This window comes from Microtus oregoni, unplaced genomic scaffold, assembly GCF_018167655.1.
Source record: "Microtus oregoni isolate MIOR12 unplaced genomic scaffold, Mior012 000009F_ref0000495, whole genome shotgun sequence".
Taxonomy (NCBI): domain Eukaryota; kingdom Metazoa; phylum Chordata; class Mammalia; order Rodentia; family Cricetidae; genus Microtus; species Microtus oregoni.
Window position 1 is genome coordinate 34,267,819 of NW_024543068.1, and position 144,179 is coordinate 34,411,997.

The 144,179-nt window shown below is 38.7% G+C and overlaps 1 non-coding gene and 1 pseudogene across 1 annotated transcript; one reads left to right on the plus strand and one right to left on the minus strand.

The window, feature by feature from the left end:
• Positions 1 to 43,714: 43,714 nt before the first annotated feature.
• On the minus strand, positions 43,715 to 43,788 carry LOC121452654 (annotated as a pseudogene).
• A 3,210-nt stretch (positions 43,789 to 46,998) lies between these two features.
• On the plus strand, positions 46,999 to 47,101 carry LOC121452655. Its single transcript, XR_005974899.1, has one exon. It is a non-coding gene; the product is annotated as a U6 spliceosomal RNA (small nuclear RNA).
• Positions 47,102 to 144,179: the final 97,078 nt, after the last annotated feature.

Sequence of the window (144,179 nt, forward strand, 5' to 3'; positions counted from 1 at the left end):
CCTAGCACTATTATTATAGCCTTCTCGAGTCCATTTGAATGTGCTATTATTGCTGTAGGAATAGTTTCAGCTAAGAACAAACCCGTCAACCACCCACTGTGTTGCTAACCATCTTGTCTCCAAGACAAAATACTCCAGCAAATTCTAAATATCAACCTACTATATAATTTCCTGCCATATAAGGAAATTTGAATGCTTAAGGGTAGCTGCTTTTTGGTACAGCATGTATTGCCCCTGATCTTCATGTTGCTGCAGCGGACATTAAACTCAGCCTTCAGTGAAGGATAAAGTGGTGGCACCTAAATAGTTTCCTGCAACTGCGTGAGAAACAGTTGATTTTTCATAGTTGGCTAAGTTATTTGCTGGGATCTGAAATCTATGAGGAAATGGGCCATTCAGGAGACAACAACAATGCTGAGATAAAGGTATGGCTAGAATTCCTTCAAGAGGAAGTTGTATGGTCAACAGCTGATGAGGATTCCACGAGCTAGAGCCTTGTCTTTGGTAGCAATAGGACCTATTATCAAGCTACGAACAGGAAAACAGAGCAGACCCACTAGGACATCCACGGCCCTACTACAGATCCGATTTAGAACACAGATCATGGTTATTCTGGTCATTTTATAGCTAGTGCATCAGTGACAGACAAGGGGCAAGTAGCCAACTCCCTCTTGTTGATTTATTGGGATATCCTCAGCCACCCACTCCATTACGTGTTCCAGGCCACTCCATTCGCATAGGACGGGTATAGGAAAGCGATCATCAGGCAGAGGGTCAGTCTGAAACTTGCAGAGCTCTGCCCCCATGAAGCTGTTCTTTCTATACTTCTGGACTCCTTATATCCATCTGCATTACGGTGGAAGCTGATCTTGTAAATGGAAAGTTGCTGAGATTTAGCTACAAAAAATGAAAGAAAATCATAAGATTTGTCTTATATATAAAAAGAATGAAGCAAAATACGACTTTTTTTTTTTTTGGATTTTTCGAGACAGGGTTTCTCTGTAGCTTTTTTGGTTCCTGTCCTGGAACTAGCTCTTGTAGACCAGGCTGGCCTCGAACTCACAGAGATCCGCCTGCCTCTGCCTCCCGAGTGCTGTGATTAAAGGCGTGCGCCACCACTGCCTGGCCACAACTTATCTTTATAAGAGTGGTTAGGTCATCTCCAAATCCCTGGAGAATTACAAACAAGAAAAATTTATAGATGGACTTATCTAGTGTATACTTACAAATTTCTATATACAATACTTATTTTCTATCTGTGCTTCAATATTTTGGCTCTTTTTTATTATTTGTGTCATTCAGTTCTTTTTAATCTTTTAATTGAAAACTGCTTCGAATGATTTGTGTGTGTGTGTGTGTGTGTTATATAAAACAAGCTACATCTATTTTTGACCCACAATAATTAATATGGTTCTTGAGCACAAAGCATCTTTTAAAGATGCTACTAGAAATTATGGGGTGTCCCACCCAGGGTAAAAGATGTTTCCAGAGAAATCTGGTTTCCCTTTGGACTTTCTTAATCTTGATAATAAAGAAGGAAACTCAAGGACAGTTTTATTAGAGTTTAAAAGAAAAACCACAGGTCAGACAAGATATAAATTTCAGCCCCTTCCCAGAGGAGCAAGATGAAGAAAAAGAGAGAACGCCATATTGCTTGAGTTAATTTAAGCCAGCACACTGAGTAATGGAGGTCATCCATGTGGTGGGTAAAATACTTCATGGTAAAGGGGCACAGGGGAGCTTCAGAGAAAGAGAAAAGTAGCCTAAGGTGTGGGGGAAAGCATACTTGCAAAACAGATAGAAGTAATGAAAAGGTTATGTTTTTCTGAGGAATTAACACAGCTCCATGGTGGTGACTCCACTAGCAACTACACAGAGGACCTAGAGGAAGAGGACCTGATCTCATTAAAAGAATATATTCACTCCATAGCCTAATATGAATCTGTCTTCTTGAAGTACAGTTTCTTAATAAGCAATTGAGCAGACCAACTGGATTAACTCGTTATAGGTATCATGGAATGTCAGTTCGACACCCAATCACACAGGTAGATTCCATTGTCATAACCAGAAAGAAATCACTGTCTCTTAATGGCCTCCAATACTATTATAATACTAGCTACTTACTGCAAAGATACTGTGTTTAACACTATATCTTTGAAGTTCTTGAGTTATTGTACTATTAATTGGTTAAACACTTATTCCTGAATTCAGACATACCTGAATTTTAATAAAGATCCTACATCAAACTAACTGTTTAATATGGGTGATATATTTATCCTAAAGATTAGTTCTTAGTCATGACAAAGAAACTGATGATCACCTGGTGATATTGCAAAAATCATGCATGATAAGGAAGATGAAAAATCTTAACACTATGAACAGCAGCAAGCACTTAATAAAGATTATTTCTGCAATTTATGCTAAAAACATCCCAACTAAAAAACAATATTTAAAAATATGTACATGTAAAATAATAAACTTTGAGTATATAAAAATCTAAGACATTAGTGAAAAACAGGAATAATAAAATTATTCAACCTACACTTGTTCTGAAAACACTTAGACTCTACAAGTTACTTACTGTCCTGGTCTATAAACTAAAGATGAAATACCAACTATTGGAAGAGTTATAAATTAGAATTTCCACAGTGAATTTCTTGGGTGTTCAAAGCATAATAGCTCCAGTGGTTAACATGTCAAAAAAGATCTCTTTCTCCAAAGTTAGGAGAAATGAGGCTATAAAATATCTGAATTAAAATGTAAATGTGAGATCTTAATTATTCAAATGTTCAGCAAAAGTCAATTATCCTTCCATTAAAATGCAAATATGCACTTGAGTTCTTGTAGGGGTGCACCCATGGAAAGAAAGAGCTGCAGGGAGCAGCTGAAGGAACAAGGAATCATGCCAGCAAATGATAGGACTGGGGGAGGAAGGAAAGGATCAGAATGCCTGCAGAACTCACTGGGTGTACTTCTTAAGAAGAAAGGGGAGTTTAAACACCTAGCTTATATTTTTGTGTATGTCTGTGTGTGATTGCCTGCCACGTGTATGTGGGCTTTCATGGAGGTTCAGAAGAGGCTCTCGGATACCTGAGAATTACAGTTAGAAGTGGTTGGAAGCAACCCACTTAGTGAATACTGAGAACGGCGCTTGGATCCTCCACAAAAGTGGCAAGTTTCCTTAACTGCTAATGTAGGACAGACGCTGCTTGTTTATCCTGGCCTACCCAAATTGAAATAATCACACAGAAACTGTATTAATTAAATCACTGTTTGGCCCATTAGCTCTAGCTTCTTATTGGCTAACTCTTACATCTTAATTTAACCCATCTCCATTAATCTGTGTATCACCACAAGGCTGTGATTTACAGGGTAAAATTCCCAGTGTCTGTCTCCAGCGGCTCCATGGCTTCACTCTGACTCCACCCTTCTTCCTCCCAGCATTCAACTTAGTCTTCTCCACCTACCTAAGTTCTACCCTATCAGGCCAAGGCAGTTTCTTTATTCCTTAATGCTAATCACAGCGCACAGAGGGGACTCCCACATCATACTAAGCCATCTTTGCACCTCACTGCACTGCCCTTCTCCCCCAAAGAGTTTTAAAACTGGCATGTGATCCAACAGCCTGGAAAAGAAGTGATCAATTTAAGAAAGGGCTCTACTTGCTGAGAAAAGTCAGTTCTACAGGGAATACATTCTAATAGGAAGGAGGATCAGAAGATAATGGCTGACTTGGAGAAAAAGCAAAGAAGTCAACCTGGCTGCCATATTAATCCACTAGGCAGATGGGAGATGTGACTAAGAAAATCTCAGCTCCTTAAAGAAAGTTATTAATGTTAGCTTCACTTCCTGATGCTGTGATTAAGTACACTCAAAAAAAAAAAAACAGCAGAAAGGAGAGAGGTTCGTGGTTCTATGAAGATGGGGAAGTCAAGGCAGATGAAGTTAAAACAGTTATTCATATGCACAGTTAAGTGCAGAAATAATAAATAAATTTATACATACTAATATTCAGTTCCATCTTTCCCCTTTCATTTAAGTCAGGGTCCAGTCCCTGAAATGATACTGCCCACATTCAAGGTAGATCTTCCTATCTCAAGGAATCCAGCCAAGATACTTAAGATAGATTAATCATCACATAGGTGATGATCTCTGTGAAATTCTTAAAAAGCAGCATGGGAATTTAACATAAATTTATTCCTATAATTCCAGAGACAAATATCCAAACTGAAGGTGTCAACGGGAGGGTAGAGCATGGCAGGACTTAGAGGAAAATCCTCCTCACCTCTTCCATTACTAGGAAATGCTGATAGTCCTTGTGGCAACATCATTCCAATTTCTGTGGCTGTCCTCACAGAGTCTTCTTTGCCACATGTATACTCTTGTCTCTTATAAAGACCTTTGTCACTACATCCATGTTCACCTGTGTTCTCCAGTATAGTATCTGAAGATCTCTTGCATCTTTAAAAGCCTTTTTCCTTAGAATAAAGCTTGCTAGCTGTAGATATTTTGAAGAAGAAGAATTCAAATCATGGTAATATATTCTGGTTCCCCAAACTCCCATTCTTCTTGTATGCAAATATACACAAACCATTCCAACACTCTCACAAAGAGTCTGTCTATTACAGATCAATACAAAGTCTCATCTAAGTTTTCTGTGCTCACATGACATAAACGTCATCGCAATCCGGTACAGTTGAAATTTAACCATGATTCAACTGCAAGAATATGTTCCATCCATGGAGTATGGAAGTAGAGTGTAAACCATCCATTCTCAATAAAAAGTGATAAGAAAATCATAGGATAACTACTATACACATCCTTAGTCCAAAATACAGAAATTGGAGGAACAAAGAGATCACACACCCTGAGAAAGTCTTCAATGAAGCAGGAAATGTTCCGTTGGCTTCAAGTCATGCTTTCTGACAGTGAACTGTCTATGAGAAGTGGGTTTTGCATATTTGGTAAGCTACATGCAACTTTCTTTTGACAGAACAGTTCATTGCCCAACGTTTTTCCCTGATCTTTGTTGTAATTTAAAAGAAAGAAATCAGGTCACACCTTTAAAGCTTTGTTTAATATCTCTTCAGCTAAATATCTGATTCTATTGCTCATATGCTGAATTTTTTGTATGACTGTACAACACAGTTCAATAATATTTTCTTTCTCTCACAGTAACAAGGATCACTGAAACATGCTGCTTGTGTCCTTGGAGCATTTACGTACCATAAAGCTCTATCCAAGGCCTTCTAGGAGTTCTCTGAGGTGATGCAAACTGTTTATCACACTAGCGTAGGCAAAGACTGTTCATTCTTTCTTGACTGCCCAGACTCAAAATAATAATAACACAGAAACTATATTCATTACAACACTGTTTGGTCCATGACTTGTAAGTATGCCTGGCTAACTCTTTTATTTTAAGTTAACCCATTTCTATTATTTTATATTTTACCATGAGGCACATGGTTTACTGGTTAGGTTTACGGGTGGGAGTCTTTCTCCTTCGGTAGCTACATGGCATCTCTCTGACTTCATCTACTTACTCCATATATATCTGTTCAGATTTCCTGCCTGGCTTTACTCTGTTAAACCATTGGCTGAAAACAGCTTCTTTATTAACCAATGGCAATAAAACATATTCACAGCATATAGAGGGGAATCCCACATTACACTAGGCCCCTTCCTTCTCAACGTTTACTACAACCTAGAGTTTTACTATCATGGGTCTTAAAATTCTTCATATCTCTATCCTTCAGTGAATAGTAAAACTACTTCCAGCTTTACAGTATACTCTACTTCTCTGTAACAAAACCGATAGAGATTTTCTATGGCTTCCACAACAGACTAATATAAGTTGGATACAACAAAATGTATTCTTTCACAGTTCTGGGGCCAGAGGTCAAAGTATACAATGTATGAAAAATCTCACCTTCTGGAGGCTGTAAGTGTGCACTGTTGGGAGTGTCCTTGGCTCTTCCTTATTGCATTGGCTTTCAGTTATCCTTGGCTCATTGGGCTTGGAAGCAATCACTTCACTATAATCTCTGCTTCATTTTGTAGGGGGTCTGCCTCATTTACATATCTATAAGCATACCGTGGGAAAGGGGATATGAGGGAGGGTAGTTTATTAAAGGAGAAGAACTGCAAACACATAGCTTAAAATGACCTCTGCTCAGCTACTTAGATGTATGGGCCACAAGACAGCATTTCTGTGCCTTATTCCAACTCTACTCATCTTCCTTTGGTTACCCCTGCTCCCAAAGACCATTATAACTTTCAGTGGTGCACTTCGGCCAAGCTCATAAGCCCAATATGTGGATATCAGGATAGAGGCGGAGAAGGACAACAAAGAAATACATCAAAGCTAAGAAAAAGCCCCGAGCTTGCAGGAAGGAGAGTAAGGAGGCAACGCTCTTTCTAAAGTCACATCCTAGGATGGTCACAAGAAATGGAAGGAAGAAAAAGGAAAGAGGAAAGAGAAAAAGAAAAGGAAAGAAAGTAAGAAAGGGAGGGACGAAAGGACATAGATCGTTTTTAAGGATAAAGAAAGGCCTCGGAGATGGTGAGTGGGTAACCGTGCTTTCCACTAAAGCCTGAGAATCTCAGTAGATACCTGGAAGCCATAGTGGGATGAGAGCTCGGGCATGCATACATGGGCCATAGCATGTGTGTACCCACCCCACTACAGGTTCATAATCGGTAAAATAAAAATAGTTCTCTTTTTAAGTGTAACTTGAAGAAATGATTTTATTAATTGACTAACTTTTTAAAGCTGAATAAAAGGAACCCTTCTTGTCTGACAGCACCTCTCCCCTTTCTCTCATATCATAGTCACTTCCCAGAGAAGCAGCACTGAAATTTCCTCTTCTGAGACCTCCATAGAATCATTCCCAGAAACCCTTTCTGCCTATGCAAGTCTATGTCCTGCCCATCATTCTACTATCCAGCTTTTCATGCTCCTTTTGCTCTGCCCGCCAGGTTTCTTATAATCCAACTGTTGCAAGGGCACACACTATTCCATGCTTATTTAACTAATAATCTACTGGTTTTTTATTAAAATTTGGATAATGTTACTATCTAAGGAATGAAAGCAACAAATTCTATGAATGAGTAAGAAAATTAATGTCTGAATAACCTTAAAGTTCATAAATAAGCACCTTTTTAAGGAATAGAATTAGTTTCCTTTTAAGTCACTGGAATTTCAATGTGGCATAGGTTTTATGGTCAATTCCTAAAGCTACTAAAATAGAATTCACCAAGAAGGCAAAAGAACACCAACTCAATTAAAGGAAGCCAGTCATCTCCCTTAGCATGGAAAGCAAGTGCATCAAAAGGCAACTCCACCGAAAGATGGAGGAAGGTCATGTCTTTCTTTCCAAAGGCTAAATTAAGACAAATTTCAAAAGCTCTCATCTTAACACCTCGCTAAAGAAAATTGCATCCCTTGCTACTATATTTACTAAGGTTGCTGTGCTTCCTGCCTTTAATGACCAGCCTCTTTGGCCATGCTCTGCTGAAATCTCATAAAGATGAACTTCAATTATAAGTGCAGCCAAAAGCCAAGGTTGCATAAGCTAACTGCACACAGCTGTCTGGGGTACAATGCCTACATGAGGAAGCCACCTCTCTTATTTTAGCTCCATTTTCAGGCTGCCCTTGATTAAACTGACCAAAGAATTATATTTTCTTTAACATCTTTTTTATCTTCTCTACTTTTCCAATACACACAGAGAGAAGATTAAAAGAGCTGAGGCCTCTAGTCTAGCAGCATTCCAGGGTCACATCAAGTGACCTTGGCTTACTGGTTTCTAATGTTTCTGTTGCCTCACGCAAAATAGTAGGACACTTCCTCTCCAGGGAGTCCTCTCACAGCACCTGCAGCAAGTGATTGGGTGTGCTCCGGAGGATTTTATCAGCTGGAATTCTTCAAAGATCGCATGTGCACCAAAGGTTAAGATCGATGTCATTACAAAAATAGACCCAGATTCCAAAAACCTTTGAGTAGAGTTAGAAGACATTATCAGAGTCCTTATACCAAAAAGAAAAAAAACAAATGTAGTAATTGAAAAGATGTCTCTAGGTTGTCAAACATCAGCTATTACTTATCCACTGTTAGATTATTCTCAAGCCAGCCTGTGTCACCTGCCTGTTGCTGAACTGGTTTTTCAGATCCATCGCCCCTATTTTCACCTGCTGTTTTCTGGGATAAAGCTGATCTCTATGAATTCTTTACATTAATTTAAGTAAACAGCGTAAGTCATAAAGCCAGTATCAATAAAATCAACAATAAGGATATAAGTAACAGCAAAGCACTAATGACACACAAAATGCATTTAAAGCGCCATGTTGTAGTCGTTAGTCATTGTCTTGTGTCCTCTCCTGTCAACTCTTGTCCACAACACTGCTCCTACCAAACTCCCCCCCAGATATTAAAAACCACAGTTAGGCTTTTTTCAAAGATGCTTCCTTTGCCGTAGAAGAAGAACATTATTTAATCTTAGTTTCTTCAACCATACAACTCCTGGTAGAATATTCATTAGCCTGATTCGTTAGAATTTTGTTATCTCCAACTTAGAGCAGCTTCATTTCAGTGAATAAATACTAAAGAGTAAAGGACTCAACTTGGTAAGAAAGAAAGAAAGTGTTCTCTTCCTTACCCTTTAGCCTCTCTGCTCGAGGATACTTTGATAAATTTGGAGTTAGGTCTGCTTCCAGCTGAAATTTAAAAGACCTTCGAAATAGAGTTTAAGACACGAATGGGATCATTGTCATTTTTAAAATTTAATTTTATTTTTGTGTATTACTTGTGTGTGTGTGTGAGTGAGTGTGTGTGAGTGAGTGTGTGTGAGTGAGTGTGTGTGTGTGTGTGCATGTATACACGCACAAGAGCATACACAGGCGTGTCTGCACACCATGGCACATGTGTGGAGGTTAAAATACAAATTGCAGGAGTCAATTCTCTCCTTCAACCATGAGAGTTCCTCTGATGGAACTCAGGCCTTCAGGCTTGGCAGCAAGCATCCATACACACCAAGCCATCCTCTACACCCCAGGACTATTGTTTCTTAATGACAGAAAAAAAAAAAAAAACCATGAAAGGTAGTTGTGATTCCCTAATATGCTTATGGGTTGGATTAAAACTGGCACAGCCTTGCCATTGTGGGTACAATGTAACAACTTATGAACATATCTTTACAGGTGTGTGAAGAATACTATAATCACAATAATCAATCTATTTACCTTACCCAGAGAATATATTCAAAATTATAGTTCTTCTAAGGTGATTAGACTCTACAGAATTAACTAATTCATGTGGCCAAATGGTCTTAAATCAAATGCAACACACCACTGAATGTTATTTATTTAAATAAGTCTTATTTATATGATTTAAAGAGAAATGCACAGTTCTGATTCATTATTAAGTATGAGATTATATGCTTATTCTGCTAGTGGAAAAAAATAAAGCATAAGGCATGAAACTGGAGTCAGGGGTTCTATTCTAAGAGGCAGCTTACAACTACCAGTTGTGACCAACGAGCTTCCATACACTTTGTGGGGATAAAGTGTAGCATTTGGTATCCAAAGACCTGCTGAGATAAACAGAAAAGAGCTTTACTTTTCCCTCAGAATTCATGTTTCATTTCTAAGTTTCTTCAGTGTCTGCTCAATGGTTATCATCTGGGCCCACAGCCACAGACTGCTGCTGACCAGGCAGTTCCTCGGAGGTCCTCTTGGGAAAGCAATGGCACTGTAATCCATTTAATTCTCTCAAATCTTTATGCCTTCTTAATTGATGTGTTTACCTCTTTTAGCAACATTCTGGATAAAACAAAAATAATTTTAAAACATTTTATTTGTGAACCTGAAGAAGATAACCTTAAGAGTTACTGGAACCTAAGTATCTAATTCATATCTTCTAATATGTTGCTAAAATAGGTAAGCAGAAAACAAAAGATCAACTGTGTTCAAATTTTAACAGCTTAAATTTTAAGGCTAAACAAACTAATGCAAAGCATTGATTATTCAGAATACTAAATATAGATACGTTTCAGCCCAGAAGTATATCCAGGCTATCTAATATCTGTAAGTTTTAACTTCACACCTTCCCTGAGACATTTTTAAATATGCAAATATATCAACCAAGAAACAAACCAAAATGAACAATCTTTTACTGAAAAAAGAAATTTTACTTTTCCAAAGGAAAGAACAGTCTATGTTTTCCTAAGAATTTTCCATTTGTTCTATCTTTTGAAATAAATTCTTCTTTCAAGGAAATAAAAAAGGTGATGTTTTCAATGGCTTTTAGCACCAAGTAGAAAAGCAAAAGAGAAAGGTTACTGGGTGAAAATAACCAGATCCTGATCTTCCACATTGAAGGGAGGGTCTAACATGAGAGACAATATCATTGCAGAGAAGCAACCCAGAGATGCTAAACTCCACATCTGCTCCTCACCTTGGTCTCAGTGAGTGCATGGTGATGATACATGGTCATGAGGATGCAGGAGCATGAACCCCAGAGGCTTTTAGAAGTTGAGTCTCACCAAGGGTGAACCTGGGTCCAATCTTCAATCTAAGCACTAGACAGACTGGAAAAAAAGAAGGAGGCATGCATGAAACAGGAAGAAAATGCTGTCCAGATAAAAAGCTCATCTAATTTATCTCCATTATAGGAACTTCAGACCAGTTAGAGGAAGCTGCTTAAGACCACAAACCTCTCACAGTCATGAGAAATAACATTTATTAAAAATTAATAACTGTACGTCAGCCTGCCATTTCTAATTACATGAATAATTGTTAGCCCCCACTTTTATTTTGAGTCACTATTTGCCCTTGATTGGAGAATCCTTCTGATACAGAGGCAAGCAGATTCATTATGAATGGAGAAGTTGTTCTTAAACTCAGATTTATTCTTAGATTTTTCACAGGGAAAACGCGTATTTAACGTTTTGTCATACCTTTATAGGTCAATTGCATAATGCTTCATGTACACTTCAGCTGAAGATGAGCATTTAATGGGATGTGTCAAAATTCCCTTCTCCAGCTTTGAGTTAGCTGGAAAATGCCATCAAAACGGCAAGGATGCCACCATGTGGCCAAAAGGGAGACTTCTTGAAAGCGGTGTAGCATAACCTAACGTGCCCAATAAGAAAATGCACAATTTAAAATCCAGATTTCACGAGTGAAATTCTGCTCCTTAGCCGAGCTTGTAGTCTGCCTTTGCCTTACTTATAATTCTCTGCTCAATTCACAAGTCCCCAGCTCATCTGCAATGTAATTCATTCCACATTTTCTGGATTCTCAACTCCAGGTGTCGAAGAAACAGAACAAATACTGCTAGTGCCTTTGCTGTGTACAGTCTTACAGGAATAATGATGATGATTCTTAAAGGTACAAAACCCAGTTTTGCATAAGATTAAGGCACTGAAAGCATCTTTGTAGCCTTCAAACTTTTATACATATTAAAGCAGTTCTTATTGTGCTCTACAACACTTTGGACAATTGCAGTCATTTTGTCAATACTAATGAACCACTGTGTATTCTTTTATATCTCTGTTAGGCAATTACAGACACTCTGAATGATGCACTTTTTAAAAGGTAATAGGTCAAGTGGTATAGCTTTTTAGAAAAGCCTCAGAAGTGGGTCACTTTAACAAAGGAAGCTCCGCTGCAAGTGCGTCTTGAAAACCATGTACATGTTACCCTCCAGTATCAAAATAACCTACTTCAAGCGCTTGATGAATCTGTTTCATCAAAGTAACACTTAAAACTGCTATTATTAGAATGTCATTACAGGAAACTCCAAATGCTGCTGCCAATCATCTAAAGTTCAGCAAAATGGAATCAAAGAATAACCAAAAGGCATTTGTCTCAAAACTCACAGCCTTGACACGCACGGGCAAGGTGTTTCTAGTAGCTTGAATGAGAATGCTCATTCCCCAAGTCTCATACATTTGAATGTTTGGTCACAGAGATTTGGAGGTGTGGCAACTGAAAGTGGCACTCCACACCATTGGCACTTCGTTCCTTCTTTGCCTCAGGCTTGTTGATCAGGTATGGACTCTCAGCTACTGCTCCAGCACCGAATCTGCCTACATGCCTGCTGTCATGTTTCCTGCCATGATGACCATGAACTCACCATCTGAAACTGCATGCACCTATTACATGCTTTCTTCTATAAGCTGCCTTGGTCGTGGTGTTTGTCACAGCAGCAGAACAGTGACTAAGACAGTGCTCATTGCCAGTCAACTCCTGAAAATCTTCTGAAGATAGTTTATTATCAAATTAATATCCTGACAACAAAGTGGTTAACAGAAGAAATAAGAATTTCTGGCCAATGTGGTGGTTTGAAAGAAAAAGACCCCCAAAGGGAATGGCACTATAGTTGGTGTGGCCTTGTAAGAGTAGGTGTGATTTTGTTGGAGGAAGTGTGTCACTGTGGAGACAGGATTCGAGGTCTCATATACATTCAAGCCACACCCAGTGTCTCCGGCTACTTCCTTTTGCCTGCAAGTCAAATGTCTAAAACTTGACTACTTCTCCAGCACCATGTCTACCTGCATGCCACCGTGCATGTGGCACCATGATGATAATGGATTAAACTTCTAAAAATATAAGCCACCCCTAGTGAAATGCTTTTCCTTTATAAGAGGGCGGGGGGGGGGGGGGGGGGAGAGCAGGAGGAGAGGAGGGAGGGGAACTGTGGTTGGTATGTAAACTGAATTTAATAAAAGAAAAAAAGAAAGAAAGGAAGGAAGGAAAGAAGGAAGGAAGGAAAGAGTAAAACAATAAAAATTCAAATACAAAAGAATAAAGAGTTGCCATGGACAGGGTGTCTCTTCACAGCAATAAAAACCCTAAAACATCGAGAAGGACAAAATTTAAATAGCATCAGTACTCTCAAAGAAACAGGATGAAAACATTATGCTTCACTTTTTTCTAAGATGTTTTGATTATAGAAACTTTTCTTTCGGAAAACAAAAACAAAAATGACTGAGGATCTCGGCATGGTGATCGGCATTTTTTTTTTTTTCAGAAAACTCTAGAAGCAGAAGTGGATTTGTTTGAGTTAGAAACCAGCCTGATCTGAATAGTTAAGTTCCAGACCAGGCAAGACTGCATAGTAAGGATTTGTGTTAAAAGAAAGGGGGGGGGGGGGGGTAGAGACAGAAAGAAAAGAAGGAAAAAAAATCTACAAATCAGGACTAAATTTCAGGAAGTTGGGAGTTATTAGTAGGAAAAGAAATACCAAAATAATCACAGATTTCCAAATCCATGTCTAAATTTAATTACAAAGAATTTAAAATACACAACCATTTTATGACATATCAAATAATCCAGTGAGGCAGCAGCCTCCCTAATGCTTCACCCTTTGGGGCCATCATTGCAACAATTCTTATGCTTACCCAGGATTAAATCCAAAGGCTCCACTTGGATTTTCTCATCCTTTTCAGTAAGATCCACTCTGTTCTGGGTTATTTTAATCTACCCTGTAATTGCTTAAGTACTTCCTGACAACAATTTAATTATGAAGCCATATCACAAGATTTAAATCCTATCTTCTTTGCTTTCGTCTCTGAGACTTGGCTAACCAACCCTATGACTCAGTTGCCTCGTCTACAAAAGGAGGACAAGAGAATTCACCACACAAAGTTGTTAGGGAATCTAACTAACATAACACAAAAGCACTCAAAGTTTAACCTACTCCTTAATAAACCTAGGAAAGACTGGCTTCCATGGGCTTCTTTTCTTTAGTTGTGACCAGACCATTGCCTCCAGGACCTTCCTTTGTCATCTCATGCTTACATCTGTACCTTTAGTCTGTTCAAGCCCTGTATTTTCCTTTTCCCCTAAATCCTGTAAGGCGCCTCAGTGCCAGGTAACTCTAGATAAATTATCATGCTTTCTCATTTTGATTAAAGCTCAGAATGATCGCTCCAGGTAGAATTTATTTAGAAATTGTCTATTGTCTTACTGATATCAATAAAATCCAGTGTAACCTTTTACATATTAAATCTATAAAGAAATAAAAAGAACTAAACAAAAAAAGTTAAACAAAACCACCAGAAAGTTTGTCAAACTATATAAATTATTCTTCCTCCTACTGTAAAATAGATATACTATTAATTAATATTTCTTTATGTGAATTTTTCCCTGTTTAAAGTTTTTATCCCCTCCCCAAATCCAAATTTTTTAGTAGCTAACTTGTCTGTCTTTGGTAATTACTCTCATAACAATTGATAATTCTTCTGTAGAAAAAAATGGTAATGTTGGGTGGTGGCACATGCCTTTAATCCCAGCACTCAGGAGGCAGAGGCAGGCAGATCTCAAAGTTTGAGGCCAACCTGGTCTACAGAGAGAGTTCCAGGACAGTCAGGGCAACATAGAGGAAATCCTGCCTTTAAAATAAGTAAATAAACAAACCAGCAACAACAACAAAGACATGGCAAATATGTAGAAGAATGAAATTCTTAATGAAATGCATATTAATGATAATAATGCCAATAAATGCCATGTTAGCAAGTAGCAAGCTTTTTTGTTACTGTTATTTGAGTTTGGGTTTGGGTTTTGTTTGTTCGTATTGTTTCTTTGAAAGGTCTTACTATGTGTCTCCTTTGGATCTGGAACTTACAATATAAATCAAACTGTCCTCAGCCTCTAGAGAGCTGGGATTACAGGTGTGAGTCACTCATCCAGTCTTCTGATGCTACCTCACATGACCTCAAAAGCATGCAGAAATAAAAACCTTCCTGTCATTTGCTCCTATAAATGGTTTTCTCAAAATTCTAAATCATTAAATAACTTAGGTGTTTCAAGAATTTGAGATGCAGAAATCCCATTTTGCACAAAACAAACACAAGAGATGTTTTTAATCTCTCCCGACTTAAAAACGCAGGAGAAGCTTATCCTCAAGTCTCCAGAGAAAGGAAGAGGTACAGAGACAGAGGGCTAACGAGTTCACCAAGGGAATCTCCGGCTGAGACAGCCACTGTGCGCTTCTGAAGCCAGACCCAAGGAATAGTGCCTGACTGCTTCAATGGCAAATGGAATCATTGCCCCACTCAGAGTTCTCGGCCCAAAGAACTACAGAGTAGGTATGAAGATAGCCATTGGCTCCAATTGTAGTCAGCAGAGCAATGCTGACCTCAAACAACAGGAGATGCTACAACTGAGTACTATCCTTCACAAGCTTTTGCCTGCTGACTACCTTTAGAACACTGGCATAATTCAGTGAACAGGGTATAAAAATCCAGGGTGGGACATACGCAGAAGCAGGGCTATTTTTTAGATACACTGCTAGAAGAGTGAAGTTATATGTCTGTATACTTACACAAGTGTACTTAAATACTGTGTACTTGTACTTCTGTGTCCCTGAGATGTGTGTCGGTGCTATCCTGTAAGATGGGTAGCTATGACTGAGCAACACCATGAGTGCCAAGGAGATCTCTCTCACTTGATCCCCACGGGAAAGTGAAGAGACCATTTGCAAATGAGGAAGCATTCAAGAAACTAGCATTCATCATTATTTACAAATGACAGAATCTGATGTTTCTGTCACCTAAACCCACACACCCACACTCCTTCCTACCTCATATTCCATTGTGTGTTATTTGAAATAAAGATTTCTCATTGGTTACCTATACAACATATAAATTTCTCATCTGCTAAACAAATTCCTTTAATAGATGTATTACAACGAAAGGAATAGGTGGCTTTGGGTTTGGAAAACAGAATATTCTGGTGAGAAGCTATAGTTAAACAGGTACAATGAAACTTAATATCCACATAAATAATATAATATACTTTGCAATAAGTAGTGAGCTTAGACTAGATCTTCAATTTTATATATTAAAGTACTCATTAATTTTTTCCAAAAATAATTTTTAAAGCCAAAAGTCACTTTCATCTAGATAATTGTCAATGCAGAAACTAGCAGTTATACCAAAGAATATATAGTTTTCAAAGCAATCTAGTACCTCAAACCTTGTGTAGCTTCAATTTTTAATCTTTATGTTGATGCAGATTGTTTTTTAACTAAAATAAACCTTGAAATTATTTTGAATGGTGATTTTATGACTAAAAACAGGGTTAATGGAAACTTACCAAGATCAAATAGATCAAATCCTTAGTAAAAGAAACAGAACCCGACCCAAAGTATCCTAGCCGCCTGCCTACTAGTATTCTTTTTCTTATAATAAATAGTGATTGGGATTCAAAGATATTTGTAAAGTAAAAACTGGTCATTTGTAAATGTGGGGTGCCAGATGATGAGTTACATGAGCGATGAGTAACTGAGAAGTAAGCTCTTTTTTTTTAGACCAAATATTTTAATGACAAAATTTATGAAAGTGTATTAAGACAGATTATTTTACATAATCTGATCATATCCAATTTTTAGCTAAATATATTTAATTTAATATTTTAGCTTTAATATAAAATACAAATTTTGTCGTAATACCCTGACATTTATATGTAAAGAATACCTAGCTTATATCCTTGCTTATGGCTTAGTTAGCCACAAGTTCTAAGGCTCCAGTTACTGATTAATAAAGTACAAACACTGTGCCTTTGCCCCACACTTTCTACAAGTTGTCTGGATTCCTTCCTGCAAGCAATCAATAAGCCAGGATTTGAATGGTGAGTTGAAATGTATGTTCAGTTTTCTCTGCGTTCCATTCCACTTTTTTGGTTTGTTTATTTTTTTTTTATTTTTTTTTTTTTTTAGTTTTTGCAAAAAAAAAAAATTCCGCCTCCTCCCCTTTCCCATTTCCCTCCCCCTCCTAGCACACATCGCTCCCTCCCCCCACTCCTCTACCCCTCTCCCCCTCCTCCCCACTCCATTCCCCCTCCCCCTTGAGAATGAAGAGCAGTCCAGATTCCCTGCCCTGCGGGAAGTCCAAGGTCCTCCCACTTCTATCCAGGACCAGGAAGGTGAGCATCCAAACAGCTTAGGCTCCCACAAAGCCAGTTCATGTATTAGGATCGAAACCTAGTGCCATTGTCCTTGGCTTCTCATCAGCCTTCATTGTCCGCCACGTTCAGAAAGTCCGGTTTCATCCCATGGATCGAGATAGAGACAGAGACCCACATTGGAGCACCGGCCTGAGCTCTTAAGATCCAAATGAGGTCTACTTCCCTTAGCCAAGAGGACAACTATATGTTTTTCCTTGGGTTCACCTTCTTACTTAGTTTCTTTAGGTTCACCTCTTGTAGACTCCGTGGTCCTTATTTATGGCTAGAAACCAATTATGAGTGAGTACATCCCATATTCATCTTTTTGGGTCTGGGACACCTCACTCAGGATAGTGTTTTTTATTTCCATCCATTTGCATGCAAAATTCGAGAAGTCATTGTTTTTTACCGCAGCGTAGTACTCTAGCGTGTATATATTCCATACTTTCTTCATCCATTCTTCCATTGAAGGGCATCTAGGTTGTTTCCAGGTTCTGGCTATTACAAATAATACTGCTATGAACATAGTTGAACAAATGCTTTTGTCATTTGATAAAGCATCTCTTGGGTATATTCCCAAGAGTGGTATTGCTGGGTCCAGGGGTAAATTTCCGGGGAGAAAATGGGATCTTGGGGATGGGGTGGGATGGGGGTAAAGGGAGATGGGGAGAGAAAAGGTAGAAGGGAAGGAGGGGGGACCTGGGAAAAGGAGAATTGGGATAAAGGAAAGGTGGATAGGGGAGCACGGAACCACAATTCTTAGTTAAGGGAGCCAGTTTAGGGTGGGCAAGAGTCTTGACCCTAGAGGGGCTCCCTAGTGCCCACGATGAGGTTCCCAGTTAGTTCCTTGGGCAGCTGAGGATTGGGAACCTGAAATGACCCTATCCTAGAGCAATACTGACGAATATCTTGCATATCATCATAGAATCTTCATCTGGTGATGGATAGAGATAGAGACAGAGACCCACACAGGAGCACTGGACTGAGCTCCCAAGGTCCCAAGGAGGAGCAGAAGGAGGGAGAACATGAGCAAAGAATTCGGGACCACGAGGCGTGCATCCACCCACTGAGACAGTGGAGCTGATCTACGGGGAGCTCACCAAGGCCAGCTGGACTGTGACCGAAAAAGCATGGGATAAAACCGGACTCTCTGAACATGGCGAACAATGAGGGCTGATGAGACACCAAGGACAATGGCAGGGGGTTTTGATCCTACTTAATGTGCTGGCTTTGTGGGAGCCTAGCCAGTTTGGATGTTCACCTTCCTAGATATGGACGGAGGGGGGAGGACCTAGGACTTACCACAGGGCAGGGAACCCGGACTGCTCTGTGGACTGGAGAGGGAGGGGGGGACAGGAGTGGGGGGAGGGGGAGAAGGGTGGGAGGAGGGGGAGCAGGGTGGGAGGAGGGGGAGAAGGGTGGGAGGAGGGGAAGGGAAATGGGAGGCTGGGAGGAGGTGGAAACTTGTTTTTTTGTTTATGTTCTTTTTTCTTCTTTTCGCAATAAAAAAAATTTAATAATAATAAAAAAAAAAGATCCAAATGAGGAGCAGAAGGAGGGAGAACATGAGCAAGGAAGTCAGGACCACGAGGGGTGCACCCACCCACTGTACTGATCTATTGGGAGCTCACCAAGGCCAGCGGGACTGAGAAGTAAGTTCTTTATTCATGCAAAAATCACAGGGAACCAGGCTGGGGTGGTGGCACTTGCAGCCTCCATTGCTAAACAGCCATCCCTTGTCTCCGCAGAGTGAGAGGAAGCAGAAGCATAGGCACTCTGTCTCAGCTGTGGGTGATGGTACCAGTGCGGAGAGAGAGCACGAGAGCAGAGATCTGTGGGAGGACGTTTTCGGAGGCCTTGCATTCCTCAATACCAACTGTCTGTGGAGATTGAGGGCATATTTTATTTAACCACTTAACATTTTACTCCAAACTCATAGGCTCATACTGCTAAATAAACTCAGAACAGCGCACAGCTCATAAATATATTTCCTTGCATGTGCAGTAGACTGTTTAAAGCTAATATGCTTGCAAGAAACAATCCTTAACATTTGCTATTGCTTGTTACAAGCTAGTTCTCTGCCATCCATATTCAGCAACCAACGAGAACAAAATATAGGCAACCCTGGTATTACTCAAGACGGTCAAACAAATGCTAATGTTTATTCATAAATATTAAGAGAGGAGGTGTGCCTGAACTGCTGATTGTGTAGATTTATGTTGAGGTACAAATTGGGGTTTCATTTATAATCCTCCGTGCAAAGCCCAAGCTCCCATTTGCTTACGTTCTCCAACCCCCACCCACACACCCATATACATCCTCAGATCCCTGTGTCCTGTGGTCTTACTGGAATTTGTACAAGTGTATGGGTTGGGAGCATGGGGACATTCAGGAACCCCCATAGACATGGTTGCCAATCAGATGGTTAAATTAGGGCTATGTCTGAGCATGAGAGTTGAATAAAATATCGACTCCAATAACAAGGGCAATCAGAGTACACTCCTCCAATCAATAGAAATTTCTCCAATTCAAAATCCTGGTCCATATAGGAGAGGGTTATTTTCCACTATTTTTGGTTTTTGTTTGCTGTTTTTGGTTTTAGATTTTGTTGTTGTTTTGTTTGTTTGGTTGGTTGGTTGGTTGGTGGGTTGGTTGGTTGGTTCTTCTTATTTATTTATTTATTTTTTGTGGACTGTGTTACTTTCTTTGCTGTCACCCCAGGACAATGTCAAGAGTAACTTCATTCGAACTGGTTGCTCTGGGGAAGAAACAGAAATGCCAGCCTGAACCTCTAGCAAGTGGGCAAGAAGAGTCATCAGGGTTTCATCACTACAAGAGAGGTTTTGGAGTGAGCCTACTCTTTGTGGCCTAACTGACTGCAAGTTTTCTACTCTTGCTCAGTAAGAGAACATTCTAGATACCTGATTCATTCACGAAAACAAAAAGACAGTGGTTGATATCAATTACCAAATATCCCTGAGTCTGTTGCCTTCTGGGACATGATTTGCTTTTTCCGGCCTTGTTATCATCTGGAGGGATTTTGGTAATGACCTGGATCAGAAGTGATGCCTGAGTTCTAGGGGAAAGCAACTATTAGTTCGCCACTCAGTAGCTCTCTTTCTCTCTGCAAAGGTGAGCAGTAACAATGCCAAGGAGTAAACAGACTGGCGAGCTATTTGTTACTTCAGCGAGACTCAGCTTTTTCTTACAGCTTCAAAGGGTATTCTATTAAGATGATCTAAATATTCCTCTTACAGGACACTTGATTACCTAAAGAGTGTTTCAGGTTTCGGAGGTTTGCTTGGATTTAGAAATATGTATCTGAACTTTACTGGGTAAGCATCTCTAATCAGCAAAACTGAAACTAAAAAACACTCCAGAATCTGCCACATACAATCAATATCCTATTGCCCTCTCCCTTTTTATCTAGTCTTTGTCTCTCATAGTCTCCTTTCTACTTTAATGTCATATATATAGTTAAATCGATATTTTACATATGAGAGAAAGCACATAATAGTTGGAACAGAAGGAGGACTGGGTCGGGGAACCAACAAGGAAGAAGGGGGAGGTACTTGGGAAGTGTGATAAGAACAAAGTATAGTGATATACATTCATCACTATAAATGTATATGTGTGCGTATATGTGTAATAATGAAAACCAATGCTTTGTATGCTAACATTAGATACAGATACTCCAAAATAAAAATTTTTTTAAGTGTCAGCTATGTCCCTGACAATAAAATTAGAACAACTGCTGAAAGTATTTGTGCCTCTGTGTGTACCTACATGTGTGCCTGTATGTATAGACATGTCTGTGTGTATTTATGTGTGTATGTGTGTGTGTTTCTCTGTATACTTTGTGGCTCTTGGTCATCCCTGCACAAGGATAATGAGAACAAGTACAAAATCAAAAAATAAATAGAACAGATCTTTCAAGTCAAGAGGTAGCAAAACCTGGCATGGCTTATGTAAGGTTAGGTATAATCCTTATCCTAGTGTGAATTTCACTTTTTTAACTGCACAAATGGTGCTTAATGTAGTTACAGATCTCACTGGGGGCATTATGTACTATATGGGTATGAATTACTATATTACTTTTTCAAAAATGAAACAGCTGGTCCTAAGAATTTTATAAAATGAACCAGAGACCCATATCTCCCCTGGTTATCACTCAACCATCAGCCCCTACAATTATGTATTAAAATTCCATAGGTAATTAGCTAATTTACTCTATATAGCTCCTTTTAGATCCTATCCACAGTCAGAAAGGCTTTAGACTCTGTGAGTGTGACAGACAGAAACACATGCATATGCACACACACACCACATCAAGATGTTCACATCCTCATACCTAGAACCTGTAAATATGTCAACATAACTTGCTAAAGAAACTTTGTGTGTGATGCAATTGAAGGCATGAAGACAGAACAACCTATCCTATGTTACTCATTGACATCATCGTAATCTTTGGGTACGCAGAAGATCATTACAGGCTCAGATAGTTGGGCAGAGACTGAACTGTGAACATAAGCAGAGGTCAGAGAGAAAGAAGATGAGGTGAAGATGCAGTGGTGTTGGTTTTAAAGATAAAAGAAGGAGCCCAGCAAGCTCGAAAGACTGGAAAAACAAGAAAACAAAATTGCCCTGGAGCCATTGGACGGAAATGTGGCCAACCACTCCCTTTATTCTACCCACAACAGTAAAAAGAAATGAACGTGTGTCGTTTTAGGAGACTGAGTTTGTGATGCATTAGCTTTTATGGCAGCAATAGAAAACTAAAGCAGTGAGGGAGGCAATGAAAGCGGAAACATCAACAGTGCAGCCTCTGCTCAGCCAGTTCGCAGTAAACACAGGCCGTTTCCTCAAGTCATGGCAAGATAGCTCTCTCTAAGATTTGGATGCCCTTTACCTAGTTTGAAGGAGAGAAAGTTAGATCGGATTTTTCTCATTATTTTTTTTTCTTCTTTGATTACAAAACTTGAAAAACAGGAGTTATAGAAAGTGAGAGAAGTTCTCAACTTTTCATGATTCAATAATTCAGTCTATTGAAATAGTTTGGAGGATACACAGTTCAGAAGGTCAGGGAGAATTATATTCAAATACAGAAAAGTCAGTAAGTAAGTGATTAATAATACAATAAAGAAAGTGTAAAGCTGGGCCAGCAACATCGCTCAGCAGGTAAAGGAAGCCACTTGCTGTCAAGCCTGACAAGCTGAGTTTTACCCCCAGAATTCAGAATGTGAAAGGAGAAAATAGTTACCCTTTATACTTCACATGCAAACTACAGCATGTACTTGTCCACTGCCACAGACACACACACACACACGCACGCACACGTGCACACACACATATACACACACACGTGTACACACGCATGCATGTACACACAGTCACGCACACATACATACACACTCCCCCACATACCCTTTAGTAAAAAAGGAACTATAAAGCTACTGTCTTGTAAGTGATACCGAATATTATACTTTTGTAACTCTAAAATAAAACTGTGACTTTCGTTTTAGTAAACTCTGAGTATTTTCATAATTTAGTATATAATGGATCTTACCATTTCAGCCATGTGGAGCAGACTTCTAGCCTCCGTGCTCTGTGGTAGTCACCATTATTGCCAGAACACGTATCTTGCTTCAGCATCTACAAGTACCTGCTAAAGGAAAAGCAGATAGATGCTCTCAGAATCACCATACTGATAAGGAACCATTTCCCAGGAGTCAAAAGCAGGATTTTTAATCATACATCAGTGTTAAACAACTCTACTGAAAATTATACAAAGGGGAACATCAATACAACTCCCTTTAATATTCTGACTTCCTTTTGCTCACATCCAAGTTTACAAGTGGTAATTAAAGAGCTATGACCTCTCCTCAAGTGTTGAAGGCTTGACAAAGCACAGGGAGACAGGGTATGTGGAACAGTGGTAGAGGCCTTATGTGAAGACTTAGGTTTGTCCAGCAACACACACATGCAATCACATATAGGCACACACATGAGTACACATATACACACACACATTCACAGGTACAAGACTATGCTGGGGATGCTATGAGTAGGCATGAAATGCCTATGAGGGTGAAATTACCAGGTACTTTAACTAGAATAAGCAGGGCTGACTGATATTCCCATGCAACATTAATCAACTCTTAAGCTCTTTTGTTTCTTGAAAACACCCAAACATGAGATACAATGGCTCTGTTCTGCCACCAGGATTGCAGATCCCAAGCAAGGTGACAATAAGTACAATAGCTAACATTTATTGAATGGCTAGCATGTGCCAAGACATTTTTCATTAAATTTTACTGTTGGATTCTGAACGGGGAGGGACATGCTGGGATTGAACCCAGAAGCTCAAACATACTAGGCAGATGTTCAACTCTTGAGCTACAGCCCCAGCCACCTGGCATGCATGTTCTAATTGAGTCCTGAAAACAATTCGTATACGCTTTCTAGGTTAAAAGAACTGATGTTTACAGGGATTAAAGGTAACTGGATGAAGTAAAGACAGTACTAAAAGCCAGATAATTTAAATGTAGAGTCACACTGTAGCTCACAGAGAACTAGATGAAAGAAGGCACTTAAGAGTCAGCGATAGAAAATAAAGTCATGGTGGAAAAAGAGCACATTCAGTTTTCATTTCCACTGCCTTCTGCACTGCATTCTCTCTCTGTACTTCATTTTCTGCCAGGAAACAGAAAGACTGTTGTGTTATTGTGCCGCTGAATGACTGGGTTTATCCCTGAGGACTTTTCTCTAGAGACAGGCTCAAAAGAAACCACGGTTAACTTTCATTAGAATGCAGGAGGCATGCATGATTATATGCTGTGACAGTTTTTAATGACATTTTAGAGCAAGGTGTTACATTAAAATTATTTCTATTGTAACGTCAGGTATTTACACTGAAGTAAATGGATTTCTAATATCCCATTTTTTAAAAATTTGTTATGCTATTCAGTTTGGGGTTCTTAAGAAGCCTTTCTAAACAAGACTAGTTATTTGCAATAAATAATTAGACATACTCTTTATTCATGTAGTACTTGATAAAAATCAACAAACTCTCAAGGTATGTCATTCTATAGATTATCTGATGTTACCTTGTTAGACAATAAGTAAAGAAGTGAGTGATTACATTAGGGGCTGTGTTCAAATTCACGGAGACTTACAAAGGTGGAACCAATAGCCAGGTTCGGTAACTAGTAGCCTATGTTGAAAAATCACCTTCAACTGCTGTGTAGGACATCCTCAGTCAAGTGCTTTTTCCTACCCATGCTTTACCATTCTACTTAGGAGCTTTTCACTCCTTTATGTGCCTGTCCAGCAGAGAAGCCTCAAGCAGTCCTCCCTGGAGCTACAGTTTCTCATCTTAACAAAGAGTCATTAAATACTTAGAAAAATACCAGGGTGCAAAAAGATGAAAATCCTGCCTTGAGTCATTGTTTTCTACCAAGATGAAGCAGTCATTAGATGGCACATAGAGCACTATGCTAAGTCCATGTGGAAATTAGGACAACACAGGAGTCAGTGTCCACTGACAAGTTGGTGACTGGAGGCCTGGAGTCCACCCAGCCCCTGGAATGAGCTCAGGCAGAAATTTCCTCCTCAGCTACAGTTTTTACTCAACAGTAACTCAGTGCAGTTGTGTGGAGAAGCTGTGTGATGACCAGGATGTGTAGGATAAGGAACACTGTTTAGGGCAGGGCCCATGACAATAACAGTTGGTGCTTCCTATTCTATCTCTAAATAAAGAAGAGCCAAGATCTCTTACAAAAACAGTAAGTTGTTCTCTGGTGTTCCTTCTGTTTGTGTATTGCTTTCATTGGATAATGAATTAAAAAAACTGCCTTGCCCTAGTTGATAGGGTGGAACTTAGGTAGGCAGAGAAGACAGAACTGAATGCTGGGAAAAAGAAAGCAGAGTGAGAGACCCACCATGGAGCCGCCAGAATCAGACATGCTGAATCTTTCCTGGTAAATCACGATCTCATGGTGACATACAGATTAATAGAAATGGGTTAAATCAAGATGTGAGAGTTAGCCAATAAGAGGCTAGAGATAATGGGCTAGGCAGTGATTTAATTAATGCAATTTCTGTGTGGTTATTTCTGGTGTCAGCAAGCTGGGCAGCCAGGACAAACAAAGGGCCATCCTCCTCGTGCAAGAGTTCTCCTGCAAAAGACGACTTTTGTTTTAATCCCCTCCTATTATCTGTAAAAATTATTAGTGAAGATTGTGGAAGCATTCAGTGAAAGCTGAATATAAAGATGCAGTTCTTTCTTTCTTAAAGCATTGAGACAAACTTGGGGGAAACAAAAGCCATGGGTCACAGCAATTGCCGCTGTGTTTTAACAAAAGGTCTAGACAAGATTCCATCATGAACATATGTTCACAGTTCATATTAGCAGACTCAGGCAAGAAACTTCCAGCTAATAAAATATGTCTCGCCACATGCTATTGTATATAAAAGCAAAGTATCTGGAGGCAGCTGAGCTGGATTTAAACCCTAGATCTGCCCACTACTTATATAACCTTGGGGTATATTTTTAAGCCCCAAGATTTATTCTTATCAATAAACTAAAATTAATAATATCAAGCAAGCAGAACTTTCAGGAGCAAAGCAAACAAATTAAAGCTGCTGATACTGGAGAGACAAGCCAAACCATTTTTTTTTTCCTTTCCCCAATCCCTCTTTTCCCACACAAATGGTAGGAAGCATAGCCTTGCTTTCAAGTTACCCAACATGCAAAACAACTACAAGTATAGCCTCCAAACTCAAAAAAAAAAAAAAACCACCAAGCAACCTGGGCCTGCCTATCTCTACCCAGAGATAAATTTCCCATAAGGATACACAAACTTCACACTGGTTATTCTTGCAGAGGACTCAGATACTAGTTCTCACATGGCAGCTCACAACGATCTATAACTTCAGTTCTATGGGATCTTCAAGCCATAGATATCTGGTGTACACAGAGTATGTGAACATATGTGCAGAAAAAGCACTCATATACATAACGTAAGGAAAAATTTTAAAAATCTCATACCTTGAGCTTTTGTTTATAGTGGTCTGGTCTCTAATCCTGGCAGCTTTCCCTGTCTGAATCAGCCGAAAACAAAGCAATGGACCACTGGGTTAGAAGGTAGGTCCCAGAGCACAGTTAGCTGACCAATAAGCTTACATTTCCCTGTTCTTTTCACTACATACTTCTCTTGGAAAACCTGTGACCAGCTAAACACCTCCTGAGCCTCTTCTCTCACCAACAGCCACAAAACAGCGTATACATTCATTCCTTCTATTATCATCCAGTCTCCTGTTGATCATTTCCTCCAAAATCCTCCCCTTTTGTGGTTGAAGGACCTACTATAGGGAAGTACTTACACGTTAGTTAAACTTGGTCTTCTAATAGGTTCCTAGAAACCCAACTTCATAGAATGTATGACCCTCCATCTTCATAGCTGCCTGATTGGAAATGGTTAGATATGTGACCCTAGTAGAATTATTTAATATTATAATATTGGAAAGATTCCATTTACTCATATTTAGACTGGAAGAGAAAATGGTAGCTATCTCTTAAATTGGTCTAACAATTAAATAAAACAATGTATATAAAAAAAAACTCTGATCAATGAATGACTTTTAGTAATTATTCCGTATGTTGTGGTTATTAATCTCATTATCCACTATCTTTGTCATCTTAACTTCTATCAATACTCTTGAATTGATTTTAAATATTTATTTATTTTTACTTTATGAGTATTAGAATTTGTCTCTATGTATGCATGCTCACCACATGTGTGCCTAATACCCAGAGGCCATGAGATCCCCTGAAACTCGCATTATAAACAGTTGTGAGCTGTCATGCCACTGCTAAGAACTGGCCCCTGCTCCTTTATAAGAGCAGCAAAGCACCTTTAACTGCTGAATCACTACTCTAGCCTCTTGAATTTCACTGAAAAGGCATAGTTTGAGAATACTGTAATATTTACATATCGCTGAATTTACCTAGGGACAGTAACATTCAGTAGAAATCAAAATACTTAATTTTGTTACTCTTGAGTATTTGCTAATGCCAACAACTAATTGCCTGGTTTTCCAAACACCAACCAAGTGTTAAACAATTCAATTCAGTTCTGTCACTAATGGCTGGGTTAAAACATCCCGTAGTTTAAATGTTCACTCTTGCAAGAATTCTCTCCCTCCAAATGCTAGTCCCAAATTTCAGGATAACCCAACTTTTCCATAAGCCAACTACAACGCTGGGATCCCCAGAACTACCTCTCCACGTTCAATAGTTTGCTAAAATGGGCTACAGAACACAGAAAGACATGTATATTTGCTGGTTTATCATATGAATAATTGAAAATAGGTATAGAATAGGATTGTCTGTCACTTGGAGTTATGCCACAACATCTTCCTAACATATGTATCAGTTCATGAATCTTGTAAGCATCACCTGATGTTAATCTCTTAATCTTCATCCTTAACTTTGTTTCAGAGATTGGAGGATGTAGGTTTTTCTGCTGATAAGTCCCCGTCCTGAAACTGCAGAGAAGTTACCAGTATAACCAGTATATACATATGATTTATAACTAAAGGTGCAGTCAAAAATTTCTAAGGGATTTGGGAGTTCTGCTTTAGGAACTGGGGAAAACGTAAATGTCACTAGTGTTTGACCAAAATATGGGGAAAAAAGACTAATCACATACTTATTCCACACTTTTAAACCACTGAAGTAGCCCCAAGTTCTAAATTATTTTCTCAAAGCTCTATAAACTTTCTTCATGAAATAAAGAAAATAGCAAGGCCTGGGATAAAACCGGACTCGCTGAACATAGCGGACAATGAGGACTACTGAGAACTCAAGAACAATGGCAATGGGTTTTTGATCCTACTGCACGTACTGGCTTTGTGGGAGCCTAGGCAGTTTGGATGCTCACCTTACTAGACCTGGATGGAGGCGGGTGGTCCTTGGACTTCCCACAGGGCAGGGAACCCTGATTGCTCTTTGGGCTGATGAAGGAGGGGGACTTGATTGGGGGAGGGGGAGGGAAATGGAAGGCGGTGGCAGGGAAGAGACAGAAATCTTAAGAAAGAAAGAAAGAAAGAAAGAAAGAAAGAAAGAAAGAAAGAAAGAAAGAAAATAGCATTCTCAGTTGGGTTAACAGTGCTTATCTCCCAAGAAGAGGTGTGACATAGGAAAATGTATTACTCTTCCATGAGCATGAGGTTTAGACACACAATTACATTTACTTTCAACTCTTAAAGTCAAAAGACAAGTATATTAGTGAACTGACGACCAGCATACCCTGTACTCTGGTTCATGTTCTATGATGCAATCTCCTCATGAAATATAAAACATGGAGCAGTGATAGCAGCAGCTCCCAGAGATCAGTGGGTGTATGGAGAGCAAGCAAGCAAACAAAAACAACATTCTCAGTGGAGTGAGCTTCAGTCCCATCTCCCACCACCGTAGTTGTGCAGGTGGAAGTCTTTGATTCATTCAAACTGAAGGTTGCACGTGAAGCTTTTAGGGTATCTGCTTGTAGATGCTGTCTTCAAATGAAAATTGCAAGTACTTGATCTCATGAAACATTTTATAAGTAACCTTATCTAATGTAGCTCTCTCCTTAACCATAGCAACATTTATCACACTTAAACAGATAAAACTCTAAAATGTAGTTAACCAAAATCCTGTCAGAATGTATTTCAGAGAATAAAACTTCACTAAAACCAAGCAAAGCAGCTAAGGGATCTAAGGTAGCTAAATGAAACTCACACATAAAATGGTTCTCACTTACTTAGCTATTCTACAGTAGCCAATAGAAAAATGCCCCCAGGGAATTATACTATTACAAAGCATCAATACCCAGGATGTGTGTATAGTTTAATGTGGACTAAGTTTTATGGGCTGTACATCTTCATTTGGTTTATTTCAGAATTAGATTCAAAGTTTTCAACTAATCTAAGTTACAAAGATCTTCCAGAAAGGGAATGAGTTGACTTCATTATGCAGGAGGTCCTGGAGACATTTTCAAGCACATTCTTTTTACTTCTTAGTGACTAGAAGGAAAAAAGGGGTGGAGGTGTTTCAACGTACATGACTTCTCAGGTATCCTTGTGACTCCCATGTATAGCATATGCCGAAGTTTTACATCCTCAGAAATCCTTGTAACCCGGCAGCTGGAGCAGGTTGATAAACCCTGTGAGATGATAAAATACACATCATTATTCCACATCTATTAACTTACTGACCTCCCTCTCTTACACAGGCTTTTATTACACTTAAGCATCTGGTTTTGTGATTTTCTCCCCTATACCATAATTGAAGGTATCTAAGATGCTGAGAAAGGATAATTGCACTTTTATTTAACTCATGTTGGAATTCTGCCTTGTTCAAGATGTTCAATTTTACTTCAAAATCAGGCTCTGATATTAAATAGGCTTCTTTGATCTCATTATGTTGATCTGAAAAATGATGGTACTTGCTCTGCAATGAAAACTAACAAGTTCCATCATTATTTCAAGTTGACTTCAGATCTTTGTTTCACACAGAATGTGATGTAAAACAGTGGCAAGATCTACCCTTCCAAGAAAGGACTTCAAACTAGTTCTAAAATAACATTAACCACCAGGTCTATTAAAATGAATCAGCCTCTTTTCCAGCCAGTCATATGTATGTTGTATAATTACCTAGTGGCTGACACCATGAATCCAGGAGCATAAGGTAGCTTCCTCTATCCCTAAAGGGCTCACTAAATGTGGAGCTCACTGATTGACTAGACTGACTGGCCAACAAGGTCACCAGGGTGCACCTGTCTCCACCCTCAGAGCACTGCAGTTATAAATGTACATCTGCGTGCCTGGCTTTTAAATGAATGTGACATATCCAAACTCTTAGAAATTTCTCAGTGTCCTGTTGCAAAATAAATACTTGATCACCAATTATGCAAGCAATATTTATTTTCATGTTGTTGCAAAATTACAAAGAAATTAACCATTGCACTCTCTAGAATATGTTCCCAGTTTTGCTGGGCAGATTGATAATCCAATTCCTTAGATTGTTATTCATCCAACTTAAGACTTTGGTAATTTGATAAAATAAAAAAATAAAAAGAGCTCCATATTCAAAATTATTTTTTTTACCAATTATTTCTACAAAAGGGTACCTGAAAAAAAGAATCAGTCAACATCAAAGTCAGGTATCTTAACATTTGAGTTCTCATTCGGTACGTGTGTAATTGCTCCACCTGCTGACATCCTGGCCTTTGCTGTGTCAGTGAGAAGGCCTTTGCCAGTTACAAAAGATGGATTTTAATTGTTCCAATGCCTTGAGAGGGAAATTATGACCCATAAACATCCCGATTAGCTCAGTCTTTCAGGTTATAGCATTAGTAATTGACCAGTACAAATGGCTAAGAATCTAGGCTTTAAAATGGGATGTCAGGGTTAGAATCCTGCTTTTATCACTTACTTTCTGTGTGACATTGGGAAGTTAATTAAACTTTTATTTTCCTTATCTATAAGGGATAATAATGGTGTCCGTATAAAATGGGTACTGTGAGACATACTTGAAATACAACATACAAAACTCTTATAGCAATGCACAACACACAGTACACTTTTGTACATTTTATTTTGTTGCTATTACTACTATTTTGATAGAATTTTTAATGTTTTGGCCTTAACAACTAAGCTGCAAATTCTCAGTAATAAAGAGAGAGAAGTTTGATAACAAAATTATTTAAGAATGAAAGCATTTTCTTTAGAAAATCATTCATACTTTGGGAGTAGTTCAGTCAATGATGGAAAATATACATTACAAAGCACTTTAAATCATGATATGTGATAGGAATCAAAAGAAAAGATTGCTGTGTTCACATTAAAACTCAAGTTAAAACCAGACAAAATTCCAGTGTGGATAAGGCAATTTGACACAAAATCCCAAACCTTACAAGGAACAATTTGCGATTGATAACTGCTGAATTGGGGAAATCAGTTTTATAAAGCAGATTAATACTGGGTGTTTCAACCACACTCCACAGCAAACCCGAGACCAACACAAAATACACTCTATGTTTATTGCCTGCTTTTTTTGTTTGTTTCTGTTGAGTTTGGTATTTTGCTTGTTTGTTTTATTGAATTTTTTTGTTTTGATTTTTGTGGTTAAATTAATCAAACACACTCTATTCTAAAGTTAGCTGGTTTTTTAATTCAATTTTGGAGAGACATTTAATTTATGGAAGCAATTTTCAAGTTGATTTAAATTTCCCTTTTCTCATCCTCTCATAGAGAAATTATTTCTATTTTACAAAATTTTCCAGTTCAGAACACAGCCTTTCTAAAATAAACAAGGAACAACACACCTGCATACCAAGCCAGGCTTGACATACACCAGTTGATGCCTACCAGAGGCCACCAGCTCAGAGACACCCCTCAGATTACGCTGAATCGCTGTTATTTCTACTTCTTCCTGCAAATATAACCACTTCTTACAAAGGTATAAAAATGTGGACATATCTTCAGGGTATAAATGACTCGGCAGAAAGATTGTTTGGCAGATGTTCTTGAAGTAAACAGATTTCTCAGTGCTTTTACTAACTGTGCAGACTGATTGGTCCTTTTCTCTAATGAGAAACTGCATTCGTGGAGCACATTTGATATCCGCTGGCTGAATACATGCATTTATGAGTTGATGAAATCTTTTCAAAATCCTAAGAGAATCCAGCTAAAGGGTAGCCGTTATCTTTTCCCCTGGCGATTGGTACTGGAGCTGAGAATCCTTAGAACTAAAGCTGCAGGCTGTGCAGCTGATGATGAAAAACTATGACCGCAAAAAATTCCTGTTAATAAGTAATAATAAATACCCAGGGATAATATTAAAGATTTTGAAAGGAAACTATACGCATGCACTTTGATAATTCTATTCGTTTCCTATAGTGACAATATGCTCCAGAATAAGTCACATAAAAAAATCAATGACTTTACAACCACGGTGAGATATCACTGTACTCATAGGTCTGAGGGACACTCTGCTTCAGGCTGTGGGTCAATTTACCCAAGGTTATAGTCTGAGCTTGATCTCAGTTACATGCTTGCAATACAGGCCTCTGTTGATGAAGCAACCAGTACCTAAGGATCCCAGAAGAGAGTCATAGAAAACAAAATATATTAAGAATTTTAAATTTTTTTTCTGCCTTTTTAGATACTATACCATTTCATTAACCCAAAAAAGTCGTAAGGTTAAGCTCAACATCAGTGAACCAATTAGAAATGTTCAACCCACATGGATTTTTGAGGACATTCTACCTAGATTTTGGCAGCTCCCATACCCTGGAGCTGGAACACATTGTATATGTCCCTGACAAGTAACTGGAGTGATGCTATTAGCAACTGCACAAAACCAGATCTACCCTAAAAAATTTCAGCCTTAAGCCTCAGATTCTGAATTATGATAAACTTTTAAAGAGCTAAATCAGAGACAGCATAAAGTGGCCCTCCTCCCCATCTCCCTTCTTCCCCTCCTCCCCTCTCCCCACCCCCTTGCTTAGCCTCTCCCAAGAAGGCTTGGTGCTGATTTCCCAGGGTACTGCTAAGACTTTGTAGACTGGAGGAGCACACAGTCTGCTGTGCTGCATGCCCGGATGTTTACTATCTTCTTAGACACTTTATTAACCAACTTCTGAGTTTCATTTCCTTTGCTTACCATCTAGCTTAATCATAACATGCTTCTCATGTCAAACTTAATTTAAAAAGGTGCGTTACATCTGTCTTTTCAATGTTTGTGGGAAGATTAGTAAGCAAGCTGCTGAGGGGGCTAAGACTATAAACTACGGGGCAAAGATCTCAAGTTCATCAAAAGAAAATTGACACATCAAATTTTTTCTAATTTTATTTCATTATGACTCTGTCATTGCCTCATTCTATATATTTAGTCTGTTGTAGGGACAGAATAATTGTACCATCTCACCTCGGTCTTCAGTGTTATACTATTAGGTGAAGACTTCAGAAGTTCCTGAAGTCACAGCCTGGAACCCTCATGAACGGAATGAAAGATCAAATAAAGGTACCCCAGAGAACACTCACCCTCTCACCCTCCTTCCTGCCACTGAACAAAAAAGAAAAAAGAAAAGAAAAAAATTCAAAAATGTCTATTATGACCTGTAAAAAGAACTTCACCAAAACCTGGTCATGATGGCATCCAGGTATGTCTCTCGGCTTTGAAACGATGAGAAATTGGTTTATGTTAGTCGTGAGTCAACTAGTCCTTATACTTTAATCTAAACAGAATAAACAGAGAGCTTGCCATTGTCAATTCTAAAAAGTTGCCTTGTTTCCCCTCAATTTTTATTTATTTAGCATATTTAATGTCATTAAGTAGATGTTTGTCAACTTTTCAATCATATAATAAAGTATATAGTCGTTAGGATGAATCTTATGACACTCATTAGTGTATATAAGTGAAGGAAATTAATCATTTAACCATCAGCTCCTCTTCTTTTTATTCTTTCTTATAACATGAATTTTCATCTTCATTGATTTCTGCAAATGAAATAAGTGCCATGTCTACAAATATTTTTCTGTCTTTGTTAAGATTTATACTTAGCCTTAAAAGTTCATACTTTGGTCTGTATTGTCTGTAAATTTAAATGTGCACAAAGTACAAGCTGAGCAGTTTTTATGAGGAAGATTGCATTGGATATCAGGAGAAAACAGAACAAAAACTGATTTTTTTTTTAACCTTCTAACCACATTCTTATGATCGGCTTGAAAAGTTAGCTCTGGTCCATATGAAATATAAAAGGCTTAGGATATACTCATTTTTAAATGCATACTCTGTTAGGACTGTGCTTCATAACTCTGCATTTTGATTGGCTGTGGTTTTCTGAAGTAGTCTCCTTCTTTTGCATAGAGAAGCTTCCTTGATGATAATTGAAGACTACACTGACCCTGAGTATAAGAACAAATGTTCAGATTGTTGTTAGGGACTATGCTGGTTTAGTAAAGTAGGAACTGTAGGTCCTCCTTTGATATCCATGACTAGTGCTAGTGAGCACTGAATAGAAAAATACTCCCTCACCTAAGGCTCAGGGAGCACTGTGGAACTGAGGGCAGAAAGATTGTAAGAGCAGGAAGACAGTTTGCTGTGAGAGTGTATCTCCTAGTAATATCAGAAGCTGAACCCATAAAATCTCACCAACATGAGTACTCAAATTTACTATTGTTACTATGGATACATGGTGTTTACACTTTAATCAGTTCTTAGAGCACTTGGAAAGAAACACCTATCTATCCTGGATAACAATCCCTTCTCCTAGATAAAGAGAACGATGTCAGGATCCACTGAAATGGTCTCCTGCCTTTGGACCTACCACTAGAGGTTCCACATGTGGGTCCATGGAATGTCAAATATCACTGGCCAATACTCTCACATAAGTAAAAATTATGCATGCATTTTAAACTGTGAGCTAAATGGAGGCTTTCAAAATAATGTTTACAATAGCTGGGGGTTTTGTTTCTCAGTTTATTACATCATTTATATTTGTTATGTAGTATTTTATTTATGTTCTGACTAATAAAATTTGCCTGGAGATCAGAGAGTGGAGCTAGTCACTCTCTTAACCATAGAGGTCTGGAGGTCTGTATGGACAGGAGACAGGAAGTGATAAGGCTGAACAGAGAGAGGAAGTGGTGAGGAGAGGAAGAGACAGGATCTTGGCCCTTCTGGTTGGAGAATTCAGAGTGGAAGGTAAGAAATTTCTAGTTACTGCTGCTGTGCTTCTCTGAACTTTCAGCTTTTACCCAATATCTAACACCAGGTTTTTATTGATAAGACTAATTAGGATTACACTTCATATATTAGCATCCTTAAGCTAGTCATGAGATGAGGAAAGGCATGATTCTGGGACGCACCCTCCAGCCATTGAAACTTTGCTTTTCATATTTATAAACATGAGAGAGGAAGAAAACAGAAGCTATTCTGATCAGCACTAGAGTAGCGAAAATCTATGGGAAATAAATTATTTAGAAGTCAATTTATGTGCATCTTTAGCAAAATAACAGCAATGACTTCTTGTTCATGGGCTAGGTATAAAGTACTAGACAAGAATTTCCTCCTTTGGGGATTACTTCAAATACAGTTATAGCAGACTTGACACTCTATTACCAATATGAACATTCTGCATAGCCTATCTATACTGTTGCATGCATCACCCACAGTTACATATGACTGTTGATGAGAATTCTCTCCCAGTATCTCATTATCAGGGACTGTGAGGGCTAACCAACAAGAAGCAGCTTCTAGCCCAAGACCACCGTGGTTTCTCTATGTGATCAAAATATGTAGTGTCTTCAGCAACAGGCCCTTAGAATCTTGTGCTGGTGGTCATTCAACAGCAGTAGCAATTGTCTGAATTCCTTGGGTACCTCAGGAACCTCCCTGACCAAATTCTCACAGCAAAGTTTGCTCACTCGTGGCACAAGACTGAAAGGAATCTTTGCTTGCTGTTGGCAGGAATGCAAACTGGTACAAGAACTATTAAAACAGTTTTGTGTTTCACAAAAATAAAAATAAAGACAAACTGGATTTTTCTTGGTCACTTAAAAGAATTACTATTTGACTCTACCATATTACTCATTGCCAAATCCCCAAAGAGCTCTAAATTTCACAACAGAATCCTTGCAGGTCCATGTTTTTTGTTGCTCTTTTCATAATAGCAAGGAAATGGAATCACCCTGGCTGGGAATTCCAGGTAGTAGTCATGACCAAAGTACATACTGGTCACTATTTAATTAAAAGCTTGCTCCAAAATTGGCTCAAAATGGTGGAATTTTTCTCTGGTGAATCTCAGGATTACCAATGAGGAGCAGAAGGAGGGAAAACATGAGCAAAGAAGTCGGGACCACGAGGGGAGCACCCACCCACTGAGACAGTGGAGCTGATCTATTGGGAGCTCACCAAGGCCAGCTGGACTGTGACTGAAAAAGCATGGGATAAAACTGGACTCTCTGAGCATGGAGAACAATGAGGGCTGATGAGAACCCAAGGACAATGGCACGGGGTTTTGACCTTCGTAATGTGCTGGCTTTGTGGGAGCCTAGCCAGTTTGGATGTTCACCTTCCTAGAAATGGACGGAGTGGGGAGGACCTAGGACTTACCACAGGGCAGGGAACCCTGACTGCTCTTTGGGCTGGAGAGGGAGGGGGAGAGGAGTGGAGGGAGGGGGAGAAGGGTGGGGGGAGGGGGAGGGAAATGGGAGGCTGGGAGGAGGAGGAAATTTGTTTTTTTTCTCCTTTTCTCAATAAATAAATAAATAAATAACAATATGACTTATAGCATGAGAAATATTGGGGATAGAAATGCTTTCACATATCTTAAAAAGAAAATAACTTTCCTTAAAAAAGATCTCAATTGTCATAATACTTTTTTTTTTTTTGTCAACGACTGTACAAGGATATTTTGAATACAGACATTGAGGACTCCCTCATGTAAAGTGATTTGCTGATTGCCCCACTCACTACAATTGAATGCCAGATCTAATTGTGGATATGTCAGACTTTAGATGATGACCTGAGCAATAAATTCTGGTGATATCTGGAGCTCTGCATTCCCAGGCTAGAGCTGTACCAGCTGAGCCTTGGTTCAGACCAACTATCAAAACATACTGTCACGAGCCCCCCATCCATCATTCTCTCATGCAGAATAAGAACATGCTAATTTTATCAATACATTTGCCTTCTTGAACTATGCTATAAGTAAAAGAAAAATGATACTGGATCATTTCCAGGAAATTTAAATGTGTGTAATTTTTGTACATTTAATTTTTATTTTATAACTAGACAGCCGTGCTTCTGATAAACTAAAGACATTTTTCATTTAGACAGATTCTAATTTTAAGCCTTAAAGAAGTGAGCAAATTCTAAATTACTGAAATTGAAAATACTGATTCTAATTATCTACTTGAAGGCGGAGGCCATTTCTCACTTATCTGTGCATCACACAAAGTTGACACAAGCCCAGAGGTACGGCACAGATAAAGGTCATGCTGTTTAATTTATTGAAAGTGACATGTATGAAATGCAGATGCCCCAGCTCATGGCGCTTAGCAAAAGAGCTCACTGACGAGGCTTACTGCCAGCAATTACGAAAACTCAAACAGGCTGGTTTGCAGCCGGCAGCCATACTGAGTTTACCTGATCAGGTGTTGTAACCGACCATTTTATGCTTCCTACTATGGGCTATGGACTGTGCTCAGGATGTGACATAGAGAGCCATTTAACTTTCAGTCTTATTTTGATGATATGTAAGCTCCAGTCCAAGGAGTTTATCCAATATGTTGTTGGGGAGAATCCCTGGAAGGAAGCTGTGTGTGCAGAGACTGCAGTGTGGACAGAGGCTGGAGTACTGCAGCACCACAGGCTAATCCCCTTCTATCAGCCTAGCATTAGAGCCCTCCATAGCCATTCTTAACTCACCTCTGTGTTGGAACTAGCATCCTGTGACTACAAGGTAAGGGGGTCTGTTATCATAGGAGGGCACTAGATTCCACCAACCCCAAAGCAGAGACTCTCATCAGAGGTCTTTAGAAAGGCTTCCCCCATCTTGCACTAGCCACCTCCTGATGTACCCACCATGTATTTAAACTCATCTCAGCTTATGATTCTTGCTACTCCTCAAAATGTAAAACTCCGTGGAACTGCTTCCATATTGGAACATGGGATTTGTGGTAACATAAATCTGTGATCCCAGGCCATGCTCACTAAAATTTGGCTCCAGAATGAACTATTTCTTAGTCCCTTTTAAGCGAGAACTTGGTGTGTGTGTGTGTGTGTGTGTGTGTGTGTGTGTGTGTGTGTGTGTATTGGTGATGGTGGGGTGGCAGTGTTTGTTTTTGTTTCATTGACAATAGCCAGAGAGTGGTGGTGGAAAAACTGAAAGCCCAGTTGACTTCATTATTTAACTATCTATCCTAGGCAACTGTTAGAACCAAAGGTAACCTATAAGTTCCACCTGCCCAGGGGCTAGGTATCTTCCTGGGATTCTGGGAGTTGTAGTTCTTGAAGGGTAATAACCTGCCCAAAGACGAGGTAACTTCCTAGGATTCTGGATGTTTTAGTTCTTGGAAAACAACAAAGCCTCATGGGAAAGTACAGTGGACTATGGGTTTTGTCCATAATAAACCCTATCAACAAGTATCTTGGGGCCACTTACCTGGAAAGTTTCCAGGTGATGGTCCTGACCATATTCTGCTTGGTGAGTATTTAATATTTTAATAAAACCTTGCTTAAATTTGGCCAAGATGGTGGAATTAGTTTTTCTTGTGAATTTCAGGATTAACACAATCTCTTGAGAAACACTGATAATACACATATATAGTTATGTATATATATTCATATATTATATATACATGTGTATATTTATGTACATACATTATTAATGTTATATTAGTATATATATTCTCATTTACAAGACTGCAGAGTGCTATATCCTCATCATGTTCCTCCACCAAAGATAATATACATTTATCTGGGGATATACACATAAATGCCACACATATGCCACACAGACACACACACACACTAACAACTACACACACACACACACATACACACACACACACATATCTCAAGAGAAATGTTTTAAATTTTTCCCTTAAATGAGTAGGGTCTTTCATTATCTATTCTCCGTTTGTATAGTGTTTTAAAATGGAGGTAGGAGGGGAAAGGAATGGAGTGAGGAAATGTTTCTATTATCAGTGTTTCAATTACAAGCTTTCCTCTTCACAACTACATAAATAAGGACATTTTAATACCCTAATTAATATCCATTTTTAACTCTATGCCGTGTTTTTATTGCCTTCTTCTCATTAAAAATCTAATGAGCATTAGCATACTGACAAGGATAATAAATGCCAGCGATTCATATTCAGTTACTAACACTAATGGTTTTCCCATTGGAATGTAATATATGTCTCAGCTCTTTTGCCAAAAGCTCAATGATACTTTTATCTCCAGTCAACCAATTGCACATTTAATTTAATACCTATTAAATGCAAACAGCAACTCTGAAATTACATTAGAGTTGTTACCCAAGCCATCAAGAGGCAGCAAGCAGCAAGTGAAGATGAGGTAAAGGACTGATGTGAGTCACGGAGTAGACCTGCTAAGCAAAGCGTGTCTCAGTGAGGCGGCTTGTCTGAGCAAACAAAATTAGTCATAGAACAGAGTCTAAGCCCAACATCAGGGCAGATGCTGCGGCTTCTTCCCACACAATGCTCAGAGAAGCATCATTCAAGGTATCCTCTTTTCTAGGATTCTACAATGAGTACATTTTACCTCAAAGATTTATTCTGTAGTCTTCATAATAGTGCATTCTTGACAATATTAGGATGACTTCTCTGAGATGATTTATCACTTTCTTTAAAAAGTAAGGGAACAATAATTTTGGTTGATATTTTTAAGTCTCTCTTTCTGTGTGTGTGTGTGTGTGTGTGTGTGTGTGTGTGTTTGTGTGCACAGGCGTGTGCAGGTGCATGCACCCACATATGTGGGCAAGACGTTAGCATCTAGTGTCTTTTTTGACTTCTCTCTACCTCACTCTTAGACGTGAGGTCTATCATTGAACCTTGAGCTCATCAATTGACTCTACTGGCTGACTAGCAATCCTTGTAGTTCTCCTCCTGTCTCTGCCTCCCAGAATGGAAATTATAAGCATTATATGCCCATATATGCCTGTTAGACGGATGCTGGAAATACAAACTTGGGTCCTGTTACCAATAAAATCAGCACTTTCCCATCTCTCTAGCCCTACTTAAAATTTTACTTTATTTTATTTCATTTATTATGTTATAAAGAATTAAAGCAGAGATCTCATGCATGCTGATCAACTGTTCTCCTGGGTTACATTCACCAGTGGCCCTTGTTAAAATTTTAAACTGATGCATGAAAACATAAGATGTATTTAAAGGGTATCATTTGATATGTATATATTAATTTTATTACCAGATTGCATATTCCTGTTTCTTTAACTTTTATCATTTGTTATCTTTTTGTTTTGTTTTGTTTTTCGAGATAGGGTTTCTCTGTGTAGCTTTGGAGCCTGTCCTGGAACTCACTCTGAGAACCAGACTGGCCTTGAACACACAGAGATCCGCCTGTCTCTGTCTCTCAAGTACTGGGATTAAAAGTGTGTGCACCACCCGGCGACATTTATCGTTTCTTATGGCAAAACTATTCAAAATCCTTCCTTTTGATTGTCTGATGCAGTTTATAAGTGTGACCCATAGGCACCCTAGGGCTTTCTGTCTCTTCCCCACACAGGCTTTTTCTTTTCTTTTGGATTAGATTAAACAGTATCAGGTTTCACTGTGGCATGTTTTCATCAAAAATGTGGTTTTGTTTATTCCCCTCCCCACTTCTACCCTCTCACCCTGACCCTCCAATACCCTCAATTCTCCCTTCTGCTTTCACGTCTTCTATGTCCTATTGTCCTTTCATGTTCTCAACACCTCTTTTCTTCTCTCTCTCTCTCTCTCTCTCTCTCTCTCTCTTTCTCTCTCTCATTATAATTTTTCTCTCATTATAATCTTTATTTCATAAACTACGCCACACTCACCTGCACAAATATACAGAAATATAAACATGATTAGCTAGGATCCCCATATGAATGAGAACATGACATTTTTAACTTTCTGGATCTAAATCACCTCACTTACTTCCCAGCTCCATATAACACCCTGGAAATGTCACTTCATTTATATTTTTAGCTGAAGAAAGCTCCATTGGGTATATGTGTACCACATTTTTCATTGTCTGTCTGTTGATGGACATCCAGGCTGGTTCCATTTCCTTGCTATTGTGAATAGAGGAGCAGTAAACAAAGACGCACAGTTATCTCTGTGGAAGGAGGTATTTGCCTTGGAGTATTTGCCCAGGTTCACTTCTCTGTTAGATAAATTGGAGAAGCTGAAGAAATTTGTTTGGATGTCAGGAGGGCTATTATGTGTAAAGAGGTTGTTGGACCTGAAATTAGGAAAGATGTCAAAGTATATTGCTTATGGCCACAGCCGGTCCCTGTGTGGATGCTGAACTATGCTCACGCTAGACAAACTCCCATGCTCACCTGTTCCTAAGCACAGCTGCAGTCATGCTTGTGGCGAGGAGCAGCTTCGCTGTCTGTGAAATGAGCAAGGACTAATAGAGGGTCACTGTCTCTTTTCGATGGAGACTATGTCAAGGAAATGTCAAAGGTCTCTTTTGTCTAAATATTTAAATTATCATGTGTTCACAAATATCAAATTTTCTGTGGATTTGGGAAAGCAAGACTTTTATGTTAACGTTTTATCTTAAGAAAACAGAATTAAACAAAAACAGATTTTAAAAGTCGCTTTTACAGTCACAGTTCAGCTGGCTTTGGTGAGCTCCAATCGATCAGCCCCACTGTCTTCGTGGGTGGGTGCACCCCTCGTGGTCCTGACTTCTTTGCTCATGTTCTCCCTCCTTCTGTTCCTCATTGGGACTTTGGGAGCTCAGTCCAGTGCTCCAGTGTGGGTCTCTGTCTCTATCTCCATCCATCACCAGATGAAGGTTCTATGGTGATATGCAAGATATTTGTCAGTATTGTTATAGGATAGGGTCATTTCAGGTTCCCAATCCGCAGCTGCCCAAGAGACTAACTGGGGACCTCGCCTTGGGCACCTGGAAGCCCCTCTAGGTCCAAGTCTCTTGCCAACCCTAAGATGGCTCCCTTAATTAAGATATGTGCTTCCCTGCTCCCCTATCCAACCTTCCTTTATCCCAATCATCCCGTTGCCCCAAGTTCTCCACATCCTCCCCTTCTCACTTTTCTCTCCCCATCTCCCCTTACCCCCCTCCCACCCCACCCTTAAGATCCCGATTTTTGCCTGGCAATCTTGTCTACTTCCCATACCCAGGAGGATAGCTATATGTTTTTCTTTGGGTTCACCTTCTTATCTAGCTTCTTTGAGATAAAACCAGACTCTCTGAATATGGCGGACAATGAGGGCTGCTGAGTACCAAGGACAATGGCACTGGGTTTTGATCCTACTTCATGTTCTGGCTTTGTGGGAGCCTAGCCAGTTTGGATGTTCTCCTTCCTAGACCAGGATGGAGGGGGAGGACTTTGGACTTTCCACAGGGCAGGGAACCCTGACTGCTCTTCAGACTGGAGAGGGAAGGGGAGAGGAGTGGGGGGAGGGGGAGAGGAGTGGGGGGGAGGGGGAGAGGAGTGGGGGGAGGGGAAGAGGAGTGGGGGGAGGGGGAGAGGAGTGGGGGGAGGGGAAGAGGAGTGGGGGGAGGGGAAGAGGAGTGGGGGGAGGGGAAGAGGAGGGGGAGGAGGGGGGAGGAGTGGGAGGCTGGGAGGAGGCAGAAATTTTTTTTTCCTCAATAAAAAAAAATAAAAAATAAAAAAAGTTGCTTTTATCACAGCATGAGTTATTTGTAAGAGAATTAAGGTTTATTAAACGAGTTGCATTGTTGGACCTCATGAGGCCTGGGCATGTGGCCCAGTGTAATTTACTGAGCCTAACTTAAGTTGGTGTGAGGCCTAGTATAACTTCCTGAGTCTAGCTAGAGTTTGAAGACCTGTCTCTGGCTACTTGACCTAAACACACCTCTGCCCAGCCACCACTAACATAGCAGAGTATTATTACCCTTGTTCCTTACTCCACCTTGGCCCATCCCAGGCTTTCCCACCCCCATCATAACTCGATATAAGTCCCTGCTTGATATCAACAAGGGAGTTTCTGCTTTGACAGACTCCTAACACAGTGGGTGTGTTTCTCCCCCAGTGCCCAGGGGAGAAGGCTGAGTAGCAACACTCCTCAACCCGTTCAGCTGCAGGGAGAGTCCAGTGGGTTCGGCTCTGCTCCGCTCTTTCTGCCACATGAATTTGGAGGTGTAGTTCCCCAAACCTTTTCTTCTACATAGATCTTGTAGTCCCAAGTAACTTCCTCCCTGTGGATCCTGCTAGGAACAGACTTGAGGACTTCAAGTCTGTGTTCATCAGTGACAATAAAGACCTCCTGTATTCTGATCATTCATGTGGGCCTACTCTACTCTTCCCCATGAGACTACAGCAGAAGGACAAATCCACAAAAATGATTATCCAGTTCCAACTTCTGAGTTTCTCATCTTCTGAAACACACATGGAAGAAATACAAGGTAATTTCATGACTTAAAGAGATAGAAGTAGCGCATCCAAGACCAAAGGAGAAAAGGCAGTGTCCATCTAGGAAGACGGAATCATGCTGTGTTTGTAAAGTTCGAGTACAAAGAAAATGTTTGGCATATACTTTTCTTACATTCTGTCATGTTGGTATACTTAAAACCATGTCGGAAGAAGGCTGCTAATTCCATGTTCCTCATATTTATTCAATAGAGATTTGTAGTCCTTAGAAAACATTTGCAGAAATATAATACTGAAGCACGGCACACCACAAGCCTGGGTTCTCCTTGCTTTATCTCTGTAGCAGTTCTTTAATACAGCTATGTAACAACGTAAATCATTAGTGGGTTTTTTAGTCTTTTCATCACTTTTAATTGTCTCAGCACATTTGTGCTCCCTTTAGGTTCATCAGTTGCCCAGTGTGTCTCAAGTCTACCTGTATATTTCAGAAGACTTTAATAAGCAATAAGATTCCTTTCTTTCTAAAAATGGCACACGAAGGGAACCTTACTCTTCTAAAGTCTTCTGAGATGAGTACTTTCATAGGTGACAGTTCTTGAACAAACTTTTCTTTTCTTTTAATGGAACACTTCACGAATTTGTGTGTCATCCTTGCCCAAGGACCATGCTAATCTTCTCTGTATCTTCTGTATCGTTCCTTTTTTTTTTTTTTTTGCATATGTGCTGCCAAAGCAAGTGCATTGAACAAACTTTTCCACATTTTTCACTATCTGAAGTTCTGCGGAAACCGGAAGAGCTGCATCCCTTTCCTCAGAACTGCTGTGGAAACTGAAAAGCTAACACACACATTTTCTAATCTATCTTGCAGCTCAGTGGGGCCATGCTGACCTAGATATGGCTGACATACTATACAAGAAAGCTTAATACTGATGACAACATCTTGGAGATAACTGGGTGGGCGAGATCCTCTTGTTAATTGCCCCATTTACCCTCAGTTCTTGGCAACTACAGTAGACAGACCTTACACTTCCCCTTCACCAACAACCTTACACTTCCCCATCACCAACAAAGCTTGCAGTGTGTGCTCCCTCCTGCTACCAGGCATTAGCTTCTGGATGCGGTTCTCAGATCTTTGGCAGCCTGATTCCCCAGGCACCATTTTAGGGGTTCACTGATGGAAATACAGGTTTTCCCTAAGTCTTTACCTCAGCAGCAACACAGGCTAAATGGCAATTATCTATTCAGAAACCCCGCGTTCAGTTTATCTTTCACAGGTTCTCTGAGGGTTTGCTAGGCTCCCCACAAACCTTCCCTGGTAATGACAGACATTAACAAACACACACACACACATACAACTTTTTGGTCTTTGCAATTGTATTAAAATTAAACAGCTCCAAAAATAATCTAGACTAAATCAATAGTTTCTATCACAGATTCTGATAGTACAAATATTTGTAAATATTAAAGGAATAGAAAAAGTGCAAGAAAGCTATTTACAGAGATTCATACAGGAAGCAGTCTCATTTTTTGTAAAGCTAAAGATACCTCTGGTAAGAAAATTATACTGAACAATTTGATAAATGAATTGGGCATGAGGAAAGTAAACAAAAATAAGCTTAAGGATTCAGTCCTATAAGATACATTACAAAAATAAGCAAATCAAGCCTCGTGATTTTAGCAATTCCTTGTTACCCAATCCTTTAAATATTGAGGTTTTTCTTAAAAGTTTTATCAGCTTCTTAAACCTTCATTAAAAAGCTATGATGTTTAAGGTTTACTTTGACCTCCAGACATATAGGCACAGGACATGTACTTGCACACATGTGCATGAGCACATAAATGCATTATGCTCACATGCACAAGCACATCTACATATACACACAGTCCAAGTTTACGTGCTGTGTTCACTAATTCTAATAGCTCTCCAATCAAAATCATGTAGTTTAGATGCTAGCAGAAATGTTCAGCACTTAAGAGCTGCCTTGCTCTTACAACGAACCTGCGTTTGTCTCCTCGTATCTATGTCAGACCATGCACAAGCCCCTGTAACTCCACTTCAAGAGGCCTATGGAGCAGACAATGCATGGTGAAGTGCAGAAGAGATAATGCATAACACAGTCATCCATGAGTAGCCAAGAAGCTCATAGGGCTTTACTTCTCACATGAAGTCCCATCAGCAAACATCATTATTTATGTCTTAACTCCCTCCATTTTCAAAGACATGGATAATCATCTTTAAACATATTAACAGTACCCTCTTACAATGAAAGAGGCTAATATCTCAGAAATGTTTTGTACTAGTTGGTAGGTATTTCCCCTACTTCATTTGCTCCAAGTGTGGAAGTCACATGCACACAAGCACACACACACACACACACACACACACACACACACATTTGCATCTGATGATATCCTTGCAAAAAATAAAATAATCTTTAAGAATAAAATATACAATGAGAAAAATGATGAAAATAAGTTGGCATTCTATTCTCAGGACAAGTAGCTCTAAGTAAAATCCGTGATTTAAATCTATAGCAAAGATGCTCCCTTGTTAGACCCAAATGATCAAGTCTTAGGAACATACCAGACAATTCTTGCTGGGATGACTGTTCAAAAGCTGAATATGTTTGTGAAAATCATGTGATTTTGAAAAAAAAAATTCAGAGAGAAGACAAAACTTTGAAGATTAGCTGAGGTTCTCTAGGGTCACACTTAGATGTCCAGTCCATGGAACTAAAACTTGAAATCCCAACATGAAGTCCCTGACCCTCACAGCAATAGACTCAAAGGGCACCACTGAGCAGGGACACACATAACTCCCCTAAAGGCAGACTGGGGATAAGTAGAAGTGCTAAAAAGGAAAATGGAAATACAATCCACAAAGTGGGGACATGGATAAAAGTACCCCCTAAAACAATTTTAAAAACCTACTAGTTGTATTGAGAGCTTTAAAAAATATGTTTTAAGTGCATGATATGGAAAATTATTTTCCAATAAGGTTACTTGTATACTTACTTCGTAGAAATGTTAGGTAAATAAGTCTATAAGCAACTGAACGTGCCGAAGACACGTGGCCATCTACTCTGAATCTCAAAGGCCTTCTACTTTCATGTAGTTATAAGGACTGAAAGTTTCTTTATGTGGGATTATGTCTTCCCTGTGCTGTGATCTGAACCACACACACTCTTTCTGAGCATGGAGTACAAAGTCCAGTAGGGCAGAGTGAGAAACCAGAAAGATGCCACATCCAGATGTGAGGATTGATAAGCATGGTCTTCTGGTAGACTAGCAATCATACATAGCCTGAGAAGCAGAAGCTGAGGTGAGAAAGGACAGGTAGAGAGCAGCCAGGTGAAGAAACCATCATGAGCAGGGGAACAGAATAGACCATGGGAAGAATGAAAAGTAAGAGGGCAGAAGAACAGAGAGAAGAAACGAAGGTCAGCATTTCTGGAAGATTGATAAGGATAGTCTTCTGGTAAACTAGCAATCATGTGTTTTAGCTGGAAATATGTTTTCAAACTGTGAAGTCTATCATGTTTGTATTGATAAAAGTGTAATGAATACTTTTTTTCAGCACCAGAACCTTTTAGATTAACTTTAACAAGAAAACAGATAGGGGAGTAAATCTGAAAAGTTTCGATTTAAGAAAAAAAGCAATAAGGCATGACATGAAAAAGAAGAAAAATGAGTGAATGGACGAGTTAATTAAAGAAAAGGTAAGTGAAGGAGGTGGAGGAGGAGGAGAGGAAGAAGAAGAAGAAGAAGAAGAAGAAGAAGAAGAAGAAGAAGAAGAAGAAGAAGAAGAAGAAGAATACCATACCAGTCAAGTCCCATTAGGGAATCAGAGAGAGAGAAAAGAAGTCTACAAATAAATTGATGAATGATGAATTTTGAAGTGTTAGATTCTGCAGCACACATACCCAAACTGGAACACTGCAGAGAAGATCAACAAAGCCCTTGCATCAGGATAGCAAACTGATGAGATGATCCATATTGTGTGTGTGCTTAACTTGAAGCACCAGTGGAAGCTCGGAAGTGGAGGGAGTATTAGATTATAGGTGAAATGAAAGTAGAGAGATGGGATGTTGGGCACTTGAGGATGGAAAGACTTTAGCAGTTGGGCACTTGGGGATGGAAAGACTTTAGTGGAGAAGCACAGGAGTTGAAGGGAGACGCTCAAATCAAAAGAAGTGTGAGTCACTGGAATGAGCTTGGAAGTTTCACGCCAGGTCCAGTCTCTGCTTGCAGATCAGAATCCAAAGCTCTTTGCTACCACCATTTGTTACCTGCTGCCTGGCAGGAACATTCTGAAACTGTAAGTAAGCTCCCAATTAAATGTTTTCCTTTATAAGAAATGTCTTGGCCATGGTGTCTCTTCACAGAAATAGAACATTAAAACAGTGGTTTAAAGGATCTTCTTGACCTACCCGTTTCTGAGGATCTGTTGGCAGTTTATAAGTATGGGCCCAGGGAAAATCACTCTGATAAACAAAAGTGCCATAAGAAAAGAAAAGTAACATTGACAGATGTGACTTCTTTTGTGGCTGGGTCAGGACTGCAGACCAAGCTTTCCTCTTCCCAGAATTTTTCGTTCTTGTCACCCCACCTATACTTCCCACCTGGCTACTGGCCAATCAGCATTTATTTAAAATATAATTGACAGGTTACAGACTGTTGTCCCACAGCACTCTGTAACCAGATAGGTGAATACCCCAACTATGAGCATAGAGCATTCATCAAGTAACTGATGGAAGCAGATGCAGAAATTCAAAGTCAAGTACAAGGCCAAGCTCCAAGAGTTCAGTCAAAGAAAGGGAAGAGGTACTATATGAGCAAGGGGGTCAAGATCATTATGGAGAAATCCACAAAGACAGCTGCACCAAGCTTGTGGGAATTCACTGACCCTAGACTGACAGCTGGAGAACCCACATGGGACAGAACTAGGCCCTTTGTATGTGGGCAACAGCTGTGTAGCTTGGTCTGTTTGAGGGGCCAGTGGAACCAGGATCTGTCCCTGGTGCCCGAACAGTCTTTTTGGAACCCATACTTTGCTAGGCCTTGATGCAGGGAGGAACTTGGCCCTACCTAAACTTAATGTGCCTGACTTTGATGACTCCCCAAGCCAGGACTTACCCTTTGGGAGGAGTGATTTGAGGGTGGTTTGGAGGGAGGTGTCAGGGGAGCAGGAGGAGGAGGGTGAACTGTGAACGGTCTACAAAATTAATTTTAAAAATTGAAATAAAAAATGAATAGAAAAAAGTAAGACTGACATATAGCAGAGGTTTCAGAGAGTTCTGACCGGGAAAAGGTGACAGAAATTATGTGTAGCTATGTTCTTCATCTCAGTGCTGGTAATGACTCAATCAACACCTACCAATACAAGTCAGAGCATGGCCATTAGCTTATTTCATGAGCTCTCCCAGTGGCCAAATGCCTTTCATTCATAAACCAATTTGATATTTTTAGTATCTCTGACCAGTTTTCTAGATGTGTTGCCATAATGAAGAAGTGCTAGAAAATTAGCTTTAGGTTAGTTTTTTGTTTCCGTCATCTAACCTACTGAGATATACAAACTTCAAAAACATTTGATCTGTTCTTACTGAGGTCATAGTCTAGTAAAGAAACTTATATTAACAGATTATTACAATAAAATGTAATTAATTGAGGAATCTAATAAGACAGTTCTTTAAGTAGGGGGCAGATTTTTAAGCAAATAAACATGTCTTATTAATTTGTACTTTTATTAAGTCTCATAATACCTGATTATTGGGGGTCAGGAGGAACCACTCAATAGCATCTAGGGTAAGGTAGCCCTGCCCTAACCAGAAAAGAACTGACATCAGGGACTGAGGGGAAAAAGCTGGCCTAAAAACAAAACAGAAAAGTAGAAAGTCTAGGAAATCTGATGGGGACATCCTTGACTGATTGGTTCAATTTAGCATTCTTCGCTAAGACCAGCAAAGACCTGGATTTAATTCTTACTCAATCCAATCATCTTCACAGTTCACAGATTCTAACTCTGGTCAACTGCCTCAGACATACACTGATATTCACAAGGGATGTTGGCTGAAAGAATGAATGTTAATAAGGGACTTCCTCCTGTCACTTCACAGCTGAGGTGGCAAAGAGCTTCTTTCTGCCTGGAAAGGCATCTGTGTCAATCATGGCTTCCAGTTGTCTTAGTTACAATTTCTTTTGCTGTAATAAAACATCATGGCAAATAGTGACTTGGGGAGGAAAGGGTGTATTTGATCTTGTACTCAAATTTGAGCTTGGAGTCCATCAGGCAGTAAAGTCGAAAAAGGAATTCAGGACAAGAACTTAGATGCACTTGATGCAGAGGCCAGGGAAGAATACTGCCACTGGCTTGTACCTCATGTCTTGCACAACCTGTCCTCTTATAGCACCCAGGACTATCAGCCCAGGGCTTACACCACCCATAAAGAGCAGATCTCTTACATGTCAATCATCCATCAAGAAAATGCGCCACAGGCTTGCACACCGGACAATCTGGTAGGGCCATTTTCTCAGTAGAGGTTCAGTTCCCACTTCCAAAGCTAGAATGCTTGTGTCAGGCTGAAATACAACTACCTATCAATCCAGTCCTCCTCACATGTACAAATAAGTCCCTCATTTTAAACTTGATTATATATCATAATAACCCCGAGGCATTCATGCCTCAAGAATACTAGAATTTTGTGTGACCCAAAAGCTATTACTACTTAATTTTCCAATGATATCAGAGATGAGAATCACAGAATCTGACTCATAAAGGTAACCCATTGCTGTACCAATTGTTTCTTTTGGAAGGAATTTGATGTCTAGCCTGGTCCAATTAAATACCCAAGAGCATTTGGAGTAATTGTTGGAACTACTTCTTACCTCTTATCAGTAGATACTCAAGAAAGAAACACATTTTCTTCTTTCAGACATTTCCTTAACTAGCATGGACAGAGAGAAAATATATATATAGAGAGAGAGAGAGCAATCCTAAGAAAAAATTATTTTATGATTGAATGAACGTCACAGATAATAACATGCAAAGGTTATGTAGGAAACAGGTACCAGTGACCACATTAATTATGAAAAAAATCATACCTCTAGGCTCTTAGCTATTGAAAAGCAAAAGCTAACCTCTTGTTTAACCCTAATTTAAATACGTACAACTTTTAACTAATAACTTATAATTATATTACTTATAATTATAATAATCTGGTACTTATAACTAATTTAAGTTGAACAATAACTGTTATTGCCACTCCAACTCATCCTTACATGAACAATACTTACAGCTCATGTTTGAATGAGCCAATAATCTTTGTAGAATTTGAAGGAGTTTGTTTTCCCTTGTTATTGCTCAAGATTAACTTGGTTATTGTTACTAACATTTTTCAGATCTTTCAATTTAGGAATGCACCCAAATTTATTCTGTTACAAACACACTCATTATTCAGGGCCATTGTTTCTGAGCTTATTCCAATATGCTCATCTATCCTAACCTCATTCCAAAGCTATAATATTTACAGAGAGTTCCAAGAACCTCCTACAAAATAGTCTTGCTACCCTTCATTCATTTATTTAGAAAATCATTCAATAAATAGAAGCATTTCTATGCTCCTGCTGGAATATGCAAACTTCAGAAACATTTTATCTGTTCTTACTGAGATCATAGTCTAGTAAAGAAACTGTTACATTAACAGATTATTGCAATGCAATGTAATTAATTAATTGGGGAGACTAATAAGACAGTTCTTTAAGTACAGGGCAGGTATCCAAGCAAACAAACATGCCTTATTTATTTGTACTTTTATTAAGTCTCATAATGTCTGATTTTTGGGGGTCAGGAGGAACCACTCAATAGCATCTAGGGAAGTAGAAAAGCAAATCTAGAAGTTAAATTGAAAACATGAAAAGAACAAAAATGAGATACCTTGATTGTGAATCTATAATCTAATTTCAAAACATCCTCAAAGATATCAAACTTTGATATACATACGTTTTAGTCTCAAGGTACATATTGAAAACAACTTTTTATACCACTGCTTTATTTGAAGCAGAGGGCACTAATGAAATCATTTATTCAGAAAGTCATAAGTAAGAGCAAAATATGCATACATCCTAGGCATCATTTTTTTTACATTTCCCAGAAAGCCAGGCCAGGTTTTGCATAATGTGACTTCATAAGTAATTGTCAAAAAGACAAATGATTTGATTGTTCCCAAGATTTCTAAGACTGACTAAGCAAACCACTTCACTGAATAGTTCATTTTCTAAACTCTCTTTTTTTTCTTCTACTTTTCTTCCTACTCAGTTGGAAAAGTATCAACCCTGGAAAAGGAGAGGGCCATGTTTTATTTTTAGATATGGGTTCTCTTTGATATATAATTTCTGATCCTAATGTGTGAATCAAATATCTTGTCAGTTCATAAAAAAAACATGTAATCTGACATTTGATGCTGAGCAACAAAGCAGACAGTGTATGTTATAAATCAGTTATTAAAAATCCTGCCCAGTATTTAAATTTTATATAATTAGTAAAGCAATACACTGAAAATGTATGTGCTTGATTATTTTACCCTTGAGAAGCACACTAACAAAAGCCATTTTAAATTGATTAGTGTCCATTTAAAAAAACAACCAAGGCATATAGTTGCAAAATACTTTCTGCCTAAGGAATGTTTACCTTAATAGTAAATTTGAATTTTAAATATTACCTAACATTCTTTCAAGGAAAATCATTGAGAACTTGATCCTCCATGTTCAAATTATTTTCCTAAAGTATTTTTTTTTTCTTTCCTAAATCCCTAAGTCTGGATCTTTAGAAAGATGAACAAGGATTTTTGTTTTGGGCCTGATAAGGCTGATTTGCAATTATCCCAGCCCATCATCTGAGGGCCTAGACTGATATTCAGGTCTTGAGGAATCTACCAAGGCTACAAGCTAGACTATTGAAGTTGTCCTAAATTTCTTTTATCTGGAAGATTCAATTAAGGTCTATGACAAATCCATTAAACGCAGGAAATAAACTTCATTCTGGAACTGTCAAAGGAGGAGAGAGGATCAGTTAAGTGGAGGAGCCTTGGGCAAGCCTGACACTTGTCGGACTTCATCATCAGGTAATGGTGCCAGGGAATGTATGGACTCAGCACATAACTGTCAGCTTGCTACGGACCTTTCTGTGGAAAGAGGGCAAACATAAGTGTTTCTGGAATTGTAGCACTATCATCAATGCACTCTTTATTGTGCATAGATCAGAAGACATTCAGTTCCCTAATGTGTTACCTCCTTGCTTTCTTTGTCCTGTACAGAAACCATAGGTGCTTTCTTCACTTACATAATACAAAAAGATGTGGTTTCCCTCTTGAACAGATTCTTTTGCTTTTTAAGTCTCTCTCTCTCTCTCTCTCTCTCTCTCTCTCTCTCTCTCTCTCTCTCTGTGTGTGTGTGTGTGTGTGTGTGTGTGTGTGTGTGTAAGTTCATAGCTCATGAAGCTAGAAGAGAATCCTCTGGAGCTAGATTCACAGTTAGTTACAGACAATCTGACTTAAGTGTTGAAAACCAAAATCAGGTCCCATGCAAAGGGAGAATATGTTCTTACACACTGAGCCATCTCTCCAGCCACTGCAGAAATTGGAGATAGTTGGGGGATATGAAATAATTGGGAATGTCCATGTCTCCTTCTCAGTGCCAGGACACTACCTGACTCAGACCTGTTCAGGCCCCGTGTATACTGCCACAGGTTCTCTGATCTCCATCAAAGCTCTACGAGAAATTGGGTTCTTTTATATAACTAACAGCAAGTATGTCTGTTAAACTTTGTGTTATTGCTATTGTTAATTGATCAGACTATTTTTGAGTTGAAATCAACTAAGAAAACCTTAATACTCATTGACGAGAATGATTCAGACACAGGGACAGTTCAACTTTGGGACTGTTGTTGGCATTATAAACCAGAGGTTCTATGCTTCTGGCTAGCCATTCATAAATAATATAATCGCATCTTTAGAAAGCATTTACAAACTGTATTGCAGAGTTCCTTGTACCTTCTTTTTCTCAATTTACTAATATATGCTAATTGTATGATGACATGCATGCATAGAATGTCCTTTGATCATATTGACTCCTCTATTTCACTTTCATTTTCCTCCTCTCCCTTTTCCTCCTTTCTTATATCTCAAGTGACCTGTGGTTTTAGTTTCATGTCCTTTTTTCCTCACCAAACTTCCTTCCACATGAGAGAAAGCCTGCAATACTTGCCTTGATGGGACCGATTTATTTCATTTAACATAGTTATCTCTGGCTCCTTTCATTTTCCTACAAATGAAACAATTTCCTTCTTTCTTGTGACCAAATAAAACCCTTTTGTATAAATGCCATATTTTCGTTATTATTAATCTGTTAATGTTGACTGTGGATCTGAGTCTAATTAATAAACATATTCATATTTTAGCGGTTTAAGGAGATATCAAAAGTCAACATAGGGCTACATAAAATGCTTGGTCATGACACTAAGCATTGTCTCTCCAACCGACAGCCTTTTTTTCTAAAATCTAAGTTAGATGCATTTGTGAAAGCTTGTCAGTTAACATGGGTAACTAAGTCAACAACAGGAGTTAGCAATGCCACAGATAGGTGTGTGTGTGTGTGTGTGTGTGTGTGTGTGTGTGTGTGCTATTGCTTTCCAAAGAGGCTACCGGCTCACTTTGCTGCAGAACATGAAAAACCATAGTGAAGAATTAGCATAAATAGGAACAAAAAGTTGCAAATATCCCAAACCAAGGAAATTATCTTTCTCTTGGTTTATAGGACCTGCATATAAAAAGAAACCTTAAAACATTGCTAAATTTTGAAAGGTCGAGGGCTTCTGAGATGGCTCACTTATTAAATGCTTGCTATATACACAAACCAAACCAGTAATCTTCAAATTCAGGGAGAGATCATGTCTGAAAAGCTAAGGTGGAGAGCAATTAGAAAAGGTCCAATACAAACCAACCTCTATTGCCTCTCTCTCTCTCTCTCTCTCTCTCTCTCTCTCTCTCTCTCTCACACACACACACACACACACAAACACACGTATACATGTGCACATGCTTCTAAAGGCTTAAAGATTTTATAAAACTCTAACAAATGAAAAGACATAGGAATGATGGAATGATGTGAAAATTTGTTACCAACTTTTAATATAAAAGCAAAAGAATAGTTTTTTATTAAAGTGATAATTTGAGATGCAGACATGGTGACACATACCTGTAATTATGTCATATTAGAAGTTGGAAGTTGGGGACCAGAGAAGCAAAAGTTAGCAATTTCAAGATCTCCCTAAGTTACAGAAGGAGTTTTAGGACAATCCAAGGCCTATATGACATCCTGTCCTCAAAACAAACAAAAAAATGATAAATTGATGTTAGAGTATTGACAAAGAATAGTAACTCTTTTGCTTTCTATCCTTACTGTAACCTTCCCAGGGAGTGCATGCATCTTTTGGGCTTGTGTTGTCTTTATGATAAACTTGTTGTTATCTTTAAAATAATTCAAAGTTCTTCATACCCAAGTTTCATCAAGATTTTGCATAGTTGACGGTTTCTTTTTAAAAAAAAAAAGAAAGAAAAGTTGAAGTCACTTTGGCTAATTAGGCAACTAAGTATTATCTCTTGGGCATTCATGATTTTCTCTTGGTCAAATAAGCAACTTTAAATGATTATTTTAAGTAACTTTCCAGGGATCAAATCTAAATTTTTTAGAATAAAACACCCTTGAATTAAAAATTACAGAATTATCTTTTACTTAAAACAACCTCATGAGATTTTCTATGAGGCCCTTGGAGAAGCACAAATGTTTGATCTTTCATCTTGCAAAAAGTAGAAATAATTAAACCTTTTGGTATATCCTCATTTCTTAAATAACTCCATTTTATTATTAAAACTATCATGAAAACTATGAAATAAGAAGAGAATCTTAGTCTAGGTTGAGTGCATATAAGCACCTACAATTGGCATAAATATTTCAAAAGGCATATTGTCAATAGGTCATATTTACTAATTACTTCACTATAACGTGTTGTGGGGAAAATAATGAGGCCTATAATGGCACATTGTTTATTATACACAACAGAAAATTTTAGATATATGTTATTGTTGGTCATTATAATAAATTAATCATCATCATTGTCCTTTTATCTATAGGTAAGCACTACTTTCACTCATACTCACCTAAAGGTTTTGCTACAAGATAGATTTTTGTGTCTTCAAGAAAAAGGACACTCCTGGAATTTCATGGACAATTCTCTGCAAATTCTTATCATTCAAAGAATTGACTTTATTATTAGCTTACAGCCTGACTCCACTTAGACAATTTTCTAATCACGCCGGGAGACACCCAGAGTTTCAGGTATTCTTTAATCAAGAAGCATTTGAGTTTTTGAAAGCAGAGAGATGACCTAAATAAAAACTAATTACATAGGATCAAGTGAACTGATGAGGAGAACTAGATTTGATTATTAACTTGAAATGTTGAGGTTTTGTTCTGGACTTTCAAGTTGTATACACTCAGAACCTTTTCTTTGCCTTTATATTTCTTGGCTTCACTGTATTGTTTTAAGCTAAAATAAACTTTTCAATAATATCTGGTTTCCAGTTACCTCTGAGAATTCATTGACTTTCACTGATGTTCTTTGACTTGACATTAATTATTTTCAGGGATTTAATGAATTATCTTTGTTCTTACATGGATATCACTGGATAAATCAGCTGTACTTCCAAGATTATTCAGTTTTCATGCTTGAAAATTAATCTGTTTAGTCCTGCACAATTATTTATTTATTTAATTTACGTCTACACCACAGTTTTCCCTCCCTCCTCTCATCTCATTCCATGTCTTTGCCTCCATTCTCCCAATCCCCTACCCATTCCTGTTTCTGTTCAGAAAGTAGCAGTTCTCCCATGGATATCAACAAAGCATGACATATCAAGCTGTAGTAAGATTAAGCAACCCTACCCCCTGTATTTAGGCTGAGAACGGCAATCCACTATGAAGAATAAGTTTCCAAGAGCCAGCCAAAGCATTAGGGACAGATCCTGTCCAGAAAATAGACCAAGTTAAACTATCACATATAGGTGTAGGGCTTAGGTCAGTCCCATTCAGGCTCCATGATTGTTGTTTCAGACCCTGTGAGTTCCTATGAAACAGGTTAGTTAATTTCTTCTTTGGGTTTTCTTGTGATCTCCTTGACCTCTCTGGTTCCTACAATCTTTCCTTCCTCTCTTCAGCAGGATTTTCCAAGTTCGGCCTAAGATTTGGCTGTGGATCTGAACCTGTTTCCATCAGCTACTGGATGAAGGCTCTCTGATGACATTTGGGGTGGTCATCAATCTGATCAGAGGAGATGGTCAGTTCAGCCTATGTATCCACTATTGCATGGAGTCTTAGATGGGATCGTTCTCAGAGATTCGAGAGAGTTTTCCTTGCATCAGGTTTCTACCTGACCCACAAAAGCTCCCTCTTTTTAGTCATCTCTCTCAGTACTCTCCTCTCTACCCACCCCCAATGTGGTCTCACAGTTCCCATCCATACCTACCCCCAGTCCACTTAGGAGATCTCTCCTACTTCCGCATGCCAGGCAGATCCATGTGTCCCTCCTCCCCTTGAGCCATACTTGTTCCCTAGCTTCTGTGAGTCTGTGGATTGTAGCATGGTTATACTTTACATTTAGTATCCATTTATGAGTGAGTACATACCATATTTGTCTCTCTGAGTCTGGGTTACTTCACTCAGGATGACTCTTTTTTTCTAGTTCAATCCATTTGCCTTTAATTTTTCTGATGTCATTTAACAACTGAGTAATACTTCATTGCATAAATGTATTACATTTTCTTTTTTCATTCTTTGGTTGAAGGGCATCTAGGTTGTTTCCAGAGTCTGGCTATTATAAACAAAGCTATTATGAACAAGTTACCCGCTGGTATAATAGAGTATTTTGGGGTGTATGCTCAAGAGTGGTAGCTGGGACTTGAGGTAGATTGAGTCACAATTTCCTAAGAAACTACCGTATTGATTTTCAAAGTGGCTGTACAAATTTGTACTCCCACAAGCAGTGAAGGAGTGTTCCCCTTGCTCCACATCCTTAATAGCATGAGTTATCATTTGTGTTTTTCATCTTAGCCATTCTGACAGGTATATGATGAAATCTCAGAGTTATTTTTATTTGCATTTCCCTGATGGCTAAGGATGTTGAACATTTCTTTAAGTGTTTCTCTGCCTTTGAAATTCTTCTGAATATCAATTTCTCTGTTTAGGTCTGTACCTCATTTTTAAATTGGATTATTTGGGTTTTTTGATATCTGTTTCTTGGGTTCTTTATGTACTTTTAAGATCATCTGTCAGTTGTGGGGTAGGTGAAGATCTTTTCCCATTCTATAGGCTGCTGTTTTGTCCTATTAACAGTGTTTTTTGCCTTACAGAAGCGTTTCAGTTTCATGATATCCCATTTATTAATTGTTGACCTTAGTGTCTTGTTGCAGGAGAAGGAGCTGCTTGTTCATCCTGGCCACCCAGCTAGTTTACACCCAAAATAATCACACAGAAACTGTGTTCATTAAAACACTGCTTGGCCCATTAGCTCTAGTTTCTTATTTGCTAATTCTTACATCTTAATTTAACCCATTTCTATTAATCTGTGTATCGCCATAAGGCAGTGGCTTACTGACAAAGATTCTAACCGGTGTCTGTCTCAGGCAGAGGATCCATGGCTTTTCCCTGACTCTGCTTTCTACCTCCCAGAATTCAGTTCCGTCTTCCCTACCTACCTAAGTTCTGCCCTACTAACAGGCCAGGGCACTTTCTTTATTCATTAACTAATGAAAGCAGCACATAGATGGAAGGACTCCTATACCAGTGTCTGTAATACTGGTTTCTATTCAGTAGGTAGTCTCCTGTGTCAATGCATTCAAGGCTATTTCTGACTTTCTCTTCTATCAGATTAAATGCAGCTAGATTTAAGTTAAGGTCTTTGATCCACTTGAACTTGAGTTTTGTGCATTGTGGATAGATATGGATCTCTTTGCTTTCTTCTACATGCTGACATCCAGTTATGCCAGCACCATTTGTTGAAGATGCTTTCTTTCCTCCACTGTATACTTTTGACCTCTTTTTAAAAAACCAAGCACACGTAAGTATGTGGTTTTATGTCTGTGTCTTCGATTCAATTCCATTTACCCACCTGTCTGTTTTTATGCCAGTACCACGCTGTTTTTATTACTATAGCTCCGTAGTAGAACTTGTGATAAGGGATAGTGATACCCCTCCCCTGGCCATTTTTTTTATTGTACAGGATTGTTTTAGCTAACCTGGGTTTCTTGTTTTTTTCATATGAAATTGAGTATTTTTCTTTCAGAGCCAGTTAAGAATTGGAAATTTGATAGGGATTGCATTGAATCTGTAGATTGCTTTTGGTAAAATGGCCAATTTTACTATGTTATTGCTATTGATCCATGAGCATAGGAGAGCTTTCCATTTTCTGATATCTTCTCTGCTTTATTTCTTCAAAGAATCATGTACAAATTTACCACTAGTTATGAAACAAACATTATATCTCTACCTGGAAGGAATATCCAAAAGTCATTCAAAGAAAGTGAGCTAGTATCTGGTCTAGAGAGTTTCAAACTCATGTGTGATAGGAATACCATTTTCTGATAGGCCAAGCAATTTAACAAATGCATGTACATTGAAAACAATTCCCCTGAAAGTGTAGATTTCTATCCTAATTGTGTTGTTTTACTACCTCTCTCTATGTCCCTGACCACAGTGTAGAATCTACTTCTGAATTATTATCTCTATGATTTAGACTTCCTATCTGTCATCAAGTGTCTGAGATTCAGCACTTCATTTCAGTGCTCACTAGTGACATCTGAACCCAACCACAGTGAGCCTTTCTCAAATATCCTTAGATACAGGCTAGCAGAACTTCGCCCTTAGAGAGCCTGAATTCTACACCTGACTGGACAGCTCCATCTGTAATGAACCTGGTCAACTTACAACTCAGAGCCCAAGGAGTGGCATGCACTGTACTGGCAGACATAATCACACTGCTTCTAATAGGTTATAATTTCAGGGTCTGAAGTAAATGACATTTCAAAGCAGGCATTGTTCAAGAAATATACTTCACAATAAGCCTAAAAGACTCTGCAAAAAGAAAAGGCAATTTTCTCCAACCAAAGGGAAAAGTAGCTTCTCACTGATAAAATTGCTGACATCTAAAACCATTAACGCAAAGAAAGAGAAAGAATTTAAGACAGGGTGAAACGCTCTTCGGTCCTTCCTCTGTCCCTTGCTAGCTATGAAACTTCAGACAGTCTTTTAACCTCATGGAATCCGTTTCATTATCTGCCTAAGTGGACATCTGGGAGAACTTCTAGATAATATAATACATGTGAAAATATATGTGTAAAAGTTAATGTGTCGAATTAATATAAAGTATTATACCATTAAAACAATGATTATTAGACTTCTTAGTGGGTAAAGAAAATGTAAGAACAATTTGCAAAGTTCACACTAAGAACTTGAAATCTGCGGTTGCACTCAATAAAGAATAATCTTGCTCTTTTAATAACAGATAAACTAAAGCTGTGTATCTTTTAAACTGGAAAAAGTAGGAATTTATTAAGAAACTGCCCTCAGCTAATGTTGATTTAAATTATATTTAGATTAAAATACAAATTCCATTGTTCAGTACCTTCAACCTGCCCCCCAAATAAGGTGGAAAATGTCTGAGCATTAAAATAGACAACAAAAGATTTTCATCAGTCATATTTTGAATGACGTGATTGTGAGGGACAGGTGATTTGATGTTCCAACCCAACTTAACCTTGAATACCTTTTGTTAGTGTTAAAATAGCCTGAACTTGAACGTGGTTTGAGAAGAACACATTACCACCAATAAGACTCATCATGTTTTTCTTAAGATGGACTACCTCACCTTGATGAACATCCACCACAAAAACTTAATAAAATATAATTGGGGAAATGGAGGAGGTATGGAGGAGAGTCATCTGGTCAAGAAACCAGTAATTAGACATGTTTAATACAAAGTGGGTACATTCATAAAAACAATCCCAACCAGGTATTGTAATGGTTGTGAGGAAAAGCAAAGAAGTGATGGACCTCAGTAGGTGAGGTGTGCTTTTATGTGGAGACTCAACAATTCTTCTCTCATACAATGCATACCAAACACAGACTCTCTTCCCTCCATTCCTCCTACCCCTCTCCCAGAGATCCACTGCTCCTCTGTTTCCCTTCTCAAAAGAGCAGGCCTCCAAGGGGAAATCATTCAAACATGGCATAACCAGGTGAAAAAATAATAATTGGCATAAACATTCATGTCAAAGCTAGACAAGAAAATTCAGCGGGAGGAAAAGAGTCCCATAAGCAGGCAAAAGAGTCAGAGATACCTCCACTCCAGACAAAAACCCCAAACTAAACAACCACAGCTTGTATACAGAGGGTCTAGTGCAGACCCATGCCGTGGTTGCTGCTTCAGTCTCTGAGTGGCCTTATAAACCCCGCTTAGCTGATTCTGTCAGTGGTGTTCTCCTGGTGTCCTCAGCCGCTCTGCCTCCTACAATCCTCCCTGCCCATCTTCTGTGGGATCACTGAGCACAGCTTAGTGTTTGACTGGAGGTCTTTGCATCTGCTCCCATCAGTTGTTGGAAGAAACCTCTCTGATGATGTTTGGGCTAGACACCAATCTATAAGTACTGAAGAAGGCAGCATTCATTTAGTTAATAACATTTTTACAAGTTAGTTTAATTCCTCTAGTTAATTCCTTTATTCCTGTTTCTTTGTCTCCAAGTCAGACAAATTCAAATGTTTCCTTTGTGGAAATACGTTTTTGTGCTATTCTGCAATTTTAGCCACAATTCACTGAACCCACTCTGAGTTATCACTGGCACATAAACTCTGAGGACCAGCATAGATGAAAACATGCAGATGTGGTACTGGAAGTCCTTTAGATTTCCAGTCTTTGATTAATAGCATGTTTCTGTTGATTTAGCCTAGGTCATTTGTGTTGATGACTGTTTTACATTCAAACTCATCTTAAACTTTTGGTAATTAAAACTCATTCCCTGTAGTAGGATGCCATGCTCAGCCTTAAGGCAGAAGGGAGGGGCTTGGTCCTGCCCCAACTTAATGTGCCAGACTTTGTTCATTTCCCATGGGGTCCCTTACCCATTTGGAGGAGTGGATTGGGTTTGGGCTGGGGGCGTGTAGATGGTGAGGGTGGAGGAACGGGGGGGGTGGGGGCTTTGAATGGAATGTAAAATGGAATTTTAAGAAAACTCCTGATGTGAAAGCTCACATAGCTCATGTGTGTACATGTATGTGTGTGCATGTGTATGTGCATGTGGTGTGTTAGGGCTTTAAATATATTTCTGATAAATACTTACTTTATCAGATATTATCCTGTCTTAGAAAATCACAGGTGCCAGGATGGGAACTCACAGAACAATCCTATAATATCTATTTCTTTTTTGTTGTAAGTTTGGTGACTCAAAGTCTTCATCTACAACATAGCTGATAGTTTAAAACATGAATTGCAATAAGTGCTTTGCCACCTTCTTTGTATGATTTTTTCATCAACCTCATTAACTCCATTATATAGATACTGTTAATATAAACATTTATAAATATGAGGAAGCTAAGGAAAGAGGTCCCATAACTTGACCATCTACTAGTGACAGGTTAGAAGCAAAATTTGAGCCCAGCATTGTCTTAATGAAAAGGTGTCTTGGAAAACTTGATCTTTGCCAGGTTTCTCAAGCACACTACTTGGGCATGCCTCTAACTTACTGAGCTAGCAAGCCCATCAGGAAAAAAGAAATTGGGTTGCTCTAATGATATTTCCTTTTAGTTAGCAGACACCGGCCTCTTGTAATTACTGCTTCTTTTACTAGCTTCTCACAAACTGTTTCTTTACTTGTCAACTGAAAATACGACCCAGTCACTAATTTTCATAGTGTACAGTTTATGGGAATCTTCTTATCCCTTAAGAAAATGGCAGAGTGTTTATCTACCTTCATTCTTTCAATATCATTCTTATTTTTCAAACTAAAAAATTTACAGAAACCAAAAGACCATGGCAGTTTATTTCAAATTTGCTGTGCATCGGGAGCACCAAGTGACCAGGCATGAAGCTAATTTTCAGTTAACAACACATAAATTGTGTGTTGGAGTAATAAAAAGATGGCAATAAAAACTATAAAGCTCACATTTATAAAGCAAAGTAATGAAAAGCAAATTGTCCCTCCATGTGAAGTCAAGTCATGAAATCCCTTTCTATAAAACCTGTGCTTGAAGTAAGTGCCCATGGCACACTCCAGCTATTGATTCCTGCAAGTTAATAATTTCTACCAGTGGTATGCAATCCCTAGATGGCCAGTAAAACATCTGTCAACCTGTGTCACACTCTAAAAAGTAACTCGGTGGGCCAATAAAATTTGTACGTGTCTTTGGTGTGCAGGCCATTCTAGAAGATACAGTGGGGAAATGTAAAGAAAATAAATGTATAAATTGATTCAGAGGCCAATGAATCTTAATGACAGCTCTCTGGATAAAAAATATAAAGTCAAATTTAGGACAATCTAGTGCCCCTCTTGGAATAAACACAAAGTTTTCTGAAATAGGTTGTTTTAAATGTATTTAACTTCATTTGTATTTTCTTACAATTGGAAAAACATACTTCTCAAAAATGTTAGACTTTACTATAGTGACAGATGCCATACCTGTCGGGCTTCAAGACCCCCTTCAGGATAGAATGTGTTTACTATAGAACCCAGAGAACAGGAAGAAGGCATGGAGCCTTGGCATGGGATATCCTATCCTGTTATCTCATAAGTGTACATATGTGGGATGTATCACTTGGCTCAAAAGTGGGAATAAGAGGAGAAAGGGCTATACGTGTGCACATTTGGTGGAGTTGTTGACAACACAGAATTTTGACAACCATGGCTTCTAATAGAAGCGCCTGGGGAAACAAAGAGCCAAAGCCTGAACTGCAAATTAATTATATTAACTTCAGGATGTTATAGCCACACACAGTCAGCTGTAACACAAGATAAGGGAAGGGCATAGATTCAGACAACACAAGAACAGAATGCCAGTGTTAGAAGACACTGTTCTATGAGACAAATGTAGGTGGTGTTGTCTGATTCATTTGATTCAGAATGCAACAGATTATTCTTGTTTAGGATAAAATGGACAGAAGTCATCAGAACCCTATTCATAATGTGGAGTTCAACACAGCTTTTAGCTGTATTCATCTTAGAAACAATCCTGAAGATACAGTATAAAAAGTCATGTGAACTAAATTCTGCAAAGGATAGACCTATTTCTATTCCCATCACAACAAGATGTGAGTGACCTAAAATTATTTTTTCTCTCAATTGGAAATTAAAGACTACCCCCAAAACCAAGAAAAGATCATTTAAATACAAAAGATATGCCCACGGCTTAGTAGAAGCTTAGTATGCTTAGTGAATCAGTGCAGTAAACGAGCCAACAACAAAACACAGATCTCTTGCATCTCATATTCTAGCCTGGTTTTCTGGGACCACTTTAAGAACTACTAGAGGAACTTTTTGACAGTGCATGTAGCTCTCATACTTTGACCCTCTCTGGTGAAAAAGACCTACTACACACACGTTCTCCATGTCATATTTACCCACAGCTAAATGTCAAACAAAACAGAAGTATTAGGTTTTATGCCAATAATTCTCTGCAGGAAGATTAGGTTTTGCTGTTAATTTATTCTGTAACCTCGGGAAGTCTCCACATCTCTCTGAGCCACAGCTCTCTCAAGCACAAAATAAGTGTGTCCAGTCCTCTCAGAAGGATGATGTAAGGACAGCAAGTAGTCAAATGCACACAGCACATAGCACTGTGATTGCAACTTTCTCAAAGCAAAGGAAAAAGAACTACATAATAAAAAAATGTTACAGTGTCATATGGGGTCATAGAGGACAGAATGTGTTGCTACTCTCTTCCCCCATGCAACAATTATCACCAATCACAGTCACTAACATTAAACTTCATTACCCAACGACAACCATGTGCTAAATGGAATGAAAAATGAAAATAAAGTCATTATGCAATTATAATCATTGCTGCCCTGGGTCCAAACAAAACCATTCCTATCAACAGTCAGATTTTATCAACTATCAGTGGAATTTGGGAACAGTGAAAGGTGGGGATCACTGTCTTTAATCATGTCCCCCCTGTCCTGCTGAGTCTAGTAAGCTCCCAGAATCACATAAATGCCCTTGGTGAATCAGGGTAGGTCACAGAAGGAAACAAAAAGATGTGATTTCAGGAGGTAAATTTGTGAGGAAGAGGAGGGTGAACAGGTGTGGTAGAGAGGTGGGAGGTGAGAGTGGTCAGTAGGCAAAATTTATGTATGTGAAATTTTAAAGCATAAATTAAAATTTAAAAATGGTCACTGTATGTTTATTGTTACAATATATCCCTGCAATAAACCCACCACTATTACCACTATACAGTTAAAATTACAGCCCAAGATGGTAACTCTCAACATAAATTTCATAGGTCAAAAATAGCAAAGTTATCCTTTGTACTCACATAGGTGGCTTTAAGCCAAAGACCTCCCTCTCAATCCCAAAGATGTGGTTATATTCCAACAAGTTTACTATATAATAAGTACCCATAATTTTTTTAAAGTAATGCACATTTTCATTATGGAAGAAAGGAAAGTATGTGTCCCCTCAAACTCTCAAGGGCAAACTCTTCTAATAAGGTAGCCAATTTCCTATAGTATTATCTTTGCACACCTAAGTCTGTGAAAACCTCCTAAACAGGAAGCTTACTATCAACGATGTCTTGATTAAGACCTAGTGGATGCTCTTCCTGATAAAAGATTCCTTCCTTGGACTTCCCACAGGGCAGGGAACCCTGATTCCTCTTTGGGCTGAGGAGGGAGGGAAACTTGATTGGGGAGGGGGAGGGAAATGGGAGGCGGTGGCGGGGAGGAGGCAAAAATCTTTAATAAATAAATTAAATTAAAAAAATAAAAAATAAAAAAGACTCCTTAGCAACTCCAACTCATCTGAAAATTTCCAAGTTATTTTTACAAACAAGATCACCAATCAATAAGCTATCAATGACATTTATTGAATTAGTTTTAAATGCATACTCTTTTATAAAGACCTATTTGTCAGTACTTTAGCCAGACTTACATCCTGATGATGCTGTCAAATGTCTTTCCCACTTAGTTACCTCCCTGCTGTCAACAGAACTTTCATTAGATCAAGCCTCATGGTCTGCACTCTCTTTTTATGATTTCTGTTGCTGTTGATCACTTTTACCCACAAAACTCTAGCATGACAGTGTTTAAGCCATGGAAATCTTAAAATATGGGGCTACTAGAAAGTAACCAGATGATGGGCACTGTGAAATAGGTCAATGTTGGTCTCATTGTTGGTCAGAGTGAGTCTCACAGTGTATTAGTTCTCAAATGAGATTGTTATAAGGCAAAGTTATTTTACATATTTTCTCTCTTCTACACATGACCATGTCTACTTCTCAGCTATGCTATGACATGACGAGAGAGACTCTCCTGGGATACCAGCACCCTGCTGTTTAGACTTCAATGCCTCCAGACTTATTAGTCAAATGAACTCTATTCCAACCTCAATTATTTTGTTATAACAATACAAATTACAATCCAGTAATTCTTTTGCTTTTATTACTTTGGGTTTTAAAATGTATTTTATTGCTTTGCTCTATTTTTTAAAGACCTAAAAATATATATTTAAATATCCCTACCAAGCAAAATAAGGCACAAATTTAAACTGCTGGCTTCTTCATACATGAGTCACTCCATGTAACTTCAGGTTTGAATCACTTCTATACCCATTTTGTGGGTCTTGATGTTATACTCAGTTTCCAGTTGTTTCTCTGTCGTAAAAAAAAAAAATTCTATTCGAGTGAATCCGTAGTAAGGGAGCTATATTGCCTTTCTTCCATTAGCTGAGTTCTAAGAGAGACAATGAGTATTTAATGGGGTTGGGATTAGCTGGGTTTGAGCTGCGTCACGGACATCACTTAGAAGTGAGGTCCCTAGGTAGGAGTACAATCAGCAGGCAGCATCACTTCCCTGTGACATACATTGACTTAATACGGCCCAGAAAGAGTTAGAATAAAAACCGACACTGCTTACTTTTGTGACGTCTCCTTTGCCCGTCTCTCCTGACCCAGAAGACGCAGCAGTCAGAACACTTTCTCATTGGAGATCCTGTCTAAGAAAAGGGATCAGTGTCCTGCCTGACCGACCTGCTGTTCTTGAGCTCCAAGGTTCCCTTTTAGCTTTCAATTTCTTTCTTATTAGACGCTAGTGCTGAAGCAATGGAAAAGGAGCTATGGCTCTTATTAGAATGTGTCAAAGAGCAGCAGGAGGGAAAGAAGGGCTTTATTTGAACTTCTAACCTGACAAATCTAATTTGCAGACAAATGAACCTGAGGGAACAATGGCCTCATTGGTCAGAAAGTGTATTCCACCCCCATGTCATTATTTCAGGTTACAGCCTGGCAGGCTGTGAAAAGCTTAATAAGGCAAGCTAACCTTTAGTAATCAGTTTATGTTCTGAAAGTACCTCTGCTGCAGAAACTCGCCAGAAAAACATGAGATTCGGTTTCACTAACTCCAATGTTCATCCATTAGTTATATAAGCATTTATTGGGCACCCATGTTTTTGGGCTGAGGTTTGTAAGGTTTGTGGGAACCTTGTGGTAAGAAGTGGTCATGAATCTGCCCTCACAGAGTTCACAATTTTATGAGGAAGACCAACACCCCGCCGTAAGTTAGAATAAGATGCAACATATTTTATTCCAGGATAATGTAGGAAAGGGCAAGAACACACTTAGAAGGTTCTAATTTTGTTTTAGGGTCTGTGACAGGTTCATGGAGAAAGCAACAGTTATCACAGAAGAATACACAAAACTCACCCAGTATGTCAGACCTCTCATTCTGTTTCAGAGACTCTGGTCTTCACTCATCTCTCTCTCCAGATGCTCCGAAGGCAGTCACATCTTAGCAAATTGGGCATTCCTGTGCAGCTGTCACCTCTGAATGCCACTCTCTGCCTAACACCTTGCTCAGCTCCCCTCTCACACTGTGACATTCCTCGCTTCCCCCTCAGTGACCATATTGGTGAGAGCTAGATGTGGTATATCTAAGAACAGGTGAGATGAACCTCTGACCAATTAAAGAGGAGAGACTGATGACAAACTTTCTCTTTCCTCCATCCAGGAACTGCAATGAAAAGACTCCACTTTTCCAAGAGCCAAAGAACAAAGCTGAGCCGTCAGTCGTCCTAAGCAGAGACTTTCCTTCATGTGTTTACCTTTCCTTTCTTCCCTGTTCCTCCTTTACCCCTCACTTTTTTGTTCCATGGAGGTAGCTTCCTTCAAAAAGAGTAGTTACTTTTAGCCATTGCTTTCCGAAACTCACTTTCTGAAAAACTGAAGCACGTAGAATCTGCCATAACAGATGAGCTATTTTCCAATCAGGAAGAATGACGAGTTGTTCAAACCCTAAGGTTCTGAGATCTTAATTTAATATTACCAGACAAACAGTAAGAAAATAAAAGCAGTAAATGAACAATCATTTGGGACACCAAAGGAGGAGACAGCAGGTATATCATTTCCCAAAGTTTCAATATACACTGTCCTGTATGGAAACCCTTAACCACTTGCGACTATTGAGCATTCAAATTATGGTGAGTCAAAACTGATAGGAGCTGTAAATATAGAGAACAGAAAATATTCATAAGACAGAACCAAAATAAGTAAAATGTCTCAATTTTTATGATTGATGAGATAAAATTGGCAGTGTTACAGTGTGTTGTGTTAAATAAACAGCACTAAAATTGATTTTATCACCTTCCCCTTTCCTTTTTTGATGAACCTAATATAAAGTGTTAAATTATATATATAATTTTCATCATATGTATTTCTAATCTTTTAAAATTAAAAATTATATTATTTTCCTTTTATCTAACTCTTCCCATGTGCTCATCACCTTGATCTCTCAAATTTATGGCCACTTTTTCTTTTCTCATTAATTGTTCTTTTACAGAGAGAGAGAGAAAGAGAGAGAAGGAGGGAGAGAGGAAGGGACGGAGGGAGGAAGGGAGGAAGGGAGGGAGGGAAGAAAGGAGGGAGGGAGGGAGGAAGAAAGGGATTGAAATTGAGATTTTAGGGCTGACCACTTAGTGTTAAATAAACTATTGGAGGAGAGAGGCTCTTTCCTGGGGAAGACTATTTCTCCCCCTTTCAGTGTTCCTTAGTTATATGCAATTCTTTATCAACGATTGGGGCCCCATGCAATTATACCCTTCATGCCGGCTTGTCTATATGTGCTGTCTTTGCTTAGGTGTCGTTTAGGCACCCATGTTGTTGAGATTCCATGGGAGTAACCACCCTTAAGTTATAGGAGACGCAATTTCACAGCAGACTTTCTGTTCCTCTGGTTTTTTAGATCATTCTGCCCTCTCTTTCCTATGACCTCTGAGTCTGAGAAGTCTGTACATCACCCAACCACTGTTCTCTGTACTTTGATCTTACTAGTGACTTTCTGTAACAGTCTCCATCTGTTGCAAATATAAACTTTCTTTGATGAGGGTGATAGCTATGCTTTTCTGTGAGCATAAGGATAAATATTCAGAATCCATTTAGAAATCATGCTGCTTTAGTAAACTGATGGAATGAAGTTCTTCTCCAATATCCAGGGCCTCACTAGTATCAGGCCATTGTCTAGATTTCTAGTATCAGGTATAATTCTCTCTTGTTGAGTAGGCCTTAGGGCAAATTAGAGAGTTGCTGTTTACCACCAAAATATGCACGCCACTACTGAACTTTTAGGATTATTTCTTCATGTTGCCCATTGTGTAGTTCATAGGCATCATAGCCAGGTAGGGCTGTTGGTTTCTTCCCTCCTCTGGAAGCCTGCATGGTGCCTTCAGGTGCCATGGAAACCAGACCTCAGGGAGGAAGCTTTCAGATTGCATCAGTTCAATCCTTAGGACTCAGAGTCTGAAGTGCACAGTGTCTTCAGCAATAAGGACTCAACCTTCGACCTCTGGGGGCAATCAAAAGCAACAGCAATAGGCTGTATGTCCTGAGAGTCTCTTGGTCAACCGAACCAATGACTTCAAAGGGCCTTTTCATGCCTAGTATTGAAGTTTCTGCTAAATAATCGATAGCTTTGAGGGAAAACATTGCCAACCCAAAAGAGAAAATGTTGTAGGAGGTCGTTTATTTGTTCCCGGCTGCTCAGACCCAAAATAACTCCACAGAAACTGTATTAATTAAATCACTGCTTGGTCTATTAGCTCCAGCTTCTTACTGGCTAGCTTTTACATCTTAATTTAACGCATTTCGATTATTTTATATTTTACCACAAGGCTACTGGCCTACCGGTGAGGTTCTGGTGTGTGTGTCTCCTGCGATGGCTCCATAACTTCTCCCTGACTCCGCCTCCTTTCCTCCAGCATTCAGATTAGTTTTGCCTACCTAGCTCTACTCTACCCTATTACAGGCCTAAGACAGTTTCTTTAATAGCCAATGGTATTCAAAGCATAAAGAGGAGAATCCCACATCAAGAAATTTTCATTTAAACTACATATGTATGTGATTATGTTTATGTATATGTGTAGATGTATATGTAATTTTAGGTAAATAAATAGTAATGATTCTTTATGACGAAAACATAATAAGTCAGATTGGTGTCACTATAAATTTGTGTTCAGCAAGTCACTAAGTATGCAATACCAGATTATTCTTTCTATCACTGCCACGAATACCTGACAGAAGTAATTTAAAGGAGTGATTTGTTTGGCTCATGGTTTCAGAGACTTCAGTTCATGGTTTACTGGATCTACAACTACAGGGCTGAAGGCAGGACTATAATGGTAGAGTGGAGCACATTGGAGATAATCCCATGGAGCAGGGAATAGGAGGAGGGCTTGCTGGAAGAAGAAGGGGTTGGAGGTCGTTGTATCTATTTTCTCATTCCTACCAACTTCTAACAAACAACTAATAACTAGCAACCTGACTTATGCCCCGAACCTCTAAATGCCTTGAGTCAACACTGCTTTGCGCTACATGGGTCTGCTATTCACTAACTTTCCCCTCGTTGTTTGCTTTTTCATCGTTTCTATTTTTAATTATGGCATTTTTAAAAGATGCACAGCTGTTTTATCATTGCCGTAACTCTCACATTTTTCACTCCTGTTCAGCAAAGAGGTGGGAAAAGGGCTATCCACATGCCGTGCAGGCAAGGCTGAATGTCTTCATTCCACTGCTCTATTGAAGTCTCTGCCAGTTTCCTGCACTAGACCTTCAGGTAAAGCCCTGAACAGCAATGCCAACCAATTAAAAAGGTGCCCATTAAGTTAAAAATCACTGAGCTGAGTGACTCAGAAGAACATGAAAAACCAATCCACCTTTCACAGAGTCGTGGCAAATAGCCTAGCCTGGGGGTTTCCCAAGCCTTTATTCGCACTGGTTTCAATAGCCCTTTATGAGGATAGATATCTTTTACTATGTAGTCTTTAACTTGCCAACCATTTAACATTAAGTTATGAACTAAGAGAAAGCAGCAGCAGGAAATTCAGTGGGGTAGACGGCTCCCCTGACAAAAACAACTCAAGTCCAATAGCTCTGAAATCTCCATCCCTAGGACAGAATATAATAGAGTTGGTCTTTGCAGAGTCCGCTTGTCACCATCCCTCTATGATATAATGCCATATTTAACAAATAGTTTTCTCACTCATTTCCCTCTAAGGAACTGCCCCACTGGGAACGCTATTTTCTCTTATTTCTAGTGCTGGAATCATTGCTCTTTGGCGATTTCTAGCCCACTCTATATTGGGCGTCTCCAAAAGTAGTTTCCAATATAGGAATACGAGGCCCTACATCTAAATATTTGGTTTTGATTGGCCCATCAGCTTGCCACGGGATCCCATTATAAGTATTACACTTTTTTATTTGAGTGCTCCCACGTATACCAGGTGCAATATGAAAGCTGCTCACAAACTTCCTTTGGGACCAAGAGTGTTGGTGTTTTATATAGCCTACATCCTCACCTTTTTTTTTTCTCCATAAGCAAAAGTGTGGTTTTAACTGCTTGATCAATATCATGCATGGATCAATGTAATAGAGTTCCCATTGTTCTAAAATACCTGTGGTAATGTCCCTGCCCTGGCCAATAGTAAGTGTAACATACTACTATGAGACTCTTTTCTAGTTGGTGAGGAGTAAAAATGTCTAAGTAGCACTAGGTAAAGAAGTGTGTGTGTGTGTGTGTGTGTGTGTGTGTGTGTGTGTGTGTGTGAAGGAAACAAGAAGGCTGTGGAGGAATTTAGAAATTTCTCTTCCTAAAAGACATAGGTCAATCTGTAAACCTGCAAGTACAGCTGCTATGGGCTCAAGAAGTGGAAAGTGGAGATTTGCTTAGGTCAAAACCCAATTAGAGTGGTAGAACAGGAAAGTACTTATTAACCATGGCTCTTAGCTTCCGGCAGCATAAAATATCCTGTTTGAGTTAAAGTAAAATTAAAGATAGCTTACTAAAATCATTCAACGTCTGGAAAATTCGACTGTAAGCTATACTTCTCTCAATAAAACTCCAAATGTCACAGCACAAGGCTGTCAGGCGCTGCAGTGGGGGTCTCAGACCTGCCGCTCCTTGCACTGGTTCATCCAGTCTGGGAACTACACGCTGGGCACCAGCCATCCACCTGTGGTGCTACCTCTGATTCTTAGTAGCAGCCTAAAGCACCTATGTGGGAGAGCCTATTCCTGTGGTTTTCAACCAATGGGTCACAACGCCTTTGGAGTTGAATGACCCTTTCACAGGGTCAAGGAGTATGAAGGAATAGGAGAGTACAGAAGCTCCAAGATAGGACTGAGCATTAGAGATGAGGCACGACTGAGCCTCTAAGCTGGGACAACCTGTGAGCAGATCTGAAAAGGGAACACTCCTGCTAGAGCTCATAGTTCTCATTCCAGGAGTTATGCAAACTGAGACTTATGTAAAAATTTTGTTGTCTTCCTCATTGACTATTTGTCTCTTTAGTGTAGACTTTAGTATTTTTTTTCACTTAGTTGAACCAAAAGTGGCCTAGCTCCCCATATTCCATTCTCAGAATCCTCCTTAGTCCCACATCAATTTGTCATTTCTTAAAAGAAAATGGGGTGGGGGGTAAACATTAGACATTGCTGGCAGTTTGTACATGGTAGCATCTATTATCTAACATTATTCAACATGTCTACTTAAAACAACATTTTGACTTATATAGAAACCAATAAAATTAAAGCCAGAGGGAAACCAAGGCCTCATGATAGAGCCAATATGTCATCTCAGGTCTAGATCACCGCAGCCTGAGCAATGTGCAACCTTTGCTTCTAAATACTTTTTCTTACCACTGAAAACACCACTGCCCATATCAACAGCCCAACCTTCAGCCTTGCCTTGCCTCTGTGAGTATCTTTGCATTTTATCACTGGGTCATGCTGAAGGCTGAGAAAGATATTAAGTATGGGTCAGTTAAAAATAAAAATCACTGAAAAGCCACAATTCCCGACACCAATGGAGAAAAGGAATACATTGTATGGCCGTATCTGTGACTATCTCGCAGCCAGAAAAACAGAGCTCACTGCGTACCACTGAATCCCTTAACTCCTACAGCACAGCCATATGCATCTTGTCAGGACAGGTAGTTTCAGCTCATGGGGGGGGGGGTGTCTTTCAAAATCACGTATCTGTCGAGAAGTTGATGAAAACGACAAGCACGTGTGTAGAACTGACCTTTAAACCCTTCCCCACGCCGAATGCTTTCTTTAAATACAGCTTCAAGCAATTCAAAGGCAAGCGCTCAGGAGAGACGTTAACAAGGCGTTCTGTACACAGACCTACCCCAGTATGTCGGTGCAGTTCCAAAACTGACAGAGTCGGACTTCAAACACAGCAGACCTTTTCTGCCTTCTGGGAGTCTCCCTATGTGGGGAGCCGTAAGCAGTGTAGAATTTACGAGGCCAATTATAATCACCTGGATTTGTTTTGATTATGCCGTCGCTTGCTTATTGCTCCCTCTCTAATTTGTTTGTGAAATCCATAAGCACTCGTAGAGGATGGTTTTCTTCACGGAGGAAAAAAAAATGAACTATTCTGGTAGTAGAATAAAGGCTGATCATTCCTAGCTTCCTTGATGCAGTCTCGAATTTAGTTACCCAGATGAATGAAGGAACAGTAAAAAATTGATTCTAAAAGCCACAGATAATTTTTTAAATGTGGTAATAGACATCAATTTCTTCACAATGTATCAATACATTCTCCTAAATAACAAAATATAAACAAACCATGGTGTAGGATATAAATATGTTTAATTAACAGAAAACCCTCTTTCTAAAACTAGAAAAGTTGCACAAAATATCACAATGGCATAAAACGTGGAGATGCAGGAGCAAAACGGAGCTAAATGACCTTACAGTCTACAGTTCAGTCAGTCTGCTGAGCCTGTGACAGTGGTGGCTTCTCACCAGTGGTTTTTGTCATCCTTTGGGCAGTCCAAAGGGGCAAGGGCCACCCTTCATTCCTGCCTCTTCCCACACATATGTTTTCATCTCTGCACATATCATTGTGGAATGTCTTTATCTTTTCAGACAAGGAGGAGCCATCATTAAACAAATGCTCATTAGTAAAACATCCCTCATCAGAAATTAATAGAATCAAGAATTTCTGAAAAGTAAAAAGCCCAGAATCTTAGTCTCTAACTATGAAGCCTCATTCAAAGCAGTGTTTAAAGGTAATTCACATGGCTTTGGGTTTGGGCAGAGTCAGCCATGAGCCTGGGAGTGAGCATTGTCTGTCTTTCTAATTACATCTGTTTCCTAGGACACATTTATATCATTCATTGAAATGATCTTCTTTCATGTTTACAATTCGTATTCCTTTATCTTTGTTAGCCACATCCCATGAACCCCTATAACTCGTATGTACACTTGAAAATCAGAAAATTTAAAATTCAGTGTTCTCGAGTCACAGCTAAAAGCCAGTACTGCCCACTCCCCAGGCAGAATTGATCAAGCCTAAGGTGGCCATGCCAGCAGCTTGCAGATACTCTTAGGGAAGACAGGCCTACGTCAGGTCTTCAGAGGGACACCAGAAGCTGGCTCTTTATGTTTTATGTTGTGAACAAGGGCTCTTACTACAATGGGAGTTTCAAGAGGCATAACCTTTCTTTGTCATGTGTCACTAGACCGTAAAATACTAGTGCTTGCTGAATGAGGAGACACAATCCAAATAAAAATGCTAATGTAGAGAAATAAAAATAATTACAGAAAGGAAAGAGTATGATATAAGAAAGGCAATTTGGAAATTTTCTATAAGAGTAGAGAAAGTTAAGTATTTTTCCTGCAGAAAATAAAATTATTCAGTCCAAAATTAGTGACTAATACAAAATTAGTATTCAAAATACATGTTACTTAAATGGCCTGTCAAATTATAACTATGTAGATAAAATACTCCTTCAGAAGCTTGAGGACAGTTCCATTGGCAAAGCATTTACTATCCAGGCATGAGGACCTGAGTGTAGGTCCCTATCACCCACATAAAAAAGTAAAAGCAAGGCATAATAGCATTGAGAAGGCAGAAACAAAAAAGTCCTAAGAGCTTGCTGGCCTCCTTCTCTTGTGAAAGCACTGAAGTCCAGCTTCAGAGAGAGATTCTTATCTCAAAAACTAAGGTGATGGTAGTCAAGGAAGAGTGCCAGCATCAGACGCTCAATCCTTCACACAATATCCCTTCATGATAGGTTTGTCTGAATAAGTGGGTGATTGTCGAATTGAGGTCAGGGGCAGCGTACAATATGATCCTAGAACTTCTTAGGATTTGTTTTTTTAACTTAAGAAAGTATTTGAAGGTAAAAGGCTATGGGAAGGATGACCACATGCCAATAGAGTATCAAAGTTAACTAAGTTAACTTGGAAGCTCACAGAAGCCAAAACTGGAAAATTTTTCAGCACAAATACAAAAAACAAAACAAAACAAAACAAATCCAACAATACCATTGAATCCTAACATAGAAAATAAAGTAAGTAGTCATAGGTCACAGCGACAAAAATGATTGAAAAAATTCACAAATGAAAAACAGAGAGTATCTCTTCCATAGAATATATATATATTCTACTATATATATATATATATATATATATATATATATATATATTACATATAGTGATGTAATAACAGTTAATGAAAAAAGAGGACATGAATTTGAATGATAGCAAGGAGGGGTATATGGGAGGGTTGGAGAGAAGAAAGGGAAGAGAGAAGCAATGTAATTATGTTATAATCTAGATTATAGAACACAATGTAGATGGAATAAGAGAAGGAGAAAGTCACTGTGACACCGCAATTAAAGCTGCTACCAGTAAGATCCACTGAAGCATGGTAGAAATGTCTGGGAGAGGGCAAAGAAACACCGTATATATACATCGAATACAGAGTGAAACAGGGGCAATAGTGAAGGGTCGAGCTGTCAAGGTTAGCTCTTTGGCACAAAGTCAGTGCCTGCCAGGCATTCCCCGCAACATACTGTCACCGCGTCATCTCCAAATCCAAATTCCAAATTCAATAATGAGAAAACATCAGAGTTTGTCTGAATCTGAAATGTCTCCACAGGTTCATGCTTTAAATGTGTGTTCCTCAGCTAGTAGTTGTCTGAAGGAACCTGTAGAGTTCTTAGCAGGTGACACCCAGCTAGTAGAAGGAGATCACTAGGGGTGAACCTTTGATTTAGAGTCCTGATTTTACAGTCCTTCCGCCACCTCCTCTACAATAATATCTCAAGGGCCTCGGAGTGAGGAACATAGATGTCTCATTTAGAGCTGCGTGCTCTAGAGAGAAACACAGGACCGCACAGTAACAGTGACCTCAACATTTATGAGATGGAAGAAAAGGAGACGATGGTCTCCTCTCCAGCTCTCCACCCACATTCTCCCGCACATCACTTTCTAATCATGCAGTGTTTTACATGAGCTGTCTCCTCTAGTTAGAATCAAAGAAACTTAGACCCTTGTTGACTAGCGATCGTGTGCCACTGTCAGATTATTTGAGGACATTGGCTGATGACAACAGAAGCAACTCCGATCATCGAATGCAGTGCTTCTCAACCCTGTCAGCCCCAGTGCCTCTGTCCGGTTTTTATTTTTGTTGTTCTTTGTTGTTGTTGTTGCTGTTCTTAACAGGTCGCTCATTATCCTACAGCTGAAATCCAAATATAACCTAACTGACACACAATTTCAAATGCTTGTGCACAAGCTTATCTATACTGAAGTCTATCTATAAGGAAAGGGAGGATGGCAGAGAACTAAGTTCAAATAAAATACCATGCATTCTACACTGAAGATGACTGAGTACAACATGCTAAGAAACACAAGACAGCAGTCAGACACTCAACTTCTGCATTCATTATCCAAGCTGTTACTGCTACAAAATGTAGATTGACATGAACATTACAAGTCAAATTCCTGAAGGAGCTTCCTGTTGGCATCACTTCTTAGATTGTGAACGACTCTTTGAATGCTCCCCCCTCAAAAAAAAAGTTAAATTTTCTCCCAAGGAGCAATTATAAAATTTAACGCCTGTAAACTGTGTGGCTGCATTCCCTGACATGACACAGAGAATATTCCGGTGTATAAGTAGAAGAGTTAAATTCTAGGTCAGAATCCCAGAACAAGTTTCACCTCCATCTTCAAGGTCCTCAGGGAGACATTCAAAGCCTTGCTAAAGGAATGGCTTTGTTTTTACCTATGTTCATCCTGGGGTATTTGTAGTTTCCATCATATAAATATGGCTGAGTTTCAGCAATCATCTTGACAACTGAAAACATCCCCATGCATTACTAAAAGGCATCCAGGACTTCAAGCCACTGAAGCAAGCCAGTCAGTGATTGACAAGAATGGAGGCTGGGCTCCGCATTAGTCCTCTGCCGTGGTCACAGAACTGGCTAAAGGATGGAAGAAAGGCAGGAAGAGTGAACATCTTTCCCTGTGTTCACTCCTGCCTCTCCTCCATTCTCTGGACCTTGGTGTTCAATGTGTAAACTGGAGCTTTTCTGTTCCCCATCAACACTAAAAACAGAAACTTCTGCCCCTCTTAAAAACATGTTTTCCCATGAGATGCATTAGCTATGAGGCAAAAACATTAATGCAGGAATTCCCCGAAAATCTAGGGACCCACTCTTCCATTCCAGCCTTTTTATATGTTAGCCCCAAGACAAATAGCATAAAAATACTTGGGGATTTGTCCCTAAAACAAAGGAAGAAATGTGATTATTTTAAATTGTGTCTCTAGGCACTGACATATGGCCTTTGTTCTACTGGAGAATCTCAGATGCAGAGCTCCAAGTTGAGGAGGGAGTTGGGAAGAATCTAGAAATATTCTCTGAGTCCTATGGCTTCATGTTCTTTCTTTCAACATAATGTTATACAAAAGTTAGCAAAAAATCCAGGAGGAGAGAGCACAGGAGGTGGTGTGAGGGTGCCTTGTAGCGGAGCATCTTCCAGCTGAAGCCACAGTGCACCTAAGCCACTTTGGGACATATTACCTTTCTGGCAGAAAGACCATCATGCCATTTTTGCCATTGGGGGACTTATTTTGGTTGGTCCATTTTGCAGGGATTTGTTTTGTTTTTATTTTGCTATGCTGGAAACAAACCCAGAGTCATCTCCTTGCTAAGCAAATGTGCTAACATGGAGCTGCGTCCCCAGCCACTATGCACTTGATATAATGTTAGACTAGTTTTCTAACTACATCAGATTGATGGAAATGTTTACCACAAACGTGTTTTTCTTATGCCAAGTGTCCTTTTTTTGTGCAGCTTACTTTGGGGTAAGATAAAACTATAATGTGTTATAGTTTCTTGTTCTGATTTGTTTTTTTTTAGTTCTAAATTACAATCCATTGTACATGAAGAAGCTGTTTCCAGGGAAAAGTGCTTAGTATTGTATTACCATTCTTTGCATTGACAAAATTCCTAAACAACCTGTCAAAATGACAAAAACTTTTCAGTAGGCACCATCAGACAAATTAGACACAGATCCAATACCACATAAAGGTTCATTAAAATTATCTAATTTAAGGTTCATAAAGCTATTTCTGAAACAGCACTTCACTATGCAAAATGCTGTATGCTTTTCTGAGAAACACTGTTGGCATATTAAACCCATCAAAATTATCACTTATTAGGGATTTCTGTTAGATGACACTTAACAAAAAGTCAATTGTACATTCTAAGAAGGATTTATATTCATTGAACTAATCAAACGGCATTTTGTTCATCAAAGATTAAGTGCTTCGGAGGTATTACCGAAGAAGAAACTTGATGGCTAATTACCTTTAAAATGTGGACTTTTGAAATAAATATAGAGAAATACCTGATTCTGGCTTTTTAACAAGAAAAAGCATTTTTGTATTTAGCGATCTCCAAGTCAAGACTGGATGTTGTTGTAATCCAGAGAAGTTCTTTCCTTTTCTTGTATTTTCTTTCATGTATATCTATTGCTACTGCTGGTACTACCCAGCACAGACCCTGAGGCAAACACAATATGAGTTGAATCCACATCTATCTCTAAAATAGATTCATCATGTGCTTTCCTGCTAGATGGAAATACAGGAAAGATACATTTGGCTACATTCAGCTCTACTTGAGAGAAATGTACTAGGCATTGGGGATAGCAAAGTAGGTGGTATGGAATTTTTCACTTGAAAAAAACAGACAACCGAAATGAAGATGAAGGAAAGGATAACCTAAGTTAAGATGTGCCCTGGTTATCCTAGATTGTCAGCTTGACCCGGTGAGTGTAGGGTCCTAAGAGAAGACTCAGTTGAGGAGTTGCCTGGATCAGGTTGCTCCTTGGGTCTGTGAGGGACTCTCCTGATTATTAATTGATGTGGGAGTTCCCAGGGCACAGGGAGAAGCACCCTTCATCATACAGCTGGTCCTGGTTTGTGAAGAACTAGCTGAGCATGAGCCGGGGAGTGAGCTGAGGAGCAGGCCCTCAAGCAGAGCCCTTTCATGGGTTCTACGTGGAGTTCCTGCTTAAGTTCCTATCCTGACTTCCCTCAACGATGGATTGTGAGCTAGAAATACAAGTCAAATAAAGGCTTGCTGCCCAAGTTGCTTTGGTCAAAGAGTTTTACCACAGTAGCAGAAGAAAAGCAGGACAGCATTGCAAATGTGCTTATCATTGGGGGAATTCATCTAACTCCTGGCTTCTCCACCTGCAGCTCCAGCTGGCACAAGTAAACCTCGCCTCTACTCTTGGTCAGAACTGAATATTCCCCTGTACCCCTTGCCTAGGTCTACACTGCAGCACTTCCCCTGTCACCAGCTGGGAGTCACTCTACTTCTGCCCTCAAGCTCCCTTCCTCCCTAAGGGAAGGAAAACAAATGGCACAAAGTCCTGACCACCCGAATCTCTAATATAGTGGTGGTTTCCATAAGAATAGTTCCCAAAGACTCATATATTTGAATGTTTGGCCCCCAGTTGGTGGAATTGTTTTGGGAAAGATTTGGTAATGTGGCCTTGTAGGAGGAAGTGTATCACTAGGGATGGACTTTGAGGTTTCAAAAGCCCATGTCAGGCCAACCTCTCTCTCTTCTCTCTCTTTCTCTTTCTCTCTCTCTCTCTCTCTCTCTCTCTCTCTCTCTGTGTGTGTGTGTGTGTGTGTGTGTGTCCATTTTATGGACTAAAAATGAGCTCTTTCCTACTGTTTCAGCATCATACCTGCCTACTGCCATGCTCACCACCATGGTGGTCATGGACTCACAGTCTGAAACTCCAATTAAATGCTTTCTTTTATAAGTTGCCTTGATCACGGGTGTCTCCTCGCAGCAATGAAACAGTGACTAAGGCATACACTGTGGAGGAGAGCACCAGCAGCTTCAATGAGTTATTCGTATACTGTGGAGATTATGAGAAAAGTAAAGAAAATTAACACAGCTTTAAAGAGTAGACGCCTTTATGACTATGACTACTTTTCAGTCCGTGTGCTTTTAAACTGATTAAGTTATGGTCTCACTGCAGTCATCTGAGATTAGCATTTAGCTCCTCCTGCAGCTCTTTAAGCAACTGAGCCAAGTCCCTGAACCTCAGGCATTCTAACTTCTGGCCAGTTCTCATTGCTCTGACGGAGGGGCCACCTTTTCTGTGGCAGGGAAATCCTGTTGCTGCCATGGGTTTGCTAGATATGTTTTCCACCTTTGATGAAGTCCAGGGGACATCTCAACGAGACATTCTGTCCCAGAGGTTGATCTCTTAGCTAGTGCTTGACTCTCTAATGTATGTAATTATCTAATAATGTATGATTTGACAGGAGTCTCTGTGTTGACATGCTAGAAGATACTCTGATAATGAATCTCATCCTGCCGTAAAATATAATTATTAGGAAACCCACTAATTTTATTAATTACCCATGCCTAAAAAATTGTGCTGAGGTGCATACAAAAGCTATGAAATCCCCAACTCAGCTACTTAGTAGAATGAAACTGTCTTTAAAACAAGAGAAGGAAAGAGAAAGTCCTATAACCAGCATTTGAAACAGAAAGCACAATTTGCCTAACTAGAAAATGAATGTCATTTGTAATCATATATACATTATTATGATTATTATTGTTGTTATTGATTTTTCAGAAACTAACCATGTACCAGGCCTGTGGATATGACCTGTCTAATTCAATGCTTGTCTAACATGTACTAAGCCCTGCATTCAGTCTCTAGTCATGGTAGATTATGTCTGTGATCTCAGAATTTGGGGAATGAGGCCAGAGGCTCAGAAATTGAAGGTCATCCTTGGCTACATAGCAAGTTCAAGGCTAGCTTGGGCTACATGAAACCTTGCCCCTTAAAAATAAGTAAACAAGAAAGAAAGAATAGCAGAATTGATAAAAATACATGTATTCTTGAAAGTATTTTTTAAAAGCTTGTTGCTATACTATGCACCAACTCCATCAAGCGGATGCAATAGTGTAAGATCAGTTAACGACACTTCAGAAAACATTGGCCTGGGAATAGGATAGGAAAGCAAACAAACTGTTTTCATCTACTTAATTCAGTGGCTGCCTCTTGATTACTAAGTCAAAGCTAATACAGCATTTCCCTAGAATCTGATTAGCCTAGAGCTCACTTAGTAAAAAACATGAAATTTCTTATTGTTGCTATAAAAAGAAATATGGGTCATTGAACAAACAGAACCTTTATTCTGCATTCAGATAAAAAGTGTGACCTTGCACAAGGAGCTTCCTTGATGAAGGAGGAAGACTACACTTCCCTGTGGGTATAAGGACAAATGTGGATAGATGGTTGCTAGGGTTTGGACTAGTTTACTTCATTTGTGGTTGTAGCTGCTCCTCCTCTAACCGTGGCTTCACGAGCACCAAGTACTTAGCTAGGTAACCAGTGCTGGACATCTTTCCTCTCCACACACACACCTGCCAATATCTGAGACCCCACAAGCCTGGTTACAAGCGACTTCCACTGAACCCTCTATATTCCTCTTTACACCAATCTAGCGGTGATTTTCTCTTATTATTTCTTTATTTGGCTTTTAGGTAAAAGATGTTGTTGAATAAGTTCCAATGTCTAGCCAGCTGCTGACATTGATTTCTGGTACTTGCTTGCTTAGTGGGTCACGTTGAGCTTTCCACCTCCTCACTCTCAGGCCCCTTTGCTGGCTAAGTCATGTCCTCCATTTCCCACCCATCCCCTAGTCTCCTCTGATTTCCCTCCTGCCTATAGCCATCTCCGCACTAACAGGCCTGGTTCCAGATTTTTGGCATTTGAACTTGCTTTCATGGAAAGCCATCATTGACTATTGAAATGTTCCGTTCCTCTCCTACCTTTCCCTCCATGCTGTTCATCTCTACAGACTCTAGTTTCTCAGTTTCAATTAAACATCTCATTTATCAGTTGTATATTTCCTAGCTCAGATCAAACATTTCCTTCACTGACCCCATCTTTAGAAAAAGGATAGATTATCACATCAGACACACAACCAAAGAAAGAAGTCCACATGCCCAGGTCAAATAGCAAAACTAAAAACATGAATGAAAAAGACAGCCTGGGTCTTAACAAAAACACACTAGTTGTATAGAAGTGTTCTCTAAGAAGAACCTAGATGAACCCTAGTACAAAGAATTTTAAAAGAGAATCTTACCACCAAAGTAGGACAGTACTCCCATGCTAAAAATGTGTATTTTAATTGGGAGTATTGCAATGAAGTGTGTAATATGCTACCATAAAAGAAATAAAAATGCCACCTAAATGATGAATCTTAAGTTGAAATTTTTCTTCTTTGGTAATATAAAACTTGCAAAACTTTAAACAAAATAAAAGTTTAAAGCAAATGAACTTGAGTATGGTCATAGGGAGAGCCATACCTATATCAACAGTCTGTTCCTAAGGAACTTCATTTGTAATAACCTGAGCTGGAAACAACCCAAAAACTCTAGCCGGTAGCTCAATTGTGGTATGACTATACACCATAAGGTTTCATAATATTCATCCCCAAAGAGGGGTAGGGTAATTAACTACTAACACACACCAAAATATTATGCAAAGTCAGCAGAGATGTATAACAATGCATCCTCCAGGATTCAAGGTACACAAAGTTCCAAAGAAGTCTATCCAAATCTATAGTGACTGACAGTATATCTGAAGTTGTGTAGGATTAGACTGGAAAGGCGAATTAACTACATGGGACCCAAAGAAACTTTGGTGGGAAATGATTACAATGTTGGCTATGATAGGAGTTGCATGTTTATTCACGTGTCAAAATTTACTGTACATTTAAAAGAGGAGCATTCTATATCTTGATTTTCAAAGAGGCATTAAGAAACGTCAATAAAGTTCGTTTTGAAAATGAGAACATTCAGATAAGAATGAGAAGTTCGTCCCTTCTAACCATATGAAGAGTCCGAAAGATCCCTAATAAAAGGTGGTTTTTTTTTTTCATTAACGTGTTTGACAGAGCTTTTTTGAAGCTGTGGATCCCAATCTTTCCCTCTCAAAAAAAAAAAAATATGACTAAAGCGATGTCATTTCTTACTTTAAATCTAGTGGGAAAAGCCTCAGCAGAACAACTTAGAAAAATCTAATAACTGCTATTTCAGATCAAGAAAGAGCCCAAATTATCTAACTCACACTTGAGAAATGTAAAGACAGAAACTGGCCAGAACTCTGACGGCAGAGCAAAGGGGATGCGGCAAGTTGGTGATTATGGTGCTTCCCGAGAATGCCTGAGAACAAAGGATTGTAGCGGGATTTCTGAGGGCCCAGTGCCTGGAGAGGACTACACTGGAGACATTTTACATCTTGTATAAGAGAGGGGACTAGAAACATGAATGACCCTTTGCAGAAAGTAGTGAGATGAAAAGGACTGAGAGCTTAAGGAGAAGCAACAAGCCTCATGAGAGGTACAGGGGACATCAGAGGGCACCTTCCCTCCTCAAGACTACTCAAAGGAGTAGGACTACAGAGCCTGGGTAATCTCTAACCAACCCACCGGAGAGTCCTAAGGCAGAGCACTGTATTTAAACCATCCCCCTGCTCACAGAGAAGGAAGGCAGCTTTTCCAGTAGCTGTTACGAATGTTCTTCCCCCTCCAACATCCTCACTACACCTCTCTCAGACTCAAAAATTGGAGCATTCAGAAATCATGGACATGAAGAAAAGGATCAGGACACAAGCATTGAAAGGAAGCAAGGAAGAGCAGCTGTCTGTGGACTCCATTCCCAGCTACAAGCATCCCATTCATGGAAGGTTGGCAGAAGTTGTTGCTTGGAACCAAGACTACAGTGTCTTCTGGTCATTTGGGACATCAATAGGGAAGAAATACTCCAGGTGAATGGATTTCAAGGAGTAAAGTACATAAAAGTAAAATACTTTCTGATTCTTTCCCATGATTTGTGCTTTTTCCAAAGCACCATTTAATTCTGATCAATACTCCTCAGAGGTGAACTGACCAGGAGGAGACAGCTTCTCTAGACAGAGCCACCACAGAGGGGCCAAGCAAGCCCAGAGACACAGTTCAGAGACTCTCTATGCACAATCTCTGTGATGGTCACGTCTTAGCTATCAACCATATCAGACTACGTGGTGCAAGTACCACCAACTCGTCGGTTTCTAGAATTATATCCCCTAGCGATTCTGATCTCTCCTCTACTGTAGGAAGGTTTAAATTCCACTCCATAACTGTGTTCTTATTTAGCCTCCACAAAGTCATGACTAAGTCCTGGGTCTCCTACTTTGGGGGTAAATATCTAATGAATTAATTTAATTTGCTCTTCCTCTCCTCCCCTCCACCCTCTCTGTGCTTTATGTAGTGTGTCCACTCACATACATACACATGCATTCAAGTACATGTGAGATTTGTGTGTTCATTGTAAGTGACATGTTTGTGAGTACCACCATATGTCACTACCATTTGTGGTGGTCTGAGGACAATCTCAGGTACAACTTAGAGAGGCCTTTTGTCTTGTGCATAATGAATTTGTTAGGTAATTAATTACTGAATAAAGAATGGAAGACCAGCCACATCAATTCTCAGGCCATCATTCAGCTTTTTCTTGTGATTTTTTTTTGTTCAGTTATATTTATGTTTTTATTCTCAAAGTTGAATGGAGTCATATTTGCCATTTAATAAGAGACTCCTTAGAAACATTTGTATTCATTGTTAAAAAGACAAACCAACTGATTTTCTAGTCAAAAAGAAATCAGCAAAGATGGTCAGCAATGCTGGCTCACTGGCTCACCATTTATGGGATTCTGACTTTACCCCAACTCATGAGAACTCCGTCTATTTGTCCAACACAACAAAACCAAAAGTGAAAAACTACTGAGTGAAAATGATATTTGGTCCTAGTTTATTAAGAATTCCAAGGGCTCAGTTTCCCTTATCTTGCAAAGCTCTGCTTCCCTGGTAGACCCATTCTGCTGTGTCTGCAATTACTACTTTCAACTTCACAGTCAAGAAGCAGAGAAAGAAACCGCATCTCTGGTGACAGTTTCTTGTTTTAGATTTCAATGTCTAAGACTATACTTTAGGGATCATTTCTATAGTTTGTTACTAGAATTCAGTGTCTGCGAATAAAGGGTTAACAAGACCACATCCCTAACGTTTGATCCACAGAATTCTTTTCTATCTAGTCAGATCAATTCTCTGGTGCCAGGGTCATGGTCTGTCAGTTTTCTGTCAGGGTCAACCATCCTACCAGGCAACATTGCTAACAATGAAAATGACCCTGGGCTGGCAAATTAAACAAAAGAATCACAAATTTTACATGTCTACACAGTGGATGAGGCTGTCATGTTTTTTAACTTCCCTGAGTTTATCTTTGCTTCTAAATGACATTTTTACAGAGATCCTTAAAGATACCTATACATTTTCTATAAAATACCTTAGTTCTAATGCATTCCTGACCTGGGCAATGTTCATCTTATTAACCTTTTTGAAATATTTATTTCTTTTCCATTGCCAAAAAATTGTTTATATTTGTGGTGAACATTATACTCATTAAGTATTTATGCCTGATGTGTAATTTTCAAATCTGAATAATTAGCATATCTATATCCTTATTTCTTTGTGTTTGGAATCTTCAAATGCTTAGATGTTCATAAGGTATGAAATGGGGGGATGGGAGATGACTTGATTTAAAAAATATTTGCTGTGCAAGCATGTGGACCAGAGTTCAGATTCTCAGAACCATGGGAAAGCCAGGCAGCTTTACCACCGCAATGCCAGCACTTGGAAGGCAGAGACAGAGAAGCACCGAGGCATCTGGCTAACAAGACTAGCTGATATTCGTAAGTCTTGGCTCTGTGCAGGACTCTGCCTCAGTGGATAAAATGGAAAATAACTCTGGATGTCAGTAGACATCAACTTTGGATCTCCACATGCGCCTTCACACATATGTGCCTGTGTGTGCCCAGACTTGTACAATCATGCATATACATGCACACTTGGTGCACAGACACACACAAAATATATGAATTGTGTATATATGCAAATATATACAGATGCACAGACACACACATATACATATATATGTTTTTTAAATTATTTTTATTGAGCTATATATTTTTGTCCACTCCCCTCCCATCCTCTCCCTTCTCCTTCCATCCTCTCCCATGGTCCCCATGCTCCGAATTTACTCAGGAGATCTTGTCTTTTTCTACTTCCCTCATAGATTAGACTCATCCATGTTTCTTTTAAGGTCCTCTTTGTTATCTAGTTTCTCTGGGATTATGAATTGTTGGATGGTTTTCTTTGCTTTATATCTAAAAGCTACTTATGAGTGAGTACATATGATATTTATCTTTCTGGGTCCAGGTTACCTCACTCAATATGATGTTTTCCAGATCCATCCATTTGCCCAAAAATTTCAAGATGTCATTATGTTTTTCTGCTGTGTAGTACTCTACTATGTAAATGTACCACATTTTCTTTATCCATTCTTTGGTCAAGGGGCATTCAGGTTGTTTCCAGGTTCTGGCTAAGACAAACAATGCTATGAACATAGTTGAGCACATGTCCTTGTGGTATGATTGAGCATCCTTTGGGTATATACCCAAGAGTGGTATTGCTGCTTCTTGAGGTAGGTTGTTTTCTAATTTTCTGGTACATCGCAGCACTGATATCCAAAGTGGCTGTATCAGTTTGCTCTCTCACCAACAATGGAGGAGTGTTCCCTTTACCCCACATCCTCTCCAGCATAAGTTGTCATCAGTGCTCTTGATCCTGGCCATTCTTTCAGGTAAAAGATGGAATCTCAGAGATGTTTTGATTTGCATTTCTCTGATGCCTAAGCATGTCCTTAAGTGTCTTTCAGCCATTTTAGGTTTCTTTGTTGAAAGTTCTCTGTTTAGGCCTGCACCCCATTTTTTATTAGATTATTTGTTCTTTTGATGACCAATTTCTTCAGCTTTTTTTTTATATTTTGGAGATCAGCTGTCTGTCTAATGTGGGGTTGGTGAAGATTTTTTTCCCATTCTGTAGGCTGCTGTTTTGTCTTGTTGACCATGTCCTTTGCTTTAAAGAAGCTTCTCAGTTTCAGGAACCCATTCATTAATTGTTTCTCTCAGTTATCTGGGGTTATATTTAAGAAGTGGTCCTCTGTGCCAATGCATTCAAGTGTACTTCCCACTTTCTCTTCAATGATTTTCAGTGTCATTGGTGTTATGTTGAGGTCTTTGATCCATTTGGACTTGAGTTTTGTGCATTGTGATAGATATGTCTCTATTTTCATTTTTCTACATATTGATATTCAGTTATGCCAGCACCATTTGTTAAACATGCTTTCTTTTTACCATTTGATATTTTTTGATTCTTTGTCAAAAATCAGGTGTTCGGAGGTGTGTGGATTAATATCTGGGTCTTCGATTCAGTTTACAGCACACAGAAGGGACTCCCACATCACACCCCAATACATACAAACCCCCAAATGAAAACCTATCCTATTTGATGAACAAAGAGGGAGGGAGGAGGGGAGAGAGTTGCTTTCCTAATGCCAGGCTTGATAGAAAAGAACTGCTTCCAAAGAGTTCTTTCCAATCTCCCTGATTTTAAAAGGGCAAAAGAACAGCTAATGGGGTGGAGGATACAAAAGAATATCAGACTAAAAGTGAATTTAAAGATGATGTCATCCACTCATTTAAAGAAACTTAAGAAGATTAGGCACTCATCTTAGATAACAGGGAAGCCAGGAACAGCAATCAAAACCATACCCTCCACCATGGAGGTCGCACCTTCATTATTTAAGGTGTGTTAGTACACAGGCAGTAGTGTTGCTTCTGTGGTTCAAAGTCTTAGCATCTTAAGCAGGCTTTTGTTTCAAGACTCAGATCTAACATGCTTAGCATTGCTTTTATATGGGAAAATACTTCTTAATTTTTAAGGAAACTTGCCAGCAAATAAAACCCCAGTATTGACTTTATTCTTGTGTAATAATACAGATTATCTCTCTCTCTCTCTCTCTCTCTCTCTCTCTCTCTCTCTCTCTCTCTCTCTCTCTGCTTTTAATTGAACCTGTCTGTGTTGTCAGTTTTTGATTGCTTCTTCTCATTTATCAGCCCCATATATAAATATTAGATGATTAATAACTATGTCAGTAAAAATCTGACTTCACCTAAGAGCTGGCTCAAAGGAGAAAAACATCAGGAAATGGGACTATCAAAACACCCCATTTTACAGTCTTGCTCAATTTCAGGCTTTCTCCTTGAAACCCAAAGACACTGAGCCTTTGCAGGCTGACAACAGACTTGACATTTCTTTTCTCTTTGAAACAAAGATGCTTCAAGTTCTCACGCATGTGGTGGTTCACCCCAATGAAAGTGCTAACGGACTGGACTGTAGGAGAGGCACAGCTTGAAGTGCATCGGAAACTAAAACCATCAACAGGGTTCGCTGCTTCAATCTTCTCACTGTCCAAATGGCAAAAGCTTTTGACACCCGACAACATGCTTAGCAGTCTAATGGAAAATAACAAAATGGAAAAAAAAATGAGAAAAATTTTAAGTTACCTTGAAAAGTCCTTTTGCTGAACTTGGAATGAAATTGAATAAAAATGATCACACTATAACCTGTTGAGTATGTTCTATTTCAGTCTAGCGTCAATAAAGGATTAGTTGCTTTCACTCTTGAAACTTAAAATGCTTTAGGTCCATTACCCTGGGAGAGGTAGGACAGAAATATGCCTCTCATATTTACTGTCAGCATTATAATGAACATTTTATTGTCACCATTATCTGAGGCCTGTTCCAGTTTTCATTGCTGTGGTGTTTACCACCCAAATATTTTACAAGTAAGAAATGTGAACTCGGGAGATGGACTGGAACTGCTAAAATGGGAAATTATCATGTTTAATGCCTCCTTCAATAGGGTTGCTTGCTGCTCTCCACATTTGCTTGAAAGCCTGGTGACACCAAAAAAAAAGCAGAAAGCAAGTAGGAGCAGAAGATACCCCAAGAACAAGGACATGGCAAGGCAAGCAAGAACAAAAGAAGGCACGGGAAAGAGGCATCAAGGGCATGGGTCACAGGCAGAATTCAATCAGACAGAACAGGGAAAAGAGTTGGGCCTTCAGGGAAAAAGAGAGAACAGAAGTCAGGAACCGTGGGTTGAAAAGAGAGAAAACCTGATACAACTTCTGAGGATGATTAGTCTTAATGACAAAGAAAAAAATGTTAGAGATTTGGGTCAGGTCAGCCTGAGACTTCTGGGCCTTCCAGAAAGGACTTTCAGATGAGGATATGACCAAAGGGCTCATGGAAGGAAGAGATAAAATGGTGAGCAGGTCATGAAAGCACGAAGTCGTGCGTTAGGTCATCGCTATCAGACTAAGTCTCCAGGGAACCCTCACACAGCTGCACACCCTGTGAGCTGTGACTAAAATACTCTTTCTTCTGTACTGCCTATTTGAGGATGGTTATATCAGAAGCAGTCTCGAAAGACACAGATGGCGTCTCCCTCTAGAATAAAGTTCTATTTCCATTATAAACACCTCAGGTATCTTTACAACCCAAACTACCTCCTGCTGACCTGGCCCTTCCCACTATGGAAACCTAAGAATACTCGGGAAGAACACTCTGTTACTGTAGTAAACAGCTCACTGCCTGTGTGTGGTTCATGAGTCTAACACTTTCAACCAGCAGCCATTGTAACTATTTAGTTTAGGATCCTTTGTGTATTATTTAGACTCTATATTTCTATCCATTTAGACAGTAAGAATACATGATTTTGGAAGTGAAAAGATGAAGACATTAAAGACAATCTGAAGCAAGACTGAGAGAATCTGTCGTAAGCATCTTGATAGACTGGTATGGTCTGAAGATAGTAAGTAGTTCCTCTGATGAAGAGTAAAATAGAGGGAGAAAATTGGGAAGGTGGTTACATCTTTACATCCAGGAAAGAGCTTTGGAGAAATTGCCTAATCCATGCCCTGGTTGTTCGAAATTCTCTCCCTGGAGAGAACTGACTTCCGGCTAATCAACTGTGGCATTGTACTCTGCTGTAACAGCTAGTATCAGGTTCCTGTTAGTTTCCTAAGTAATGTGAATCTTTTACAATAGGCAGTGGCACTCTTGGTCACAGCTTGAAAAGATGTCCTGGAACAAGGGGACTTTGTACTTTAATACCCAAAGTTGTCTCAAAATTCTCCCCTCCTTGTTTCTGTGTTACCTTGACTTCTGATGAATTATTTTGAATATAATACCTGCCAGTTATGAATTACTGGCTAGGATCAAATTCCTTCATTTTGTCCATTACAGTGTTTTATTAAAGGTCCCATCAACAAAACTTCAAACAGTACTCATCTGAATCATGCCTCCATCAGATCCCAAACCAAATGAGTGAGGCAAATCTATTAGACGCCACCTTAGAAATCCAGTCTTTCTGCTTAGCCTCTGCATTGGTTATCAGTTTTCCCCATGACAGTAATCTGCGCACATAAAGATATATTGATAATCTCACAAATGATTTCTTGGCCCAAAGGAAGAAGTGATAACTAACTCTCCATTCAAAGTAAACCAGGTCAGTAAGTTCAAGATAGCCTAATTGCCTTCGGGGTCAAAGTGATGTCACATGTCATTTTCGCTAATGCCACAGACAAATTCTTACTAGCTTTTCTAACTAGACAACCGAAGTTGTAGGATAAACTGCCCATTGAATGGCATAAATAATGCTAGATATTGTTTCACAAAGCTTCATAATCAAAGATAACGCTTCATTAAAGAGATGCTTCCTCTACTGCCTCCTGTCTACAATCCCAGCACCAGAAAGACAGAGGTAAAAGAATTGTCAGTTCCAACTGAGGCCAACATAGAATACGGAATAAGACAATGTCCTTCAAAATTACCTTCAGAATTACCTGCAAGTTATGGGTTGTGTATCTTTCATTAAACTCTTAAAGGTCCATTTATACCACCTCAATGTAAGGTTATTGCATTAAATGGGTGAGGAAAACATCACAGATTAGTGTTTGGGTCCTAGAAACACATAAACTGTAGGGAGTTGGAAAGATGTCTCAGAAGTGGAAAAAAAAAAAAAAAAACCTCTTGCCACTCTTACAAAGGACCAGCTGGTTCCCAGCACCAACATCAGGCAACTCTCACAACCACCTAAAACTCCAGTTCCAGGAGAATGAGATGTCTTCTTCTGGCTTCCATAGGCACCTTCACATACATCACATATACATACATGCGACAGGCAACATAAACACATAAATTAAATTAAATTGATCTTATAAAATAAAAAATAACATAGCTGAACGAGTATCAGTGGACTAGGATGGGAGTCTTTTAAACACTTGCCAAAGATTGTCAGAGCTATTATGTGCTAGACCTAGTCATAGTTTTTTAGGGTATTTGCCACATCAGAGTGACTTCACCATTTGGCATCTGCCCCGGCAATGAATGAAGATTCTTCTTTAACCTCACACTCACTATCACTGTTGTGAGGTATTTGTTGAAGCTAACCATTCTCACTGGAGTAAGACTAATTCTCAAAGGAATTTTAATCTTTGTTTCTCTAATTGCTAAGGGTATTCAAAATATTTCTTTGCCATTTTTTTTCGAGAACTCTATGTTCCAATCTGTAACCCAATTTTTATGTCATTTGTTGTTTTGATTCTTTGTTCTTGAGTTCTTTTCATATTCTGAATATTAACCATCTATCAGATGTGTAGTAGGCAAAGATTCTCTCCGTAGGTTTCCTTTCCCCTCAATCAATTGTTTCCTTAACTGTACAGAAAATTTTTAGTTTTTTGAAGTTCAATTGTTCACCTTAACTCATGAGCAAATGGAGTCCTCTTCAGAAAGCTCTTTCCTACACCTGTGTTATGTAAGGTACTGCTACATTTGTGTCTGTCAATTTTAGCCTTTCAGACTTCAAATCTAGATTTTGGCCATTTGGAGCTTATTTTAATTCAGAGTACTAGATCATAGCTAGAGATTGGAGAAATACAAATCAAAACAGCTTTGAAATTTCATCTTACCCTAGTCAGAATGACAGAGATAAATAAAGCAACCCACAACAAATGCTGAAGAGGGTGTGGGGAAAAGGGAACCTTCATTCACTGTTCATAGAATTGCAAACTGATGAAGTCATGGAAATCAATGTGGAGAATTCCCCCTAAAAGCTTCAAATTAATTCTACCATATGACCAGATATACTGCTGCTTGTCCTATATTATAGACACCCTCTCGGCTGTGTTCATTGCTGCTCTGGTCACAATAGCTGGGAAGTGGAAACAATCTAAACATCCTTTAACCAACAAATGGATAATGAAAATGTGATACACAAACACTATAAAATACCATTCAGCTATAAAGAAAAATGAAATTCTGAACTTTGCAGGAAAATTGATGGAACTAGAGAAGAACATATTGAATGGGAGGGGGGAATAACACAGGCACAGAAATACAAATGCCACATGTTCTCTCTACTTGGAGGGAGAGGGAAATAGAAGAGATGAATAACACATAAGATGCTCAAGAAAGCCATTGGAAATATACCACTGAACTTTTAAATTAAAATTCATATAATATACTTGTAATTCTATACTATGAAATATATAATTCAAATGAAGTGGTACCAATTGGGGTGATAATGTTATTCCCAAGAGTCATGGGCTATCTAATAAAAACGCCAGCCCCAGGAAGCCTCCCACCAAGTTGCTGGGCAGAAGAATCTAAAAGACAACATAGGCTGGTGTTGCTCCCCTTGCTTTCCTCTCAGCTGAAGATAAGACCCTATTATGAGGAACAGAAGGAGGGAGAACATAAGCAAGGAAGTCAAGACTGCAAGGGGGGCACCCACACACTGAGACAGTGGGGCTGATCTATTAGGAGATCACCAAGGCCAGCTGGACTGGGACTGAAAATGCATGGGATAAAACCGGACTCTCTGAACATGGTGGACAATGAGGGCTGCTGAGAAGCCAAGGACAATGGCACTGAGTTTTGACCCTACTGCATGTACTGGCTTTGTGGGAGCCTAGGCAGTTTGGATGCTCACCTTCCTAAACCTGGATGGAGGGGGGAGGACCTTGGACTGCCCATAGGGCAGGGAACCCTGACTGCTCTTTGGACTGGAGAGGGAAGGAGAGGGGAGTGGTACGTGGGGAGTGGGGGGAGGGGGAGGGAAAAGGGAGGCGGGGAGGAGGCAGAAATTTTTAATTAAAAAAAATTAATAAAAAAATTTTTAAAAAAAGACCCTATTGCTGAAAACACCACACACTTCAGATGCAGGCTATGGAGGGATCCATCTGTAACTGACCTCAGGCTGAGCTCTCCTAGTCCCACAGGATATGCTATGCAAGATGCCACGGGGAAAAATGATCAGTAATACTTTCTAAAGATTATTAACCACAGCAGCAATCAGAATGCCAAGGTCATTTAATTGGATTTATGGCCTACCAAATAGGAATGAATCCATGCCTGGCACTGCAAACCACCTATAGCTGGTGAGGCCATGGACCTTCAAGGAGAGCAGATTATGTCACTTCCTTATACCAGTTCATTCTAAATACCTACCCTTAGTTTTACAGATAATTATAGCTCTTTCCCATCATCAAAGATGCTTTTTTTGCTCCAGAAGGAGATCATTTAAAAAACAGAAAAACATAGCCGGGCAGTGATGGCGCACGCCTTTAATCCCAGCACTTGGAGACAGAGGCAGGCGGATCTCTGTGAGTTCGAGGCCAGCCTGGTCTACAAGAGTTAGTTCCAGGATAGGCTCCAAAGCTACAGAGAAATCCTGTCTCGAAAAACAAAACAAAACAAAACAACAACAACAAAACACACACACACACACAGCTAGTCAAATGTAGAGAATACTGGCCATGGGGTATGCAGACTCAGTTGATACTTCTACAAGGCAACTCTTTCATATAAGGCTCAGAGTGCATTATGGGAAAGGAGTCAGGGAAGAGCCAGAAGACCAGGCTGTGCAATGTACGACAGGAGGGCTGCACCTATGAAATCTCAGCAATATAGTGACCTAAGAAAGACCTGCATACCAGTTGATACCAACATAGATGGGAGAAATTTCACAGCACCCCATTCCTAAATGAAGAGCTGTAGGCCATCAGTGGCCATTGAGAGTGTGGGAATCAATATTTTATAAGGAAGAGCTCCCTGATAGGTTGTCTAATCCTAGTGGTCAGCTTTAAACAGATACACATACAAGCAATAGTACACAGTCTCAACAGGTTGTATATATGCAAAATATGTAACGTGTATATCTGTAATAATAGTCATTTAAAAGGAGAGATGATGAATTTGAGAGGGAGCAGGATGGGTATGGGGTGGGGAGAGTGTGAGCGGAAATAATGTAAATACAGTGCTCAAGCATGAAACTCTCCAAAACAATGAAAAACTGTTTAAAAAAAGAGAAAATCAGACAATAGCAGCAATCATATCTCCTTTATATAAAGCCTTTTTCACATAGTGTTTTTTAATAGTCGTCCAGATAGCCACATACAATAGTAGTCCATATCTTTTTGCTGCTAAATAGCATTCCATCACCATTACACCTCAATTTATCTGCTTTATGTTGATGAACACTCACATTGTATGCATTTATTCAGCTCTGAATGGCCCTGGCTAACCCCATACTGTAAAGTCGTTTTGAGATCACACATTTTCATTTCTCTTGGGTAAATATCTACACACAGGGTCAGGCCATAAGGCAGGTGTTCATCTAATCATAGTACTCAAGAGACAGGAGTAGGAGGATTGCCACAAGTCTGAGGTCAGCCTGGTCTACATATGTGTCCCAGACCAGTCAGAAATACATAAAATCTGACACAAAAACAAGGAAATTGTTAGGCCTTTCTCAAAACAAGCTGTACCGTTTCTGCCTAAACAAAGCATGAGAGTTGTTACTGCATCTATCTTGTTGATATTTTATATTGGTGATGGTTTTAATCATGGCCTTTCTGGTGATTCTGTAGTTGCATCTTAAATATTTTTACATACATTCATAATGTTTGATTTTTCTCATCCATAACCAGAAACATTAATGAATACAGATAATACAAAAGGAACAGAAACTTATAGAAAATGTTTCCTCCTCACAGAGCTCTGCCCCAACCAAGTACTCCATTCCCACATGGCATTCTGAGAAGCAAGTGGTGAACAAGGAGCATCAGGGGTCTGAGCAGAGCATCTACATCCCATTTCTGTGACTTAATAAAGAAGCTCCACCTATTGCAGACACCTGATCCTTAGTTTCCTGACAAGATTATGAGAGGATACACTTAAAATTACATTAAGCCCTAACCACAGAATCACAGTCGAGATACATCATTTTGATAGGATACAGCCTGATCCTATTTGCTGTAACATAAATTTTACTTAGCAAAATTACTTGGGTTTGTTTGTTTTTATTCCCACATGCAAAATGAGAAAATCAGTCAGGCACTATGTGTTTGGTAGCATGACCTTAAGTGCATGTGATAGTGACCACCATTTCTTTTCAAATAAAAAAACAATACTGTCATTTCCATAGAACATTTCATTCAAACACATCAAAAATCCCACAATCGCATGAGGTAGGGAAGTTATTATCTTTATTTTGTGAGGGTTTAAACATTTGTTGCAACGAGCCTCAGTTTTAACAGCATGCAGCCAGACTCCCAACACCTATGAATATGTTTCCCAACAAAAACTCACAATGTAATGCCTGAATATAGTAATGAGCTCCCTCTTTATTGCCCCCCCCCCTTTTCTCCTTACTATATTTCAAAACCAAGACTGCAGAATTCAAAAAGTGATTGCTTCCTTAGGAGAAAATTGAGTAATATGTATCTCCCTCATGATTAAAAAATCTTATCTTTCTGGCTAAGAGATTAAAAGTTGTGTCCCCTTATGACCAGTGGCGTCTATTGTTGAGATAACTCAGGTTTAGACCACTACAATCTTTTAATTCCTCTTGCCCCAATAAATCAACCAGACAACACACAACAACAAAATAGCATCAATAGAACAAGTCAGTAAAATAAATGGTGCCTGTTGCTAAGGGCTACCCAGGGCTTGGCTAGTGCAGACTAACAACCCCTGCAGGCTCCGTATTTCTCCACAAACCTGCTAATGGCTGAAGACCTTGGCAATTCCCCTTCTATAGCTGAGCTTGGAAGTGTTTCTTTTGGAAATGCGCACAGCAGCCCATCTTCCAAGGCATACCCATCACCACTGGGAAAAAAACAGCATCTTTAGTTCAGGATGCTGTCTGCCTGTAATGCTAATCCAGGAATTTCACATTATACCCCATGAAGTTAATCGGTGAAACAGCATCTAAGCAAGAGTGAAAGGAGGAGCAAAGCATATATTTCACCCCACCACAAAGGGACCTAATCCTTTAAGAGGGAATTGCCCGTTCATTGCTTGTTCCATAATCCATCAGCAAGATCTACAAAGTAGCTTAAGCGCCGTCATGCGCAAATGATCACAGAAAGAACCATACACAAAATAGGCCTTTGTACTAAAAGGCTATTGGGAACGTCTCGGCTATCTTCAGGTTCATCAAAGAGGAAAATGGCCCCAGGATACATCAATCAATAGCTTGAATGAAAAAAGGGACTTGAAATAACCATTTATGAATAAGTGAATTCAACTGACTGCGAATGAGGAAGTAACTTATTTAACGTCCCAAGGTCTTTACATGGGATAATATGATCAGATAGTATGCACTGACATGAAAAGATTCAAGACTGTAGCTATAATAGAAAGGAAGTTGTCATCCCAAGGTTGACCTCATTTTAATTTATTGATGATATCTTTAATGCACAAGGCTAAGGGACGTGGCATCTTTAATGGAGTCAGGACTCCATAAGCTAAACACATATGATGAAACATTGGCTATAGAGAGGAAAGCTAATGAAATAGGTAAAGGATTGTAACTGCTAAGGAAAGGACTGTAGCTGCTATGGCTCTTGCCCTGGCTTTTAAGGGAGAAAATCCATTATTTAAATTACAATGGAGTGCCATTCACTATGCTGAAATAATTTGAAACATACTTATGAACAACTGACACTTCAGACTGATGCAGATATACTAACTATTAGGGAATCCAGCTGTCATCCCACTGAATGCCTTCCTTCGAAGGCTCAATACACTTACAGTCTTAGCTTAACTCATCTTAGGTTTTATTCAAAAATGATTCTTCAGTTACACACCAGTCTGTAAGTATGTTTCCCACAAAAGCTCCCTCAGCACTTAGGACACTGTTTCCCATAATTTAAATTATACCAATTTTCATCACCAAAAAGAAAAGAATACGGGAAAGACAAGAATAAAAGAATGGATGTACATTTTTCCGCTTAGTTTGCCTAGCAAATGAGTGAGAAAACAAAATCTGGAAAAAAATAAGACTCAAGTCCAGGACGTGCTGGTGGAAGAATGAAACAAGCCTAAATTGAGCTAATATATGGCTTCGGAGACCCTTACATTTAAGAGATGAACTGTGATTAATACTCATGAGTTGCTTGTCTAGTTTCTGCTCATTTCCTATCAGGTAGTGTTAAATTCTTTGTGTTGACACCCACAAGATTATTCCAAGGAAAAAGTTTGTTTCCTAAAATCTCCTTTGTTTGTGTGGTCTGCAGGATCACTGCCTGGCTCTATGGACATTCAACCAAGGTGAAATAAATGGATGAATCCTACTTCTCCTGCACTTGGAGGAAATTTGGTATGATCTAGAGAAAGCATACTGTAGAATGAGAAGAGAAAGTATTCTTATTAGCGTTTGGCACAATCGTCTTGGGATCAGGGCTTCAGGGCACACGGGTGAGGAATTTTGACTGACAGCAGGTTCTGCAGCCAGTGAGCACCGCTTTCCCACCTAAGGTTAATGTGTTGTAGCATAAGGTACTCTACGATCATGCAGGAGTTTGGCTTTCGGCTATGTCTCTCATTAACTGAGAGCTTAAACAAAATGACCACTTTCTAAGATGCAATTTCCTCATTTGTGATACAGAAAATAGTGCAGCAATGATAATACCTGCCTGACAAAAACATTGTGAGGAATACACAAAACTAGTGGCAGCGCTATTAATACCTATACAAGGCATTAAGTAAACACCACCTTTAATTAATACTAGCCCTTCAGTAGTACAGTGATTAGAAAGACTCAAAACACTTAAGAAAGGCCTCACCTATTCTCAGGCACACAGAAACAAAGATAGCATTTTAGGAGGTACTTCAGAAGTAGAGATTTATTTATAACCAAAGATCAAATCATAGAATCTATAAATACAACTGTTGCCTGGTATGGATGCATTAAAAATCTCACAGGTAAAATTCTCTCACATATAAAATAGTGCATAGCATTGTTTAAGAGATGCGACAATCGACACAATTGTTTCCCTGTCTCCTGTAATCTATGCCTATGTGAGGCATCAGCTGAGCTAACTTCAGGGTTCTGTGAATTTGTCTAGGAAGTTCTCACCTAGGGTTTCTTTCTTTATTGTGTTACATGTTAAATAACGATCTATCTTTAACTTAAATTCATGTGCCAGCTGTTACCATTGATTATACCTTAGTGTTCCACCCTGTGTATTTTAATCAGACTAATAAAGCTGTAACACATAGAAACACATTCCGCTAGGGCTACCTGTTAAAAGAGATTGCTTCTTGTGGCAGTGTCTGCTAGCCTTTAAAGATAAAGCCTAAAGGTGTTGTTTCAACTTCCTTATTCCTTTTTAATTGCTGGCATGTGTGTATCCTCTATGCTCCATCCTCCATTAGCCCCATTGGTACTTAGAATGAGACCATCATCTTCACTGGTATTTACAAACACATTTACCAAGTGCTGACCAAAGTCCCATGTCCTTGTCTCATTTATTGTGGAAAGAGAGTTTATATCTTTTGGGCCATGAGTTACGTGAAGATTGGATTTGAAGATCGATTTTAAAAAATTATAAAGATCAAATTTTGATTGTGTTACATTAAGATAAGTCACTGCTACCAAACATTAGATAATTAATATTTATTAATAATTTACCTATAGTACTTAAGGAATAATCCTAAAACAAATCTCTAGTTTGTAGAAGGAGATAACTGTTATATTTAGTAATTTTCTGATGTTGATTTCTTTTTCCTCAGATAAGCTCAGCATCTACTACTGCTTACTCAGTGTGAATACATAAAACTGGTGTCCTTCAACAGCAATATAAGTATGCTTTTTTGTTTTAAAGCACAAGTAATGAAATTACAAAATGCTATTAAATATTACAAAAACAGCTGATAAAGAATTCAAAGTAAAACAAAACTCATATTAAACATAATTTATTTTTCATAATACTTATTAAGATGAGAACAAAATTTTGAAAATCATTTTCAGCATTTCATTGCTTGATCTTACTATTTTTTTATATATACATGTTTATAAATATCTGAAATGGTAGAAAACAGTATTTTTAATTTATTTTTTATTTTCATGTGTGTATTGTAATTACATCATTCCTTCTTCTTCCTTTCCAACACACCCTGTTCTTCCTACTCTCCTCCTCTCAAATTTACATCCTCTTCTTTAGTTGTGTGTGTATACATACATACATATATATAATGAATAAATCTATAAAGACAACCTGCTGAGTCAATTTAAGGCTGTTCATATGCACATGATTTTCTTGACCACTTGGTATTACACAACCAAACAGGGAGTCTCATCCCTTGGGAAACTTATTCTACCTCTTTCAATAGCCATTAATTACCTGCAGCTCTTCATTTAGTGGTGGGACCAGGTGCAATTTTCCCTATCTACTTGGGTATGTCTACTGGTCTTGTCATTGTTCAAGTCTTGTTTAGGCAACCATATTGTTGACAGTTCGTGGGTCATATATAGAAGTTTGGGTTTGTTTGGGTTAGTTTGGGTAAGTAGAACAGTAGCTCTCAACTCAGAAGAAACATATATACACATGCACAACAGTGTTTCATATACTTTTTAGAAGGGATAAGAAGAATTCATTTTCATTTGATGAGTTCATATTGGAAGAAAGTGGTAGCATCAAGATTTACTATATATTCCAGTTCATGTAGAAGACAAATGACAACTGCCCGTATGTCTCAATGAGATACTCTGCTTATTAACTAAAAAAGGCACAACTTTCAAGCATGATGTTTATGAATTAAGTCTCATAAACAAGAGCATTTCAGCAAAGCAAGACCGATGAACTAAAGAATCATGTTGCTTCTAAGGAATTGTCTCTGTAGCATCTGCATCCTAAGGGCTGTCCTTGAGTTATATCTCAGGAACTAGCTGTAATAAAAGAGATGATAATTTTTAACAAAGAGGCTTTAATCTTCCCCAGGGGAAAAGATAACGATGAAGTTGGAAAGATTCTACTGTGCACATGTTTTCAAATGATTAAACCAGCTATTTACAAAAAGAGCTGGTATTCCTGAAGCTATAGATCCTCATTCAAGGGAGACACCAATAGAACCATAAAGTAATACTCATTCTGACTGTGGGCAAACAGATGCCCAAGGTCGCAGCTCGGCTTCACAGATCGTAAGTGTTGTCCCACTTTCCATACTGTCCCAGCGCCTTCAGAAGGAATCCGCTGCTGCTTGTGCCAATGTTACTGTTAGCACTACAGAAAATGTTTCAGAAGATCAGTAGGAACAGATGTGTGTTTAATCCTATTTCCCTCTCATGACTAAATTCACATTCTTTCCACTTCTCTGGGTTATTTTCCATTAGTTTAATTTACCGCAAGGTGATTTGGGACAAAGAGATGATTATACTAATCCAGGTTGAGAGAAGGTGACCTAATTATGAGTCATGGAGACTCATGACTAAGAAAAAAACTTCTGAAAATGAATGAACATTTAAATAACTTTAAAACAGTCATCTATGGTGAGTACATAATGAGAAGCTGATTACCTGACTAATGGCCATCAGAGGTGAGCACACTGTTCGACAGTGCATATGCTAACCCTCCTTTCACAACCTGGAGTTCTGCTTAACTATTTCCACTGATCAACAGGGCATTTAAATCCTAACAATTATCTGCTGGGTATTTTTTTTTTGTACTGCTGGGTATTTAAATCCTAACAATCCTCTGCAGGGGCAGCAGGAAGTGGAGGGACGCAATCAAACAGAAAGCAACCACAGGGGCAGGTTCTTCTATTAATTGAACGTTCGTATTTACTCACAGAGAACCAAGAGCTCAGCCATTAGCAAGTAAATAAGTTATTATGGCTGAAATACAGTGATCAACACAGGTAAAACGTTCCTCCAACCTCAATTGCAGTAAACTTCAGCCTAGAAAAGGCTAGTTTTACTACTTGTCAGTCACAAAACTAACAATATTTATCATGACCACCACTTACATGCATGGATACATTCAAATCTAGGGTTCACTGTCTTCAGCAACATTTGCAAGCTTTCTTGTTTTTGAAACTCTGCTGTTTCTGGAGCTGTTTGAATTGTGTCATTCCCCATTGCTCAACATCATGTGTTTTCCTGAAAAATGTTTCTGTATACCCATTGTTGAAACTTCAGTCCCTTCAAACTATTTCTATTGATTCTCCTTTAAAATAATTGCGTAGGGGCTGGAGAGATGGCTCAGAGGTTAAGAGCACTGGCTGCTCTTCCAGAGGTCCTGAGTTCAATTCCCAGCAACCACATGGTGGCTCACAACCATCTGTACTGAGATCTGGCGCCCTGCTCTGGCGTGCGGGCATACATCGAGGCAGAATGTTGTATACATAATAAATAAATAAAAAAATGCGTAGTTTTTACTTCCTCCACTTCAGTTTACTCACCCTAAACTCATTTATTCGCATTTAGTCAGCCCTTCCATGGGCTGGGAGAGGCCCAGTTAATCATTGATCATAACGTAGCATGGCTTTCTATAGCCACTTTTCTTCTCAACCGAAAACTGTAGTATGAGTGCTTGCCTTGTTTTTCAAATACTATCGTAAGTTATTGTGATGAGGGATAAAGAACCAATCACCATTTCATGAATCTTGGGTGTCATTGGAAGGATGACATGACTTTGACACATGTCTCGTGTGGAAGTAAATTTTCTAGCCCAAAATAAAACTAGATATATGCAAACAAAATTGGCATGGTGCCAGATGTGTAGAGCTAAATATATTCTTTAATAAATCAAGCAGCCCAAACAAAATATCAAGAGATGGTATTGATCTTCTCCCTGCTTCTGAGTATCAATATATAATGTCTTATTAGGGACTAAGTAATTATCTTACAACATCTAAGCCTTAGAAGACAGCTACCATGTCAAATGAAACAAATTAAGTTTACAGGATTTATTCATGCAAACAGTTCATTAATCAAGTAGCATTCTTTGGCGAGTTCAGCATGCTCGCCCATGAAGTGTGAGCAGTGAGTGTGCACAGGTTGACCCTGAAGGCAAAGGTCAAAAGTCAGCTGAAAAAAAATTCTAGTTAGAAATCTGCTATTTCAGCACAAAATAATGAAGTTTGTGCCTTAAGTAGGCATGAGATGGCATGCTAGCTTTCTTGGCTGAAACTCAGCTATTTCTTACAAAATATACTAATTTGTAAATGTGCTAAAAAGGGCTATGGTTTATATATAGGATCTTAAAGTACAGAGACTACCCCAGGCTAATAATTTCCTTTGTTTGAATACAGACAAGAATCATCTTTCTTCACAAGAAATGTTTGAAAGCATGTTTCCCAAATCTTACAGGCTGATATATTAGTTGTGCTGAGATATATCCCAAGAATGAGGCAAAGGCAGAAGACCAGCAGATCCACTATATTATGCTTATCCAGCAACAATACAAAGTGTTGCTCGGTATCTACAGTTCTGCCACAAATAAGACCACAAGCTTCGCTTTACCTATATTGCTGCTTGAACAACACAAGAACTTTTAGAATGCCAAAGTACTATTACAATGGAGATGTGGGTAGTCGTCTGGGAATTTGATTACTTTGTTCCTTGTTATAAAAAATTGAATGGCCTTGAAAGACTGAGGACCATGCTGCAGAGAAAACTATCCCTTTGGAATAAGAGAAGCCTTAATCCTAGAGTCCAATAACTGGTTCTGGTTTAGGTATGTTATAAGTCCTGTGGGTCGTCCCCTTCACCCATTGGTCTTATTTGAATACTCACTCCCCATGCCGTTTTAGTTTTCTTCTAACAATGTCTTCTGGGTCCAAGAAACATCTATCTCAGGAAGTGTGCTTTTGCCTGCTAATCTACCTCGCCTTCAAATATGATGTTATGGAAAGCCATGGAGGCAGAAAGAGACACATGATGCGCTCCATAAAGAAGCTTGAGAAGCAGGGGCTCACTCCTAAAAAAAGAACTGAAGGATCAAACACATGAGGAAGTTCGTTTCAGGCTGAAGTTAACCCTGAAGAGACGGGGTCTGGCTGTACCAGGAACCAAGGCTGACTGAAATGCTACGGTCCTCATGGAAATGAACAATAGAAAGTCTCAGAGGAAAACAAAGCTAGAATTCTGAAATATAGAAATAAGCTAAGCAGTGAGGAATGAACTCGAGCTTGATACCCTAGTAGTGAACTAGGTCTTTATGTCTTCAACCTTGAGCAGTGACTCAAGAGTCACCTAAGATAGCTCAGCACAGGACTTGGGTATATAAGTTCAGCATTGGGAGGTTAAGGCAGGAGGATTTCTATAAGTTCAAGGGCTAATTTGAGTTACATAGTGAAGTCCAGTCCAACCAGAGCTACACAGCAATATTCTGTCTCAGTGAGCTATGGCAGAGGAACAGAGACTTCTCTGAGTTCTCTTTGAAAGGCTAGCAATCACATCTCCTGACACCACCACCTTGGGAACTTACCATTTCAATGATCTCTTTTGTAATGAATTTTGGTGATTTCGTGTAACATTTACTTTTCAGGATTAGCAATCACTCTACTTGCTCCTGTGCCCCAGTATCGCCTATAGAGAGAGTGCCTGCTTTGAAGTCAACAATCTCAAACAGAACAACTTATTAGTTAGGGGCTATCTCAGCTTCTCCCAGTATTCTTAAATTGAGCTATTACTTACTTACTCCATTTCAGAAATGCTCTTAGAAGTTACTTTTCTCCTTAAGTTCTTGTTTTAGGATGTGGTGAGGCATTCCTAGACTCCCAGCATCTGGGAGGCATAAGCAGGATGGTTCAAGAAACATACATTTGGATAGAACATCATAGTAGCAGAAGCATGAAGCAGATTACATTTTGGTTCTTGGCAATGGTCATGCGTAGCAGAGACTGTTTACAACATGGACAAGTAGGAAGCAGAAAATATGACAGAATAAGAATAGACCTGGTATAACATTTGAAGGACTGTCCCAAGTGACTCACTTTCAGTTCCTACCTCATAAAAGTTCTGTCAAAAACAACATCACCAGACAGATCATGGTGGTGCACATCTTTAATCGCAGTCCTGGAGAGGCAGAAGCTGGCAGATCTCTGCTTTTGAGGTCAGTCTGGGCCTACAGGGCTACTTCTAGGACAGTCAGGGCTACAAAAAATCCTGTCTTTAGGGAGAGAGAGAGAGAGAGAGAGAGAGAGAGAGAGAGAGAGAGAGAAAACACCGCATCACCAGCTGGAATACAAACACTCGCAACGTGAGTCTGTATAGAGCATTTGGGAATCAAATCATTAACAGTAGGCAGGATAAGTCAAATTGAAAAATAATAATACAGTTTAAAATGATTATGGAAAGAGAAATGTGTTCTGCCATAGCAAAACAAGTGTACTAGACAGCTCAAAGAACTATGAGCCATTCATGGCTCTTCTAAGTCCCTCTTCCCTAGGAAATCATTTTGAGGAAATAGAAAGCTTTCCTTGGGGTGAGAGTGTTTGTTACATGAGGAGGCATCATAAATATTGAAGTGGAGTGCATTTATGTATTTAGGAATATGTACCTATATACATATACATTCATGTATGTTACAACAATTAGTGAGAAAAAGGCCATGAATTTGAAGAACAAAGATGGGTATATGGGAGGGTTTGGAGGGAAGAAAGGGAAAAGGTAAAGGATATAATTATAATCTCAAAAAATAATAGAAATAATATTTAAAAACTATAATGTAGCAGAATTCTATTAGGCGCTTTTAATTCATATAAGCTAAACATGGTTTCAGGGGAACCGGCTGCATTTTCCCTAAAACCATGTGACTTGGCAAACACCTTGCACTTGACGTCTTCCTACATCTTGAAACCATGTATTTGCAATGTGAAAATCTACCATCTTTCAGTGTGAAAATCTACCATCTTTCAGCCACTCATCTAAGTGACTGACGAACTTAAAATTTCTGTTGTATCCAATTTTTTTATATTACCATATTCATTGCTTCTGCTAGACAAAGAATTTCAAGCTAACTTATACCTCATGTCAATCCAAGCCTTGGAACCTTGGAAAGTTTACCAAATCTTTCAAAGCAATTTAAATCAATTTGAGAACAAGTCTGCACTGAGAGACAACTCTTGGCCCTGCCAGTTACTTGATAATTTTTCAACAATGAAAAGGCAAGCTGAGGATGTCAGCAATCTGCTCAGATGCAGAAGTGTCTACAATGTTCTACTGTGTGGTGTGAATGAGATGGTGATCTGGAGTTTCCGGCAAACATTTCTATTTTTAGCAATTTTTGCCCTCCTGTTAAAAAAAACACAACAAATTCCTTGTGGTCTTTCTTAAATACTTTTTAAAAAAGCATATGGGAAATGGTAATTTTATATACAGTTATCTACTGTGGTCTTCTTGCTTATAAGATTACCCTGAAATCTTGTTAGAAGCATGAAAAAAGTAAATTCCTCCAAAATGTTTCTGCCTGCTTATAAGTAACTACCTATGCAAATAATTCATTTTCGAAAAATCTGACGCTTATAATACTTGCTAAAGCTCTTGGAATACAGTGATGCCATGCTTGCTGTGGTTCTCTCTGTTGGTTGACGTCATGAAGGAGAGTCAAGATAGGTTACTGAGCACTTAAGAGGTGATCAGTTCTTTCTATTTATATATTTTGAAGGACAGTGGTTGATTTAGAATTTGACTTGCCAATTTACAACTGGAAAACACCGAGTAGTTTTTCTAAGAGGTAGAAGAATGTTCTGTCCAGACACAAAACAAGCTTTTCTTTAGAAGTTATTGGGTACTTCTAATTTGGTTCTCAAAAGATTCCAAAAGTGAATGCCCAGTGAACCTCAGGAGCCCAAGAATTAGCTTCAGATGTCCTTGTTAAGTCACCTCTCTAGCAGACCTTGATTTATGGACAGCAACCGAATTTCAGAATTTTCTGAGCTGTATCATTCAAATAAGTGCACTCCAACTGTTCCTGAGAAGCAATGCCCTGTTTCTGACTCCTGATTTATCTTTTCATTAGCTTCAAATTGAAAGTGTCCTTCAGGTTGAAGAGTCACACTACCTGTAAATGTCACACGAACAGACAAAAATAAAACCTGATTCATTCAAACATGTCTTTTGTTGATTTTCATCTTATTAATCACAAAGGGGACAACTTTTGTTGGATCATTTTTCATAACACATCTCAGTGGAAACTAGGGTCATACAGCAGCATATTTGCCAAGAAAATCTCAAGCTATTAGAATTATCAAACATAAGCAAAGATGATAGATTATTGACCAAAATTGCCTAAAGGATAGATATTTCCAACAGTAAATAGAAAAGCTTGCTGCTGGCTGACATCACCATGAAGATACACATAAATCTCTGCTGGAAACATATATTTTAAGCTTATACAGCGCTGTGATCTTGGTGCTTCTCGTCCTCTTGAATTCATATGTTGAAATCCTATTTCCCACAATAATGGTACAAAAAGTAAGGCCTTGGAAGGTGATTAAGGTGTAAGGGCAGAATCATCACGAGTTAGATTAATAACCTTATAAAAGGGACACCACAGAGCAGTCTTTCTCTTCTACCAAAGTAAGAAACAGCTAGAATAAGGGAATTGGATCTTGGCTAGGCACCAACTCCACAGGCAATTCGACCTTTGGTTTCCCAATCTGCCATCCTGTAAGAAATAGCCCTTATATCATTTTTAAAATATGCAGTCAATGGTATTCATTTATAGTACCTCAAACAGACTGAGCCATATACTTACAGTCCTCTCAAAATTGAGTCATATCAAGTCATAAATATAATTTATCAGGGTCTAAAAGACATATGAGCAAGACAAAATGTCAAAGCATGTCAAATATTCCATATTCACTCAGTTACCAATATTAAATCATCAGCTTTATGATATCAGTGCAATAACAAATTTTAGCCCTTTTAAGATAAGGATTTGTTAAATAATCTGTTGAGATTTTTTTTTTTTTACTTACAGTAAGATTTGACATGGAAATAGTGGAGGGGTGTTCTAGTGGCTTGTTTTCATCCCTGCCTTCGTGGAATGTTGTGGTCATGATTCAGTTTGCTCTATTCCTTTCTACTCAATACACAGATGTATTTCAATGTACTACACTGCAGAGTGGTGGTCCTTGAGGCATTTAATAAAATCAGATGGTCATGAATTTCCTCCCAAATTGTAGTCCTTGCAAATCATGATTGCTCAGAAAATATTTTATAATTTGCTACCAATCAATATTCAACTGTATAAAACTGAAATAGAGAAACCCAATTGTCAGTGTTTAACTACCAAATTTGCAAATCAACAAACTTAATATACTCTTAGATAACTGATTGAAAATAAAAATTATTTTTAATGAAATGAAACAGTCTGAAATATCACAGCTTAGAGACATGTGAACAGGACCTGTATATAAACTTCCGGGTTGATTCTGTGGGAGACGCAGATCATTTTCCCACCCACTCTCACGCATCATTTGTAGTTTAGATCACTTCCTGCCAAATAGGCCCATGAAAGCAAGCAGTCACAATATTGCCACACCATGCTCAGTACAGGTAGCATGCAGTAGCCTAAGTCCTGTGAACAATGTATTAAGAGAATGGAGCAAGCACAATTAGACAGACCATTGCCAAGGACAAGCAAGGCTTAAGCCACCAACCCCGAAACCTCATTCCTTGGTTTAGAATATGACTAACTTCAATTTGTTTATTATCTATACATTTTATGTTGTCTGAACTGTTAATAAAATATTACTATATGTACTAATGCTAACTTGAATTTTAGGGGCAGGGGGGGGAATTCAAAGAAATGTCAAATATAGTCCCTGACTCCAAAGAGGGTGATAGTAGGAAGATAGTTTCATCTGTAGCTGGGACTCTCAGAGGGGAAAGCTCTGTATTAAGAACTTAATAAGACTCATCATGAGTTTAATCCTCAAATCCAGGCTACACATTGGAACCATCTCTAGTAACAAAGGAAAAACTTCCATAATCCAGTGCCCATGCTTAAATCACTGGTCGGGAGAACTGAGGGGGTTTCAAAGCCTCGAGATTATTTTACTATGAAGAATATGCTAACAAATGTATGTCCTTCATTTATTTCAGTGCCTCTGAATTAAGCGTGATTCTATATCCATTGGGAGCTTTGTCAATGAGTAAGAATAGCTTGAGATATCAAAACTAGAGAAATAATAGTAAGATGTGTTGGACAGAGAGCAGAAATTCTAATAAACATCATGCAAGGCACAGGACGAGCCCCACAATAGTGTCAAGCCCCAATTATCAATTGAGCCAAAGGTATGAAAGTGAGTTTTTTACCCAAGGTATTAGCAAAAGCTGTACTCTGCCTGGCACTTTGATGTGTTAGGAACCAAGAAATGAAAGGAACATTTCTCCTTTGTGCAATTATTTTCCATAAGTAAAGGCGATAAAGCAGACCACAGTGGGCTCCTGCAAAGTTGTAAGAATGGGAACAAGATGACTGTGAGGGAAAACGATATGAAACGTGAGATGCAATACAGATGCTGTTTGTGAATATGTAGAGAGCAAAGTGCTGTGGGGGCAGCATGGCAGAAGGATCAGGGAGGAGCAAGGCTGGAGGTGAAATAATTGATGTCAGAAATGCCATTGGTTAACTCTGATAAATAAAAGATACCAACTTTAAATGGGAAAAGATAGATTCTATAAAATATAAACCATGTGACATTGATAACCTCCTCCCAAAATTCTAGGAATCAGGAGGATGAAGCTTTCCCATATTCTTTCAGTTTTAGAAAACAATCCCTTAGGAGCCAGGATCATGGTGGCTTAGTGGTAGAAAACTTATCTATATAACTGCTGGCCTGGATGTGTAAGGCCCTGGGTTCATTCACTTAGCCTTTACCTACATCACAACGAATTAGTCTGAGCCTTTTCTGCTCCCAGGGTGGATCTTTTTTATTCAATATCCAATTCTCACTTTAATCTTGTTAGATTTTTTTTCTCTTCGAAGTTTCTCCTCCTTGTGTCTCTCAAGCATGATCAAAATCTGTCTTCCTCTGTCCCGTGTAATTCCCCATCCTCGCACTCAAAGTGGCTTTACAGTTGGAACACAAATCTCAGCCATCGGAGCGCCTTTAAGATTTCAATATGCAATCAGGAATAATTCTCTCCACACATTTGATCTTTTTCAGTGCATCTAAATGATGGCAATAAATCTTTGGATCATGTCTAGAGCATCCTTCTGCTTCAGACTGTGCTTTATTTTATTATCTTCAAAGTCCTAGATGGTGCAAAGTCTTTCCAAACATGTGCATCTCTCCTGGAAGCAAGCCAACACCAGTCACCTAGAGAGCACCGCACACTCTGGGGTCCTTTTGCATAAGCTCCATAAGAATTCGTCTTCAACAGGATATGATTTCTTTCACTTTCCAAGGGAAATAAAGAAAATGTATAAAGCTCAGAGGCTTCACTGTTTCCATTTGTACTTCTCGCTTGAAACATTTCTTCTCCTTAAATTCTGCTTTTAAACTTTCAATATTCCCCAGATCCAGAAAAGTTCTTCATCAATTTGCAATAAGAATAATTAATGCTATTCACAGATACTTCCCATCCTAAAGTAATATAAAGATGTGATGGTGTGTGATATAAAGAATGGGGAATGCCATATAGTTATTGTCTGTCTTCATTTTGAAAGCTCATTTTTATCAAGAAAGTAAATATGAGTCTAGCTTCCCAATACATAAAAAAAAATGGCTAATAATAACTACTTATACATTATTATTTTTCTAGTCACTTTTCAGGTCATCAACTCAGAGAAATATTTTCTTAAGCAAAACCTGTAACTTATGGCCTCACTGGATTTAATAAATATCCCTTATTCTAGAATAAATTATTTTTCAGTAAAAGAGTGAGAAATTTACTATTTAGGTGAATTTTTAATTCTTACTAAGCAAATTTTATGTAATAATTGACCTGTGAATACTGTCAGTCTTTACACAGTTATGAACCTGCCAGTAAAGCAAATTAGCAGAGTTGCTCATTTTATATCTGCTAACAAGAAGGTTATAGTTCTGAATTTATTTTGTTTTCAAAAGGAATAAGTTTTAAGAAATATACTTACACTACTATAATTCTCTATAGCCCTTCATTGGGATCATTTTCGCTTGCCCTTAGAATTATGTAGAGAGAAGTAGTTTGTGGGGCTAGAGATGCGGCTCAGTAGTTAAGAGTGCCTTAGGCTCAAATCTGATTCCCAGCACCCACATCAGGTAGCTAAAGCTTTCATCTAACTCCTGCTCCAGAGAACCTGATGCCTTCTTTTGGATTCCATGGAGACACACACGGCGCACACACAAATAAAAACAAACCTTTTAGAAAAGGAGTACTTTTATATATCCTTTAAAGCAAAAGATAAAACAGATAATTCAATATCCAAAAGGTAAGTCAAGGTTGGTTTATTCTCCTCTTTTTTATTTATTTATTTTGCATGTGTGTGTATGTATATAAGTATGTGTGGTAGCATGCATGTACCATTTTGCATATGTGAAATTCAGAGGACCACTTACAAGAGTTGGTTCTCTCTTTCTACCAGGTGAGACCTGGAGATCAAATCCAGGTTGTTAGGCTTGTAAACAAGAGTCATTTCCCATCCCGTTGGCCTCTCAATTGGGACTAAAACATGTATTCCTCACAGCAAATAGGGAAACCAATAATAACGAAATAAGAAATTTAGTCAACATGTAACAATGCTCTGTGCTTAGTGATCCAAAACAGCATTTTTAGAATTCCATGTGGCAAAATAGGAACACACCCCTTTTTACATAATACATTAATGTACACATTAAGGAACAAGAAAATCAAATTTTGAGGTGGCAAAACTATGTAAAAAATGTGATATGCTATGCTTTGTGCTCAGAAATACTGTTTCTGAAGACTTGAAAAGTGCTGTAATACCCAACAAAGCACAGGACTTTGCCTACTGAACATGTCCTAAATCTGTAATTATGCTCCTTCCTGTTCGTACACTCAGTGCTACCCTGATGAGGAGCAAAATACTGATTTTCCAAAATCCGACCTATCAGTTTTGAACACACACAAGACCATAATAAGGAGCTATTCACAAAGGTGGGTGGGGTCAAGGACTAAGACATGACAGCATCCAATAGACAGAAAAACACTGTTCAGCCTATAAAGTTCAGCTTTCCGAGGATAGAAAGGACACAAAGGTAAGCAGTAGATATGGAAAGGTAAACATTTAGCATACTAATACTAGATCTAAAGTCTTTTTTGTGGGAGTTAAATACTAGATTATCTATTGATTCAACAGAGATTGTCCTAAAGCAAATATGCACAAGTTACTCTATTACATAAGAACTTGAAGACCGCATGTGAAGGTGGCACAAGAAATGTAAAAACATAACAACTTACAAATTTATAAAACTGTTATGAATGGGGTAGGGCAGAAATAAGTAGCTCTCCCTGGAAAAGTCAAAGTATATTTAAAAGGAAGCAATATTCAAACTGAGTCATTAACAATTAAAGAACTTCTGGGCAGATTGTTGGTAAATACAGGGTGTGTTTCTAGCAAGGGATGCTATGGAGTTATAATCCTAAAAATGAAAGAGGTACATGGAGACTTAAAGCTGTGCAACTCTAAATTTTGTTCTACATCTTAGGAAAAAAAATTATGCTATGTTATTTCAAGTAAAATTCAAAGTTTGTGACCATGAGGATTATGGGTGACTTTGCATCTTAACCCCAAATCCGTTTTCTTGTTCCACCCCACCATCCTCAAAATATAAATTATTCTGACACTATCCAGAACAACCTTTTTATGTTCTCCTAAGATGATGGCAACATGATTGATTCACCATAGCTTTGGGTATGCTTTCTGAAACTGTCCCTACTCAGGCTGTATAAAGCCTGCTAGAAAGGACACCGCAAAGCAGCCCAAATGGCTCCACTGGGAACTATTTGTTGTTTAATAAAGAAATATCATTGCAGTTCTCTCAGATGATAACTGACACAGCAAACTGTATAGACTATACCCCATATGGCTCAGGTAAACCTTAAGCACCCATTTTCATAAAAACTTAATTCTTTCTCCGCTGCCTTATCCAACACTTTTCTCCAATTAACTTCAAAACAAGATTTGCAGCAAACGCCTTCAGGGCACAACCTAACATTGGATGGCGTTTATGAATTACATTCTCTTCCCTGCCTGATTATGATTCGATCAAACTGTGAAGGAGTCATTCTGGATTATTAAACATAATGAAGCAAAAAATAAAAAAATAAAATAAAAAATATGCTTGTGGGGATAAACTTTTATTCTCCTGAGGTCTTTATTTTACCCCGGGTGAGCTTTCTCAGATCAATCTGTAAAAAAAATTTCAAAAATAGAAGCAACTGCTTGGTCCAAAATATATTCTCTCCAACAAACAGGCTTTCTTCTTTAGGATGCTGTTCATCTCCGACTTGGTAACTGAATAGCACAAGATTCTAGGGCACCAATACATAATGTTATTCTGTGGTTTTTTTGACAACAGTTCTCATTTAATCCAGGCTGGCCTGGAACTCACTATATAACCAGGAATGATCTTGACCTTTTTTTAGCCTTTATTTACCTCCCAAATGCTGGGATTACAGACACGTGCTACCACACCTAACTTCATAATGTTTTTTTAATAAGCATCATTTTAAGGGGAATGTTCATCTATATATCCTCTAAGATGCTTCCATTGTAGCTTTGCTTGCGTTGCAAATGTTGCTTTGTCTAGATGGCCTTTGTCTGGTGCCTCATTATTTCACACTCAGTGAGATCTTTTTCTTTCAGTGCTGGGCTAAGTATTACCTATTATACTTCCCTCCCTGTACCACCTGTGCCTTCACATTTCCTCCTGTCTGACCACTGAGCGTGTCAAGAGTACAGTACATACCAACATCTTGGATTCTTATTTTGTAAATCATCACTTACAACATATTCCCATAGTTCCAGAAAGCAGTAATGAATTGGGATCAAATGAATAGATGGCAACTATTTAATGAAATATTCAGCTTTTTTTTTAGTCATAATTTCATGGTCTAATTCTTGTCACCAAAAATTCAATGAAGAAGATACAGAGTTGTTCTTAGTCAAGAATGTTTCAAAAACCAAAGTAAGGTTTGCCTCCACCCCAGGAGATCCCTGTATAATGGATTCAAATTCTTCTAGCCTGATTTCTAGCCTGATTCTCATCCCAACTCTGACCATATCCTAACCACCATCTCAAGTTGTTAAGTGTTGATAAAGTAATCAAAAAATGTGTATGGAAATGTGAAGAACTAGAATGGCCAAAACAACGTTGCAGAACAAATATAGGCACCATGCAGAAATTAATTTAAAAACTTACTAAAGAGTGACAGTGATCTAAATGGTGTGGTATTAGTAGAAAGGGAGGCATATTGTTTCTTCAGTGTAACAGAGCCATCTAGAAAAACAACACATGAAGACAACAGCATTCTAATAAGAGCACAGAGACAATTCAAACAAAAATTACTACACTTTTAAAAACATGATCTGAGGGAAAAAAATAGACTTCCATAAACTAAAGAAGTCTTCAATTCATATGCAAAACATATCCTAAAATGTAACATATGTCAGAATTTAAGCTCTACTATGTGATGCTTTGAGAAGAAAACATAAAAGAAATTCTTTGTGATGATGGGTTATAGAAAGTTCCTAAATATGACATTAAAGCTATTATTCATATAGGAAAATAAGTGTTACATTCAACATCAAACTGAAAACTTTTACTCTGTGAAGACCCTGCTTAGAGAATGAACAGATAAGAAAGGAGAGTGGGGAACACATTTGTGAATCAAACACCTCACAAATGTCTTATCCAAAAATAGAAGAACCCTCTAAACTCAATAATAAATAGAAATGAAAGAGCTAGGCAAAATATTTGAAAACTACTTCAATCAAAGAAAGCATACTGATAACAAATGAGTCAAATGGGAAGAATTGCCACACAGTTCATTAGAGAATTCAATTTAAAATGGAAGAAACTGTTCACCTACTCGAAAGTAAAGGGAATCTGAAGCAATTTCAGCAGCATTCTGTTGCTGAGAATACAGAGATGCTATCGCGTTCACACCTCAGCAGCAAGGCTGACAAAAGGTAAGTTGGCTTCAAGAGAAAGTCTGCAAATCTCCAACACAGTGAAAATTATACTACTGTGTAACACAGTCATCCCACTTCTTCTAGGTGTTTAGCCAAAAAAATAAAATAAAATAACTCACTCACACCAAAACTAGTATGCAAGCATTTATAGTCATTTATGATCATGCAAAAGAGTAAAACCTTAAGTGTTAAATGGAAGGCAGGATGGTACATCAGCAGTGAAGCCGAGCCACACAGTTCTCGCATACACAACAGCACAGATGAATCTAATAAAGGCTGTGAGGGCAGCCTAACCCCAAACACTACAGGACTCCACTTATCACATCCTGGGCTAGTCAGCCTCTGTGAAAATGCTGTCAGGGTTCAGGATGGGAGTGCTGAGGGAAGGCAAAAAGAGGAATGAGTTGGTGAAGTGAACCTTTTCAGGATCTGGGTGTAGGGGTCAGTTGACAGTTCACTTGTTAAAACCCTTGCGATTGTCCATGAAATAGAGTAAGCTTGGATTGTGAGAATCTAAAAGTACAGACAAAATTTTGTAAAATTCAGCACTCAGTGTTCTGTTGCTCTTGGGAGAAGTAACAGGGGGAACTCTTGGGATACAACTGCACGTAATCAGCATTTATGTATGAACTAAAGAGAGCATATTCTAAGGTGCTTGCATTTTTTAAAATGGTTTGTCTATAGTAAGTTTTGACATCAAACCAAGTTCAAGTTTTTTGTGGTAACTATTGTTATTTTCTAAACCAGCACCATTTGGAACAGCAGTTGGAAAATTTTAGGTTTGCAAAACCAATGGGAAAGGGATTACCAAAGGTCTACCCTATTTCCAACATCAGGTTCCTTCTTCTTTTCCCACATTCTTTCCAGAAATTCTATAAAATGGCTCAAGTACTAACCTTTTATACTCTCCTAAATAGCAGTAGAAGTACTAAAGAAAGAGAAAACCAATTATGCAGCCTTAGAGTAAATCTTCTTACTCCTCCAATTCCTTCCCATCAACAGGGTAAAGAGGATAGGTGTAGACTGACCCCAAGTACGAACAAAAGAATATCCAAACTGTCTAAAGCTCAAAAGCAAATAGCATTTGACTAACTGTACCCTGTAAACAGCTGCAGCCATGGTGTTTACTACAATAGGAGTGTTATTATGAATTACAATTGCCCTCTCATTTGAATAAAATCATTAAAAGACATCTCCATTTGGACAGTGAAATTAATTAGGGTAACAATGATGGTTGTAGTTCTGGCTCTGGTGTGTGCTAATTCTATAGTAGCTCAGTAATGATCTGAAGAGCTTAACATATGATGTGTAACTGTAAATAAGAGAAATGTTCATACTATCTGGAACATTAAAAGAAGAAAGATCATTCGTGCCGCGATGATGGTAGAAGGAAAAGTGCAGCCACCTATTTGTGTTAGGAGTGCTGTACTTGGCTTACTATAAAATCGCTTTTCAGTGGCACCAGACCACATAGTTCAACAAAAATAGGCTAGTCGATAGTTATTGCAGCGTGTTTTCTTTGTTCAGATAAAGTGATTGTGGTTGACACATGAGTGAAGCCAGTTGTGTCCCATAAAGCTTTAGCCACAAGTGCACCCAAAGCAAAAGCAACAGAAAGCGCTCAGATTCAATGCAGGTGTCCGTTATTACTGAACCGCTGAAATAGGAGATGGAGCCAAATGCCTCTGGTTTAGATCCAGTTCGGCACCCCTGGGAGAAGACTTCTATTGTAGTTTAAATATCCAGGAAACTTCAAAGAAGCCCAAAATCCAGAAATACCCAGAGAACTCCGTCAGGGGGCTGCTGCAACTGTGCTGGGATCAATGCTCCCTGTTTTTCTGAGAGGGGATTTCCTGGATGATGAAGCATCTGCACAAGCCCTCACCTTCCTGCCCACATTTGCCCATGCTCACTGTCAGCTCCTTTTCTACCTCTATGGAATGAAAGTAACTTCAACTTGTTCTCCAGTTATATTCTGACTTGATTGAGATCAGAGGCTAGACACGTGACAGAAGCCAAGTGACTATTGTCTGTGGTATTCAAATTCATATTATCACTGTTCACCTACATTTGGAAGAATTAGAATTCAAGCTTTTTCTTTTTCTTGCCATTTTTCCTTCTTTTTCATGTGTATGTGTGTCCACATGCTCAGATGTGTGTAGTTGCACGGATGTGTAGAAACCCAAGGATGATATTAAGAGTCTCCCTCAGTCACTTCCTGCTGATTTTATTGAAGTACGACCCCTGATCTGTACCCAAAGCTTGAAGATATGGGTAGTCTGGCAGTCAATTTTCTCTGGAGATCCCATGCCTCTGCTTTCTTTGCCTCTGAGTACCACAATTTCAGGTGGGAGGGGGCTGTAATTTATGCCCACCTGGCATTATGTAGGTTCTGGGTATGTCAACTCTGGTCCTCAACCTGTTGAGGCAATCACACTAACCACTGAGTTAACCCCCAACCACTAACTTTTTCTTTTTTCTCTTTTTATTTTTCTTGATCTATTTTTATTATAGTTTAAATGTTTCATACAATATATTTTGATCTTATTCTAATCCCTTCCTCAGCTCCTCCCAGGACCTTTGCACCTCCCCACTTCCTGACTTCATGATCTTTCCTGCTCTCTCTCAAGAAAAAAAAAACCCACAAAAATCAAATCAAACAACAAATATCAAAAGAAAATTGGCGAAAACAAAAAGCTTACAAAACGTGGGGCCTGTCCTGGAATGTGGTTGATCTGCATGTCATGAAATCAATATCACGGCAATAATATGAATGTCTTAAACATCCACATAAGGTAAAGTGTATTTAAACTTTCTATTTTTAAATGTATTACTGACGAGCAGGAGATGCAGTGATTTCGTGATTTCCTGGTAATTGACTCTACCAACACCCTGCAGTGTTCCCCGGGTACAAATGCACTTCCCCTTCATCTGGCACTCTTCCAAAGAGTAACTGCTGAAGACTACAGTGTTTATTCTCATTCCGGCCACTGGAGCAATAACACTCAAAGTTCCGTTTTTCTAGCAACGACCTTAGTGTTTAAATCAACCAAAAAATGCTAAATAAGCTCCCAGATAGGCCAAGGATCGTACTAAGTACTAGTCAGGAACTGAAAATCTCTCAGGGGAGAAGGATCCTCCACAAATAATTGCACACACATCTTGCTGAGTTATAGCTACAGTGCGCTCAAGCAGAGGGTGGCTCAACTCTGGTTTTCATCCCATATGGCATCAAAGTGGCCCTTGTTTCTCTAGTCAATCCAAAGACATAAGACACATGCCGGGAGGAAAAAAAAATATCCTATAGCTTTAGGGAGTTCCCCAACACCTGTCTTATTTAAGCATAAATGTCCCATGGGGTCAGTAGGAGGCATTTGAACCTTCCCTCAAGCCTTACTTTTATGTAAGAGCAGATTGCTACCATTGAGTGACTACAGCAGGCAGGCAAGAACAAACCATTTGCCTGCTCAGGGCTGCTTCTTCTAAACTTCATCTTATAAATGTCATCTCTACCCTAGATAAAGCAGAAATGCTGTCTGTAATTCCAAATAACATGACTACAGTATCACAGCATGTCTAAGGTTAAGGCTGTTATACCAAGTTTGACAGCTCTAACTTCTAGACTAATAAGGAATGAGAAACTATAAGGTACCATCTGGGATTTTATTTGAGTTTTTGAAACCTTGCCTATTGTACAAAGCCTCTACATATACCTAGAACATATTAGCAAAACTATCATGTTCTGATGCTAAAAATTCTACACAACAGCACATCACAGAAGAGGAATAATAAGGCAAAAAATGCAGGTCTTTGGTAAACTGCTCTAAGATTCACAAAGGATGTCTCCAAACTCAAGGACTTTAGATCAATAACTACCTGAATTGTTTTCATGCTTATGAACACATTGAGTGTGTAGTGGTCCACCCATCTATCAACCAAAGCAGAAGCAATTCAGAAAGACACGCCTAACTGAAACCTGCATTTTTCTGCAATTATCCATGGCTTTGCCATGGTTTAAGTTTTGTGAGATCCATCTTACAGATTTACATTGCCACATGGGAGTGTCACTTTGAATTATTGCTAGATTAATAGAACTGCAAGATGAGGTTTAAGTAGAAGGTTTATGAAAAGTGTTTATGGCAAGATTTGCCAGGCTTCAGGCAAGATTAAAGTTGACTTTTTATGGTTTAGGATTGAATTGCTTAATGAACCAATCAACACTTTATTTTCTGCCTTCAGCCATACTTTTTTTAAAATGATACTTACCTATTAATCATAAATGCAGCCTGCCACAGATAGTAAATATCTGAGCATATGTGAAAACTCACTCCTTAAGAAGGCTAAGCTCTGTGCCCAATGGAAAATAAATAGTGATCATTTTAGACTAACACTTCAAGTATGTTCATGGGATTAGAAAAGAAGCATTATTTTCAATATGACAAGCATTGTCATATTGGGAACTCGAACTTAATCATAAAAATGTTCATATAGCCAAAGACAAAATTTAAGCTAGTGCTAATTGCATTCTTTCTGGTAAATCAAACCCAAATGTTGTGATATTCACTAATCAGGCCATTCAAAAGTATGCTCACTTGTTTCCTTAAACTAAAGCAGGCAAATAGAAGAAAGGAATAAAACTTTATTGTAAGTATTTGAAGACCTAACAAGAAAAAATCTTTTAAAAAGTACTTGGCATACTGAAGAACCAAAGTATGGATGACTTCTAGAATCAAGGAAAGAGTCCTTTCTAAAGGCATTTCCAAGACTAATGCACAGACATTGGAAAGGTTGCTGCATGATTTCTACTTACATGGATTCAGAAAAACAGTAGGATGATATTTTTTACAATGTCAGCTGCACACTGTAAACTGCATACTGTGTTTCATGGAAAAACTATCCCATAAGAACGTGTTTATTTTGTTCCATATCTACTGTATGAACCATTTCTTAAATACATGATTGCTAAATAACAAAAATCATAAAAATTTGCAAAAACTTAAGACTTCACCAGACATGAAGGCATACATATAACTTGAGAGGTTAAGGCAAGAGAACCGTCATGAATTAAAGGACAGCGTGGATTATACAGTAGTACTAGGCCAGCCAAATAGATAGCCAGATTCTATGTCAAAAATGAGTAAGTAAATAAATAAATAAATATCATTTTACAAATACTATGTGAAAATCTTGCATTCAGTGGCATGTACTTTTATTTGTACAGTATTTTAGTTTTGATGGTGATTTAACTATATCAAAATTTAATATTCAAAACAAGATGATAAGGGAATTAAAGCTTATCAAGATTAAACAAGCTCACCTAAGTCTCTAAAGACAGTAAATTTCAGAACAAAGAATTACATACATACAAAATTTACAGGGTTTACAGTATATTCAATATTGAAGACTCCACCTGAAGATTTCTACAACTGATAAGCACATTCTGCAAAGTGGCAGGGGAAAAAATAACGCAAAATATCAGTAGCCTTTCTATCTATAAATTACAAACATACAATAACCACAAACATATGATAAATATAACCAAGGACAAGAATGACTTGTACAAGAAAAGCTTTAAGATATTAAAAATACAATAGCAGAAGATAGAAATACCTCTCAAGTTTGTGAATTGATAGGATTAATATTGGGGAAATGGACCTTCTACCAAAAGAAATCTATAGTTTCAATACAGTCCCCTTCAAAAGTCCAACACAATTGTTCTCAGAAAACAATCTTAAATTCCATATGGAAACTCAAAAGACCCAAAACAAATCTGACTCATTGATCAGGGGAACAGAGTGGAGGACTCACACATAGGTCCATACATCTTTAGCCACCTGATTTTTATAAAAGATGAACAATACACATTAGCAAATAAACAGCATCTTCAAGAAGAGATGTTGGTTAAACAGGATAACTACATGTAGGAGAATGAAACTTGTGCCTTATCTCCCACCTGGTGTAAAATTCAACATCAAGTGCATGAAGAAACTCAACATTTAGGAAGTGGTCTCCTGTGCTGATGTGCTTAAGGCTATTTTCCACTTTCTCTTTTATCAGGTTCAGTGAAACTGGATTTATATTGAGGTCTTTGATGCACTTGGACTTGAGTTTTGTGCAACAGATATGAATCTATTTGCAATCTTTACATGTTGATCACCAGTTATGCCAGCACCATTTGTTGAAGATGCTTTCTGTTTTTTATTGTACAATTTTAGCTTCTTTGTCAAAAATCAGGTGTTCATATGTGTATAGATTAAGGTCAGGGTCTTCAATTCAATTCTATTGGTTGATATGTCTGTTTTTTGAAGATACCATGCTGTTTTGTATTACTGTAGCTCTATAGTAAAGCTTGGAGCCATTGATGGTGATGCCTCCAGAAGTTCCTTTATTGTATAGGATTGTTTTAGCTATTCTGTGTTTTCTGTTTTTTCCACATGAAGTTGAGTATTGTTCTTTGGAGTTCTGGGAAAAATTGTGTTGGGATTTTGATGAGAATTGCATTAAATCTGTAGATTACTTTTGGTAGGATTGCCCTTTTTATTATGTTGATCCTACCTATCCAAGAGCATGGGAGATCTTTTCATTTTCTGATATCTTCTCCAATTTCTTTCCAGCAATCCACAAGGATAATCACAGCTAAGACTCATAGAAAAACTGGAAAGGGTGCCTGAACTAGTCTTCTTCCTCTGTTCATATTGGTGAAACCCCTGTCATCATAGAGCCTTCATCCAGTAATTGATGGAACCAGATGCAGAGATTCACAGCCATGCACCAGGTCAAGCTCTAGGATTCAAGTTGAAGAGAGGAAGGATGGATTATATAAGAAAAGGGGTGGGATTGGGGGGTCAAGTTTATGCCAGGGAAATCAACAGAGACAGCTGACCCAAGCTCGGGGTAACTCACAAACTCTAGACAGCTGTGGACCCTGCATGGGACCAAACCAGGCCCTCTGTATGCAAGAGACAATTGTGTAGCTGGGGCTAATTGAGGGGTCCCTGGCAGTGGGACCAGGATCTATCCCTGATGCATTAACTAGCTTTTTAAAACCCATTCCCTATGTACCAGGCTTTGTTAACTCCCCGTGTGGTGTGAGAGGTCCTTCTGTATATGTTTTGTTTTTATTGGTTAATGAATAAAGAAACGGTCTTGGCCTGTGAAAGGGCAGAATACAGCTAGACAGGGAAACTAAACTGCATGATGGGAGAAAAAAGGCTGAGTTAGTAAAATGCCATGGAGCTGCCAGAGGGGAAAATGAGAACTACCAACTGGAACCTTGCTGGTAGGCCAGGAACCTCGTGGTAAAATGTAAAATAATAGAGATAGGTTAACCAAAGATATAAGAGTTAGCTAGCAATACACTTAAATGATAGGCCAAGCAGTGATTTCATTAATACAGTTTCTGTGTGGTTATTTCTAGTCTGGGCAGCTGGAAACAAACAAGTGACCTCATAGAAGGCCTTATCCTTTTGGGAGGAGTGCAAGGGAGGTGTGGGCTGGGGATGAGGCAGAGAAATGGGAGGAGAGGTGGGAGGGAGTCTACGAAGTGGGGAAAAATCTTTACCAGCTGTACATCTGATAGAGAGTTAGTATCTAGACTATACAACGAACTCAAAAAAGTAAATAAACAAACATCAAGAAATCAAACAAAAAAGAATTTTAAGGAAGCATGGAACTTAACCAAGAGTTTTCAAAAGCATAACACAAATCACTGAGAGATGTTTAAAAGAACTCATTTCAACATCCTTATATATCAAAGAAATGCAAATACAATAATTTTAGACTATGTTTTATTCCAGTCAAAAGGCTAAGATCAAAAAGGGGAAAAAAGACAATGAATGCTGGCTTTCATGTAGGAGAAAGAACATATTAATTCCCCATAAAAGTGCAAACTGACGCAATAAGTGTGGCAGTTCCTCAAAAAAAGCAGAATAGGCCTACCACATGTTCCAGCTCTACCACTCTTGGGTACATACCCAAAGGACTCTATATCTTACTATGAAGACACCTGTTCATCCGCGTTCATTGCTGCTTTGTTCTCTATTGCCAGTAAATAGAAATATCCTAGATATTCATCATCTGATGAACTGATAAGGTAAGTGTAGCATTATTTATGCAATGGAATATCATTCAGACATTAATAATAATGAAAAATAAACAAGTAAGCAGATGGATCTGGAAATAATCATTCTGAGTAGGTGAATCCAGACCCAGAAAGATGAACATTGCATGTTTTCAGTCATTTGGAGTTTATAGTTTTATTCCTCCAATTTTGTTGCTACTAAGTTGTTAAATGTGAATATATACAGTAAAAAAAAAGTACAAAGTTTTGGGGTAAACAAATAACAAAATCAGATTTTATTACTATAATTAATTACTCACAGGCAACTTACTTTGCCTTAATAAAGTTGTTTCTGCATACACAAGAAAAATCTATAAAATATAATAAGCTCATACAATTCACTGAGTAAAAATGAGATACTAAATGCTAACTATGGTGACAAGGAGCTAGAAAATTAAGTCAGTGTTTTATCTACTTTATCTCCATGCTCTCTGAGTCCTGTAGTATCATGCTTTTTTGTAATAAATAATAAATTTCTTATAATTGGTACTAGAACTTCAGAGTAAGCCATGTTGTCCACATATAATAGCATGAAAGCAAATCAGTTGAGTTAAGCAACTAGATGCTTCGAACAATGGTTTGATTCAATGACTGTTGGCTGTTTGAATGTACTGACTACAGTCAGCAGTGGAAGGTCTGGCAACAATGAATCTTCTGATAGTATTAAAATATTTTGAAGGATTGAAGAGAAACCCCAGACTACTCAAAAAAAAAAAAAACATTAACAATTTTCTTTGTCTGTTGCGGGGTTGGTGAAGATCTTCTCCCAGTCAGTAGGTTGCCTATTTGTCTTGGTGACAGTGTCCTTTGCTTTACAGAAGCTTCTCAGTTTTAGTAGGTCCCATTTATTCAATGTTGCCCTTAAAGTCTGTGCTGTTGGGGTTACACATAGGAAGCGATCTCCTGTGCCCATCTCCTGTAGGGTACTTCCCACTTTCTCTTCTATCAGGTTCACTGTGTTCTGACTGATAGTGAGGTCTTTAATCCATTTGGACTTGAGTTTTGTGCATGGTGATAGATATGGGTCTATTTTCATTCTTCTACAGGTTGACATCCAGTTATGCCAGCACCATTTGTTAAAAATGCTTTCTTTCTTCCATTGTATACTTTTGGCTCCTTTATCAAAAATGAGGTGTTCATAGGTTTGTGGGTTAAAATTCGGGTCTTCTATACGATTCCATTGGTCAACTTCTCTGTTTTTATGCCCGTACCACACTGTTTTCATCACTGTAGCTCTGTAATAGTTTGAAGTCAGGGATGGTAATGCCTCCAGACAATCCTTTATTGTATAGGATTGTTTTGGCTATCCTGGGTTTTTTGTTTTTCCATATAAAGTTGATTGTTGTCCTCTCAAGATCTGTGAAGAATTTTGATGGGACCCTGATGGGGATTGCATTGAATCTATAAATTGCCTTTGGTAGAATTGCCATTTTTACTATGTTGATCCTCCCAATCCAAGAGCAAGGAAGGTCCTTCCATTTTCTGGTATACTCCTCAATTTCTTTCTTCAATGCCTTAAAGTTCTTGTCAAATAGATCTTTCACTTCCTTGGGTCTGATCTCCAAAATATATAGAGAACTCAGGAAACTAGACTTTAAAATGCTAATTAACCCAATTAAAAAATGGGGCACTGAACTGAACAGAGAATTCTCAGCAGAGGAAGTTCAAATGGCCAAAAGACACTTAAGGTCATGCTCAACCTCCTTAGCAATCAGGGAAATGCAAATCAAAACAACTTTGAGATATCATCTTACACCTGTCAGAATGGCTAAAATAAAAAACTCCAATGATAGCCTTTGCTGGAGAGGCTGTGGAGGAAGGGGAACACTCATCCATTGCTGGTGGGAATGCAATCTTGTGCAACCACTTTGGAAATCGGTGTTTCGGTTTCTCGGGAAATTCGGGATCAACTTACCCCTGGACCCAGCAATACCACTCCTGGGCATATACCCAAGAGATGCCCTATCACATGACAAGAGCATTTGTTCAACTATGTTCATAGCAGTATTATTTGTAATAGCCAGAACCTGGAAACAACCTAGATGCCCTTCAATGGAAGAATGGATGAAGAAAGTGTGGAATATCTACACATTAGAGTACTATGCTGCGTTAAAAAACAATGACTTCTCAAATTTTGCATGCAAATGGATGAAAATAGAAAACACTATCCTGAGTGAGGTATCCCAGACCCAAAAAGATGAACATGGGATGTACTCACTCATAATTGGTTTCTAGCCATAAACAAGGGTCACGGAGTCTACACTTGGTGATCCCAAAGAAGCTAAGTAAGAAGGTGAACCAAAGGAAAAGCATATAGTTGTCCTCTTGGCTATGTTAAGTAGACAAAATTGCCGGGGAGAAAATTGAGATCTTGGGGGTGGGGTGGGATGGGGGTAAGGGGAGATGGGGAGAGAGGGGGGAGAGGGGGAGAATGGGGGGGAGCTTGGGAAAGGGGGAGGATTGGGATGAAGAAAGGGTGGATGGGGGAGCACGGAAGCATGGTTCTTAGTTAAGGAAGCCACCTTAGGGTTGGCAAGAGACTTGAACCTAGAGTGGCTCCCAGATACCCAAGCCGAGGTCCCCAGTTAGTTCCTTGGGCAGCTGAGGATGGGGAACCTGAAATGACTCTATCCTAGAGCAATACTGACGAATATCTTGCATATCATCATAGAACCTTCATCTGGTGATGAATGGAGACAGAGACAGAGACCCACACTGGAGCACTGGACTGAGCTCCCAAGGTCCCGATGAGGAGCAGAAGGAGGGAGAACATGAGCAAAGAAGTCGGGACCAGGAGGGGAGCACCCACCCACTGAGACAGTGGAGCTGATCTATTGGGAGCTCACCAAGGCCCGCTGGACTGTGACTGAAAAAGCATGGGATAAAACTGGACTCTCTGAGCATGGCGAACAATGAGGGCTGATGAGAAGCCAAGGACAATGGCACGGGGTTTTGAACCTACGTAATGTGCTGGCTTTGTGGGAGCCTAGCCAGTTTGGATGTTCACCTTCCTAGAAATGCACGGAGGGGGGAGGACCTAGGACTTACCACAGGGCAGGGAAATCTGACTGCTCTTTGGGCTGGAGAGGGAGGGGGAGAGGAGTGGGGGGAGGGGGAGAAGGGTAGGAGGAGGGGGAGGGAAATGGGAGGCTGGGAGGAGGAGGAAATTTGTTTTTTTTTTCTCTTTTCTCAATAAAAAAGAAGTTAAAAAAAAAGAAAACAATTTTCTTATGGGTTGGGGATGTAGATCAGATGATAGAGTGCTTGCCTCGCATGCTTGAAGCTGTAAGTTTGATCACAGCACCACACAAACCACATCACAAGCTTGTAATTCAAACACTTGAGAATTGGAACAGGGAGGTCAGATAGATGTTCAAGGTCATCTTCTTCTGCTCATTGAGCTCAAATGGCCAGCATAGGCTGCATGCAACCTTACCTCAAAAAAAAAAAATCTCTATTCCTTATGGAAGTATTTTTTAACATCCTGGTAAAGAAAAATATGAACCCAAGGAATAAAAGCATGAGAACAAAATACAAAATTGAGCATGTCTAGAAAGCTGAAGCAATGTGTAGTATACATTTTTTTTTTGCTTCTTTTCAAACCAAAACACTTCCTTTGGGTTTGTTTTGCATTCGGCATACAACTAGGTTAGGATTCAAGTCTCACATGATCCCTAAAGAAGAAGTATTATATGATCTCCACTACATAGCTAAAGCTTCCTTCCAGTGGCAAACAACTTGTTGTTGATGAGCACACATCCACAAGGGTCAGAATTGGCATCCAATGCATTTCAATTCCTCACGAAATAGACAAGATGACTTTCCTTCCCCTCTTTTTGCTTTCCTGACACTACCTCCCCTGACATGTTCTGTTCTTCAGCTTCTTCCATTTCTTCCCTTAAGACATTTTTATTACTATAGTCTACCCTAGTACTATTAACACTTTTTACAGCTCTGTCTCATCCAAGTAAAGATGAGTGGGAAAACAGAAAAGTTCAGTAAAATGAAAGCGCACTTGTTATGACCCCATCTACATAAATATCCTTGTAACACTATAACTTGGAGCAAAACACTGAGATCACTCATGATTCATTCATGAACTGAACTGTGGAGTTTTATTGTCCAGGTGCACGGCAAGGCAGACAAAGACACAGACAGACACTCAAACTGAGGTACATATGCATGGTTCCAGCAGTTACCCACACCTGCCCTGAGGTCTTCTTCCTCAATACTCCTGAGTGTTCTAGAAGCCTCACTCTCATACTTCTTACTTTAAATATTCAGTCTCATAAAGTTCTTCCCTTGACCTGTGTGTTAGTGAGCTCTTCATCACCCGTAACAAGTACTTGAGGTAAATCAACTTATAAGAGAAGAGGTTTGTCTTATCTCCCAGGTTTAAATGACCAACAGTCCATTAATTGATCCTATTGCTTTGGTCCACTGGTAAAGCCACATGTCATGGAAAAGTACATAAGAGATCCAATAAAATCCGCCCCCTCCCCCCGTTTCTAACAAATGAAGGAGGAAAGGGGATGGCTGGATTCATGGTCCCACAATCCACTTCAACATTACCCAGTTATGTAACACCCTCCACTTAGTCCCTTAAAATTGCTGCCACATCACATTGGCATCATTCTGGCAGTCAGACTTTTAACACATGAACCTTTTGGAGACACCCTCGACCTACATCATAGAACCTGGGTACCTAAACTGATGTGGTATTGAATGAGGCCGATTGTTGGTTTCTGGCTGCTCAGCCAGAAATAATCATACAGAAACTATATTATTTAGATCACTGCTTGGCCCATTAGCTCTGGCTTCTTATTGGCTAACTCTTACATCTTAATTAAACCCATTTCTAGTAAATCTTTGTGTCACCACATGACTGTGGCTTACAGAGTAAAGTTCCCAGCATCTGTCTCTGGTGGGGGCTACATGGCTTCTCTCTGACTGTGCTTTCCTTTCTTCCAGAATTAAGTTTCATTTTCCCCACCTACCTCTATTCCCTGCACAGGCCCAAGACAGTTTCTTTATTCACCAATAGTATTCACAGCATATAGAGGGGAATCTCACTGGTGAATAAAGAAAGTGCCTTGGCCTGTTGATAGGGCAGAACTTAGGTAAGTGGGCAAAACTAAACTGAATGCTGGTAGAAAGGAGGCAGAGTTAGAGAGAAGCCATGGGGCCACCACCAGAGACAGGCGTGCTGAAACTTTGCTTGTAGGCCATGACTTCATGGTGATTCACAGATTAATGGAGATGGGTTAAATTAAGATGTAAGAATTAACAAATAAGCAGCTAGAGCTAATGGGCCAAGCAGTGCTTTAAATAATATAGTTTCTGTATGATTATTTTGGGTCTGAGCTGCCGAGCAGCTGGGAAACAAACAAGCGGCCTCCCTACAACACTAAAAAACTTCCCAATGTTTTCTCTCTTAGGGCAGTGTTCTTTTTATAGCCTTAACAATTTGTAATCTCTGTCAGCACTCCTCTCTTCATTTGTTAATGTCCTAGGGATTATCCTGAAGGAAAGAAAATCATCTACTCAATATGTATAACTTTTACTTATTTCCAAAAGCAGTTCCAGCACCTTCCCACTGCCCTTACCAGTTCAGCAGTTTTCCTCCTGGCAACTGTCAATCTGATTTCTGCCTCTGTGTATTTATATATCTGATGCTACACAGAAATTGAGACAAATGTCGTAATAAAGCAGAATTTCTGTCAAGCTTATTTTACTTAATACAGTGCTTTGGGGGTTTATTCAAATTATGGCCACATACCAGTACTTTATTTCATGATGAAACAATGTTTCATTACATGTATTGTGGTAGTTTGAATGTAATTGGCCTCATAAGCTCATAGGGAGTGGCATTATTAGGAGGTGTGACTTTGCTAGAGGAAATGTGCCACTGTGAAGGTGGACTTTGAGGTCTCATACATGCTCAAGCCATACCCAGGGTCTCAGACCACTTTCTATTACCTATGGGTCAAGATATAGGGCTCTCAGCTCCTTCTCCAGCTCCAGGCCTGCCTGTATGCCACTATGTCATACCATAATGATACTGGATTAAACCTCTGAAAATGTAAGTCACCACAATTAAATGTTTTTCTTTATAAGAGTTGTCATTGATCATGGTGTCTCTTCACAGCATAAAAATGCTAAGTCATGTTTCCATCACAATATATATACCTACTCATCCATTCATGGACATTGTACTTTTTCCACTTTGAGGGTCTTGTTAATAGTTGTGCTTGTGTTTTTTAAGTAGTATGTTAGTGACACAAATTGTAAATTTTCCAGGTTAAATATGATACCTAAATTTTGCTTTGAAACAACTCAGTATGAGTATGCAGACTAGGATGGTGAACACCTTTAAATCCCAGTACTAGGGAGACAGAGGCAATGGATCTCTGAGTTCAAGGCCAATCAGATCTACATAGTGAGTTCCAGGCCTGCCAAACCTGTGTGGTGAGACCCTGTCTCAAAATTAAAAATAAAATATGACTATGGAAATCTAGTCCATATTCTCTTTCTCTCTACATTTATATGTGAATGAAAAACTCCATTATAGAGGGACTATCAAGTATTTGTGGGAAAAAGATAAATGGAATTAGATTGTTTTGTTTTAATAAGACTAAAAAATATATTTATTAGTATATAATATTTTATTTATAATTCCCTCTGATTCCATTCCTTTAAAAGATTCTATACAGAATGTGAGCTAAGACAGAAAGAAGAACAGTAAAAAAAAAACTCAGTGAAAATTCTCGTTAGATCTTGGTCAGCATCTACAACTAAAAACAAATTTTATTTCCCACTCAGAAAACTGCTCCACAAAGGTAAATGAGAAAGCATACAATTTATTGTTGTATTATTATTGAATGAGGGCATGAGCAGTGCACCACAGGCAATCTGATAAGAGACTACAGACAATGAAACCTCATCTTTTTATGGAGCCAAACCAGGGACCCAAACCCACTATGATAATGCTGTCAAGGTAAGCAAGGACTAATTCTCAAGAAAGAAGACTTGACAGCACCATTTGTCATAGACATGTCATTCTAAATTCTTTAGGTTGCTGGAGTAACTATTTATGTTAGCTGATAGGATTTATTCAAAAGAAAAAATAAACTTTCTAACACCTTTATTCCAAGAGTAGCTTTGAAATCTACTTTTGAAAGGGGGAAGATCCAGCAAAACTAGCTCCCCACACAATATACACAAAACAAGAAGAGATGAAGATAGTATTTGATTCCATTTCAAAAAGCTACTTCCCTACTCCTTGAGAAAGTTCTTGTTCATCAGGCTTGCTAAAGGCTTACTGCACCTGTGAAGGGTTTTACACTCATTTAAAAGTGAAAGAGGAAGAAATTATAAATGTTCTAAACTAAGAAAGGGAGAAAAGACTCTGTTATTTTTAGTAAGGTATAATGAAAACTATTGCCTATCTCTGATAATTACTAGGTCTTCTGTGATAGAAAAAGGCATAAGAGCTGGACATGATTGATGGCTTATACCTATACTTATTACTTATACTCAGCAATTAGAAGGCTAAGGCAAGAGAATCACCATAAGTTCAAGATCAACCTGAGCTATAGCATGATACTCTTTGAAAAAAAGAAAAAAAAGATTGTCACTTCTACAGTGTTTTGTCTCCAAAATGTTTGTGACATCATTTAGTTAACAGGCACATATGGACAGGAATCAGCCTGTAGTTCACTGCTGTATTGAAAGATTGCATTGAAAGGGCAGGACATGATTCTTGATCAATGTAAACAGAAATCATATTTTATTCACCATAGAAGTTAAAACATTCTTTGGGAAATTTGTTTTAAAAATACTACAATATAATATTCACAGTAGTTGTAAGTAGGCTACACCAAGTTTTACAAGGAAGATTCAGCTGTGCTTAATCTCAAAACAGAACATTACAGCAACATTAACTTTTTATCATACAAAAAAAATAGAAAAACCTACCTCTCCATTTTTGTTGGACTATAATAAAAGTAAAATAAAAAAGATGAAGGGTGTGCCAACTTTAGGAGACAGACATTTGTTATTGTCACACTTCTTAGCAATAACACATCCTGCTGCATGTTCTTCAGGGGACTGCAGAATGTAGGGCACTGAATTTAAAGGACTCCCTCCTAAATCAGTCCTTCAAAATGCATCTGATTGAATATTTAAATCAACCAGGGGTTAACTTCTAAGCTAAGTCAATTTTCTTATAATACTTGCAAAACTAAACCTTCCAAACATGAGAAAATCTGCAGTTGAGACAACAGGAAGTTAATTCCCCCCCCCCAAAAAAATCACTGCACTTAAAAGAGAATTGGGAAATACAGACTTGGACATGAGGATTGAACATAAGGTAGGGGAAATAGTCAACTTTCTTTTTTATTGTTGTCTTTTATTGTTTTTCTCTCCCACAGAAATAGAATAGACTTTATGAGGAGAGGAGAGTGGTGGACTGGGGAAGGGAAGAGGAGGGATTAAGTGGGGGTATCGAGGGAGAAATATGCAACTTTAACATTTTAATATTAAGGTACAAAGTCTGAATGAAATAATAAAATAAGTCAAAAGGATAAAATACTGAGGCACTACACTAAGATCTCTCAATCTCTTCATTGAGGCCTTTATTATACTGACTTGTATTGGAAGGCAAATGGACTCAGCTGAATGGGCTGTGCAGTAGGAAGTGACAGGATACACTATCACATACAGCTTCTCTAACTTCAGCATAACACAGTTGGAAAGTTACAAAAGATTATTAAAAGGGAAATCAAATAGAACTAAATTGGAATCTGCAATATTGGTCACTGTAAACATTGGAGAAACACCACATGTGGATCATATTTTATTTAAAACCCAATACTAGAAAAAGTTTAAATCAAATACAAATTATGTTAAGACTTTTCACAATAAACAAATTTCTCAAAAATATGAGGAGGCATTTTTTATTTTTCTCCATCTATTGTTTATCTTCTGAATTAATTTTTTTCTATTTACCTTCTTAGTAACTTAAATGACAAAGTTAAAATATAAAAATTTTAAAGTCCTACAATATCTATCAAAGTTTTGTCATCTGTCATTATACTTTAATTTTAAAGTATATTATATTAAAATATTTTAAATATATCATATTAAGGAAGGTAATATACAAATTCAAAGAAATTCAAATCCAGATATTGTAGTAGATGCAAAGGCAAGACATGAACTCTTTCCAATTGCAGTTTTATTTAGGTGCCTGGGTATCTAAAAAGGATTAAGAAAGAAAAGAATGGATTTCCAGGAGAAGTATGTGTGGCAAAGGCCTGAGGTTTCATTGCAGGAAAAAATACACTGCATTTAGTTTGAACGGGGCTCCACCTGTATTTTGATTTGCTCCTGGCTAAGAACACTAATGTGCAGAGAAGTGTCAACAGTTACTAAGGATTCTAGGTTCCTCAGAGATCCCACAGTTACAACAATATCTCAGTCAAATATTTGCAATCTGAAAGAACAGGATCTTTACTTTCTTCTTAAACAAACAAATGACACTTTGTGGAAAGGCAAACTACAAAATGATAGAAAATATGCACTATATATCTGATAAGGGATTAAAATTGAGACTATTTTAAAAATCCTACAACTCAATGGCAACAACATGAAACTCAGCAAGGGGTAAAGTACTTCAGCAGACACTTTTCCACAGAAAATACACAGGTGGGCACTACTATGATCGGTGAAGCGTTTATCTAATTATTCTTAACGAATTTTCAAAAAGGAGATAGATATTGGGGTAAGAACCTAAAAGATCAGAAAAGGAATGGAGCAGCCAACCGTGACCACCTATCTCTTCTGTTTCTCCATCTAAAAAAAGCTGAGGTCCTCTTTCAGCCCAGCCCTAATACTTTCTGTTTCCTATCTGTCCTGTCCTTTGAAACCTCTATGGCTATTTTTGGTCACCTGGTGGCTAGTTCTGCACTCTGACTCAAAACAAACTTTATTATCAGATTGTGATCAAAATATCACAGAACAGATCAGGACAATCAGATCCAAACTCTACTAAGATACGACTTCGTGTAGCACATCACAAGCACTGGCAAAGGTGCCTAGAAATGTGAACCCTGATACAAGTTAGGTAAAAGCTTGAACTTATCCAGCCACTGAGGAAATCATACAAGGAATGCATAGCAGTTCCATTTGTAGTTAATGCCTCAAGTGAATTGAAAGCAAGGACTCAAATATGTGTTCACCAGTTTACAAAGAAGCACTCATTATTTACAATGGATAAGTGTGAAATAACCCAAATGTCTACACATTGATTAACTCAAACTATAGTATGTACATATAATGATTTATCAATCAACCTTAAAGAAGAATGATATTCTGTCACATGATACAATATTAATAAACTTTGAAGATCATATGTATATGAGGGAACCCAAACACAAAAGAAACATATTATATGATCCTACTTACATGAGCTATCTCGAGCAATTCAATTCAGAACCATTGAAAATGGTTTGTTTGAGGATGTAGTTCAGCCAGCAGAATACTTACCTAATATACAAGAAGCTCCAGGCCCCATCTTTCTCTAACAGTGGATGAACCAAGCATGGTAGAGCATGCTAATAATTCCAGCACTAAGAACACAGGAGTATCAGGAGTTTAAGCTTAGCCTCAACTATATGAGATCTTGCCCCCTCCCCCAAAAAACTAGAAATTAAATTTTATATTCATAATGTGTATATTTTATTATAACAAAAATAAAATTATTATTATGCCTTAGTAAATGTCATTTTATGCCTCCAGTATCATTTCTATTTGTATTTTAATCTTAGTCTAGGACCAACAGAAATAATTTGGCTTATACATAGGCTCTTAAGGGTTACTGAACATCACATAGTCCATACTGTCTCTGAATTTGTTATCTGCTGAAGTTGTTCTATATCAGACATCCAATTTGTCACTTTACTAGTAAAATTATTTTGATAAATATTAAGGAATAATGATTCTTGAAAGAATGTATCATGATTTAGGAGCAAAGACAAAATTACTGTTAGTCCAAAGATCAAAAAAAGGCAATTAAAATGATAGTTCCGGAATCTAGAAGCCCTACCTCTGTGGATCCATATCTGCCAAACCTCAAAGGGGCACTCATAAAAATGAATGGATTCAAGGAAGAACAAAAGAGAAGGGAGAAAAGAAGGGGAAAGATAGGTTGGTTATTTCGTCTTGGTGACATTTCAAAAGGAAAAACAGTCTACAGATGCCTAAGGAAGAACGAGATGCCGACAGCAGTCCAGAGTACATAAAAGGCCAAGAAGTTGCACCAGCAACTCTGCAGAGAAAGGCTATCAGGAAGGAAGATCATTTCTTTGCTTCCAAACAGTAATGGTGACTCGAGCCTCAAAGGCCTGTGAGCAGTGAAATGTCAGCAGTCAATGGCTCACACGCCTCTCCAAATCTCTGAGAGCTAAACAATTTAGACAAAATAGAAACAGATTTTAAAGGAGACACTGAAAATACCAGTAAAGGTTCCAAATAAGTATTTGATGTGCCTACAGATGATGTAAGCCTTTCTCTTTGAGGGCATGCACGAGAAAGCTGAGGGATTGAAAACCAAACAAAAGGTACTAAAGAACAACCAGAAAGGATTGATGGCAAGCCTGGCTTAGACTTTGGACTGATGGAGGACTATCTTTCAGATAGGCTTATCCCCGTCATGATAGTAGATGCACACATTTATTTCTGTCAATCTCTGATTTCATCTTTCTCAGCATGGGAGTTCCCCAGAAACCAAAACGTAAAAAATTTAAGAAAGACAATTTCCTAGGCTAGAAAACAAAAGGGATTATAAGAAGAAAATGATACATAGACAATATAAAGAGTGCTTAGCTTACATTCGGTACATTTTAGAGGTCAGAATGAAAGCCGGGCAAAGGGGAAGACAGGAAAACAGAATTCAAAAGTATGAGCCTCAGAAGCTGAGGAATGGCAATCCTTCCAGAAGAACATGACCCAGGTCACACACAGACTGTCACATGATACAGGTCATAGCCCAACCAGGGTCTACGAGAAGAGGATTTCTCCAGATGTAGCAAGGTGAGAACCAAAGAGGAAACATGTACTAGAAAGAACACAAGTTACTCAAGCCAAAGCCGTGACAGACGAAGTGACTCAGATAAGTAGCCAAGAGTAAAGATGCCTGTTTAGAAGAGAATTGCAATGTCGTCATATTCAGGGCAGAACTAGGACACAGTGAAACACAGTGGAAACTGGAAAATGGAAATTAAGAAGATATAAATGTGCATGAACAGTTTTTCTATAGAGTGAGCTGTTGTTGGCCCTTTGTTTTTGTTTTTGTTATTTACTCTTTTGACTCTTTCGACTCTGGAGGGACTGCCACCCAGCTCCCAAACAAATCCATGGAGTCTTATCTTTCTCTCCTCTCCTTCCTTTCTTGATTCTTGATCTTCTCCCCCAATATTTCTCCTCCTATTTATTCTCTCTGCCTACCAGGCCACCCATTCTTTCTCCTGCCTTGCAATTGGTTGTTCAACTCTTTGTTAAAATATCAGGTATTTTGGACAGACAAAGTAGCACAGCTTCAGAGTTAAATAAATGCAACATACAAGAATGCAACACATCTTTGAATCACTAAACAAATGTTCTACAGCATAATCATATGTAAGGCTTCTTAAAATAACATACTACAATGGGGAGTCGACGACAATGGCATGCCCACTCAAGTTTCTCAAGTTAGCAGCAGCAAGAAAGTCTCTATTAAAAATAAAAATAAAAGTAAGAATGTGCACATTTTCCTGTTCCTTGCTTCATTGCTGGATACCTAGTATGGGGCTTAATCTTGATTTTCAAATTGGCAAAATCACCATGGAAACAGACGTCTGGGCATATCTGCTGGGGATTTTACAGATCAGGTTAACTGAATTGGGGAGAACCAACTATATATGGGGAAATCTAAGAAATCTCAAAATTAAAAAAAACAAATGATAAAAAAACAAAATAAAAATTAGAGCTAAACAGCAGAGTGACCATTCCCTGCTTCTTGAGTACAAATGCGATGTGCCAGTGGCCTCAAGATTCTATCTCCGTGGCATTCCACCATGATGAACTGTTCCCCAAAACTGAGCCTAAATAAACTTTCCCTTCTTTGTGTTGCCTTTGTCAGGTATCTACCTTATACAGGTTTGTTTTATAATTTGCTATTGCTAACAGCACTTCAATAAACATTGATATGTAAGTATCTCTATGATAAATTAACCTGTGCCCTTCAGGTAAATAATGTGTGGTTGGGTCATACGGAATTTATTTTTAGTTTTCTGAGAAACCTCCATATTGAGTTCAGTAGCAGCTGGAATAGTTCGCCTCCCACCTGTCGTTGTGTGAGACTTCTCATTCTCAGTTTCCGTAAAGAAGGAAGGATTATTGGTATTTGCAGGAAAATAGATATTAAATAAATTAAGATAACCCAGAAACACAAATATAGTGTGTTTTCTCTCATTTATCCTTCTTAGGTTTTGTACAGAGGCTAGAGGATCAAAATAGGACCAATGGGGTACCATGAAGGGACAGCATGGGTCTCAGGAGGAATATGTTCAACATATATATATACAAAACTTGTAGAAATTAACTATTTTAAAGGAATATGCCAAAATTGGTCTTTTCCTTGACTAACCCTGCAGTACCTGACAAATGCTGAAGCCAGTTAATTCCCTAAACAGAATTCGCTCACCAGTTTGAGCTCAATCCTAAGCTGTAGTACTCAAACTGACACAAACTACCTGACACTTGATGCTATTAAAACCATTTTATTTTCTCTGCCCAATCAATCACATTCCTTTATGGGATGTTATGGTTTGAATCTGAGATGTTCTGACAGTATCAAATTTGCATGCCTAGTTCAGGGTGAGATTTTCCAAGACTGTAGAAAGCACTTAGGAGCTAGAGTGTGGCTGACAGAACTAGGTCACAGGAACAGGCTTTGGAAAGACAAAACTGCCCCTAGTTCCTGCCTCTGCACTCTGTACCCTCTTAGCAGTGTGAGTCTCTGCAACACATTGTTACCACCATGAAGTCTGCCATGCCTCTCCCACCATAATGGACTAAAATCCCCCTAATACCATGTGAGAAAACAAGTTTGGCTTCCGGAGAGTTGTTTATGTCCCAGCAACACAAATGTCAACTAATTAGAGTCTGAATACTTAACAGGGGCACTGGAGTAATCAATGCCCATACTGGAGTGACCAACACATACTGTAGTGGGAAGCTACTTGTTGGTTCCCAGCTGCAGGAAAATAGAAAGTCTGAGCCCTTGGATGGGCTGGGGGTCTGGGCGGAGTGCCTGCCTCTTTATCAGTAAAGCATGAGGCTTTCCTTACCACTGTGGGAACACAGAAGCTAGACTGTGTCTAACTAGAGTCGCAAGCCCAGTGGCTTACAAGAGCTTCCTGAGAACCTGACTCCCAGAGCTGGAGACAAGGAACTCTGCATATTTTCCCTGTCATGAAAGAAATAGTTTGAGCCCATGGAAACTCAAGCTGAGCATACTCAATTCTCAGAAAGATGAGACTCAGCTAACACAAAACTCCAGCAATTCTGTTCAAAACACCATCCCAATGACATGGTGACTTGATAGTCAACATAATGTCTTACTTTTTTAATGTTTTTGATTGAATTAGAATTCCACTGTTTTCCTCCCTCTATCCCCTCCAGATCCCCTGGTTCATAACCTTCTCATGTATACCCCCACTTTGAGGGGTGTGTGTGTGTGTGTGTGTGTGTGTGTGTGTGTGTGTAAGAATCATAATCAAAGAAAGGGAGAATATTTGACTTCTTTACAAGTAACAGATGGCAGAGAGAATGAGTCCTCTTCTGAGGATCTGAGAAGGCTCAGACAACCAGAGAGAAGGCTGCTTGTGATACCAACATTCAAAGCACGTTAATAATGCTCTGAGCCAGGGCAAGCACATCAGCCAAGACTCAGCACATGAAAAACCACAGCGCATAGAGCTTCAACTTGTCTAGAATTTAACTCACGTGGGCAAGAAAATTTGATTCGCTATTTTCTTCTTTCAGATTTAACATTTTTGGACTTTAATTTGCAGTTTTGTGGTACACTGTAGAATCACCGCCTTCTGTGTATCTCTGGGTGTCTAAGCAAGTCTTAGACACATTAGCACTTAGCCATTGATCAAAAAAGAATTCATAGGATATATTTAGAGTTCATTACAGAATCTAAAGTGTTTTCTGAAGCAAGTGAAAGAGTGGTTGCCGGTGCCCCACTTTTTTTAAACTCAAAGATACAGAGACCAAAATGATTTACGAAAAGCTCCGTGATTAAATGGAATCTGTGTATTCATAAAGCTTTCAGGTCCCTTGACTAAGAGACTAGCTAACCAGGTCATAACTATCAGCAGTTCCCCTGAGTGCCATTTTCACTCTAAGATGAGATATATAGGCCAAAGGAAAAACAAAATTTGGTAAAATACTTTGGCTAGCTTCATTCAGCCAAAATGTCTAACCTTCAAACACTCAGCGTTAGATAAAAGTGACTCATGCATTTTAGCTGTGACTGCATTCCAAAGTCAGAACTACATACCTTCTCCATAGCCCCCCTTTTTTCAGTAGGTAACATCCAGTAAAAAGGAGCATGTAAGTGAGGAAGGCATGTGCATAAGCATGACTAATTTTGCAAGCATGCCCTTGTGTAAGTGTGTAATAAACATATTGTTAATTCAGAAGGTTACGTGGATATGAATGTTTCACAGAGGGAACATCTATAAGATCCAGTTAGCTAAGAAAGAAAGTCTTTCGCAGTTCTAAGAGCAGAGGCTTGAAATGGATTAGAATCACTCACATTCAAATACTCATTGTAAGTTTTCAATCTGACTTCGGTAATAATTGAATTTTTCTTTTGCACTGTAACCAAAAGCATATTTGGACTTAGATCTTATAAACTTAATTAAATGGGTAAGCAAGACAGTGTATTCTCATTACTGGGAAATGTTATGTAAGGCTTTCAAGTAAAAAGAAAAAGGAATTTTGTCTTTGTTTTTCATTTTTAAATAACAATATGAGGAACAAAGAAATCATCTAACACATTTCACAGAGAGGTTTTGGTGAAAGCCTAGAACTGTCAGACACTATCACCACAAATGGAGCCTGGCATTTCAAAGAAAGAAAAAGATTTAATTTGATTTCAAAAGATAAATTGAAATAGAAACCATGGAGATGGAAACCTTGTAATCCTACTGAAACAGAGGAAGGGCTTTCTTAGCAATTATTCTCATTTTTAATGTACTGCATTTTGAAGGGAAAACATTATCCCTACCCTGAACAAGTGAGAAAAGGGAAATTGGTATGCAGGGCTGAATGATGATAGAGAAAGTCACAGGGACAATTTCAGGAACCAGATGTGCTTTCTTTGATGTCCCTGCAAATGTAATTCTGAAGAGTCTGCTTTAAAATGTTAAAGATCCTGGGTTCATGGCAGATACAGGTGCTTATATAACTACCCCAAAGTTTTCTTCTTTGCTCATGCCCATAGGAATTTTTTTCTCATAAAAGGAGCTGACTCCTCAGGGGTGCCATAAATAGTACCAGTATAGAATCAGGTTATCTTGTTTCATGGTTATTATTTATCTGGGCGAGGGGGTGCTAACGCTAAGTGAAACTTCTCCATATGCTTTCTACCAGTTTATTTTTACAAGCAATTGTTTTTAGAGAGAAGGAAAGCACAAAACATCCTTTCTTCTGGAGAAAAATAATAATGAAGAAATAAGAAAATCAATTATCTTAATAATAATAGTCAAACAATATACTTGTGCTAATTGGAAAATTTTTTTCCAATATTTTGTTTTCAAAGAGGAAAAAGGTATGGAGGCAGAATCTAATAAAATATTTCACCAATGATCAATTTAAAAATAGTATATAATGATGGGTAATGATGAGCCAAGTTTTTTTTTAAAGAAAAAAAAACTAGATATTTCAGACAGAGGAACTCTAACAGAAAAAAAAATTCACAGTTCTTAAAATTGTGAGAGGAAAAAGATATGAAAATTGATGGAACTTGAAGATAACTGCAAAATGCAGTCTCGGGGTTTTGTAGAATAAAAGGAAAAAGTTAGGCATAGAAAATGCCAGATGCTCAGAGAGGTACTGTGTAAGCCAGTGCATAGACCACAGAGGAGTACACTCTGACCATACATGCAACGAGAGGGCTGCAGCTATTCTGAGTGTGGGGCCAAGTGCAGAGTAAACAGAAAGCAATACCCTTCTCTGGGAGCCTTCTGGTCTACTGGTTAAAAGTCAGCCAGCAGAAGGCCTAGGAAATGCACTTTGTTAAATTCTATCCCTTAACCCCACAGAAGAAAACATAGAGGGAGAAGTTGCTACTAAAAAACAGCATTTTCTGGTACAACAGAGTGCTATCCCAATCTCCCTCTTTTTTTCTTGTTACTTGATGTTTATGGTTATTTGTCTGTATGCATGTCTGTGCACCATATACATGCTTAGGAGCCATAAAGACCAGAAGAGGGTGTCAGATAACCTAGAGCTGAGATTCAAATGGTTTCAAGCTTGGTTGTGGGCTGAGAATTGAATCCAAGTCCTCTGTAAGTGCTCTTAACGACTGAACAATCTCTCCAGCCACTGTTCCAGTCAGATTTTATATGAATGAGGAAATTTCAGTCATCAAACTTACATAACAATAAAACTAGAAATAAGTACTGAGCAGTTCCTCCTTCTGTAAATTATATCATTACGAATTCAGGGAATTGATCTGAGGAATAACTCGTCGCACTATGAAGTATACTTTCACTTTAAAATCTTTAATAATTATTCATCAAAGTTGGTGATTTAATGATGCCGCTTCAGTCACCTGTAAGAGAATGACTTGATGACTCAACCAAGAAAAGTAAATTTGAATATTTAAAGCTCTGTTGCCGCTAGAATTAAATTTCCATTTTTATTAATGTATTTTGCTTACAAAGCCTTATGAGAAAGGAGAAAGACTCCCAGGTATAAAACTATATTGCCGCCGTATATAAACAATTGTTCTTATACACACAGGAAAGTGTAGGGCTCACACATCAAGCAAACTTCTCTTTGCAGCAGACAGAGATCACTACAGAAAAGCACAACTGACGATTTTGACGGGGAATGTCAACCTAATATTCTCTAAGAGACTCAATGGGTTGCCTGTGTTTTTAAAGTGCTTTTATGAGGCAAGTAAAAAAAAACAAATCTGAAGGCCACAGAAATAGTGTTCTATGACAATCCTCTTCTCTATTTTGAACTTTGCGTCTCTTACCTTTAACCCATCCCATATACTTTCCTTCTTCTATCCAATTTATTCTATTCTAAATCTTCGATTTAAACCATCTCTTTCAATAGGACACCTTTAAATCAATAAAATTACATATATGCCTGAAAACGTCATAGTGAAACCCATTGTTTTGTTTGCTAGCTAGAAGTAGTAAAAAATTAATTTTAAATTTTGTTAAAGGTAGTTTATCCTATGGATCATGAAACTGGACAAAGGACCATGAGAGAAGACATTATAAGGGGTAGATATAATGCAAATATGTGACATGGAAGCAGAAAGGGAGCTGTAAGGAGGAGAGCATCAGGGGTGGGAGAGAGAGGATAAGTGGTTTCAGTCACCCATGGTCATCTGAGGTCTGAAAATACTAAACGGAAAAATTGCAGAAAGAGTATGAACTACTCTGAGTATGGCAGCAAAATCTCATGCTGTCACATTGTCCTGGGATGCCAATCATTCCTTTGTGCAGACTATCCCAGTAGGACATGCCAGCTTTCTGTTAGTCACTTGGAGTCAGCTTGATTAGCTACTGTTGTTTTAACAAAGTATTTCTACTTGAATAGCTCTTATTTTATTTTATTTCCTAACAGCCCCAAAGTGCAAGAGTAGTGATGTTGGTAATTTCTATATACCAAAAAAGAAACCATGAAGTGTTTCTCTTAAGGAAAGAAATAAAATATCTTAGCCTAATAAGAAAAAAATAATGTACTGAGTTACTCAACTCTGAGGTAAGAACAAGTCTTTCAGTTGAGGTCAGAGCAAGTAAAGCCCAGTGAAAAATGCCGAACTCCAGTGCAAGAGTAAGGCCATAGTACAGTGCATGCATGTGCCCAATTAAAGGCACATTAATATAAAAGTCATTAAATGTGCACATAAAAGAAATGAACTGAAAACACACCCTAGTAAGGGCAAAGAGTGGTCACAGAAAGCCTTGTGCTAACTTAGAAACTGAACCTTATCGTGAGTGCGTGGGTAAGTAGGAGAAACACTGCAGATAGAATTTCATACTATCTGTGGTTTCAAGGACTCCTGGGTTATGAGGACGTGTTTCCTATCGAGAAAGACAGCCCACTTCCTTACTTCATCCCCAGAAAGTAACCCAGCTTAGGACGACTTGTCATCATCAACTAGGAAACTCTGTCACACACAACACTTCCCTGGACTCTCCTCTCACACAAGACTTTCAGCATCACACGACTGATCCATTTGAAGTCTGAAAGTGAACTTGTCTCAATACATGAGAGGAAAATACCAAAATGTGTGTGTGTAAAAAATTTAAAGTCCTAGCAAGTTAGATCTTTTAAATAGCTCTTCCAGAGAAATGTGAGCTAATAAAATGTTGTTCTTCAAGAGTGGATTAGTGGCCATGGACCAATCTGGCAGAGACTGAATGGGCTTGGAAGCAGCTGGCAGTTCATGAGCTCTGTGTCGGCTTAGTCCCGTTCACCAAAGCCTAGCCAATGAGAACCGTCTAATGAATGTGTGAAATGCCTGATTTCAGGAACCTCTCTCCCAGGTGGTCTTTGCAGGAAAATGTTTTTAAATACTAGCCCTTTTACTCATATTGATATTCAACTGATCAAGCCACTAGACTTTTATATCTACTTATTCAGCTGCACAACATAATTATCAATATCAATTCAGCTGTGGATTTTTGAACTATCTGTTTGACAGATAAAGATTTGCTCAAAACTATGTATAAGAGTATAAGCATGTATATCTTTCTTCCTTAACTTTCATTTTTTAGAAAATGTAAGAATTTTACTTTTTCAAAACACAAGTGGGCAATGTTTTCTCTACAAGTAAGAGAACCACAAAGTAAGAACAGGGCCCCATACTACATCTCATGCCCAGAACACCAGTCTCACAGATTCATCTTGTGACAGCACAACAGACAACTTCCCAGGCAGATTTAGTCCCGCCCCAATCCAAACAGGAGATTAAAAGCACACATCTCATGCTTTGATGATGACACCAGACAACATTCACCTGGAGGCAAAGGTGAAACAGTCTGAGCTCTGCCGTTGATGGTGTTCTAATTGCATTGTATTGCCCGTGGCTTCTCCAATAATTAAAAGCACGCTGACAGTCATAAACAATAGCTTTGAGAAAATGTCAGATTCCTCACTAAAAAGATATCAAATTAGAGTCGGAAAGACTATCAAAAGTTTGCTCCCTGAGTGAACATATCTGAAGTAAAATATGCACATCAAAAGTTAGAAAAGAAAGCCAGATATGATAGTACAGACCCTTAGTTCCAGTACTCAGAAGGCAGAAGCAGGAAGATCTCTGAGTTTGAGGCCAGCCAGCTCTACAAGTATCAGGACAGCCAGGTCTGCACAGAGAAGAAGCCCTGTCTCAAAAAATAAATAAACAAAAATAAAACAAACAAGGTAAAAAAACAAAATAATTGGTGCTAAGATTTTTAAATATTGTTCATCTCAGGTCAAGTGAAAATATCAATAAAGCAAGTCTTCACCAGGCATATATCTCCAGGGATAAACTTTTCAGTGTTTATTGAATAAAGAACTTAACAGAGATTAGTACAAAGCGGTGATACCTGACTCAGATAGCCATGCTCTGAAAAAAAAGCATGACACACATTTGGAATGTAACCCTTCTAGTTAATGCCTGCCTCTTGCTTTTACCAAATTATATTTTGATTACTTTCCCATAAACTTTATGTACATGGAGATGCTAATTTTAGAAATCATTAATTCTTTTAGTGACAGCAAGTTTGGCAAACAGGAATATCCAGAAGCCATGTTCTAGTCTATGGACAGTCTGGACAAAGCTGACAGGAAATAAATGTGTTTTCATCCAAAAAGCATCCGAGTACCAGCCATGTGCTATTTGTAATAACGAAGAAAAAAAATCACTTGATTTTTTACAAATGTCACCTCACCAGATATTTGGCAAGTAATGTTTTGCCTTTTCACACTCCTTCCTCTGATTCCTGGGCAGAAAAAGAAGCAGCAGCTCAGGTAGCTTTGGTTTGTACAGCACTGGGATTGATAGTAGACGAGCTGTCTCACTAT